This window comes from Leiobunum rupestre, chromosome 3 (genome assembly GCF_980474605.1).
Source record: "Leiobunum rupestre chromosome 3, qqLeiRupe1.1.hap1, whole genome shotgun sequence".
Taxonomy (NCBI): domain Eukaryota; kingdom Metazoa; phylum Arthropoda; class Arachnida; order Opiliones; family Sclerosomatidae; genus Leiobunum; species Leiobunum rupestre.
Window position 1 is genome coordinate 52,989,095 of NC_143386.1, and position 144,179 is coordinate 53,133,273.

Genomic DNA, 144,179 nt, shown 5'->3' on the forward strand with positions numbered 1-144,179 from the left:
AGACGCTGATTGCCGTGATTTATCTTAATGATTTCACTTAGGGCTTAAAGCCATTTTTAAGCGTTTTATATATTTAACATGCAAGTACGTGTTATATCTAATTGTAGAAGGCGATACATGTTAGCCCTAACTCTAGATGGCGATAATCGTGACTCGGCCTTAATGATTATAAGGGACCCCAAAAACAGTTTCGCGGGAGGACCCCGAACCCATCGCTACTATTTTTATAATATAATTTATCAAAAACCAATTTTATATTCTATAAATAAATGTGCTTGTGTATTTATCTTAAATTAATACTAAACACACTGGAACCGTATAGGAACCGGAACCGTTAAATTAAAATTTTAAGAACCGGAACCGTAGCCGGAACCGATAAAGCAAAAATTTAGGAACCGGAACCGGATCCGGAACCGAGATAGTCCAAAAAAGTGGAACCGTTGCATCCCTAATTTTTTATAACTTTGCAAATATATCTCATCTCCGAAGGCTGCAAGTAGCTCATTTAAATGGCGCCCGCTTTGTTGCAAAAAAAAATGGGGCTCAGCTACTGAGACCAGAGAACAACTAAAGTGGTTAACCCTACGTCAATTATACGAAAGAAATTTTATCATGTTTATGTACAGGATCTTCAACAACAAGTGTCCCGATTACCTATATGACTTTTTTAAAATCCAATCTAAGATCCACGCGTTTCAAACACGTGGCTCTCAAATAGATTTTCACGTTGATAATTTACGAACATCCCTCAGAGATGTAAGTACGAAGCACCGGGCGGTAACCGCATGGAATAATCTTAAACTAGACATTAAAATATTAAACTCGTACAAACGGTCCCGTGCTAAAGTGACTGAATTTATTTGTACAACAATTACTTAATTTTAAATTGCGTGCCTTTTTGGGTTGTGTGTTTTAATTTAATTTCGGACCTCTCTGTAAATCAGTTTTACTGAAAAGGTTATCCAATAAAAAAGCCTTTTATTATTATTATTATTATTTTTATTTGAATACTACATAAAATAATGAACTTTGTCCGTAATAAACAGTAATGTAAACATTGCTTTATAATCGAAGTTTAAAATCTTGTTTTTTTATCGCTGTGTTATAAGAAGTGATATTCAACGTTATTATTTGATTATTTCAAAGCTTAGAAATAAACAACATAAAATAGACCCCCTTGCTGTATTTTAGTATTTTACTTCTTTAATGATTGTTTTAAAACAGTAAGTCTTATATGCACTAATTATAATACAAGTTTTTACCTCTCCGAGGGGACAAAGTCCCCTAGGAGGGGTTATACAACGACCGTGTCTGTCTGTGGGTGGGTCTGTGGGTGGGTCTGTGGGAGGGTCTGTGGGTGTGTCTGTCTGTCAGGACTGCGAACGCGTTCGCATTTTCGGTGCAAAGTGTAATCACTGCGTACGCAGTTTCTCAAAGGGTTGGCAAAACCACCGTGTGACGGTGAGCGTTAACGGATGCGGTTTCGTTTGGATGGTGTTTTTTCGCTCACCGTCGTGACGGTTTGGTGTATTACGGTTTTTGTATTGTTTATGCGTAGGTTGTGAGTGTTGAATTTGTTGTGTTTGTGTTCTGATGGATGTGCATGTTGAGTCTGTTGTGTTTATATGGGCGTTTTCTCTCCAACTTCTTCTTAATGACTTTGGGACGGACCGAGTGCTGAGTGTAATGCTACCTCTCAACGTCCAATGGCAGGGTTTCCACCAGTTGTACACGGTATTCGTCTTAGTATCAATTTGCGATCGCATCGGGCGGGATTTGAACCCGAGACCTCCTGATTGACAGGCGGACGTTCTACCACAGAACCACCGACACTTGTTACGCCTTATTGAAAATTAGACCTTCAGCTTTATCGGAAGCGTATTTAATAGAGTACGAAATTTTGGTTTAATTGAAATAGAATTGAAATTGAAATTATTGCATCGAAGAAATTCTAATTTAGCGTTTCTCTATTGATTAAAAACAAATGCGCCACCCTGGTTTCGAACCCAGACCATTCGGCTTGGCAGTCGAGCGCTCTACCACAGAACCACCGATAGCTGCTTAGATTCACTGAAATTAAGACAGGCATCGTAAGCATAATAGGTAATAAAGTCTTTTTTTATTAATGAATTTATGAAGGCCTAATCTGGTATTTTTTAAAGGTTAAATCTTGTTTTAGCGCAGTCAGCCGAGATTAGAGGGTTAAAGGGTAGACCCTGTGGGTGGTCCACTTTCTTAACGACCTATATATAGTTCTGTTAATTCAAAGGAGATAATTTAACGTTAATTGCTTTAAAAGCTGGCGGTTAGTCAAGTGGCTCTCTGTGCTTTGTTGATGGTAAGGTTTTTGCTTCTTGTAAATACATTTGGTGTGGATATTTGGATATCTACGATTTCTAACGCAGTCAATGATTTCTTGGGTGTGCGAGTCATTATATGATATTGGAAATTGGACGGCATTGGTCTTTTTCATGTGGTATGCGTCACAACGTCAACAGGAAGTGAACGAGTCGTCCACTACCAGATATCTACGGTATCTTCATCAAGGGCGAGTGTTGAAATAAAATGAGCGTTAAAGATGCGGCAAGTATTTCGTAAGCGAGTAATTCCAAAAAGCCTCTGTAGATATTTCATTAAAATTTGCTTCGTATTATATTTAACTGATAAACTTGTTCTGTAAAAGGGTTTAATTCAATTGTGCATTGTTATAGTACGTCTAACTTACTGTTGTAACTACTTAACTTATGATATTCTGAATAAATTAAAATTGGTCGTTTCGTCTCAATTATTTTAATTATAATTAAAATTTTATACCGGGCGGGATAGAAATGGGTTAATATTTTTAACAAATAACTCTAAATTGCGGAGATATATCTTTAAGGGTTATCTCGAGAAATTAATACCACTAGGGACAATTCTTCCGAGGAGAGGTATATTTTGGCTTGCCAACTTGTTATTAATACTTTCAATTTTATATTAAAAATAAATGAAGTAACACGCAAGATTCAAGACTATGGTTTTCAGTGTTAATAGATCAAAATACTTTATATTGCAACGATCCTTCTACAGCGTACTTTGTTAAACATCAAAATTTACAAACATCCTTCAGTAACAATTTAGTTTTCTCTACATCTAAATCCTTTAAAGAGGAGAGCCCTCTAAAATAGCGTAGCACCAACTTTAGTTAAGTCCCTGTAACTTTTTCCTAATTCTCAACAAATACTAATAAAATAATTTTGACTAAAGCCAAACACTGAGAAAAAGGCACTACTTATTTATATAGTATTTAGAAAGATGACCGTTTCTGACCTCCGGCATTTCCCGCGCAGAACAAATTCTGTCCAATGTCCCTCCTCTGAACACCCAGCTCTCTTGAAGGGTGGCCCTCGGGACTTAATAAAGCTACAAGCCCGCATCCCAACATCTATGATTTCCTGACGGCAATTAAGGTAATTTGAAATAAATAAATATGGGGAAAAAATGGCAAACCCATATAATTTAATTCTGGGAACAGCAAGAAATTTTTTAAAACCAAGTCCTTATTCCCGATGGTCCTGGCGTAGACGACGACGGATATCCTATTTCAGCAGATGCTGCGTACCGGAGGTTCAACAAAAATATTGAAAGGCTCACAAAGTCTCTACAGGAGTGGACAAAAAAAACCTTTAAAATTTCTGGACGAGGTCAAACATAATTAAAGCTTTAGCATTGGACAATGAAACTGACACCGCAATTGGTGAAAAGTAATTTATGTAAATTTCCAATATTACAAATATAACTGCATCACGAAATTGTTTTATTTTAAACAAAATTTGGCTGGGTTTGGTGTTAATTCAGAGTTGGCTTTGATTCCGTTAAATTAGGTTACGTTAGGTTAGGTTAAATAGGTTAGGTGTCTGTTTTCACTGGAATTTAGGTTAGATTGAAGTTCTACAATTATTCATGTTAAGATAAAAAAAACGCACATTTGGGACTCAATTTTTTCCGGATTTGGTTAAATGTGATTCTTTCGAATTTGAATAAACCCAATGTATAACGTTGGGATAAATGACATTTCGGACATTTGACAAACGGATAGAAAGGTTAAATTGCCAACAAATTATACAAAATAATTTTCGGACACATGAAAACGTAATTCGGCCGTCTGAGCCATATTTTTACAGTTCGCACAAATGAGTATTCGTAAAAATGCACTTCGATTCGGACAAATGCTACCGAATCATTGTAATGTGCGCGATGTCAGGCTTAGTTAGATGTTCAGCTAGAATAATACATGTCTGAATAGTTTAAATGTTTTTTTTTTATTAATAAGCTAATATCAGAAGTAAATGAACCGTAGTTATCAGAATCCGAGGCAAACGTCTTTCAAAATTGACAGCTGGACATCTGCGAACAGATACCATTTTTAGGAGTCACTGGACATTGGATCGACGAAAATTTTCGAGTTAATAGGTTTATTATATTTTCCTGTTCCGGGAAAAACATTTGCGACGCATTTGTATAAACTGTACATAATTACGATTCAAGGGTTAGTAATCTCTCTCGAACCCTGAGTTTAGTCCAATATTCAATTAACCTTGAAAGCATAGATTTAAAAAAACAAATAATTACATATTTGAAGGTGCTTTCCATTACAATAGACAATTTATCAAATAATGACACATTCAGCGAAAAGCATGAAAAAATAAGTGGGGAATTATGAATTCGTATATATAGATCACAAACTCGAATTCGTTGTTTTTCCCACGTTTTTAAGAAATACTCATTATGAATAAAAGATTAATTTAAATAATATTTACGATTAAAATTAAATCAAAACACAGGCTAAATAACTTTATACAATTTCATCATCATACAAAAATTAGCTCCACCATTAACTTGATCATGTCGTTTTCAGATTAGATCTGTTATGACCAAAATATATTTCGGGTATAAGAGAACATCAACTGTCACAACTTAACGCATCCTTTGGTATCAATGATTTAAAAGTGGTGCTTAATGTAAATATTCGATAGAACTCAACATATGCTATGGTTTCAATGCAAATGTTTTGTAAAAACGTTATTTGATACTTTTTCGAATTAATTATTAGCATTAGCCATAAATATTGTTATTTTCCTTTAGTCTTTGCATTCAATTATGCAAAGTGACACAGATTTACGTAAGTTTGAATAAACAGAAGCCGAATGGGAAACATTCGATACTCGTAAAATTGAATGTAAATACAAACAAGTTGGCCAGCCAAAATATACCTCTCCTCGGAAGAATTGTCCCTAGTGATATTAATTTCTCGAGATAGCTCTTTAAGATATATATAAGCAAATAAAAGATATTTGTTAAAAATGTTATCCCAGTTCTATCCCGCCCGGTATAAAATTTTAATTATAATTAATATAATTGAGACGAAACGACCAATTTTAATTTATTCAGAATATCATAAGTTAGTTGTTACAACAGTGAGTTAGACGTACTATAACACTGCACAATTGAATTTAACCCTTTTTTACAGTACAAGTTTATAAAGTTGAATACATATATAATACGAAGCAAATTTTAATGAAAGAAATATCTACAGAGGGTATTATAACGACCGTTCGCTTTTTGGTTTATAATTTTAACGGAATAGGGCTAATTTTAATTCAACGATAGTTTATCGAAATTTTGTTAAAAGAATATTCCCTAAGGCCGCGCGATAAATTTGCGAGAATAACTTTCCGTCGCCGTTATATCGAAAATTTATTTGATTCGGGATTGCCAGAACTGTTATGTTGTGGGCAAGTGATTAGAAAATAAAATGGCAACCAGAATTATACAAAATTATAAATGTTTTTTTTTTTCAGAACAGTCTATGGAACGTTCTTGATTTAATTTTCATCAATAGCCCAACAATATATATCCCTTCTACGTAATTGTACAGAACTGGTACTTAAGTGTCTAAGACTAGATTTGTCTTAGTTCATCGTGATTGAAACATAAACCAAAACACACTTACACTTAAGTAAATATTATAAATTATACTGAGTAATTTTAACTAAATTCAAACTACCTAACTATAAACTCTGTCTTAATTAACAGCTGAGAGCTGTTCGCTACTAATTACATCCAATCTACTTAATTAGCCTCACAGGTTGAGTTGACAATTTCAAGAGTATAATTAGGTTATTTCAATTAAAAAAAATAACAATCAATTTTATCTTACAGCTGACTTGAGTTAGTTCACAAATACTTTAACACTTTCAGTCTTAAGCACGCACTGTTCATACACTTAAGTCCATTCACTCACGTTCCAAACGCGAAACACAATTTAACTCTTTTCTTGACCGAAGACCGAACATACTAATTAAAACCGCAAAGTTACCTAATAACTTTTCCCCGACACCAGTAGTAGTTCGTCTGACCGCCAAGAACTAAGAAAGACTAATCTTCCATATTGACGGCAACGGCTTTATATACGTTTATTTGATGTTTTTTAGTCCCGTGTAGTATTTGGTCTGACAGCCAAGAACTAAGAAAGACTAAATTGACGGCAACGGCCTTATATACCCTTATTTTGTGGTTTTTTTGACCCTTCGAGATTTGACTAAAGTTCGAAAAATTGAAGAGATTATATTTTTTACCCGGTTTGATTGATAGTTATCCACACGGTGTCGCTATATTATTACTTTTATATAGTTACCACGGGAGTTTTGAATAATTATCCTTTTTCTTAGCGTTATTAAAAGGTAAAAAACCCGCCTTATCATAATGGTTTCTTTACTTTTTACTCTCCTATAGGAAGTGAATGGCTCGGCGGTAAACTATCTGCATTGTTACGATGCGACCCGAGTTCAATTCAAATAAATTAAAATACTCAGATATTTAATTAAATATAATATTAATATAATTTATAAAAATTTAATTAAATATAATATTAATATAATTTATAAAAATTTAATTAAATATAAGATTAATACAATTTATAAAAATTTAATTAAATATAAGATTAATATAATTTATAAATATTTAATTAAATATAAGATTAATATAATTTATAAATATTTAATTAAATTTAAGATTAATATAATTTATAAATATTTAATTAAATATAAGATTAATTTAATTTATAAATATTTAATTAAATATAAGATTAATTTAATTTATAAATATTTAAAATTATGTAGAATAAATTATAGTACCTAACGTTATAACTTTGTAAAGGACATTCGCCAAAGCTGTTTTTTAAAAAAACACCGTCACTTAACAAGCGTTGGTGGCTGAGTGGTTAGAGTACATCTCTTGCACGAGGCAGATCCGGGTTCCATTCCCGGCCGGCGCCAAAAATTCGCAAATTGATACTAAGACGAATACCGTGTACAACTGGTGGAAACCATTCCATTGGACGTTGAGAGGTAGCATTACACTCAGCACTCGGTCCGTCCCAAAGTCATTGAGAAGAAGTTGGAGAGAAAACGCCCATATAAACACAACAGACTCAACATCCACAACCATCATAACACAAACTCAACCATTACAACCGTCATAACACAAACTCAACATCCACAACAGTCACAACACGAACACAACATTCACGACCCATAACATAACAATAACGAAATATCCGGTGAGCGTTGACGTAAACGACCAACCAAATCCAGCCGCAAATCAATCCGTTAACGCTCATTTAGGATTCATTTGCGGTTTGGTTTGGATGGTGTTTTTTCGCTCACCGTCGTAATGTTTATGCGTAGGTTGTGAGTGTTCAATTTGTTGTGTTTGTGTTCTGATGGTTGTGCATGTTGAGTCTGTTATGCGATCGCATCGGGCGGGATTTTAACCCGAGACCTCCTGCTTGACAGGCGGACGTTCTACCACAGAACCACCGACACTTGTTACGCCTTATTGAAAATGAGACCTTCAGCTTTATCGGAAGCGTATTTAATAGAGTACGAAATTTTGGTTTAATTGAAATAGAATTGAAATTGAAATTATTGCATCGAAGAAATTCTAATTTAGCGTTTCTCTATTGATTAAAAACAAATGCGCCACCCAGGTTTCGAACCCAGACCATTCGACTTGGCAGTCGAGCGCTCTACCACAGAACCACCGATAGCTGCTTAGGTTCACTGAAATTAAGACACGCATCGTAAGCATAATAGGTAATAAAGTCTTTTTTTATTAATGAATTTATGAAGGCCTAATCTGGTTTTTTTACGAATGAAATTTTAAAGGTTAAATCTTGTTTTAGCGCAGTCAGCCGAGATAAGAGGGTTAAAGGGTAGACCCTGTGGGTGGTCCACTTTGTTAGTTTTTTGTTATTTATTTACGGGTATTATTAACGACCTATATATAGTTTGCTTCTTGTAAATATATCTGGTGTGGATATTTGGATATCTACGATTTCTAACGCAGTCAATGATTTCCTGGGTGTGCGAGTCATTATATGATATTGGAAATTGGACGGCATTGGTCTTTTTCATGCGGTATGTGTCACAACGTCAACTGGAAGTCTACGAGTGTTGAAATAAAATGAGCGTTAAAGATGCGGCAAGTATTTCGTAAGCGAGAAAAATACAATTACCATCTGTAGATATTTCTTTCATTAAAATTTGCTTAGTATTATATTCAACTGATAAACATGTACTGTAAAAAGGGTTAAATTCAATTGTGCATTGTTTTAGTAAGTCTAACTCGCTGTTGTAACTACTTAATTTATAATATTCTGAATAAATTAACTCGATTGTTTCGTCTCAATTATTTAAATTAAAATTAAAATTTTATACCGGGCAGGGTTTCAACCGAGAATACGTTTTTCGTAAATAACTCTGAATTGCGAAGATATCTTTGGGGGTCGTGTCGAGAAATTAATACCACTAGGGACCATTCTTCCGAGGAGAGGTATATTTTGGCTTGCCAACTTGTTTCAAAGTACACCGAGATACAATATAACGCCGAGAAATCGAAAGTAAAACCAAAACGAAACGTAAGAGAAGTTAAGGCGAATCGGACGACTCAGACGACCTTGAAAGAGAAGCTAGTCGCGCTGCTCGCAGAACTCATTACGTCTATCTCTCTGAGACTCTCTCCCACCAGTGGCGGCGCTAGGGGGTAGGCCAGGTAGGCCACTGCCAACCTTAAAATTTCAAGGGCCCTCAAAATCACCCTATAAGGGGCCCCATATTGATCTAGAAAGGGTCTCAAAATTGGCCCAAGAGATAAAATTATTTATAAATAACAATGAAACAAATGTCGATAATGTATTTAGAAATTTTTGAGGAATCTCCTAGTAAATAAAACCAGTTCTGTTATATTTGGACTCGTTTTACTGTTGTTGGGACTTTTTTTGTTCGACGTGTACATCACTACATTATTTTATTGAAGGATTTCGTTGAGAGAAGGGGGGTCCCAGGTCGGGGGCCCATTTATTTGGTTTGCCTACCCTCGCGAAAATTCCTGGCGCAGTCACTGTCTCCCACCCCCTCTTTCTTCCTCTAACTCTCGTTGTACAACACCAGAAGGGCCGAAACATTTCACACTACCTACGCAGTACGCCAGGGGCGTAGGAACGTTCTAGACGTTGGAGGGGGCAAAGTGTAACCAATCTGGAGAATGGTTTTGAATTTTTAATGGAGTTTAGCTTCACCGAATGCATTTGTACATTTTTCTACTATATACATTGGCGGGAAAAGACTGAAATTTAAACACAGTTGAGGTTCTATAAGCTTTCTATGCTTCTAAAATGATAATTTGAGCCTTGTGAAGATTGCAACTGACCAAAAGGTTGGAGGGGGCAAAAACATTAGTTGCCCCTCCCAGTAAAATTCTAGGGAGGGGCATTGCCCCCCTTGCCCCCCCACTGGTTCCTACGCCCCTGCAGTACGCAGTCGCGGGTAAGGGTCGAGTCTGGTCGGGTCGGGCCGGGCCTTTTTTAAAAGCCCGGCCCTTTTGAAAATTGGCCCGGCACGACCCGGTCCATTTAATTTTAAAATATAAAAAACCCGGCCCGACCCGGACCCGATTGAAAATTAACCCGACCCGGCCCGACCCGAAATTTTCAAAAATTAAATTTGCCCGACCCGACCCGACCCGTAAAAATTTAAATTTATTGCTGCCCGACCCGGCCCGAAGCGGGCTCGGGCCGGGTCGGGCATAAAAAGCCCGACTCAATCGGGGGCCCGACTCGTCTCTACAATGAAGGGAAGTCCTCTCCCCCTCCTTGAAAAACCTCAATGATTATTAGGGGCCCCGAAAACAGTTTCGCGGGAGGGCCCCGAACCCTTAGCTACGCCACTGAAAAAAGCTATTATTTTTAAAATAATTTACCAGAAACAAATTTTATATTCTAAATAAATAAATGTGGTGGATTTTATTTCTCTAAATTGCATTTGAATTGCTTATGTATTGAACTTTATTTAATTAATAATAAACACACTGGAACCGTAAAAGAACCGTTTAGGAACCGGAACCGATCGGTTCTAAATTTTGATAACCGGAACCGAAACCGGAACCGATAAAGTAAAAATTGAAGAACCGTAACCGTAACCGGAACCGATAAAGCGAAAATTTAAGAACCGGAACCGGACCCGGAACCGAGATAGTCCAAAAAAGTGGAACAGTTGCATCCCTAGAAAATTATGTCTCTCTTAAAATTTATAAATCTTTAATAATAACAAATCTTTATTAAGAGTATATCTATAGCAAATTCACGAGTTTATAACCGTTCTTAGGTAGTATTTTCTGTAAATCTAATTAGTTGTAAGAGTAAGAATCTTTAAACTAATATAATTGAAGATAAAAGATGCTTAGGTACATCTTTGGAACTAAATAGGTAAAAGATAGATGGTCTTCAGCCTGCATTCAAGGAGGATGATTTCTATTCAGGTTTGTACCTTTATTATGGAAAATTTTAAGTCAGATAAAATAACAAACCGGCCCTTACTAAATATACAATATTATTCTAGGTTTAAAAAGACGAAAGCTTAAAACTTGTTGAAACCTAAAATTATAATTTATTGCGCTTATAATATATTTTAACTTAATATTATTTAATAAAAATGTTAAAGTAATATATTTACCCTGAATTTACAGTGAATCTTCTTTTCACTTTTGTTTTATTTATTTATTTACATGTGTTTCAAGTATTAAACAATAATACTATGTTGCTGGCAGCATCTAGAGGATGTTCTTGGTTTCTGTTTAACTCTTTTATAATTTAAAAACACCGTTAAAAATTAGAATCATTAAAAATATTATACTATTAGTTAAATATTAATCTACATTCGGTTTAATTCAATGTTTTTTAAAATTTATTTAAAAATAGTTGTTTTTTGTGGATTTTTCCTATCTGACTAACGTTAAATTTTGGTCGTAGCGAAACCCTGGTGGGAAAATATATACACGGTAAATTCAGGTGATTGACGGGGCCGCTAAAGCGCTGTACGCGTGATCGAAGTTGGCCGTGGCTGGGCAAACCAAAATAAACGTGTTTGATCCTGAAAAGCGAAATTCGCGCTCTTTATCAAGAAAGCCTAGCAGACTGCAGCTACTGTAATTCATCTAAGATTCCAAGCACTGTTTTTTAGCCTTTATAAAACTTGGAAAAGGATTTAAATGGAAATCACTTCTTCTTTAAAATCTACGAGATCGTCAATATCTCTTTTTAAGGTTAGTTATTTAAGACGCCTAATTTCATTTAAGCAAGATGGCGCCGCACCACATAGTCACAGAGATGTGACTGAATTCACATTCCACTTTGTCTAAGTTACGCTTCAAAAATGGGTTTTCTTAAACAAAGTTTGGTTCGAAGATATATTAAGTGTATAACCGTCCAAATTATATTAATAGTGTAAAATGCCATGCGCCTCATAAATTCTTAATAATTAAAACACCAAAGGATTGTGTGTGAAGCTCTCAGTAAGACCTTTGGTAATCAAATCTGTGCAACGATTTTACATACTTATTATGTTATTTAAAGTTTGAAATCTAAAAAGGGCTGCTCGTAAGACATATTTTGTAAAGATATATCTAGCCTTAACATTGGTAAAAAAAATTCAAACTCCAAATGTAATATGAACGTAGCTATTATCGAAACACAATTTTTAAACGCATATTTGCCGCTAAAACTAATTGTGCGAAATACTAAATAATGACAACATTTTACGCATATTATTTTAGGGTTAAATCGAGACACCCAGCTCAGTTTCTTCTAAGATTACACAAATATTTAAGTAAATTTACTTTACTAACAAATTCGTAAAAATTCCACCTTAAAATTATTTAGCTTTTTTAATTTAAATTTAATAATTATGTATTAAAGAAAAAATATAATCCTAAATTAAAGCTCCACCCTGGAGAGATCCTACTTAACAAAAGTGCATTACTATTTCCCAATGATTTTATAGAAAGTCAGACCCTGCAATGTGTTCCAAACTCTCCATCAAAATTACAGAAATCTAAAATAGTAAATTTAAAGACTTATAACCGAGTTAATCCCGATTAGGGTAAAAAATCAGTCATAATGTCTAACTGTATGCTTTCAAGCTAAACGGGTGTTGCGCAATTAGTTGGACTAACATCTGAAGATGCATTTCTTGCAAATGATAAACCAAGTCAAGAAATTATGTATTACTCTTCAAAACTCCAAGCCCAACATATATCCAAACTAATTAAATCATCCGCTGTGTCTGGACTCACAACATATGCCAGTCTGTATCCTCTCAAAGTTCATGGGTGTTGAAAAATTAGCTGCACCGACATCGGAAGATAACTTTAAATTTGACAATGACCATAATACCTATACCGTAAAAATTTGGTGGAAACCCTGCCATTTGCACGTTGGGACCTGTCTCGTAAACCTCAGCACTTGGCCCGTCTCAAAATTCAATGACCAGTAGAAGTTCGAGAGTAGATACCCAGTACATACAAAACACAAAGACACAATTTTTACACGAACATGCAATCACATGGCACAACACAATACACACGAAAAAAACGCTTCCTAAACCACTTTACCGCAAAACTATGTACACAAACTGCCAAAAGGAGGAGATACGGGGTTTTGGAATTAAAGGCGTTTTAGAAAAGGTTTTACGAAATCCCAAAAACTGCGATCACGGTGATTACACTTTTCCCAGACAGCCGGGCAGACATGGTGATTGTCCTAGGAACTAGTCCACTCGGACAGGTAAAAATGGTAGTTAATTAAATTTTGAACGTTTAACTTTCAATTAAGTTCATAAAAAAGTGACGGAGTAGAGGAATTTAAATCGAGATGTAAAAAAGTATGTAGATAAGCTACAATAAACTAAGGGACATTCCAAACGTCGGTCATTTTTTTCGACTTTGAACTTGCACAAACCGAATGGTAGTTTTTTTAGTATAAAATAACTTACTGCTTTGAAAAACCATTTTATTTGCGTCAAAATGATACCCGCTTTGACGAATTTCGCTAACTTTGAATACGCGCATGTGAATTGGATGTACGAATCGGCCCATGCTTATAGTTAAGTTGCGAGGTGGTTATACCAGGAGCAATTTCCCAACAGACGATTACCAGAAAAATGCACGTTCGAAGCCGTCGATAGACGTTTACGAGAGCTTGGTCATATTCAACCAGCAAGTAATCGTGAAAGGACTAGAATACGTCGAAGTTATTACTCTTTGTCTCTTAAATTAGTAATTTTTGATAATCGTTTCTTCTTCGCTTTTAAAATAGTATTTACTTCCATTAATTGATAAATAAAGAAAGATATAATAATTAAAAATACGATTATTTAGGTGCTTACCATTTTCGACAATGAAAGAAGTACCCAAAAAGTGGGACGGCAATTGGGAGTAAATGACGTCATAAAGTGGCAAATACTTCATGGTCCATCAGCAGAAGATCTAGTCTCTGAACGAAGCAGAATAACCTAGGCTAGATGAGTTTTGCCAGTGATTTGGGGACAGAATAATAATAATAATAAAATAATTCTAATGGCTGATGAAGCCAATTTTACTCGTGGCGGCACAATAACCATCAGTGTAGTAAAAAAAAACCCTCACGCGACAACTATTAGATCACACCAATATCAAATAAGCCTTAAGGTCTGGTAGAACATTAAGTTTAAATGGATATTGGTGTGTTCTAACAATTATCACGTGAGGTGTTTTTGACTACACTTATGATTATTGTGCAGATTGATAATGCCGTCATGAGAAAAATTGGCTTCATCAGCCGTTTGCATTATAGCCGGAAACTGTGGGTCTTCAGCGACACGTGTATCGAAGCCCAAGGTGGTCAATTTGAACCAATGTTTAAATTAATTTAAATTTGTGCGTGTTTCATGACCTTTGAAGAATAAAAAGATCCCAATCTAATCGGAAACTTTCATTTAAACAACGGTGATACTTTGGAACACCTTCGTTTTACGTAAAATGTAATTTACACACTTATTCTGCTTATTCTAAAATAATATCGCACTTTTTAGAAAAGTGATCGTTTTCATATATTTTTCAAAAATAAAACAATGCTCAATAAAAGGAAACAATTGGTTCCAAGGAATAATAAAAACTCTACATTGACCGTTTTCCGACGTTTTGGATGACGATATTTTAGAGCCAATTACTTGCAAGCAATTCACTTTGGGACTCAAGTGCATTAGACATTTTCGACTCAATTTTACACAAAGAATTTGTCACTTAATTTTTGACAATCGTATCAGTAACACCCTGTATACATTCATGGAGGGCGATGATAACGGAAAGCATACACGAGTTAAGTCATTCTCCCAATTCTCTCTTTTGGAACCAGAGTTTTGGCTTGTCGTTCTTTTTCTCTTCCAATCACCCAAAAATATAAGAAAAGCGTCTTCGTGTATAATTTAGTATATTTTAGTCCATGATCCGAAAACAAATATGATAGAACTACATGATTAGTAAACCGGTATTATATATGCCATCATATCTTGGACGCCATGAAGGCATTTATTTCCGAATTACTTAGCAAATAGTTAATTTTTTCTGACCGTTGGTAGTTTCACTACTAAGAAATTTGTTTACAAACTGGTACGCTACTGGATTTGCCCCACCTGCCGTTTTTACTCTCCTCCTTTATGCCGTTTTCCCTTGTCACTCCCAGGCCGTTTTTCCTTGCTCCTCTCTAGCGGTGTTTCCTTGCCGCTCTATGACGTTTATTTATGCCGCTCTTCGGCTGTTTTCCCTTGCCCCTCTCCAGCCGTTTTACCATGCTTCTCTTAGGCCATTTACCCTGGCCCCTCTCATGCCGTTTTCGCTCGCTAATCTCAAGATATTTTCCTTTGGCCCTCTCCTGCCGTTTTCTTTTGCACTTCTAAAGCCGATTTCCCTCTTGGCAGGAGTAAATTAGAGCATGATGCCCGCAAAGTCATTCTTCCCAAAGTAGAAATATATAAATTATTGATAAATAACAAAACTATTATTAATACGGCTATCTCAACCTTGGGAATAGCCCACTCTTATATTAGCACCTAGGGTGCCAGAAACCCATCTCCAGCTTATTCGTTGGCATCGTAAAGGCGTTTGGAATTTCTGGTTTGATTTTTTTAATTATTATGAAAACATGAGTAGACAGGAAAAGCATAACGTCTGAAATTCTGCACAAAAAGAAGACACCAATGTTCCTAATATTCAATAAATTTACGATCACTTTTCCAATGTTTCGTTTCCTTGAAAATTGTATAGGATCTTCTAACACGTTGTCTAGCCACTGATCGCTCAGGGTATTACGTGGCTCAGAAGCTTTGGTTCATTTCTGTCTGTTATGAAGATCCCTAATTAAAGCTTTATTTGTAACCAAATGCTTTCACATAACCAGTCGTTTTCTATCGGAAATTGTGGTTCTTATTTTTCATCTTACACTCGTGCTTTAAGAAAACGGTTATGGAGGTTACTCTTTTCATGTGCTTGAAATAGATAAGAACCAAGAATTGATTGCAGCTCCAGGATAAGAACCTGGCCCGCCCCTTAAAATCAATCAATTCCAGGCGGCGAATTATTGGCTCCCTAAATATTAGTCCTCTTGACGCGATTTATAAGAACGCCTCCTTTTCCATTTCCTCCCCCCTTTAGTTTATTCCCCTGGTTCATGATGATTTATATTTTTAAGTGTAAATATTTTATCAAACACAATAGAATAGTTTATAGAACTAGCTAATCTCGTATTTGTTAGAAGTCATTGTAGTATTTATTTATGTAATCAACATTGTTAAAAGTATATATCAGAAAAAGTTAATAGTTTGGTCATGTTATTAGAGAAATACAAATAATATTACTCAATGTTAGTGCAACGCTTTAATGTCAACAGATTCGCAGTTGTCCATGAACCGTGGCTTCTATCTCCGCATAATACCTTTATCCTTTTCAATCGTACGCGATTTATTTTTTATTTCCTGCATTAAGTTCTGTAATTTGATATTATCCTCCGTATCTTCCGTCGCTGTATAGAAGTAGATAAATGTTTGATAGGCCTTCAAAATGCGGAATCCATAGATTGTCACATTTATTTAAAAATGATTTGAACGAATTTTTGTGATGTTGAAAAACATGCCGAAATTATATGTCTTTAAACGTTACAGTTTTTTTTCAATCATTTTTCTATTAGGTTTAAATCATCGCTCAACAGCTAACGATCGTAAGTTGCATATTTAAAAAAAACTATTTAGCTGCTATGTATATATGTAAATGTGGAATTTATTTTCTTTATACGTTATTCAGTTGGTGTTTAAATTCTTTTCGAGCATGATTTTTATGAGGAAGTTTTTTTAATGGTCACTAACTTAAGTGTTTTACTAGGTACTTGGTACATGTTTACAGATAAAACAGAAATATCCTGTAACAATGAATTAAAATAGAAAACGTATTTGAAAATTGTAAACTTTCGTTTGTGTTAATAATAATAATAATCTAGGCTAATACCCAAGGCACCACCTTAGTCCTAAATCACCGGGTGACTTTTAAAACCTTTAATTCAGGGGGCTGGGTTACAATGCGTAGGAGGGTGGTAGTAAGCCCTTCAAGTAGAGGCTTGCACCGCCGCTAAACGCCGCCGCCGCCGATAATTTTGAACGCGCCGATCGCGCCGCCTCCGATTGTTCGAAAATCGGCGCACGCCTTCGCAGCCGATACAAAGAACACTTTTTTTTGGTACATTAAGCTTGGTTTTCATTTACGCGAAAATGACTACATTTGAACACGACGTCGAACGTCAAATTTTGGTTTTCGGATTTCGGTCGACGCAGAGTAATAGCATTTTCACTTAGCGTAAATAGATTCCAGCATTGCTCACTTGGCTATAGAGAGAATCACTAATATAACCAAGGCTTATCCACATTTTCATTATCTTTAAATTTAAATGTTGCTTGGTTTATCTATATGTTTTCTAAAATCGCATTATAATAATCAGGGGCGGACTGGGTCTTATATTTTTTGGTTGCTAGGAGACTAAGGGTCCCAGCTTTAACAACTATAACGCTACCATGTTTACGGAGGCCCACTTCATGAACGGTCCATGGGATTCACGCCATCGGGCAGGTTACCTCTATGGCCAATCCGAGACTGATAATAATTTTTTACTTTAAATTCAATAAATGAAGCATTTGATATACTGCATTTTAGACGTCCAATACGTTTATAAAATCACATCATTATGCCTTAAATTATATTTAAATGGAAAATAACATATCAAAATAGCAGTATGTTCACCGTGCGATGATAACCTTCGGCAGCAAAAATGATATTATTCGTAACTCAGATTTATTTTTGATTGGAAGGCTCAGAGCGTCAGTGGCGTAGCCAGAATTTCGTCAAAGGGGGTCCCAGAATGTTAATATTAAGAGGGGTGTCGAGAAGGGGGTGTCAATTAAGTATAGTCAAGGTAGGCCCAGGGGGTTGATATTGAACCCTCCTTGTCTATGCCACTGCAGAGCGTTATCGTGGAGCACGACCAAATAAATAAAAAGCCAATATCGAGCCTTCAACCGAATTTCGACCCGGCATAACTGCGAATAATTTTGGTTGTCGTTTGACGTCAGTCCAGTGGCCTACCTTGGAAGGACCATGGACTAAATAATGTACTTCACACATTAAAACAAACGTTTTACAAATTTAGCCAGTACCACGTGTTTTACAGCTGCTGAGCTACATTTGTATTTCCCCCCCCCTCACCCCTTTTCCTTCTTCCCCGGTTATTATTAGTTAGTTAGTTTCTGACTCCGCCGCCAGAGCGCACATTTAACAATCCTCCGAAGCAAATATTCGGGAACGAGGCGTCCCTGTGCGAAGTACATTAATTAGTCCATAGAAGGACTAGTACGAGTTGGTATTTGCCCTTGCCCTTCTGGTCGCGTGTTTTTTAAACTGTCGCTACAATAAATAGCTCTAAAATTTATACAAACGCCGGCGTAAGCCACCGCCGCTGGTATATTTTGGGTCAAACGCCGCCGCCGACCCATATCAGCCACGCGAGCCAATACTTTTTAAAATTATTCCCAGTTCCGCGTATTAATTTCAAACAACTAACACTATATTAGCATCACTTACATTATAACTGCAACACCCCAGAAATCATTATGATATTGGCTTTATAAAATCAAATCTATACATATACAGAATTATGTCAGTTCAGTTTTAAATAAATACAGTGTCCATTTTTATTCGAAAAAGTTATTTTTCTCAATAACCGTTGTAGTTAGAATTTTGAAAATTTTGTCTGAATTGTCAGTACCGGGTGCCATTGTTGTACATAATGTTTATCGATTTTAAAAAAATATTTTCAAATTTTGAACAAATAATTTTTGATGTATTGGAGCTCGTCAAATTTTGCCAATGAGAAAAATGTAGAGCGACGTCAAAAACATAAGAATAACGGGCTGTAGTTTACTTCTGCCCCAATACTAATTTTGGTTGACGTAGAACTGATGAAGACGAGGTTTTATTGTTTGATCTATACTAATATTCGTTAATATTATTGACTGTAGTTTATATCTGCCCCAATACTAGTTTTGGGTTACGTAGGGTACGCGACGATTGTATTAATAGTTGTAGACTAGAATATTGATGTTCATATTGAAAAGAGAGAAATGGCTTGTTTCAAGGCTTGTTAGGTTAAGTAAGGTTCGGTTAGGTTAGGGTTAGGTTAGGGTAGGGTTAGGTTAGGTTAGGTTTAGGTTAGGATAGCAATTTCTGGTTCTTTTGTAGCTGATTCGTAATTAATTACCTTGTTTTCCATTGAAACCAGCTATCTTTGGCCCTTTGTAGCTTCTCCGAATGCACATTCCCTGTTTTTCATTGAAATAAAAAATGACTGTTTCATTTGTAGTTATTCCGTATTTAATTACCCTGTTTTCTATTGAAACAAGCCATTTCTTGCTCTTTTGTAGCTGCTCCGTATTTAAATACCCTGTTTTCTATTGAAACAAGCCTTAGTTTAGTCTACAACTTTTAATACAATCGTCGCGTACTCTAAGTCAGCCAAAACTCGTATTGAGGCAGATGTAAACTACTTATGAATAACTAGAATCTAGAATCTTTTGGATGTAGTGGAAGTCGTAAGACCATACTATTTGTAGAATGACTAAATATTATTTTTATTTATTTAAATCAAAAGCCCAAAAACAATATCCTCGGAATTAGATACGTGATATCTTGAAGGTTCCCCGAGTATTTACTGATCGAAAATGTTCTATGGTAATTTAGCATTTAAATGAGAGTTAGAAATTTAGAATCTTGCATTAAATAAATAAAAATAATATTGTCTTACGATTTCCACTGCATCCAAAAGATTCTAGGTTTTGATTTTCCAATTATTTTGTTTACCCGTAAAGTTAATTTTCAAACGCGTGTAATTTCGTTAAATATGATTTTGTTTTCAACGACCAAAGGTAGTTCTTATGTTTTCGACGTCGCTCTACATTTTTCTCATTGGCAAAATTTGACAAGCTCCAACACATCGAAATTTATTTTTTCAAAATTTAAAAATATTTTTTTAAAATCGATAAACATTATGTACGACAATGGCACCCGGTACTGACAATTCACACACAAAAAATTCAAAATTCGAAGTACAACGGTTATTGAGAAAAATCACTTTTTCGAATAAAAATGGACAACCTGTATATTAAACCGATAAAGGACGATTTACCGAGATAAAATTGTAAAGGAATAACTATAAACTAATTCATAAAAATAGCAGTGTCTGCAAATGCTTGATAAAAGGCCAGATTTTTAGGATAACTTAATTCAAGACTATACATAGTCCGAGGAAAACCACTTTATGAGTCGCAACGTTAAGACCTCCGCTCAAAATAATACAGATGACTAAGAAACCTGAAATATTAGTGTTAGGGTTAAGATGAAATATAAGTGTTAGGGTTAACATGAAATATAAGTGTAATGGTAAACATGAAAAATAAGTGTAAGGGCAAACATGAAATATAAGTGTAATGGTAAACATGAAATATAAGTGTAAGGATAATCAGGAAAAGCAAAGTCTATTACGCAGTTTTCCTGGGTGACCATGAACAAAAGATAAGTTAATTTTTAAACATTAATTGAAAGGTTCCTTTCCTTAGGGTAAATATTATTCAGATAATTCACCCACAAAGTATAATATTTAACACCTATTCTTATAATCAAAGTATATCTGCTACCGCGATCTCCAACCCTTTTTATACGTAGCAAATATTTCTTTATCTTATATATAATTCTCAATGTTTGTGTATTTGTGTGTTTGTGGCTTCCGTGGACCGATCGACGACCGTCCTCTAAGTTTACTCCCCCCTCGCTCTTGGTCTCTCCCTCTCGCTTGAACGCGTTCCGGTTGTCCCCCTTCGTTTTCGCTCTCCCACAGCCACTAATTAGTCCCCCGGCCAACAATTATTTTTACCTTATTATTTTTCGGTATTCTTTCGCGTATTGAAAGTTAGCGAGTTTTGCTTTTCGCCCGTATTCTTTACCGTATTATTTATCGGTATACTTTCGAGTTTTGCTTTTCGCGAACCGTATTATTTTTCGGTTTTCTTTTGCGTATTGAAAGTTAGCGGGTTTTGCTGGGTTTTTAAATCTTAGTTAGTGAGTTTTGCTTTTTGCCCGTATACCTTACCGTATTATTTTAAGGTTTTCTTTCGCATATTTAAAGTTAGCGGGTTTTGCTGGGTTTTTAAATCTTAGTTAGCGAGTTTTGCTTTTTGCCCGTATACCTTACCGTATTATTTTAAGGTTTTCTTTCGCATATTTAAAGTTAGCGGGTTTTGCTGGGTTTTTAAATCTTAGTTAGCGAGTTTTGCTTTTTGCCCGTATACCTTACCGTATTATTTTAAGGTTTTCTTTCGCATATTTAAAGTTAGCGGGTTTTGCTGGGTTTTTAAATCTTAGTTAGCGAGTTTTGCTTTTTGCCCGTATACTTTACCGTATTATTTTAAGGTTTTCTTTCGCATATTTAAAGTTAGCGGGTTTTGCTGGGTTTTTAAATCTTAGTTAGCGAGTTTTGCTTTTTGCCCGTATACCTTACCGTATTATTTTAAGGTTTTCTTTCGCATATTTAAAGTTAGCGGGTTTTGCTGGGTTTTTAAATCTTAGTTAGCGAGTTTTGCTTTTTGCCCGTATGCCTTACCGTATTATTTTAAGGTTTTCTTTCGCGTATTGAAAGTTAGCGGGTTTTGCTGGGTTTTTAAATCTTAGTTAGCGAGTTTTGCTTTTCGCCCGTATTCTTTACCGTATTATTTTTCGGTTTTCTTTTGCGTATTGAAAGTTAGCGGGTTTTGCTGGGTTTTTAAATCTTAGTTAGTGAGTTTTGCTTTTTGCCCGTATACCTTACCGTATTATTTTAAGGTTTTCTTTCGCATATTTAAAGTTAGCGGGTTTTGCTGGGTTTTTAAATCTTAGTTAGCGAGTTTTGCTTTTTGCCGGTATACCTTACCGTATTATTTTAAGGTTTTCTTTCGCATATTTAAAGTTAGCGGGTTTTGCTGGGTTTTTAAATCTTAGTTAGCGAGTTTTGCTTTTTGCCCGTATACCTTACCGTATTATTTTAAGGTTTTCTTTCGCATATTTAAAGTTAGCGGGTTTTGCTGGGTTTTTAAATCTTAGTTAGCGAGTTTTGCTTTTTGCCCGTATACCTTACCGTATTATTTTAAGGTTTTCTTTCGCATATTTAAAGTTAGCGGGTTTTGCTGGGTTTTTAAATCTTAGTTAGCGAGTTTTGCTTTTTGCCCGTATACCTTACCGTATTATTTTAAGGTTTTCTTTCGCATATTTAAAGTTAGCGGGTTTTGCTGGGTTTTTAAATCTTAGTTAGCGAGTTTTGCTTTTTGCCCGTATACCTTACCGTATTATTTTAAGGTTTTCTTTCGCATATTTAAAGTTAGCGGGTTTTGCTGGGTTTTTAAATCTTAGTTAGCGAGTTTTGCTTTTTGCCCGTATACCTTACCGTATTATTTTAAGGTTTTCTTTCGCATATTTAAAGTTAGCGGGTTTTGCTGGGTTTTTAAATCTTAGTTAGCGAGTTTTGCTTTTTGCCCGTATACCTTACCGTATTATTTTAAGGTTTTCTTTCGCATATTTAAAGTTAGCGGGTTTTGCTGGGTTTTTAAATCTTATTTAGCGAGTTTTGCTTTTTGCCCGTATACCTTACCGTATTATTTTAAGGTTTTCTTTCGCGTATTGAAAGTTAGCGGGTTTTGCTGGGTTTTTAAATCTTAGTTAGCGAGTTTTGCTTTTCGCCCGTATTCTTTACCGTATTATTTTTCGGTTTTCTTTTGCGTATTGAAAGTTAGCGGGTTTTGCTGGGTTTTTAAATCTTAGTTAGCGAGTTTTGCTTTTTGCCCGTATACCTTACCGTATTATTTTAAGGTTTTCTTTCGCATATTTAAAGTTAGCGGGTTTTGCTGGGTTTTTAAATCTTAGTTAGCGAGTTTTGCTTTTTGCCCGTATACCTTACCGTATTATTTTAAGGTTTTCTTTCGCATATTTAAAGTTAGCGGGTTTTGCTGGGTTTTTAAATTTTAGTTAGCGAGTTTTGCTTTTTGCCCGTATACCTTACCGTATTATTTTAAGGTTTTCTTTCGCATATTTAAAGTTAGCGGGTTTTGCTGGGTTTTTAAATCTTAGTTAGCGAGTTTTGCTTTTTGCCCGTATACCTTACCGTATTATTTTAAGGTTTTCTTTCGCATATTTAAAGTTAGCGGGTTTTGCTGGGTTTTTAAATCTTAGTTAGCGAGTTTTGCTTTTTGCCCGTATACCTTACCGTATTATTTTAAGGTTTTCTTTCGCATATTTAAAGTTAGCGGGTTTTGCTGGGTTTTTAAATCTTAGTTAGCGAGTTTTGCTTTTTGCCCGTATACCTTACCGTATTATTTTAAGGTTTTCTTTCGCATATTTAAAGTTAGCGGGTTTTGCTGGGTTTTTAAATCTTAGTTAGCGAGTTTTGCTTTTTGCCCGTATACCTTACCGTATTATTTTAAGGTTTTCTTTCGCGTATTGAAAGTTAGCGGGTTTTGCTGGGTTTTTAAATCTTAGTTAGCGAGTTTTGCTTTTCGCCCGTATTCTTTACCGTATTATTTTTCGGTTTTCTTTTGCGTATTGAAAGTTAGCGGGTTTTGCTGGGTTTTTAAATGTTACTTAGCTCTTCAGTCGGCTAATTAAAGAACAAACTCAAAGTTAGCTCTCCCAAAAGTTATTAGGAAGAATCGTCAGAAGGAAATAAAAATACGAAGTTTTCTGAAGAAGGTTTCGTTATGGTGCCGTACTTTTATTACGTACAAATCAAAAAGACCCCGGGCGAAGCCGGGTATTAAAGCTAGTTATTAATAAGTTAAGAGGAAACACGGCTATGGACTGCTTTGCAAAGAGTGATACAAAACGCGAAAAAGCAGAATAATCCATAATGATAAAGGATAAAAAATCTAAACCCTAAATTTAAAAACTTATATATGGCTCGTATCTTCGAGCAAACAAAAAGACGCGAACACCGAACACATATATCTTATAGTGAAAACCTAAATAGATTTAACAGTTTCATTATATTTGTAAGTTTTTAAACTGTTTCAAAGTTGTTTAGGGTTTAGCTTTTTTTTCAGTATGAACTATTCTACTTCTTCGCGTTTTTAATCACTCGTTTAATAATTATTATCTGTTAGGCTAATACTCCAATTCAGCTTGCTACTTTAAATGCCCTTTTCCGATGATTATTTTTCGAAATCGTTTTCACAAAATGTCGTTAAATATTATTTTCCTGCTCCGTGCCACCGTTCAAGACAGTATTTCGACAAACGCCAAAGCCGATCCAAATCAGATCTCTTTCCCGGGTGATGGTTTATCCTTTGAACACGCTTACTCTTAAAACGCGGGTATTATCTAAGTAAGGGAAAATCGATTATGCGATTATGAGCTAAGGGAGCAAATAAAGCAAAATAAAACGTGTACCAGACCCCCCCCCCCTTTACATTCCTGGCCTAAGAACTAATGACTTCCTCACCCTCTTCACTCGAAAGAGGATAATGTTTCTCCAGAAACCTTAAAACAACCATGTTATACAGGAGAGCACTGGTGGGCTACGCAACACCCTGTAGGTGAATATTTTCTTCAGTAATTTCAAAATCTCACATAATGTTCTTATGATTTAGAATGCCAGATATTGGTACCTGAAAAAGGAAATGCTTTTCTACACGGAGGATTTATAGTAACCAACGAAGATGTTGAAGACAGTCCTTGGTTCGTGGATAATTTGGACTACATCAACTACGCTTGCTTCCAAGGATATAAACTTCATGGAGAAGAGAAATTAAGATGTGTAGATGGAAAATTCACAGCTGATGTACCAAAGTGCATGCGTAAGAAGAAAATTATAAATTATTGTGCGGTGTCTGTACGAAGATTTAAAACTTATTTATTTATGAGAAATTTGGATTTTGTTACCCGCCTGAGGTGTTAACAAAAGATTTGTAAGAAAGATTCCACAGCGTAGACCCAAAGGATTAAATAAGTTTGACCATTCAATCACCTGGAAACCGAATGACATTAATACATTCATTTTCGACTATTTAATTGTTTTCTCATATTTTATCAGTTTTTCGTTACCGGGATTTATTTTTTAGAAATTTCGTGCAATGAACCACCAGATATTGAAAACGCAATTTACGAAAAGGAAGAGCTCAATAAAACATATCATCCGGGATTGTTCCTTCATCCAATCTGCAAGAAAGGATATAGACTAAAATATGATTCCAAGAAAAAAATCATGTGCAAGAGAGTAGGGACGAGATTAGTCTGGACACGACCTCCAATTTGTGAAGGTAAGATTAAGTGTAATACACAGTATATTGAATTACACAAGCTTAAGATTAAATTAATTTAAATATTTAGTTATTATAATAATACTATTTTAAAAAGTATTTAAGTTCGTTCTCGTTTTTGGATTAACATATGTTATTTTGTATTTATTTTAAATCCAAATGAATTATTATATTTCATATAGTATATAATTCTTTCTAAATTTCCGAAATTTGTATTTATTTTTAATCCAAATGAATTATTATATTTCATATAGTATATAATTCTTTCTAAATTTCCGAAATTTGTATTTATTTTTAGTCCAAATGAATGATTATATTTCATATAGTATATAATTCTTTCTAAATTTGCGAAATTTGTATTTATTTTTAGTCCAAATGAATGATTATATTTCATATAGTATATAATTCTTTCTAAATTTCCGAAATTTGTATTTATTTTTAGTCCAAATGAATGATTATATTTCATATAGTATATAATTCTTTCTAAATTTCTGAAATTAATAAAGGGTAATAATAGAAAGGAACATGAAACACCTTGCGCGTGATAATTAAAAATAAAATAAATAAGAACAACGAAATTATTGCGCAAGTAAAACTTTTAATAATAAAAGGGTAATACAATTTAAATAATTGGGTCTATGATCCCCTTAAGTAGAGAAAAGGCCAGAATTAGCCCTTCTTTCATAAAGTTAATTTCAGCAAAACGGTTATGTGACTAACTAAAAAATGTTTTCTCTTCTTGGTAGTAAATCCTAATTGTGGAGATCCAGGCATTCCGCTGAACGGTTCGAGAATCCAGGACTCGTTTTACGCAGGAGGGAATGTTACTTTCTTTTGTGACCCAAAATTCAGGATGATTGGCATGGATCAAATAAAATGTCTTGAAAATGCTTCTTGGAGTTCGCCGAAACCCATTTGTGAAGGTCCGTACCTGGTTATAGCTTAAAGATTAAGTTTGGGTGCTTTAATATTCAAAAGAATGTTGTGGTGTGATTAAAATTCATATTCTTTCGGTGGTAAAATGTTACTTGATAATTTTTAATCTCGACTACCAAAATCTTTACCTTGGTTCAATGAAATTCTTAAGGGTGGTCGATAACCAGATTCGCCTTGCTAGAAAGAGAAGAAATTATCCGTTAGGCCAAATACGAGCCTTCCCCGCCGACATCAACTTTCATGGAGATTTGTCCCATTTACAAGGACCATTTAAAGACTTGCCTACACATCCCGGTTTTAATAGCTTTTATCGAATCGCTTAATGGGTTTTATAAAGTTCCTCGTGTAGGAAGAGCTCTCTTTGTTTAAAATGATTGTTGGCTTGTAAGTAGAACTTAAATTTGTTTCCTTTTCTCTCATTTTTACTAATTCACTTAAATGTGAAAAATGTAAATAGCTTTATAGTAAATAGTAATAATCGTCTAGGCTAAAAACCAAGGTACCACCTTAGATCCAAGTCATCTTGCGACTTATGATGCCTTAAACAGGTGGCCGGGTTACAACGCGTAAGAGGGTGGTGGCAAGCCGTTCATGACACGCGAGCCAACAGCTCCATAAACTTTATTTGCGAAAGGTGTCTCAGGTTTATTTGTAATATTTCGTTTTTACGCAGAGATCCCATACTGTGGAGATCCTGGGACGCCAGTGTCTGGAATTCGAGTCGGAGATTCGTTTTTCGATGGTGACGAAGTTTCTTTCGCTTGCGGCGTCGAAGGGGATGAGCTAATTGGGGAGAAAACCATCAAGTGCGGTCGCGACGGGCTCTGGAGCTCCCCCAGACCCAGATGCAAACGTAAGTTATCCTTCAAACTCGCGGCAGCTTGTTTGTCCTTGTTCTTCTAATCAATACACTTTTCGCGATACATTAAGGAAGAGCCTTTTTCAGAAAAATGCGTTTCATGTTTGTAGGTTCTTTTTGTTTTGATACAATAGTATGTTTACAATTAGTTTTTTGGGCATTTAGGCTATGAAAGGATAGTTTGGCTTCTTCGATACGAGTTTTCTTTTCGTAACTGGTCATGGTGAAGCACATATTTTTTCAATTCTGCTCCCTAGTTTATTAATTTTACACAAGATTTGTGCTAGCTATGTTGAAGCTAAAATACGGTGCTTTTTATTCCATTTTTTTTAAATGCTGCCTTCAGAAGTATATTCACCAAAGTGACCAAATAGATTTATTTGTCGAAGTTAATTTATTAGTTTTTCACCACTTTGTCCTTTGTTAATTTATTCGTGTTGTTTAATGTTCTGATTAATCTGAGGTTTAACCAAATAATTCTATAGTAAGTGGGCTAGCAGAAATGTGTGAAGAGTTTTTGGAGCATATACTTAAAGACCATTAATTTAAAGACAAGTTACATTTAGTAAACGTTAATACCTTATACGTTAGTTGGCTAGACCAAGAAAAATTAGCTTATTCGTAATTGGTTTGCATAAGCGCATATTCTAAACCATCATCTAGTGTCGGAAAAGAAAACCTTGTCTCTCCTTTCTCTTTTCTTACATCTTCAATACGACTAAATTAAAAAATTAAATGGTTTATTGAAACTTTGTCTATATAGATAGTAAAAATAAGAAGTTCAGGACTCACTAAACCCCAGTTAAGTTTTTTAATCACTGTGTGTGCCTTAAGGTCTACGAACGTCTTGGTTACTTTCCTGTTAAGTTTGACACCAAGGTTCTTGCTCTATAATTTGTCTCAAGCATAAATGATTATAACGTTTATGTGGTTACAGATAGAGAGGAAATTTCATATATTACTAGATGTCGTCTATTTTCGACGGTTTTTCTTGCTTAGATAATGTTTTTCCAGCGTGTCTTTCCAGTTCAATTGCTTATGAATTTTGCACCTGTTGCAATATTAGAATTGTAACGAAACATGAATGTTTTTATTGAAGCCCCATTATCGTGCTCTGATCCTCCTCAGTCGGAAAACGTTCTTTACACAAGCCCCAACAGGACCAGGGACTTTTACATTCCAGGAGATATCGCTGTCGTCAGTTGTCGAGCTGGTTTCGCACTTAAAGGTGATTACGACATATATCACTGTGCCGAGAAGAAGAATGAGCCTCAATACCCATTTTATGGGTTTGATTACGAAGAATATGAGAACGACCAAGTTCCGGAAAATGATGGTCCTTATTGGAAAGAACAATTTCTAGACTGTAAAGGTAAAAGTTAGAAATAATCATGTCGATTTAATAAAATAAAAGAAAATAAATAAAATGAAGCACATTTGAAAGAAACTTAAGATTTATGTCTTAATTGTAAAGGTACGGGGTGCGGTGACTCGGAATGGTACTGAATGTCGCCACGTCAAAATCTAAATAAATAATACCTCTTTTGCCAATAAAGGTCGTGAAACCGTGTTAAACGGCCCGGTTAGAGTGGTTAATTTTCAGTTGTTCCACAGGCACCCTGGTCGATAAGCTTTTGCTTAGCGGAATAACTCCATGTTTAATTGACACTGGCATTATTAAGATATTTACTGTCTTAGTGGAATCATAGAACGTAACATTATGAAAAATTTTATTTATAATTATAGAGGATGCATATCTTGAGACCATATTTAGCGTTGTTCCCTGGAATCCATAGCTCTACTTGGAATGCTTATCCTGCCGTATCGCGTATGGTAAGATCACTCTCACGTAGTTGTCGGTTAAGTTAACATAATGACGCCAAAAAAACCGTCAGCCACACCGAATTGAAAATCTGCCGCGATAAGCATTCCAAGTAGATGTATGGATTCGTGTTGCTCGAAGAGTAAATTCCTTCCTCCTAAAAAATCAAATAAAATTGTTTTCCTAAAATTTAGGTTTTCTGATGCCACCAAAGAGAACGCCGGTGGCGGTTCCTTGATAAAATCCGTGTGCGGCCAAATTTGCCATTTTCCCTAAGCAAAATAAATACATTATTTGTAACATCATTTAGTTAAATAATTTCAAATATTGCCCTTAATTAATTCGTTCTGTTGGAGTACGAAATAGAAACACCCTTTAGAGACAATCTTAAATTTAAGAACTAAACCTATGTAAAGAAAATATTTTGTAGAACTAATTTCTTTACTGCTTTACAACATCTTAGCAATAACCTGCTTCCCTCCTAAGACACCAAAGAAAGGCTTCATCCACCAATTTCTGAATCCCGTTGAGCCAATCGATCAAATCTTTCCGTATGATTTTACGGTAACCTACGGCTGTTTTGAAGGCTACCAAATTGTGGGACCACAATTTAGCACTTGTTTAGAATCCGGATGGACACCAAGCAACACCGCAGTCAGATGCAAAAGTAATTATTTTCTCTAATTATTATGCCAGGTGATTTGTTTCAAAACAATAATCGATAGATTTTTTTAATTTTTGTTGGTAATTAATGCTGATATTATTAGTAATCTTCTGAAACAAATTCACTTTTTGGTGCTAAATAAATTTCTTCAGTTAATCGTGGCAGGGCTACTTCAAGGTTAAACACGACTTTGAATAATTTTCAATTTTGGTCTAACCAAAATCAATTTTATTTTCTTAATAAGTATTTGCTTTTGTAATCTCTATTAATAAGCGGAATAAGCCAACGCAATTAATAGGCGAAACTATGAAGTAAACTTAGCCTTAACCAAGTTGTTAAAATGGGAAAACAAAATCACGTGACAACCATATCACAGCTAACTTCGATTCGTTAACTTGTGTTCACAGTTGACTCTTGATAACTAATTAACTTCCACCTTTCTAGTACAAGATGTTTTAAATAATGATAAAAACCAGATAGTTCAAACTAATCTGAATTAATCGTAAAATATGATAAAATTAGCGAATAAGTAGATTAGTCCATTATGAAAACGGATAATAAAGCTAACCCTAAGGAAATTTGAAGATATTTAAAAACTTACTGATAGCTCGTACCGATAGGTCTTCGAGCAAACAAAAAGACGCGAAACTCGGATCAAATAAACGAGTCCCAAATAGGACGAAACCGGTCTACCGTTAGAATTTCTGGCTATGTTAATTAATTTCATTTCATTTTTCACTCGAAGATCTATTTGGTCCGAGTTTCGCGTCTTTTTGTTTGCTCGAAGACCTATCGGTACGAGCTATCAGTAAGTTTTTATATTTCTTTAAATTTGTTAAAGGTTTAGCTTTATTATCCCTTTTCATAATGGACTAATCTACTTATTCGTTAATTTTATCATCCTTTACAATGCAGTCCATAGGTGGTTCCTTTTAACTTAACATTGAATTAATCGTAAACCAACCAATATAAAGTAATCAGGTGTCAGATTCCTCACAGTTATTGATTAACTACACCATCCGATTCATTTCCTTCCGAAATTTTAATTTCATTTTATTTTGAATCTTTCCCACAAGATTATATATCTACTTAACTTATAAATAAGGTGAATGAATCAATTCAGAACGGTAACTTGAGATAATGAATTAGATACCATTCGAAATCAGATTACTGGTTGTGGGGATAAATTAAAGATTCACATGATCTGACTTACTGATAATCTTCAGATATTTTAAAATAATGACCGGAATAACGTGAAAGATTGGCCCTTTGAAACATTATGTTTTGGCTTATGGTGAAAAACATACGTTTGAACAGTTCTTCTTTGACGAATAACGTCTTGAAATTTACTTTTATAAGAGTGGTATATGCTATTTCCTCGTTGAAAAGTGCAGCTTAGTAAGATCGAAGGACAATATTGAATAAATTAACTGCAGCGTTTTGTTGCGCCTCGTTCAGAGAACTTTATCAAATTGTCACTCAGAAGTGGTCAATGAGGTTGGCTTAAGTCGGATGGGGAAAAAAAACCTTCTGATAATTGATGTATGTGTTATTATTTGTGGATTTATCAAACCAAGAGTATAAATCCCTTCGAATGATTTTATTTTCTAAATGAGAGATCATTGTTTTACCTACTAATGAAAAATTATATTTAAGCTGATGGAGGAAAAATCAATTTCTTATGAAAATGCTCTATCGTATAAAAACAAATATGGGAAAAATGCCGTTATGTATTATATATTATTTGAATTTCGTGCGGGTTTCTCTAGTCCAAACTGACTTGTGAATACGGTAGCTTTCCACGGTAATTATGTACTCAAATGTTGATTTTAAAGAAGAATTTAAATTTCATTTAATTGTCAATTTGCTAAGTCGTGTATATATATTTCTTTGATAATTTTAAATTTTTATGGAATCAAAGATATTATTAAGTTTTCTACATAATGCTCATTGAGAAAACTGATTTAGTACCTAGTGGTAGAATTATAATGGGAATTTACAATTAAAAGACATTTTCACAAGTGACGTGAAAAGTCAGCGCGGGAAGCTACAATGTGGTACTGATGTTAGAAATGTCATTGTTATTTCAGAGATTGTGTGTCCGGTTGTAAATAATATTGAGAATGGTAATTACCATTACATTACTGGATCAGGACGAAATATCGGAGACATTTTGGAATTTGGATGCCGGTCTGGTTACAATTTAACAGGGTCGAAAACAAGAGAGTGCTTAAACAATGGACAGTGGTCAGGAGAATTACCTAAATGTGTTGGTAAGTTATCACAAATAAGTACTTGAATAGTTTTCAGAGGTCACATTCAAAGCGGGTAGTTACAATGTAACATATTAGTTGAAAAAGGTAATTTTTTATTTTAAACACACTCACAACTCTTTTTTGATTTTCATATTTACTCATTAGTTGTTAAAATTGTACACTTTTAAATTTAAAACTAGAATTAACTCCTTACGAAATTTACTTCATCCAAAGTTCAAATTGGGATCTAGTTTAATCAATTTCTGTTTTAGTAGAATAGTTAAATTTCAACCCTTGTATTTTAAATATATATTGTTTAATTTTCGATCAAAGTCTTATATCAGATTTAATTTTGAAAATTAAATTAATCCATCATTTTTCACCAACCCTATTTGACGTTTTTAAGCCAAGATTTGGTTAAGAAAGTGAAATAGAAAATGCAAACAGTGATACTAAATTGATGGGTAAACAAATCCTAAACGTTTAGTCTTCACAAAACATTTTAAACATTACGTCCAGCACATGCAACTTTCACTTTTTTTTGTCAAAAATTTCTGATAATGGCAATTTTATCCACCTGGGTTCAAATAGAAGTAAAATCTCTTAACAGTTCAATTTTTACCTTTATTTCTATTCGTATCTTAATTTACGGAATACGTATTTTAGGCCACACCTTTTGTCCCGACCCTGGAACACCATTACGGGGATTCAAATACGGAAACAATTACAGCAAAGGAGCGGTGGTAGAATTCGTATGTGACAGCGAGTACACTTTGGTCGGTTCTGAGACGAGAATATGCCTCGAAAATGGCACTTGGAGTGGAAATGAAGTTTTCTGCAAAAGTATGTTTCATTCACGTAACAAACATTTCGAACGAATTATAGAGTTTTAGAAGAATTTATAATAGAGGGTTCCCCAAAGAACTTTCACCCTTGTTAGTCTAAAATGTTTCTTTTTTACTATAAATTTAAGAAGAAATAGCAGGTTATTTCGTTATTAAGTTACGTTGAGTAAATTTCCCTAAAAAGGTAAAATGCCATTTTAAAAGCGTAAGCCAAGTGAATTTTCTTGCTTGGGAACAAATTTAGTCAGTGTTTTCAATGCTACCCCGAATTTGGTTTAGGACAATACGGTAATTTTTCAATTTATGCTAAAACAAAATTATTTCTTATTGCTTATTAATCATTATTTAGCATGATGCACATTTTTTCTGCTTAACGTATATGATTTTGAAAAAGCTGGGGCAAAAACTCAATTTATAATAATTTATACTATAATTTGTTATAACAAACAAATTACCGTGAAAGTCAATATATATATTGATATGAAAACAGATGTATATAGATGTAAATAGATTATAGATGTATATAAATGTATATATATATATATATATATATATATCTCTCTCTCTTTATACATAATATAATACAAAACAAGGCAGTAAATATTACTAATGATATTGTATTTAAATTTACTATTTTCTATTCTTGTAATTTGTGTTATACGGTTCAATTTTATGTCCCAGAAATGCCTTACTGATTAACTTTACAGAAAAACAGAAACTTTTTATATATTCACTACTGAAATCTGTTATACAGTGTTTTTCGATAAAATTTCTAAGTGCTGTACAGTTACATTCTAATGTAACATGTACAGAGATTGGTACACTTAACAAATAATTAACGAAACGAAAATATTTCCCAAAGTTCCTTGAAAGTTTTTTATCAGTAATATATTTATGATGGATACCTAATTTACAATCCTTATTGCGCATGAGAAACGCTCTGCGGGAATAAAAAATAATTTGTAAAATAAAATTTCATTTTACTATCTATTATGCATTATAATTGTGGTGTATTTTGAAGAACTTTTATCAATTTGTCTAGAACAAATATATAACTATGTTGCCAGTGTGCGGTCCATTGCAATTGATAACGAAATGATTGCATGGCGTTTCGATATTCAACAGACATATTTTATGCTCTGGCATTCGTCGAAATCCAACGTTTGGATAATTATACAAAAGTCTTAATTTCAACCGGAGATTCAAACAGTAACTGGTACTGTATAGGAACTTTGGCTATCCTTGGAAACTGAAGGTATCAATAGAACTAAAATTGATAAGTTTGACTTTGGGACATTTATCAGAACATCGCATTTCAACTGATTCCCGAGCATAAAAGTTGTTCGATGAATATGGGAACTCTTTGCAATAATGTTAAATTGCAATGGTCCCCTCACATATAGAGCAAAAGAGTTTTCGGCAGTTTTCTAATAAAGCCGAAGTTCATTAGCCGTACTGTTGAGCCCCTGAAGGTTGGAACCGATGTATTGAGGGAATATGTGGCTGCAATTTTGTCTTTAGTGTCATGACAACACAAATAAAATCAGAAAAATTACAGGCTTTACTGTGAATACACAAAATAAAAGTACAAAGTAATTCACTAAATTACAGAATTCTTAGACCATGAAAAACTGTAAACTGTACATTGACTGGAATCACTGGAACACACAATAAATTTAAAAGAACGTAAATGAAATTGCAGAATATGATATACCGGTTCATTTTACAGTATTACCTGTAAATCGTTTCAGCCATCATGTGCTGTCAGAAAATTTCTATAATTTCACCTCTGAGTGAAAACAGTTAAATGTCCAGATGCCTCTTTTAAAATTACTGTATTTGAATGCAGGATGAAACTGTAAATCTTATATTTATTTCAGTAAAAATCCATATTACAAACAAGGATGACAAATGTAGAATTTACAGAAATGGGTCAGGAGTACCGACAGACAGAATTTCTGTAAAATATGTAGAGGTTCTCTGGCATCAGGTGTTGCATGAAAATATCTTAAATTTGTACAGATAATTTACTCTTAGTGTATATTAAAACAAGCACCCACATATCTGAATGTTTTTCCAGAGTATACAGATTTTGACAGACCTCTGGAAATGCAATTCCGGCTTCTGACGCATTTAGACTCCACTGTTCTTCTCAGGGATTCGATGAGCGCTGATAAATATGATTCAACACCGACGGGACGTAAGTTATTCCTTAAACATATAATCTGACTTGTTTTTATGAAAACTGTAACAGTGTTAGTTCATTAGAAAGCAAAAAGGTGGTGGTTCTTTGCTATACCTGGCAGCTTTAAGAGGCATATTTATACAAACGTTTATTAAACGGTGTTTCAAATAATATAAATATCGTCAAAATTTGGTTATGATTATAATAATAATAACGTTAATTTTATAATGCAAGACGGTTTATTAGCTTTTTAAAGCAATTTATCAACGAGATTTTGCTTAGTAAGAGCGTATATAATAATGTTTTGATTTTCTTCAAGACGAAATTGCTTATAAATATTTCGTAAATTGAATCCAATGCCTTGTTGATTAAGGTTTTTCAATTGTCTCTGATAAAATATGAATATCTTACTGCGCACAAATCTTTAAACTACTTTTAAATGAAACTTGATCAAAGACTTTTGGTGATGATCAGAGACTTTCAAGTTGACAGATTTAGTAAAGAAGAAACCGTAAAAGAACTCAAATTAATCTATCAGTAAAAAAACGGCTCCTTAATAATCCAAAAGCTATGTTGGGAGCCAAACAACTTAAATTGCCATATAGACTCATAGTGTTTTTTTGGATAGTTCCCAATGCTATCTCGAGTTGAATGGCCCTATACAAAACACAGAGTGTAAATTCACGGTGTCATTAATTATTATCAGTTTGGCTAATTCCCAAGGCATCACCTTACGCCGAGGTCATTAAGGGAGTTGTAATGCCTTTAAACCGGTGGTCCAGTTACAATGCGAAGGAGTATGGTGGAAAGCCCTTCATGCCACGCAGCCAACAGCTCCCTACACTCAATTAAACTGTTAACCTCTACTTGTTTTTATGGGAACTGAAATCTGAAGAACTTGGGGAAAAACAATTTTATTGAGTAGGAAGAAAATTTGCAAACTCAACAAAGAAGGAGTGGTTCCGAGAATCCACCCAGTACAACAAGCTGAAATCAAACCCGGGTACTCTTTCTGCGATGCGAAAGTGCTAACCACCCCACCACAACGCCACCCCATTCCCCTAACCAATCCGCAACCCCACTATCCTAACTTATTCGACATTCCACTCCCCTAACCCCTCCACTCTATTAACCACTCGCCACCCCACTCCCCTACCCCCCCACACCACTCCCCTGACTTATATTAACAAATATTATTATTATTGTTAATAACACCAGATAAAGCCCGTATATTACACACATGTATTTACAAATTAATATTTTCTCAGTTTAAGGTAACAGTTTGAATGATCAAAATTAAAAAGATGTTTTAAAAGATATCATTTCATTCATCAACTGAAAAATTTACAAATTAATTTGAAAAAAGTGACAAAAATATCCCCAATTATCGAAAATGTTTTAATTCTAAACAATATCATAGCCTTTTCAGGTTTATTCTCATCCGCGCTTCTACATCAAAACAATCATTTTTCCTATATATTTTTTATATTTTATAACAGTTGCCAAACAAATCAAGTCATAAATTTAATTAATAAATTAATTTTTATAAATACCAAACCGGTATATTTATATATTTTGAAAATTTCGATATTTAGAAAGACAGTTACCACCAGCGAAGAAGCAACGAAGCTACGGGCGAAAACTCGACACCAGCTACAGCAAAGGCAATTTGGTGCTCTATTTCATCTTCGATTCTTCCACGAGTGTCGGGCAAGAAATTTTCAATTTAAGCGTGGATTTCGTGAAAACTTTGGTGAAAAGGGTAAACCCTTATTTTTCTTTAAAATAAAAGTATTTAATTTTCGTGAGCTTTAAAAATGTTTTTCACATTAGCTATTAACTCATAAATACAAAAGCAGCTGATATTTACATTAAATTATTTTTAAATAGCAAAAGTTTATGATTGCGTTACGCGTAATTAAATTAGTTCATATCTTCTGTGTGTAATGTTCTTTCTGAGAGCGATTTTTAGAAAGACAACATATTTTGAAGGGCTCATGGTTTTAATGGACGCGTTCGAGAATCCGTAGCTAGCCGCAGAACCGGCCTGTGATCATTGGTTTTTAAATTGTGATTTTTGTTTCGCTAGAGGTGCTTTTTTTCGTTTTTTTTTCTATTTTATATAACTTAACATAATTTTTTACTTAATTGATTATTTCAACTAATTGTCACCCTATTTCTGTTTCGTCAGATAAAAGTGAGCGCCGACGGAGTACGAGTTGGTGCGGCCACTTTCTCTAAAACATTTCACGACGAACAGGGCTTTGTGCCGATGGACTATACCACCACAGCTGATGTCCTAAAAGCCCTCGAACGTCTAAAATCTAACATGTTTAAAGGTAAGATTTTAAATAAAGAGTTAAGGACATTGGTTTACAATTTTTTAGAAAAAGGAAATGCATGGTATTAATCTATTCAAATCAAATTTCAAAATATTGTTTGGTACTATTCATTGTAATTTTTGTTTTTTAAATGTTCCAGGTGGCGGAACTAATATTTATGGAGCGCTGCAAAACTTTGATTTAGCTATATACCCTTTTATAAAACAAACATTGCAGGAGCCAAAGACTCATTTATTCCTTATCACTGACGGTACGTGTCTAAAGCATTAAATATTTTAACGACCACTGGCGCAGCTATGTTTAAATAAACATAATTTGATAAATTGATATAGGGCTGCAGTCCCATGTGTGAAACTAATTAAAAGACGTTGTTTTATTTACACATGTATAAAAACTTTCATTTAAAAGCCGAGGCTTAGAAAATTAATCCTCCTAGTTTCGACCGGCTTTGCCAGATCATCATCAGGGAAGTTTTTATACATGTGTAAATATAACAACGTCTTCAAATTGTTTTAATAATTTAATAAAGTTTAATTAAGTAGTTAAATCTTTGCGAAAACTAGCTTTGTCTATGACACCCATGTTGAGGGGGAAATTTCTGGAATCTCATATCAATTTCATAAAAATGATATAAAGATTTATCAAACATTCTAAGGCTAAGGCCTTTAACACTTGAAAAGCATTCACAAAAATCCAAAATAATTTGATTATTATTTGTGATTTTATTAAAAAGCTTTAAATAAATTTGATCGAAATTTGTGGTTGATATCCCATTGCTTAAAAAACACTACGATATACTTTCAAAACCAGTTTAAAGCTCAGAATAAAATTGTTACGGGATCGTTTGTTCAAAAGAAGCAGTCGAAAAATAATTGATAATTAAAAAGTATCAATTTCTAATTAGTATTAGGTTCTTTCTGAGAGCTTTGCAATTTTAAAAGGCCACAAAATTTTTTAGAATACAGGATGTTTCAAAAGGTTATTCAAAACTTTTAAGGAGTTGTAGGGGGTGAGTTGAGAAGTGTGTCTGGTTTTTTTCTCATTTTCCTACGATAAGGTAAAAGAGCGCCAGAGAGCTTCAAAGTTTGGCCTACTAGTCCCTGGAAGTAGGCTACAACAAGCAACTAACCAAGCTGCAATGAAATGCGAACAATAAGGTTCTTGTGGTAGGTAAAGAAGGACTTTGTAAACAAATCGAGGTAACCAGCGTAAAAAAGTTAACTTGTGTTTTTCCTTGTTGCAGCCTACTTATAGGGGCTAGTAGGCCACACTTTGAAGCTTTCTGGCGACCTTTTAACTAATCGTAGGAAAATGAAAAAAAAAACAGGCATACTTTTCAAATCACCCCCTACAACGCCTTAAAATATTTGCATAAAAATTTGAAACACCCAGTATGTCTTTTATCACACCTCAGTCGGAATAGAAGTGTTTCAAATATTAAGACAAGAGACCATACATACACCCTAAAGACCATAGGTATTAGCCTAGCTAATTATTATTTATATTATTATTTTTCTTTTTAAAAGGGCTACAATCTCCATTGCTCCTTCATTAGTGGTTTGTCTTGTATGTCTCTACAATAATTATTATAACTCATTAAAATTCATAATTTATAATTTTATTAAATTCTATATCAAAACGCTTAATAGCATTTTAATATATGTTCCATCTCCAGAACTAGACACGAGATTTTAACTTATTTATCAAACTAAATTTCGGCTGAAATCGAGTTTAGGAAAATGTAGTAATTTTAAAAAATAAATTTGTAATATTCATCGAAACAACAATGGTAAAAATAACATTCCAAATATCTCCAAAATGAACGACAGCTTTTATATCCTGTTTTTACCAATCAAATTGACAGGAACTCGCCGTTAAAATGTGTTACTATAGGTATTGTGAAATGTAAATAGTTAAACTAGTAGTACCACGAATATTAATTTAACGTTTTATATGACTATTATGTTAATCAATTACATAAAAATTTAGGAAACTTTAACGTAGGCGGTGATCCTAGAGGCCTGGTAAAAATAATGAAGGAAAGAGGAATAGAGTTTTCATGTGTCGGAGTGAGTGGGAGCAAGGAGACGAAATTAGACATCATCAATGATATAGCATCCAAACGCACAAACGTCTACATTATGAAAGACTATGGTGACATAAAATGGCTTGTCGACAAAGTGCTGACCGAAAAAGTTGGTAAGTTCAATGATTAAAGTCACTAGGGGTAAAAGTTATTTACCATTTAAAGTGTATTTAATTTTTCCAAATTAATTTACTCAACACCAGAATGTAGTATCGTTAATTTATGAACTATTAACTTTTTTGGCTAAGTTATCAGTTAACGGCTACTTTTGACAACAGGGTAGATAAACTGTGTTCAAATACATTTTCATTAACCATGCATTAATGTTAATAATTTGAACTTTATCCTTGAAGATTAAATAAAAATGATAAATTGTTTTTTTCATAATAATTTAATATTTTATGCTAAGCAAAATGTTATCAGATATAAACTACCACTTAACTTTTAAAGTAAAAAACCAACCAAGTATTTTTACAATCGTTAAAATGCAGAGATGTATAAGTAAGCAAATAATTTGTTATCGGTTTTTTTTAGTTGGTTTGTAATATACAAATTTAGACTTTAAGAAATTGTTTTTTTACAACGTTAATGGTTTGTACATCGAATAATTACAAAAAATTTAAACTAATGAACGTTAACCGACTTTATCGATTCCATAAGTCAGTTATTAGAGATTGGTCAATTGTTCCGCTACGCGCTAGCGTTAACATTTCTTGATCTAAAAACTAATATCATGGCAGAACGTCCAGGTCCAGGACGAGTTAACAGAAAAATCCGTAGTTTTGTGTGGGGCATTTTAAAATTGAAGAAAGAATGGCTATTTGCAATTATTGTGAATTCCATTATTTAATTAAATAATTGAAGCAAAGATATAAGACCGATATTCCATATACACTTTTTCTTCAAATTCGTTGTCACGGCGAGCCTATCTTTCTACTATCGGCCCTTTACCGCCTCAAAACTCGAGGTCTGACGAGGCAAAGGGGAACCCCATTCAAATTCCCGGGGCCCATGCGGCCTGAGGGGCACGGATTTGTATATTTTCCCAAGTTTTACCTCTCTTATATACAGGGTGTTACGGATAAGAGTACCGAAACTTTCTATATGCATTCTATGGGTCTCTATGAGTAAAAATGTCCAATAAACAGGGGTCCTAAAGTGCTTCGTTTCAGAGATATGGGCTCCCAAAAAAACTACCCTAAAACCGGACACAGCCTTAAATCTGGCAATCAATATTCTTCTTTGAACGAAATTGTTTTATTAAACTATCAATTGTTTTTTATCCGTGAGGCGAGAAACTTAAATAACAAGTGGCAAATGTTCATTAATGCCCTTTTAGAAGTAAAATGAGTTTGAAGACAAATAGAAGCCATTTTAATTTATTTATACGATTTTAATTATTAAATATAAAGATACAAATTTCTTGTATTTCTTTTATTCGATCTGACACCAGTCTATTGGGAATCTACTGCTGGTTGAATCTTTGAGCTTCTAACCCATTTTTCTTGAGCCCGTCCGTGCAATAATCGTTCCTGGACCAATGTGCCATATTAGCTATAATATTAGACAATTTTAAAACCATTCCTTTAGAATTTTTATGACATTTGTATCTTTAGATTAAATAATTAAAATAGTATCAATAATTTAAAATGGCTTGTATTTGTCTTCAAACTCATTTTACTTCTCAAAGGACATTAATGAACTTTTGCCACTTGTTATTGAAGTTTCTCGTCTCACGGATAAAAAACAATTGATAATTTAATGAAAACAATTTGGTTCAAGGAAGAATATTATTTGCCAGATTAAAGGCTGTGTCCGGTTTTTTGGGGTAGTTTTTTGGGAGCCCATATCTCTGAAACGAAGCACTTTAGGACCCCTGTTTATTGGACATCTTTTACTCATAGAGACCCATAGAATGCATATAGAAAGTTTCGGTACTCTTATCCGTAACACCCTGTATTGAAGGTGATTTGGGTTTTAATTGGTGTTCATATTAAATAAACTTAAAGCCTGAAAGTGTTAATTATTTGAAAATCGTTTAGACTCAACCGTTTTCGGAAGTGATACACAAAAACCAGTAATATACAGGGTGTTAACTCAAAAACGATACAGATCCAATTACTTAAAATATGTTTTAGTTCAGAATTTGAAATTTTCAGGTTACGTAGAGCATGCAGGGGGACAAATGTCAATGAAAATTTCAATGACCTTAAACCAGGTTTCCAAGGTCATTCAAAATGTATCTCGAGAACCCTTAGGATTAGAAGAATGGTTCCATTAATAAATGTGTTCTACGTCTTATTTTAAGTCTAAAAAGCTTTGATCCGATCTGATTTGACCAATGAGAAGCCTTGGGTACAGATTCGGTGTTGTAACTCAGGTTACAGACATTTAAGGAGGTAAGGGTGGAGACCATTGGGTCCCACTGCTTGATTGAAGTTGAGGGCTCGAAGCTACCTAAAACATCCTGAGTTTTACAGCTGAAACCAGTAAGGCTGTTTCTGCCAGCAAAGATTAACGAAGGGGGATAAGCAGATTGGGTGCAATGCAATGAGACGGCACTGAAATGAGCATTGAGGGCATCAGCCATTTGGTCGGGATCAGATGAGACACTGCCATTGGGAAGTTTCATTTCCTTGATAGTAAATTTGGTCCTACGGAGACTGTTAGTGTGGCTAAAGAATACTTTAGGGCTGGACGCTATTTGGTTTGGGAGGTGGTGCTCCAATTTTCGTTTGCGTTTTCTAGAGGCGTTGATGCGGCGTTATGGGCCTGCTTATACTTTTCGTGCGCATCTTCGACTTGGGCGGATGGCCTTCGTGAAGCTCCGTCACGCTGAGGTCTTAAACTGTCGGTATTTGGTAAATCGGACGTCGAGGTGAGAATGGCGAGAGACTCGATGCCGTCGAATGGGAATGAAGTGATCGATGCCAAAGTGCAGAACGCCAGTGAAAGCGGCCCATCAGGATTCTACTGAGATCCAGTTCATCAGCCCAAATTATGCACGAAAGGTAACAAGTAAAGCTGTCGTAATCGCTCTTAAAAAAGTCTCGACAGAGACGGGTGGGGTGTGAAGAGGAAGGGCATGCCATGCGGAATGTTATAACATTGTGATCGCTTTTACCGAGAGGCGTATGCTGGCCATGTGGGCATCAGCGGTGAAGACCAAATCAAGGACGCTATGGCTTTGGAAGACACGACCAACCCTAGTGAAGTCGTGTACTGATTGCACAAGGTGGTGGTTAAGGACAGCGTCCAGGAAGTTCCGGGTGGGTTCATCTGCAGAAGGGAGCAGGAGATCAGATGCCCAAGATATATTCCGGCAATTAAAATCACCCAGGAGGACGGATTCAAGGTTCTAGGAGGCGCAGTGGCCAACAATTGAGGCAATAACTGTAAGAATGGCGCTATGGTTGTTGTAAGAGGGAGAGTGATATATAACGCGAAAAGCGCATTCAGAGCGGGGAAGGCACAACGCACAGTAAGGACATCGAGGCCAGTGAGATAACGTCAACAGGTTGCGCGGTGATTGTGGAGGATAGGAAGAGGACTACGCCACCGCTCCTCGCTGTACTATGATGATTACGACGGAAAATGTTAAAATGAGGAATGTTTATTTCACTGTCTAGGACCTTGGGTTTGAGTCCAGTTTCCGTAATAGCCACAATGCTAGAGTTAGTAGTGGCTATAATGAGAGCCATTTCGAAGCGTTTGTAGAGGGTGAGCGTGTCGGCGGTGGTGAGTAGAACGGTTAGATCATCCATATTGGGTATAGAGATTGTAATCGGTTGGGAGGTGAAGTGATTAGGGAAGGCGCCAAGTCGGGTGGGTCAAAAGGCTTAGTCAGAGGGTCAAGTGAGCGATAAGCGGGAGGAACGTTGCGGTGGGCGATACTTGTGGAGGTCGCAGTATTTACAATATTTACAGCAGTTGACGGAGAGGCTAGAATTGAGAGATAACAAATAGGTAGTCGTGGAACGAAAACTGGAGAATACGAGTTTAAAGTCATGGCTGGCGGTGACGGTAAAGTTGGCGCAGGGATATTTGAAAAAGTTAACGAAAAAGAAGTCTTCGACGAAGAAAACTTTATATTCCCTTTAAGACGATAAAACTGTATTTAGCGAGGCCGTCTTTTTCGGATATATACCGATTTGTAGCAATTATAGGTCGTATTTCATTTTTTTGGGAACTATTTTTGAACACGGGCCGTTTTTAAGAAGGGACAATAACATATTTATTGAACAATTACAGCCTTGGACCCTACCTTGAAGATTGACTTTCTACAAAATAATTATGATAAAACTACTGTCAAATCTTTCAAGGCAATGATTTTGAACGTGTTGAATACATGCTATGAAGGAAGGTCCAATCAAGCTTCGACCGCTCAAGCTTCAACCGCTCAAGCTTCGACCGCTCAAGCTTCGACCGCTCAAGCTTCGACCGCTCAAGCTTCGACCGCTCAAGCTTCGACCGCTCAAGCTTCGACCGCTCAAGCTTCGACCGCTCAAGCTTCGACCGCTCAAGCTTCGACCGCTCAAGCTTCGACCGCTCAAGCTTCGACCTCTAAAAATTCCAATGCCCAGCCTTTAGTCGTTGACGACAGTCACGACACTGAGGGAATATATGCCTTTTACCCTAAGCGGCGGGCTCGGATAGTCCGTGGATCGAAGATTTTGAAATATTTAAAAGATGACCTACAACCGCCCAACACTAACGTACTCTTACAATGGTGGTAGGTTAGTATAAAAATGACAAACAAAATCTAATCTGTATTGAGCAAGACATCGAAAACTAAGTAACATGCCAACGGCGGACAAATATAATAAAAAATTACTTCGTTGCTTGCGCCATTGTGGGTGGAAATGTTTTATATATATCTGAAATAGCATGGGTGACGTCGGGTCACGTCACACTCCTATCTCCCTATAGTCCTATACCTCCCCCTCTGAATCAGGGGCGTAGGAACGTTCTAGAAGTTGGAGGGGGCAAAGATAAACGAAAAGGGGTCTGGATAATGGTTTTTAATTTTTAATGGAGTGTAGCTTCTCCGAATGCATGTGTACTTGTTACTACTATGTAAATTGGCGGGAAAAGACTGAAATTTAAACACAGTTGAGGTTCTATAAACTGTATATGCTTTTAAAATGATAATTTGAGCCTTTTGAAGATTTCAACTGACCAAAGGTTGGAGGGGGCAATAACATTAGTTGCCCCTCCCAGCAAAATTCTAGGGAGGGGCATTGCCCCCCCCCCTGCCCCCCCTGGTTCCTACGCCCCTGCTCTGAATAATGGGATAAATTGGTGGCGATTTTCCGTCGAAGCCGTGCGATTTTCCGTTTCTTAGTTTCCTAGTGTCTTAACTTCCTAAGATTAGATAATGGTATCCAATTCCAAACAAGCGATGTTACATTGTATAATTGAAATCTTGACTATGGGAAAATGAAAAGAGTTATCCTTCAGTTGCCAAAATGGCTCGAGATTACCTCGCTATACCTGCGACATCGGTTCCATCAGAAAAATTTAATTACACCAACCAGAGAAAACCTACATGCAGAAACAATCTCGGCTATGATGACGCTTAATATATTAAAAACGAAAATAAAATTGAATTGAAATTATTTATTATCGTGCGACCTAAATATTAAATACCGTTCTATCGGTTAACGGTTCACGTTTAGTTATAAAATAACAATTTTGTGCAAATTATACGACGGTCTATTCTTATCAAACCGTTAACCGATCGCCTATTTCTTACAATTAATCAAAAACTCATTTAACAACAACAACATAATATTTTTTAACGGCAGGGTAAAATAATTGTACCAATATTGAAAAACAAATCGATAAGAAATGTTTTGTTATAAATGCTTAAGTAAATTCCTTGTTAACAAACGTAAACGTACTAACACATATTGATTAAGTTAGAAAAATCGGCGCGGTACCATTTATAATTGTTTTTTTTAAATATATTTCAAAGAATAATCTCCAAAACGTTATCTTTTCTATATCAAAAGAAAAAATAACCGAAGAAAATTAACTATTTTTTTTAAGGCTAATCATAGTTAACCGGTCATTTTTACGTTAATTTTAACGGGTTGCCGAACCCTAAAAGTCACATACTTTTTAGTGTTTAAGAACTTAAACGCTATTTGCCTCTTTTAATGGTTAAAAATTAACTCATTTCGTTAAGTCCATTAGTTTGATGTATATCATTCAAACTGAAATTTCACAAAATCGATTGTTCATACGATATTTGTTCAGCTAATCTTTTTCTAGGAAATTACTTGTCTTTTAATTTTGTAACAGATTCATAACCCTTAAGTCAACACCAATTCAGATAAACGTGAAAAGTTTCGTTAGGCTCCACCATTAAATAGTTTACAAGTAAGATAAAATTCAATAAACCTGTACGATAAAAGTTCGCCTAGTTACAATTTATCCCATGTAAATCCTAAAGTGACTGAAGAAACTTCAAAATATTACATTTCGAAAAAACGACGGTACTCAAACAAAGCTACGTGTGCGTTTGGTAGGGACATACGTGCTTTAAATCGCTTTCAGTGCCGGTATCAGGGTTCTGAGCAGCTCTGACGACGGGAAGGGTCAAAAATTAAAACGCAATATTAACAAACATGTAATTAACAATGCAAATTAACCATATGTACGAAGTAGATTCTACTCTTGTCCAATTCGCGCACAAAAGCAAATTTAAGTAATTTTGTTTAAGAACTAATAGAACGTGCTATCGTAACTAAACCTAAAATTGTATTTCAGACTACTCAAGATGTGGCTTAGCCGTTAAAACTGAAGTAGTACGAAATGCATCAAAAGACCTCGGAAGAATATACGGAGGGAAAGTAACCGAAACCTATTGGCCATGGATGGCTATGTTACGAGGGCCATCAGTCAAGTCACCGTTCATAAATGGAGTTAGTTTATAAGAATAATAACTAGGTTACCTTTTCGTGGACAAAAGTTTGTATTTTAAAATGCAAAAAAACCCTTTCCTTTATTTAAGTTTTGCGGTGGTTCCTTGATTGACCGAAAATGGGTTCTCACTGCGGCTCATTGCATGTATTACGATAATGGGACAAAGCGGGGAGATAAGGATATTGAAGTCAGACTGGGTGAGTACTATTTTTTTATTTCACGGCAGGGTATCTAGTGCCGTTTCTATAGTTTACTCCGGGATTCCTTGTTTCTCTGGATATTAGGAATTGGAAAACAGTTTTCAATTACTAGCATTTTAAGTTACACTTTGAAAACTAATACTTAACTTTTTATTTCCACATCGAAATGTATTTCGAGTGGAGCTAAATATTTTTGGACCAATTTTTGATTGATCAACTACCGGTGAGGTGATTTAGAAATACAATACTTTGATCCATCGGGTATGAAAGTCTGTTTCGATCTCTTTACCCGTTGAAGTCATCGGAGCACCAGAAATTTGAGCATTAGATATCTATGAAGCCTTTAGGGCGATAAGTATAGCTGATAAATAGGAAATGAGAATTTGAAGTTGGTCTAAGGGCCCAGATAGTTGGTCATTAAATATAGTTCTATGTCGATGTGGAACTAATAATAATGCTTAGCCAACTTGTGGTAATATTTATACTTGTTCCATTTACAATTTAACCATACAAAAAATAAAGATTTGCTAACTTAGGCCCAAGGCAGCCAGTCAATCAGCTATGGTAATAGCGAAGTCACCAGCTTAGCCACAAATCAGCCAGTCATTATTTTGTACCATCTTCAGAAAAATATTTAACTTAAAAGATTTACACATCCTATGGCCCAGATTAACACGTGTTCGTTGAGATGATTACGTTTAAGCTAATTGGTGACATTTTCACCGAATATATTTAGCAGGGTGCTATCAAAATATTTCCGGTTAAGCCAGATTCTAAAACAATATTTTAAAACATTAATGAGCCAGACCATTTACTTTATTCGTTTTATTTAAAAACATTCTTATGAGTTTTGATATTGTGGGCTTTCAAAATATCTGTAAATTTGTTAAAAAAAAATAAAATAAGCTGTTCTCGTAAAATAATCTACCCCATAATGGGATACATTTGCAAATGAATTGAGTGTATTATTATAATAATAATAATAATAATAATAATCAGCTAGGCTAATACCCAAGGCACCACCTTAGGCCTAAGTCATGATGCGACTTTTGAACTATCTCGAGTAAATTGCTTTAAGAAAGTGTTCATATTTCAGGTTACACTAAGAACAATAATCACGAATATACTCAGTCTATTTCATCGTACAAAATCTTTACCCCGAAGTCGGACTTCGATTTCAATACCTTTGATTCCGACGTGGCGCTCATTCAACTGGAACAACCAGCAGATTATGAGAAACGCATCAGACCAGTGTGTCTTAGTCCAGCTGATACAGGTCAGACAACCAACCAATATATTTAATATATATATTAATATATAAAAACTCGTTCTCAGATATACCGAAGGATTCTGCGCTTTACGCGGAGAAAAGTGCGGGGTGGGCAATTGGCTTCGGTAAGTTCCAGGACGAAGATGTTGAGAAAAATGAAATATTCCGAGATTTGCGAGAAGTGGCGTTGGACGTAGTACCCGAAAAGAAATGCGCGAGTGGGTTAGAGGAGAGCCCTTTCACATTAACCCATAATATGTTTTGTGCCGGAGGAACGAAAGGTTGGTAAAACGCATTTCTATAAAGTCTGAGCTCCTAGTTTTAATTTAGACCCCCGTGCTGGGACATTTTATAAATAATCGTAACTTTCTTAGGATCGTTATCAAGAACGAGTATTTACGATAAAGTAAATTTATGCGTCCTCGTAAATCACGAGTCTATTACATTGGTATTTGTTTTTGTTTAAGCGAAACCAAACTGTTAGTCAATAGAAATACACGGGTTTTGAAGCAATGATTATCAGCTTTTTAGTTTTAACTTCCATTTTGTCAGTAGAGAGTGATAGCTGTTTTTCAAGTTAAACATTTAATTTCACTTTGAAGTTTTTTCGGGCAAAAATATGGGAAAAATAAAACCAGGAGAAAAGAGGCAACAAAATTTTAGTGCCAGGTAACTACAAGCCCTTATCAATGGTTTGGTAAATATAGAAATGGGCATGGTCATAACCTATAAAAGTAGAGAAGATGTAGAGAAAGCCTGGGGTGAAATTGCGCAAGAGGTTGCCCGTGTGTGTAAGCGCGTTATTTGGGAAACAGCTAAAAATAAGAGCAAAGTGGGCGGACTTCAAAAGCACCGCGAACAATTTTACTATTTGTTTGCCTATTTAGGTTTCCTACCAATAGGTTTTTCTATAATTTTTAAACTTATCCCACTTGTTTAACAGGAGTGCTGCAATGTCAGTGAAACGTCACTTCTAAGTCATACTTTCCTATAATAAAGATCTATTTCCGGTCTATTCTTTTAGTATTTTGTGATTGTAAGGCAGTACAGGGCGTAGGAACGTTCTAGACGTTAGAGGCGGCAAAGAGAAACGAAAAGGGGTCTGGAGAAAGGTTTTTAATTTTTAATGGAGCGTAGCTTCTCCGAATGCATGTGTACTTTTTACTACTATGTAAATTGGCGGAAAAGGACTGATATTTAAACACAGTTCAGGTTCATTATGCTTTATAAGATTTTAAAATGAGAGTTTGAGCCTTTTGAAGACTTCGACTCACCAAAAAGTTGGAGGGCCCAATAACATAACGGATTTTCCTCCGAGTTCTTCGGTTTCCCCTTTTCATAAGAACTTGTAGAGGATAACGGTATAGTTAGTGTAGGGAGCTGTTGGCTCGAGTGACATGAAGGGCTTGTTACTACCCTCCTACGCATTGTAACCCGGCACTGCTGATTAAGGCCAGAGAGTGTAAAGATTATGAGAGGCGTCTCTTCCTATTCCCGTAACGTTAAAATTTCGTACAAGATTTTGAGAGCACGCGCCCATAGGAGAGGTTACGATACTATCCGACACACGATGTCGCTACTGGAAAATTTTTAAATTTTGTAAACATCCGGAAAGTATTTTTCATCAGTCATGGCTGTTAAACATAGTTGAATTATGCTAATTTAAAATTAATAAAATTCAATTCCATGAAAAATAAAGAAACGTAAGTACAAGAAAGCGGACTATTTATAATATTTTGATACTAAAAGAATTAATTTGTTTGATTAACCAAGGAAATTCATTGTAAATTTTATGAAATTGCCGAGGCTTAACGAGAACAGAGCGGTATAAGTTAAAAAATACGAGGAAACATTGAAGTTGGTAAAATGTGATTAATATTGTATTTTTAACAGTTTCCTAACTTATCTTTTCTGGGTTTTCATGTATTCATGGTTGAGATCTTGTTTTTTAAGGGAACTATGTATGCAGAATTCTATGAAAAAAGATATCATGTTTTGGTAAGAAGTTGCACATGGAGAATCTTCATTAGCTTTAAAATATTTCTTGTCAATTCTTTGAATGATGAATCTCTCCAAACGTCCTTTAATATTTGTCATGTGCGATAAAAGCTTAAAACTGGTGTCAAATACTTCATTTGTCTCCGTTACAAATTTGAAGAAACTATCAGTTGGTACGATGAGGCTGCTGAACAGCTGATAGAAGAATTCTTTGCTGGTTTGAAAGCTTAAAAGTAAAAGAGCAGATTTGTTGGGTCAACAATTGGATTGTATTTTTTCAGTTGACTTATGCAAGAAGAGCATTGAAGGTTTGAGTAGCAGCAGTGAATTAGATATTCTGAAATGTAACTAAGAACATTTTGTTTTAGCAGGTTTGGACTTTCAATAGATTTACAAAATTCTAAGACTTCATCGGAACATTGCCCCTGGCTTTGCGAGACTACAAGATTTTCAAAATTGGAGAAATCTTCATCCGGTCCTGGAGCTGCGGTTTTAAAAGTGTCAATGTTTAAAATGAACTCATCCAAATCATCAATGCAATTAGAATCCGGTGGTTTCAAGAGATTATTACAGAGGCAGCCCTGTATGCAGCTCGAAATTGTTGTCTATTGGGATGATCACGGTTGCCTCCTTTCTGTCTTATAGATCCAAGAAAATTATCTACAAAATCTTGGCTAATCCTGTCCGTTAATAAAAACCAAAATTATCATTTAGATCTTCCCAGAGGAGTAGCAAGGCTTGAATTGAAATTACCATTTTCTGAAATTTCCAATGGTGTAGAGTCATTAAGACTGAAAATTGTTGGCACAGCGGATGGTGTGAGCCTATTTTTAGTTCTAATATTCATGAAACTGGCATCAATGAAATGATTCGCGCAAATTCTATGGTTAACGTGTAAATATTCCGTAGTTTTATTTGTAAGTCCATCATTATTTACAATTTTCAGCCACAAAATAGAACTAAAATTTATATTAAGTTAATATGCCAATAAGCCTATCTAATGAAAATGCGAATTTACCAGGCTTTTTCCTTTGGAAACTTAAAAAAAGATAAACAAGGATTTCTTGTTTTCGATATTTTACAATTTAAAACAAAAGAATATACCCCAGACCTACTAAATTATTTAAAAACCTTGTAAAACTAGCATTAAAAATCTGGAAAGTTTTAGCGTCTCTTTTAAACCTAACATCGAAACGCACGCGCTGTGAGAACGGCGCCACTGGTGGCGCCATCGCTCTTACGGTAGTAGTGGACATTTTTGGGAAAAAAAAAGTTAGTACGCTTTTTTGAAAGAGAGACGCCTCTCATAATCTTTACACTCTCTGTTAAGGCATTGAAAGTCCCTCGATGATTTGGGCCTAGGATGGTGACTTGGGTATTGGCCTAGCTGATTATTATTAAAAAAAATATTTTTATAATTATCTATTAACGATTTCACCACAACTTCTGAAATGGACAACAAAGTAAGTAGCTAATTATCTATCTAATAAAACATTAAAGTAGTTTTTAATAAGTTCATTTCTGTTAACATTAGTGTGAAGAAGAAATGTGTTAAAAAGTTTGCGTTACCTATTAGAAATTGTACTAAGCAGTTAAAGATTCTAAATCCAAACACCATAGGAATGCCAAAGCCAAAAAGCGCTTAACATTATAGGGTGCTTAAGGCCAGTAAGGTATCGGAACTGTTATTGAGTACAGCCTGTACAGGCTCCACTCCTTGTCCTCCAGATCAATCAAGCTCAAGCAATACCAGTTTATTAATCCAGAAAAGTTGTTAACGCTACATTCCAAACACAATGTAGATATTAAATAAAGTATGCAAACGGGGTTGATGTAAGCGTTTCTGTGCATCTGGAGGAGCATGTAAACATGTGCATGAAGGAGCTGTGTTGTGGTTTATTTTGAACTGCAAATTGGATTAAACATTTTTTCCGAAAACAAAGCATGCCTTAAAAGACCCGAATCTAGAGTGCACCTGGAGTGCACCTGCTGCACAAAGGAGTCTCTTTAAGAAGACATTAATTAGTTTGAGTTTATAAGGCATACTCCTTTAAAATATAGATACGAGCGTATAAGACCAGAAAGGCTACAAGCAGTTGGAAAGAATAAAAAAGAACTTTAAGAAGATGAACGTGAAATCTCTCTCTGCATTGAAAGTTTGGTAACGTAAAGATTTTAATCGCAAAAATACGGTCGTTTTTGGCTCGCATTCAAGAAAAAAATACTTCCTATCCTGCTGATGCGCTTGTGCATCATACTCAACAGGTAACTAGAACATTAACAGTTCCTACAGAGCCACAAATTCCTATATTGAAAGGCTTACAAGAAATACCAGATAATGAGTATGTTATTGCGCTCATTTCACGTACTTTAGCGTAAACACCCTTGATAGCCTAAAACTACCGCTTGAAAATGCAATAACATTGAAAATTGAGACCCGGCAGCCGTCTAACTCTAAACTGTGGAAATCTGAGAGCCAGGAAAGAATATCCCCATCTAACTTTGTAAATGAAGCGTTATTGAAAGCAATATTTAGCAGCGCTGATCTGTCCAGAAATAAGTATTTTCGAGCCGGGTTGAGAAATGAAACTGCAAATATGAGATACGAAGAAATCTACCAAAACTTAACTACTTATTCCGAAGGTTTCTACGTCAATCTGTCAATTCCGATGTTTGAAGCTTCTCCAAACCGTTTAGTCTTTGAAGAAGGAGAGGGCCACAGACTTGTGGAAATGTAGACATAAGTGAAAACCAGGAGCTTGGCTTAGGCATTGACAAAGCTATTAATAATAAGAAAGTGCTAATTTCTTTTAAAAAATTAAAATGGAAAGGTGGTGCTATTAAAACCAAAGTTGTGCGATTCACTCTGAAGCCACATTGAGAAAGACGGTATTTCGATACTACTTTTTTTTACGAAATATGGTTTCTTAACTTCTTTACGTTGCTCCGGAATATCGTACCTTAAAACGTTAAAAAGTAATAGCTAAAACTGACATTTTTAAAGACGTACATGATTTTAAAAACCAAATTTTAAAATGATAATGGTGGTATGAAATTTGTAAAAATGATAGTTAAAAAGTTATAATAATCTTGTTTTTTTTAATGATTTACCTGTTTTGTTTTATACAAAAGTTCCTGATTTTAAACTTAAAATTTTTAAACAAATTTTGTGGTATGAAAATTGTAAAATTCATAGCAAAAAATTTATAATCTTGGATTTCTTTTTAATTTACGTGAAGAAAAAATGAATTTTTTGAAATAAATGCTTTTTTTGATAATAAATTTTAAAAATAGCTTAAAGGTTACCCTTCTAATTTCTTTATTGGTGCATGTGGGATTGTTTAAATTAATTTTTTTATTTTCATTGGAAATCTTAATCAACGTTACTATTGGAAACAACAGTATCAGGTTTTCCCTTATTGACATAAAGTAGAGGCTCAATACAAAAATTTACAAGGTACACACAAATTTCCCACACTTTAGTAAGTTGGTTATGCTTTGCATTAGGGTAAATGGAAGATAACAGGTGGTATTATTTGACTATTCGATTGACTCTTTCGACATAAATCCGTACGCTGGCTATTTCTCTAGTAGCCATCTCTTCTTTGTAAGAAAGCTGTATTTTGATATTCAAAAAGGTACCATGTTCAGTATAACTTATTTTTATCTTTCAATAGCTCTTCAATGACGAAGCTCCTATCACTCATTAAGCGTTCTCCCCTCTCACGTAAATTTAACAAACCACTTCGTTTAGTTAGTTCTCTGGCAGACATGCGTCCAGGTACTAAATCAGACACCCAACTAATAAACACCTATTAGTCCTTTGTCAGTATTATGCGTCTTGTAGAAGACCACGAGTCGCTCTGTGTTTGAAAATCATTTGGCTTTTCAAAAAATAATTCAGATGCTCCACAATGAGACGAGTCTTCAGATACTCTCAGGCATAAATTCGTCTATTTAAGTACGAGAAGCCATATCTGTATTCTTGACAGTCTATAGTTCAAGAAATTGTACCACGTAATGCATATATTAGAGACAGTTGATATCTACACATGGACACGATAGGATACATATTCTTCAATGAGCCCTACTTTAAGGAGACCCAATACCATAAATAAATGATCTCTAAAGGGTTAAATCATAGGACAGCTAATATTGTCCGTTTCAGATCGGTTTGATTAACTTTTACACCCTGCAGCCCCTGTGTAAAGTTAGACCTGTTTAAAATCTGGTTCAATGAATTCGAACAAATCATTAAAGCTTTCCAGATTTGGACAACCTGTGTAAAATTGCAGCATTGAAGGAGAACGTTAAGTTTTTTGCAAAGATAATCTCTGGGTAGCTTTTTCCAGGTTGCAAGATTGGTTTCGACGTATTAGGTATTTTACTTATATTTAATTATTTGAATTTTTTGTTCAAATTCGTCAACCACCTTGTGTTGTGCTTTTAAGATTTTCATTTTCGGCAATTAAAGACTGATTCAGAGCCTAAACTTTTTCATGGTGCTCTAATGTATTGCGTAGTCTGAATACTTCATCTTGTTGCAGCTTCATGATTTCAGTTAAAGAAGCATTACCTTACCTTAGGCCGTAGTTATGACTGTAGATATATACATTGTAAATTTTTAAAAGGCAATTTCAGCTTAAAATTAGTCAACCTACCATTTCGTTTGTTATCATTAAGGTACTTCGACATGATTTTCTGTTCTGCTTATTTCGACTTCATGTGAAACGTCGGCCACACAATGATAACTGAAATTAATCCCAAAGTACTTTGGCACTTTATCACTATACTCTTTGTGGTTGCTTCTGTGTGGTGTTTCTGTCCTAAAGCCTTCCGAGACACAGGCTTACATTTCATTTCTCAGAAATCTTAATTTCATATGAATTTAAGATGGTCGCCTCAATCCATTTCTTACGCAGTTGCTCATTACTTGGGAATGTATTATAGGATACATCGGGGCTCCTAATGGCTGAGCTTGAACAGCCTGGGACACAACAGCCTACCATTATTATAAAAAAGATTCAAATTATTCTTCAAAACTGTACAGATTGGATTAAGGAAACACCCGTGCTCTATTAGGGTTCGCGATTAACGTTTACCACAGGCATTGGTTTTTTGACGACAAGAAACAACGGTCTCTGCGCATGCTCAAATACCAACTAATCCGTTGCTCACTCCCAGGATAGAGTCCAGTTTTAAAGGAACAGTGACGGTTTTGTAAATTCCAAGCCCATTTATTTATTAATTTTAATTTGAGCATTAAAAGTGAGGGTAGGAATCTGTTAGCTCGAGTGGCATAAACAATTTACTACCACCATTCTAAGCAATTTAACCGGGTCACCTGAAATAAAGCCATTAAAATCTCTATATCCCTTGGACCTAAGGTGATGCCTTATTATTGATATTTACATATATTTATAACTTCTAGGAGTTGATACTTGCAAAGGAGACAGCGGTGGACCTTTCATGAAACATCAATACCACGAAGATGGAAGTAGCTATTGGACCCAGACTGGCATCGTCAGTTTTAGCACTTCCCTAAACTGTGGCTTAGATGGAGTCTATGGATATTACACGAAAGTATCCGCTGTGGTAAACTGGATCAACAATATAATTAGAACACACTAAATAAAAACAGATACTTATATAGGTTAGTTTATTTGCTATACCAGATCGATATTTTGATTACATAATTGATTATATAAGTAATATTTTATCCATTTGTAAAATGTTCAAGTATTTAGAGACAATAAAATTTCAAGTAATAAAGTTACGTTATAAACGATGATGGAAATAGTAATAGCTGTTCTCGCGCTCAGGGCTGGAAAACTCAAAGCTTTAAACGAATTTTTAGAGGTAACGGGCTATAGCAAAAGCTTCCTTCTGAACAGGGATGGGTGAGCACATTTTAGGCTGGTTTTCCCATTTTGAACGAAATTAATCGTTAAAATATATATTAAAAAAAGCGCCAAACGGTAATAAGAGGAATAAGAATATATCTGCTCAATTATGAGCGAAAAGTGAGGGGCGAAAATTGTGCCGATCAAAAAGAGAGAAAAGACAGCAGAAACGTTTTCGCCGTTCAATAAAATTTCGCGAGTAGGAGCGGATATCACAAGAATGTTCTCGTTAACAGAAGTACCCATCAGTGTTTCTGAAGGACTTTGCACGAATCATAACATTATAAGGCTTTGGAGAAAAACTAGGCTGACGTTATGTCAATGCTTCTGGTTAACGATGGTCATAGTTTTAATATTCAAAACGTTTTATATTTCTGTAGTAATTTTTCTTTAAGTTCTTATTATTTGTACTAAACTCATAATAATATTACCACTAGAAAATAAAGAAAATACAGGGGTCTAAATCATGGCCACCAGAAGGGACCCATCGTAAAAAATGGGTATGACATAAGTAAGTCTGTCTCATTTTAGGTTCTACCTTTTCCTAGTTAATTAATTTTTTTAATTTAGTTCTTTAATTTAAAATAAAATTTTAGAATTAAACTATATAATAAATTTTTTTTAATCAGAAAAGAATTTAAATCTTTGGTTAATGTTTTTTGTTCTGTCTGAAAACATATGTCGCGGAATCTGTTAAGAGATAATTTGAATTAACAATTTATATTCTTTCAATTGATTATTATGCAGTTTTCTGAATTTTGGAGTGGGGAACATTTTTTTCCTACATCTACAATAAAGTTAGTTAGTCAAGTCAATAGTTCACGAGAAGCTTCACAATTTCAAAAACGAGAACTGAATTATGCCATCAACCATCGATCCAGTATTTAACATCTTTATTATTATTTCATTAATGGTTTTCCAACCTCGATGAAGGCAGCCTGCTGGATGTACACGGGGTTTCGTTAGACTGCTCGAAAGCGCTTGATTTAATTCGTCACACGCTGCTGATTATAAAACTTGAAGTCGGTGATGATATTTGGCGAAGACGATTATTTTTATTAAGCAGCCTATATTTTATTATGAAATGAAATGAAATTTTTTTTTTTATTGTGTACTAAAACAGTACAATTTATATCATCAAGTGAATACACGAACCTCTTACACTTATAACCAGATCACCTTGTATAATGACCTTAGAAGATATTAGGCCTAACTTAAGTGTATTAGTCTAACCAGGAAACTATATAGGTATACACTTTGAATGTCTAAGGAAGATTGTTACGGCCGTGATGAAGCTCGTAGAAATGGGCGGGTCTTAAAGCGGCAAAACTCACGAGAAAACTCTCGCGCCTCGCTACCATAATTCGACGAAAACTCGTCATTAAGCCTAGTCATAGTTATTTTAACATTATAATTCCTTCTAAATATTACCTACGATAACAAATTGAGGTTTTTAAATACATTGTTTCATAAGCCTTTTTTGCTCGGGAAGATCTCATATTTGTTACCATGACGACGCATTCTTTTCGCGACAAACCTCGAGCCAATGAATTTGAAATATGGTGTTACGTCTTACACTTAAAGTAGTTAAGCCCCGCCTTTTTCTCGACGCGCATTCATATCACCGTCCTAATGGAACCTTAGACATTCCAAGTGTATACCTCTATAGTTTCCTGGTCTAACTGCCTTTTATAATAATATTTATATAGTTTGTGGGCAAGATACTATTTATTAACAAGTCTTTTCGGATTACAAAGAGCCACCTTGGATGAATAGTTGTGTTACCTGGATAAACCACTTCGACATTTTTCTAACCACAAATGCCATTTACGACCCCCACATCGCATAGCGGGAATTTCTTGAAACTCCCGTAATAAACCGGAAACCTCGTGCTTTTAATTCCAGGCCTAGAAATGCGTTTTGATACAAGCGTGATTTGTAACTTCGATATCTGATTGGTTTCTCTTACATAGAGGTAATTGATCTTATAATATTCAATTATTAAATTAAATTAATCAAGTAAACTATAATAAACTATAGTAATCAGCTAGGTTAATACACATGGCATCATATCATCCAGCGGCTTTTTAAGGCTATTAAATTAGGGGACAGAGTTACAATGCGTAGGAGGGTGGTGGCAAGCCTTTCATGCCACGCGAGTAAGTAGAAGGGAAGTAAGGTCGACACTCCGAATCGCAAAGATCTACTGTCTTTCTTGGGCCTATGTTCATATTACCGACGATTCGTCAAGGGTTTTTCGAAAATAGCTCGGCCGTTAACCGAATTGACAAGTCCGCAGGCCACTTATCAATGGGGACCCACACAAGCCAAGGCTTTCACCTCGCTGAAATCGCTCCTAACCCGACCACCAATACTTCGCCATTTCGATCCTCAGCTGCCCACAGAAATTCACCCCGACGCTTCTAACAAGGGCATCGGAGCAGTCTTGTCGCAGAGAAGAGATGGCGTCGAACAAGTTATAGCGTACGCCAGCCGCTCTTTGTCGAAACCCGAAATTAACTATAGTACCACCGAGAAAGAGTGTTTAGCAATAGTCTGGGCATTAAAACAATTCCGCCCCTACATCTATTGTCGTCATGTCCTCGTTATTACCGATCATCACGCTCTCTGTTGGCTACAAACGCTCAAAGATCCGCATGGCCGTTTAGCTCGATGGTCCCTCCAAGTGCAAGATCATGACACGGAGATTATTCACAGAAGCGGCAGAAAGCATTCAAACGCCGACTGCCTTAGCCGCCTTATTCCCGATGCTTACAGCGACAGCGTTACTGACGCTGGTCCGATTAACGCTCTGGTCGACCTCCCCGATGTGGCAACCTTGCAGAAAGCCGATCCGGCATACGGTCCCATCGTCACTTATTTGGACAACCCGACTCTACCAGCCACGATAACGACCCAACGCCGAGCTTCGAAGTATCTCATGACCGACGGTATTCTCTATCGCAAAGCCCAAAAACGACCCCTACTCGCCATTCCTATCTCCGACTATATTTGTGTATAAGAATTGTATTTTACCGTATTTAAAATATAGGTAAGTTGTTTTTATCGTATTTTTATATCTATATTTACATATTGAAATTGTTACGCATACGTGGTTCCCATTTAATATTGGAATATTTATAGTAATAAAAGGTAACTATTGTAGAAATTAAAAGATATTTTAATTAAAAAATTTCTTAATTTCTTTATTGTCTAAAAATATTTACAATATTTACAAATTTGTATATTGTTTAACTTCTTTCATTTTTAAAAATGTAATTGCTTGACTTAAATAAAGCGTGAAAATTATTAGTTTCAAAATGATATTTACAAATCTTATCCACACAAATTTCATTTTATTTTAATTTTTGTGTTTTTATAGTATCTTTCTGACTATATTTGTGTATAGGAATTGTATTTTACCGTATTTAAAATATAGTCAAGTTGTTTTTATCTTATTTTATATCTATATTTACATATTGGAATTGTTACAAAAGGTTCTTTTAAACGTAACTTAGTACATTAATTAAGTATTTTTAAATATCTGAATATTGGAATCGTATTTTGTTGCATTAAAAGTAGAGTTTAGATGTTTTGTAGTATTTTCTTTGTATTTGCATATCTGAAAAATATTATAGTATCTTTTCGACTATATTTGTGTACAAGAATTGTATTTTACCGTATTTAAAATATACGTAAATTGTTTTTATCGTATTTTTATACCTATATTTACTTATTGAAATTGTTACAAATGGTTCTTTTAAACGTAACTTTTTACAATAATTAAGTATTTTTAATTTACCGTATTTAAAATATAGGTAAATTGTTTTTATCGTATTTTTATACCTACATTTACACATTGGAATTGTTACAAAATGTTCTTTTAAACGTAACTTAGTATATTAATTAAGTATTTTTTAAATATTTGAATATCGGAATTGTATATTGCTGCATTAGAGTTTATATGTTTTTGTAGTATTTTTCTATGTATTGGCATATCTGAAATATATTTAATCCGGTTTAAAGTAGAGTTAAGATGTTTAAATAGTATCTATCTACCTATATTTGCGTATCGGAGAGTATTTTAACTTATTGAACGCCAAGTTAATGTGTTTTTATAGTATTTTTCCACCTATATTTTCGTATTGAAATATATTTTAATTTATTGAACGTCAAATACATATATACTTGGATATCGGAATGTAATTTAACGTATTCGTATACCCATTTGAAATGAGCTGGTCGAGAGCTTTTTCATTTTCAATAACCCCTCACACGTCTTGTAACCAAAAATGGACCGAAAGTACCCTAAGAGCGACCAAAGTCACCATTGCCGGCCCTTTGTACCCTATTTCGAACCATAAGTACCCTAAACTGGACCTATTAGCTTTATTATGATGTTAAACTCTCATAGAGATTCACCTAAAAGAAAAAAAACTTGCGGTCCAATTTTGGGTACATGAAGTATTTCGGAGAGGGAACCCTCACTACCGCGATAGGCGTGAATACGTGTATGTTGATTTATCCGGTTTTAAAACACTTGAGATCAATCCATGATGTTTTCATTTAAATTAACCGCGCCTTCCATTCTACGTTATTTTAAAAACAACTTCGAATATTCCATGACGTCACTTTTTTAAATACTCAAATCCATGTTTTCATTTAAATTAACCGCGCCCCGGGTAATCCGCGCACGGGCGCGTTTCATTTAAATTCAAATTAACCGCGCCCCGGGTAATCCGCGCACGCGCGCTATCTCCCACTCAGGTTATCACTGTTTACATCATTTCAATTTATTCCGTACGATAAAACGTTCGAGTGTCACTCGAGATAAGCTGAGATAAATAAACGAGTTGGCCTGAACAAAATTTGTTGCTATACGAAAAAACAAATCGTCGCGAGAAATATCATAAATACATTGACTTTTCAACTATTTTACCCCCATTTCACCCCTAAAATACCTAAACCCGTCTTCGAACCCGAACCCGAACCTGGGTTCAGAGTGTCGATCTTACTTTCCTTCTACTCGAGTATATTGACTTGTACTGATAATGTGGGAAGATCGAAGTCGTTAAGCCTAACCACCGATATTTTCAAAAACCTGATTGCAAGATCAGAACCCGTAACAAACGGAAACGGATTTCAAACGACTTCCGTCGCAAACACATCGTAACGTTATCCTTCTTCCCCCTCGCAAATGCGCATCGTTTACTGTAGAATGATATATCCAAGTAACACTTTTATTAATCTAAGGAGCCGCCGTCAGCCACGTAACGACTAGTGAAAAAATGATCTTAAACTACTGCAATTTTGTCTGCTAACCAGATATTAAATCACTAAACGTCGGCTTTTCATACTAAAATATAGTAAATTAGTTGTATGCTGCCCGAATCTATGTTATTTGAAAAGGCTAATACATCATTGGTAATTTAAAAATATGTTTATTTAATTTGTAAATCGCAAACGGACTATATTTTATATCTTTTATGGCTCGTGATCAAGTATGCCAATGCCGAACGTTATTTAATAGCATATCATCCTGATTCTTGAAAAATATCTTCATTGCGGAACTTCGAAGCGTCTCGCAACTTAAGATAAATGAAATATGATACGGCATCCTCTACCGAATTTCCTTCCAGTCGAACTTTACCATACTCCCGAACCTTAAACGGAAGGACACACTGCGTAACTTCGCACAAAACGAGTAGAAATTTCCCCATTATTATTAAAAAGCGCATTCGAAATGAATTGCGAATAAAAATAGTGCTTAATTCTTAAGACCTCACCGGAGTACAATATCGTACTCTACATCTGCGAAAAAGGTATGGTGAAAAGTTATGTATTTTAGAACTTTTTTAAAACCCGTTAAACGCAGTAGATAGCTTTATAGATTTTTAATAAAACAAGACTCTTTGTTATGTGCGATAATCAGACCTAAAATCAGTTGCAACATGAATAAGGTAATTCTTAGGGTACTGGTTGGCCTTAACAATCTGATAAAGGAAATTTGAGCCAGATTAGCGATACGAATACTTATAACGTAAAAACATTAGCAACCTAAGCATTAAGTAGGTCAAAAATATATATTTGAAATTAAAGGGCCATGGACAGTTGAGAACACACAATCCCCCGATGAATAAAATACGTCTTGCATTTCAATTTGAGATCATTTTTGATTATCTTCTACATTAATTTAATTGGCATCCTTTAATAACGTAAAAGTATTTAGGGCGAAAATGACCGCTGTCTTAAGCACCCTCTCCTTAAACCTAATTAATTTGGGCATTAATCTTTTACAACCGAAGAGTTACTTCACCACAAAGAAAAATTAATTACAATGGTTTCTCAATCATCCTATCCATTAGAAATACCATTTCATCACCCTGTACATTAACTTCATAAGCACACTGTTACAACAAAAAGGTAAATTTATACTAAAAGCAGAGCTTTATTAATAACTTAATGGATTAAGAACATTCTTAATCAACCTGGCATTTATCGTGTGAAAAATCAAAGCCTCGAAAGTAAATAAATAAATAAATTTACTCAATAAACTATTCCATTAAAGTAGCACCTTTTTAACACCCCAATAACACGGTTCCAAACTTTTACGCCCTATTGAAAAATACTTCAAATTAAGGATTGAGAACTCTTTCTACTTATTGATGTATCATTCACCCTTCTAGCGCTATCAGTTGGAGGGTGAAGTGCAATACAGATAAATAATTAAAACTGGCATTGCCAAACTTCTACGCCCTTGATCACAAAAATAAAAATAGGATATCGAGCCCATGTATTTCCCTATCAATTAATGCACCATTCTTACCCTATCGAAAGGAGTGTAATGAACATCGATACGAAATCAAAATCCCATGGCCCAGAAATGAAAATGGGTACTATTCACATGTTTGGCCTCTATCGAAAAATTTAAAAGGATAGTAAAGGCAAGGGCATTTCATTTCAATTGATGTATCATTTACCGTTCTAGCGCTCTAGGTTGTGTAGTTTAGTAGAGTACCGCCAAATCTCAATTATGGGTTATTCCGAGTTTCGCCACATCCGTCACCAAAATCATAATTGGGCTATCAGTGCCGGACTTAGAGATCCTGGGCCCATAGGCCGATAAGGAGTCTGGGCCCCATTTTCACGCGCTGCATTAACTATTATTTATCCCTGGAACTAGGCTGTGCCTGAATTTCCGTTTATTCCCATTCGACCGAAAGAATTTTTAAATGTAGCCCAATTGGCGGGGTGATTTGGTATTTTATTTATAAGGTATGTACTATCGAAGATCCATGTTTAGGTTAGGTTAGGTTAGGTTAGAGTTGGTTAAGTTTACTATTTCAGTTTTGTTTCAGTTACTTTTCTTGACTAGGTGAAGATAAAAATATAATTCATGCTCATTCCATTTTATTTTCAAATAAATGCATAGTACAAAGATATTAAAATGGCATAGCTAAATTCCTTTATTAGCTATCCGCTCCATTGCAAACGACTTCAGTAACTAAATTGAAAACATAGCAAAAGCCAATTTATATAGCAGCGTTCTATCGAATGGGACACATAAAAGCGTTCGGTCAAATGGGACACATAAAAACCGCACGTTTCGGCGGAATTCGGTCGAATGGGACACCTCAAAAACCGCTTTCGGTCGAATGGGATTTCGGTCGAATGGGACTAAAGCTGAATTTCCTCGATTCAGCGTAGAAGTCTGAGCCGAGCTCTACGGTTATATTACTAAATAAAAGCTCTTAACAATCGTGCTCCTCTCTTTCCTCTCTTTTTTGAGCGCTGAAATGGGACCTAATCTCATTTTCGTGTCGCGCTCTTTAAAAAAACATTTAACTACTCAATTTCGCTCATACTAACAAAAGCGCTCACAGTGAGAGGAGCAATGCCCATCACTGCTCTTATATGATATAGTCAGTGCGGTCGTTCCATGTGATATCTAACGACATTCAACTTTCTATTCTTTAGATCCTAAAAATGGACTACTCTAACTTGTTAATCGGTTTCGCAATTTTCGGAACATTCTGCCAAAGTTCAGCTCAGGCTCGTAAGATCTATTTATATTTTTTTGAGAAATTTCAGACATATAAGTAGTTTATTGAAATTGTTGATCTTGAACAGCGAAAGGAACCACACAATGTCCAAAACCGATAATCCCGAATGGAAATTATTTGATTGAAGGAACCTTTGCAATCATTATTTGCAACGAAGGCTATGAAATCACAGGACCACAGAGGGTCATGTGTTTTAGAAGACAATGGACGCCAAATTTAAATAACGTGAAATGTGAACGTAAGTGTATTAACTGAACTTGTTGCTAAAATTTAAGAGACGTAGGTGTACTATCTTAACGTAATGCTTAGTTTCTATGAAATCTGAAATACCACCCTGTTTCATCTACTTTTGGATAACTTACATGCAGTAGCGGCGCCAGGATTTTTGGTGAGGTAGGACAACCCTTTGGAGGCCCCACAAAATTATGGAGCCCCCCCCCCACCACAATTTTTTCAAATCCGTCGACGTGGATTATATAATTTTTTTTTAAGCCAGAGGTGCAATTCTTGGGTAAAATGGGTACGCGACGAAAAAATTAGAACTAATAACACTTAACAAATGAGTGGTTATTTACTTATTTCTACGACTGAATTAAAGTCTATCAATTTACATTCATTAAGAACCATTTATTTGTAAAGATTAAATTAAAGATACAATTTGGATATAGTATCGCTCGCCAAAAATTTAAACTTAAAAATAAATTACTGTCTAAGAAAAGTTACTCGTACCTTTAAAAGCAATAAAAACAGCAGTGTCGTTAAGCGAATCACTCGCATTGAATATTGAACAATTAATAAATAAATATATTATTTCGCCAACAAATTACAGAATTTTCTGATATCAAATCATTTGGAGGCCCATATATTCAATTTTGGAGGCCCCCTAAAACGGTTTTGGAGGCCCCTACCAAAATTTCAATTAGGCCCAGGCATACCCCGGCCTGTTGCTGGTGCCGCTACTGCTTACATGCAAATATTTTTTTCATTAAAGATAAAACTTTGTAACTAAGTATTGAACAAAACTATTCTCAAGGCTGGTTTTTAACTAGGGCTTAAACACCACGACGGCGAGCGTTAACGCAAAGATCTCGTATTAGGCTTTTTTGGTTCATAGCTCATCGTCGTGGCGTTTTTGTCTTAGTGAAAAACAACCTTTATTGTCAATGACAAATATTTACAGTAGTGGGATTTTTTTTTAAAGTTGACATTACGATCACCGTTTCCGGTTCACAAATTTAACCATGTAGCCATTGCTCTGGTTGAAAAGATTTATCATTTTAATGTAATAACGTAGTACCATAAGTAAAATAAGAACAAAACGTATGACACCTCATAATGTTTTAATACTAATTATCTGACCAACCTTATTTGAACAATCTCGCCACGCTAGGATTTTCCTCGCAACCAAACTGAGTAGTCCTTTTGCATATTTAAACACTTGAGTACTCTTAGCTGAGCTTAACCGTGATTGCGCAGTAAATCATTAAATCAGTTCGGTGATAAGTTATTATACATATGCTACTACAAGAATGAAGTCCGCTTAAGCGGGCACTCATAAAGTTTGGAATATACAGCTTTGAATGGCGCCTCTATCGTCTAAAATAAACCCTTAAGTAAATAAGAGGGTGGCGAAAGAAAAGTAAGTCAGACTTCGGAATGCCCCCGACCACTTTTGTTTCCGTCCAATTGGTTTGTGGCTTAATTTTAAAGTATTTTATTTTTTAAATGCTAGCAGCGTAATATTATCGCTAAATTGTTTATTTTTAAATTATATTTTATTTCAAAGTTCCTTTAATGGCACGCATTTTCCTGAGCATATTTAGTTTCGCCATTGCGTGAAAAGTAACGCTTTACTAAACTTGGATGTTTGAATTACATTTTTGGCTTCACAGCAATTCCGACAGATCTCGCTCCCAACGCTACAATTTTCAGAACGGTGCGACTCTCCGTAGGTTCGCTTAAAGGACGAGAACAGAGATTCCATTATCTCGTGCGCGAATTTAGACCCCCGCAAAATTGAGTGACACCGTCGACAGCTTGACCGACGGCTATACCTGTTTTTGAATAGAATATATACAATGAGCATCAAAAACAAAGTGGTAAGCTACAATACATGGATCTGTCCAGGCGGTCACTCAAGCTGTCAGAGCTGTCACTGAAGTTTTCAGAGATGTCAATCAGTTGTCACTCCTCAAAAATTAAGTACAGGATAGGAGGGGTGGAAATTCGCTCTGGTCTCGGTCTTTAAACAGAGGCAGACTAACGATGTTCTATTGAGGTGGGCATGATAACCACATGCCCCCAATTTTCACTAATTTGAACCGAAAAGGAGTGGGTCGGGTGAGCTCGTGGTTACGGAACTTTTAGTAGTTCAATGTAGAAGGGGATGCTGGCTAAACATTACCAGATTCCAAATTTGTATTGCTTGTTATTTCGCCGCTGGATTCCAATCGACCGTTTCAGTGAAGCGACCAGACCCTTAAGTGGAATCTGGTCTCTGGCGAAACTTCGGTCGAATCCCGATAGCTTAATTAGCTCCTTGTTATTATATTTTGACATTCGTTTTATAGCAGCGAAAGAATTGTTGAGTTGTCCCGTTCCACCGGACATTCCAAATGGGCAAGTTATCCCGGATAAGAAACAAGAGCCTTACGTTGTGGGTGATGAAGTTCGAATTATGTGCGACCGTGAACACAAACCTGTCCGAGGGAGCGCTTACCTTCGATGCGTAGAAGGGGCAGTCTGGAATGGTCAATTTCCCATTTGTGAAGGTAATCTTTTTAGTTTTTTGAAGTTTTGGTCCATGTTTGGCAACAAGCTAATACCCATGTTTTAAATTATTGGCCCTGAATGTTTTATTAACCGTGAGTAGTGTATCGGTTTTTTTCGAGCTGCCTAAATTGCTAAAAATAAAAATATAATGAAAGATAGCAATTGAGGTCAAACTAAACAATGCTAAGCTAATTATAGTGTATAATTATTGAACGCGAATGACATCTTGCTCTCGTAAATTATTTATTTAATTTTTTCGAGGTTCGAAACCAATGTTGTTGGGAAGCCGTATTTCCAATACTTTATTAATTATTCCCTTACCCCTTATTTTGATGCTTAAGTGAAAAGCGCAACTCTTTCCTTGAAAATGGATCTCTGAGTTAATTATCTCCCCATAATAATATTACATCATGCAGGTTCCTGAAGAAATTTCACTCTATTTTTTTATTTACTTCTAGCATCGGTCCAGAACACTTGCTTAAATCTACCGAATTTTCCAAATGGTGAATGGAAATACAAGGATTCAGAAGAGCGTCAAGCCTTTTTCGTATGCTCTAAAGGTTTCCAATTGTTTCAAGGAATTGATGGGAAAAAATGCGTCATAGGAAATAGAGGTGCAGAGTGGCTCGGAAATAATCCAAAATGCGATGGTAAGACCTTATTTTGTTTTGACAGTATCGGGTAGCAATTTTTTTTATTTCTTACTCTGTTTCGTTTTGTTCAAGAAATCCGTGACTTTGAACACGTTATTGGCGGTTCCACCTGTCCCCCGCCTCCTGCAATAGACAACGGAAAGGTATTACCGGATAAGGTGGGACAGGACTACTATCCCGGGGAAGAAGTGAACGTGGTTTGTGATCCAACGTACGCTGTGGCTGGAGAAACAGCCACGATTCGATGTCTAGACGATGGCGATTGGGACGAAGCATTCCCTCAATGCGAAGGTAACTTCAATTTCTACTCGCATTTAAAGCGGCATACAATTTTTTGATCTATGCTTGTTCTAAATTCATTTAATTAATACGGAAACTATTTAATTTCGAAAGCTAATGGAAAATGAATAACTTGAAAGCCAGAATGGAAGTATGTGAACTATAGATGCGTATTTAGTTTATTTTCCCCAAAGTAAAGTAATGTTCAATTGAATAGAGCTAATGGACTAAATATCTAGTTTCATTCACACGAAGCTATGGGTGGAACCTCTAATTCAAATTTTGCTTGGATGATTTTAGTGCCTGATCAATTGATTTCTGTTTTAAGTAAAAAGGCAGCCAAATAATCTATGAATTATAACGATAATTAATAAAACAATTGTTGCTTTATTCAAAACAAAAATTTATTTTTTCCTTGATAGTTAAATTTGACTTCTAGTGTTTACAAATAGAATTGAGTATATTTCAAATTATATTTACCTTAGCCTTTGATAACAACAATCTGTTTAATTAAAGCTTTTTTTTAAAGATATTTTATAATTGTTAATTGTATAATTCTGTTTCGTTTAGTGGTTACTTGTGAAGTTCCAGAGGAACCTGATGATGGGAATATTGTGGAACTAAAAGAAAATCCAAACCGCGTTTTCAAATTCTCGGATGTAATAACGTATAGTTGCCATCAAGGATATCACCTGAGAGGGGAACAAAAACGAATGTGTTTAGACGCGGGATGGAGCCATCAAGATCCGACTTGCATTGGTATATACACTTTTTTATACCTAAATTTCGAGCTAAATGTGTTACACAGGTTATTTTCGAACAAACTTAACGTAATTTGTTAAAAGTTAAGTGGAACTATAAAAATAATCAGCTAGGCTAATAGCGAAGTCAGCTAGCGACTTTTAATGTCATAAATAAGGTGGCCGGGTTAAAATGCCCAGCTAAACATTGATTTTATTTAGAAACCCAGTGCGGACAGATACCGGATTTGAAATACAGTCGTCCTAAAGTATTTCAACCTGGCAAGAAATGGTTTCCTGGAGAGCAAATGGACCTCGAATGCCTTTTCGGTTTTCGTCCAGTTAAAACAGGAAGACGACTTAGTTTGTACTGCGACGAAACTGGACGGTGGGATTCGAAAGAGGCGTTTTGTGAAGGTAGGTTGTGGCCCAGTGTCTCAGTTAAAATTTTCCCAATAGTGTATAGTTAATTAACTCGGAGTTAAATTAAAAGGAATAAAGTCATTAATACTGAGATATGCCGATCTAGAAAACGTGATTGGTCTGCTAGAAACGACCCATTTGTGTTGGATAATAAGATATCACTTCAATCATATGCTTTTTAAACATAAATTTCCAATTTAGTCCGGGCTGAACTTTGGCAGGCACCTCCAATTAGTCATAATATATAAAATTTCAAAAATCCCCATCATTTGGTTGTGAGCAAATTTTTTTGACAAGAAATAGGCGCACAACAATGGGTTTCCGGTAATATCTCCGCTTTTATTGTATTTTAAATAATCGAAAATAAATAATCAGATAAGCTAATAAAAAAGGCACCACCTCAGGCCCAAGTCATTTAACGACTGTTGCTTGTTAAATCAGGTTGCTGGGTTACAATGTGTAGGAGGGTTGTGGCAAGCCCTTCATGCAACGCAAGCCAACAGCTTTCTATACACACTATTACTGTTAATTAACAAGAGACAGGACTAGGGGTCATTCCATGTGAAATTGAGAGGTTGGGAGGCACTACCTCACCGATTTTTACATGAATTTTTTGGGTGAATATAGGCTTGAAATAATTACAATTCCCAAAATTTAAGGCCTCTAGCTGTAAAAATTGGCGTTTTATGATTTATTGAAATTTACACACAATTAAGGCTTCGCGGCCCCAAAAAGTCAAATATTTGACCATAACTCGCAGTGAAATAATTCAATACTAATAAAAATTAGTCACTTTATCACAAATTCGACAAGAAATCTGAATCTGGCGATGAAATTTAAATCGGATTATTATTGTAGGAGATATTAAGGTATTAGGGGGGTTCATTTTACCCCCAAAAATCGTAAATGACGTCCCCTTCAACAATGAGAAACTTTTATTTTAAGTATAACACTTAGTTGATTTTATTTTGAAAAAAAATTTAATTTGTAATGTTGCATATAGAGGTCGATTTTTCAATACAGTGCAATTTAAATGTTTTGTATTTATCATGAATTAATTTATATATGTATCTATTATTTATTTCAATTATAATTGAACATTAAAAACCATTCAGTGTATCTTAATTTGGCATCGAAATTGGTTTTCGATCATTATTGCAGAAGACATTAACTAGGGGGATTTATTTGACCCCAAAACGGAAATGACGTCAACTTCGATTTTTTTAATTTTCGGATATGTTATTTCTCCTGACCCAAGTAACTTAGATTTAAAATATCAACAATGAGAAACTTTTATTTTAAGTATAACACTTAATTCATTTTATTTTGAAAAATATATTTTTAATTTGTAATGTTGCATATAGAGGTCGCTTTTTCATTAAAGTGCAATTTAAATGCTTTGTATTTATCATAAATTAATTTGTATGTCAATCTCTTATTTATTTCAAATATAATTGTACCATTAAAAACCATTCAGTGTATCTTAATTTGGCCCCGAAATTCGTTTTAGATCATTACTGTAGAAGCAGGGTTGGAAAAATCCTTGTTTTTTTTAAAAAGAACAAAAACAATGTTTTTTATTGTTTTAAACAAGATTCATTGTTTTTAAATGTTTTTAAATCAAACAATAAAAAACTATGTTTAAAACACGTTTTAAACTATTCATTATACTTATGAATCAGATTCACGAGTAAACTCATTTAAAGAAATATTACGTATCATTAAACGTATTATCATAAGTGGCATAATTACCCTAAATGTGTCAATAAGATGAATTTTTCAATGATACCTTGTTTAACGAAAATGACGTAAATGACGTAATTTTTTCCAGTGACGAAATTTACGTCATGTGTTTGCGAAGCGGCGTCTGCGGCGCGAGGATTAAAATACCATATAGGGTACTTGAACGGAATTCGCGAGTCCTACGTTTCTTTGGTCTGTTTAGAACAAGCTCTAATTGAAGATTTTCTGTGGGAAAAGCTCCTATTGGCACACTTAGGGTAATTATGCCACTTATCGTATTATAAATAAACTCACAGGGCGAAGAACCAAAGAGTACACGCTTATTTAAACGAGCCAAGAATTTCGCTAAGCGTTGTTGACCAACCATTGACGGCTTTAGGGTTTTCGATGCCCCATGCAAATACTATCTAACCTGAAGTAGGGTTTTTAATATAGCTATCATCCTGGAATTTTCGGTCGCATAGTACTAAGAAAAGGGAAAATAGCTAGTTATCCACACATTGTTTTTAGTTTTCGTTTATTGAAATGTGCAAGTCTGCAGTCATAAATCATCACAAATAAACAATGTTTTAAAAAATAAGAACTTAGATACCTCTATAATCTTAAAACTTCCATCACATTATAAAATTTCAAAAAAAATCGACCGAAATCCATTAATTTTTATATAGGAGTGCCGCCTAGTCGGTTTTAACCCGATCTGTACAGACCAGCCGTGTTTCTTGTACCGGCACAGCCCGACTAAACAGCAACCCTACCTTTATCTCGTGCATAGTTAGGGTTCCAAATAGATGTATATTGGAAGCTATATACATTCTATTTAAACAAAAGTACAAAATTCAATGCGTTCGTAGGAAATTTATGAAACCGTATCGAGCCCTTTCAGTCGCTCTTTTCAGAGAATCTTAAAATCCAACTACCAGTTATCAATACAATTTACCTTTCTAAGAGCCTCGGAATTGTTTTTTCTACCTTTTCCCTCATATTGAATAACCATAATCTTACAAAAAAAACAATGAAAATTTACATTATAAAAAACATGTTTAAAGCAGATAGTTTAAAACGTTTAAAACAAATTGGTGTTTGTTTAAAATATTTGTTTTAAACACTTGTTTTAAACATTTTGTTTAAAACTTGCCAACACTGTGTAGAAGACATTAGGGGGTTCCCTAGACCCCCAAAAATGAGAATGACGTCACCTTCGATTATTTCAAAATTTTAATATGTTAGTATCTTGGCCCAAGTTGATTATATATAAAATAACAACAATGGGATCAGCACATATCATCATTCCTGGGCGATTTGTGTGAATGCGCAAATCAGTGAGGGTGCAGAACATTAATGAGAGCTTAGTCCTGATCTTCTCTAAGATCAAGAAGAACGCCAAAGTATAATTTTGCCCCATATTCGCAAGCCACGTATAGGGACTTGGCAGTGCTACGTCACAGTTTTTATCGTGGGGAGAAAAATATGACCACAATGGCGGCCATGGCCAAAGCTAAAGAGTGCCAAGTCGCTATTTCCAGGTTTGAGACTTTAAAAATGAAGTTTCTCTGTTACCAAACAGAAACCATAAAATAATCGTTATCTCCGGAAAGTCTAGAAATCGATATACGATTTAAATCCTTTACACTGAGAGAAATGTAGAATTTACAGAAATATATTACAGCACCCGTTCGATATTTTTTTAATACAGTACTGTACTGTTTAAATTACTATATTCAAGAAATATTTATAGTATAAATTACAGGATGTTTTTAGGTATTTAAAATACAGGGGCGTCATGTAGTATTTATCGTTGAATTGTAATATATACATACATTTTCAGTACATATTACTATTTGTTTATAGTAAAAATTAGAGGTTTGTTTCAGATATTTGTAATAAAGGGCAACCATGTAGTTTCTATGGTAGAAATGTTATATATGTACATATTTGTTCAATACATATTACTATGTATTTACAGTAAAAAATGAAGACGTTTTAAGGTATTTAAAATATAGGTAGTTCCTGTAGTTATTGTGGTCGAAGTTGAATTGCTACCAAACAGTAATAATCCATAAAAATGCATTATTTGTTGTAAATCAACTAATATGAAGAAAATATTTTTAGTGACCTCTCGTAAAAGCACTAATGTGGTCATATTTTTAATTACCCATCAAATGAAAACCAATTAATGTTTATACATTTAAATGCAAGTTCATCGCGTTAGTGTTTGTGGTTTGAACTAAGTTTAATACGTGTCTGGATTCTGAGCCAATGAGATGCATTGCTATGTTGTGCACGTGTTTATGTCTCTTGCTTTGGGATCTAGTTCTACTGGAGCTTATTGGTATATATTTAGCAAATTTGTTGCATATTTTTTTTTACAATTAAAGTACCTTATTGGTTAAAAATTAATTACGGAAATGTTTAGTGTACATAAACATTTTTAAAAAAAGGGTAGTAAGAACAAATCAAATATATAATTTTTTCCTGGCTATATTCACGCAGTTTTTAAATGTAAATTCCGTAAAATTTACAGGCGTGTTAGAAATTTTCATTATTATTTCAGTTGTATACAATACAATGATGCTGGTTGAAAATTTTACTATGAGCTATTTGTATAAATTACAGGAATCTCAAGTAAAAGATATTTACGAAACTTTCTGTAAAAAATACAGAACATTCCTGGCTACTGTGCGTCCAGGGGTTCCATGTAATTTCTACGCAATATATTTATCTCAGTGTAGTACAAAGGAGTGGTAACTCGTTGTGCCTTGGACTGTTCTAGCTCCTTTCAACCGTTCTTCGAGAAGTTGAGCATAGCCAAAATTTATCTTCACTTCATCTAGTGAAACCAAATGAACTAATCATACTCTTAAATTATGCTCAATGGAGTTTAATGGTGAAATTGCAATTTAAATAAAAAAATTTAAATCCAAAAACCAAAATTAAAATTTTTCATAGTATAAATCGTTTCTCATTGTTGATATTTTAAATATAAGCTACTTTGGCCAAAATAACTAACATATTAAAAAATCGAAATAATCGAAGGTGACGTAATTCCCGTTTTTGCGGGGTCTAGAGGGCCCCAATACAAATTTCAGAGCAAAATTAAGATACAGTGAATGGTTTTTAATGTTTAAATTATAATTGAAATAAATAAGAGATTCAAATTAATTTATGATAAATACAAAACATTTAAATTGCACTGTATTGAAATATCGACCTCTATATGCAACATTACAAATTAAAAATATTTTTTTCAAAATAAAATGAACTAAGTGTTATACTTAAAATAAAAGTTTCTCATTGTTTATATTTTAAATCTAAATTACTTGGGTCAGGAGAAGTAACATATCCGATAATTAAAAAAATCGAAGGTGACGTCATTAACGTTTTTGGGGTCAAATAAACCCCCCTAATGTCTTCTGCAATAATGATTGAAAACCAATTTCGGTGCCAAATTAAGATACACTGAATGGTTTTTAATGTTGAATTATAATTGAAATAAATAATAGATACATATATTAATTAATTCATGATAAATTCAAAACATTTCAATTGCACTGTATTGAAAAATCGACCTCTATATGCAACATTACAAATTAAAAAAAAATTCAAAATAAAATAAACTAAGTGTTATACTTAAAATAAAAGTTTATCATTGTTGATATTTTAAATATCAGTTAGTTAAGTCAGGAGAAATAACATATAAAAAATTTAAAAAAATCAAAGGTGACGTCATTTCCGATTTTTGTGGGTCAAATGAACCCCTCTAATACCTTAATATCTTCTACAATAATAATCCGATTTAAATTTCATTTTCAGATTTCTTGTCAAATTTGTGATAAAGTGACTTATTTTTATTAGTATTGGGTAATTTCACTGCGAGTTATGGTCAAATATTTGACTTTTTGGGGCCGCGAAGCTTTAATTGTGTGTAAATTTCAATAAATCATAAAACGCCTATTTTTACAGCTAGAGGCCTTAAATTTTGGGAATTATCATTATTTCAAGCCTACATTCACCCAGAAAATTCATGTAAAAATCACGCGTCTTTCCCTTCTCTAACTTTTACCCCAAAAAACCGTGGTATCTCCAGTCTTGAAGCCGTACCCGAGATGAAATATTTTAGTGAAGCCTTCTAGCGAGGATTGTGGGAACTACCGCTGAAGAAAAAACCAGTTCTGACTGGGTTGTAGAGCCGACTTAGCGTGAGCCCGCGAGAAGGGGTTTTTTCTCCCAGAGGGCGCAATGTGGATAGTATAGTATCTCACGTGACGGCTGAGAAAAAAAGAAAACGCCAGAGAGAAAATTCGAGGGGTGGGTAGAAAGCGGGAATTATTGGGAAAAACGAGATTTGTGTTCACGACACCGCGGCAACCGCTTTCAACTCCTAGTCATGTCTCCTGCTGTTAACCTATTCTAGATTTTATGGAAAGGGGAAACCGAAGAATTAGGGGAAGAATTACTTACGGAAGTAGGGCCGGTTATTTCTACAAAACCGGGCTATGGAATATTTCGGTACAATTCATCGTTTTGGACGCAATCACAGTTTGATCGTCGTATCCAAAACGAATTTTGCGATTGGGCGTTTTCCTTGACGTAAATTTAACCCATTTTTGTGCGACTATTTCCCGCCATAAATAATTCTTGTAACAACCAAATGATGGGGACTTTTGACATTTTATATAATATGACTAAATGGAGGTGAGTGCAAAATTTTAACCCGGTAGCAATTGTTTTCGAAGTTTGGCCTATAGTTTTACTATAGTGAGTTGCAGGCTAAGAAAGACAAAATATATAGTACAATCGGCGCAAGGATGCCTCAGATCGTTTCCGGTCATTCCACCGCGCGAAATTTGAATTTGGCCATTTTACGGTCAAATTCGAATTTTGCTCTTTTTGTCGTCTTTTAGCGCCATCTAGAGACCGAAATTGGAATCTTTATTTTTTAATTTCATAATTGTGGTGGCGAGCAAATTTAAAAGATAAGGCATTCCTATCATTCTTAAATTTAAAATAGTATGTATAATTATTTAATTTTGTAAATTTATTTCTACGTCTTACCAGTTAAATCGGCAGTTTCTTTTAAAATAGTTACCACGCTTTCTTGGGGGTAACGTTGTCTTAATGAGCTATAGACGTTTAAAATTATATTTTTATCTTTACCTGTTAACAATAAACCTTTATCATGCTTTTTATAGAAACCTCTTGGGCTATTTAAAATATTTGGAGCTTCAATTATCGAACCTTCTTTAGCTGCATTCAGTAATGAAACTCATGACAACATGAAATTAAAAAATAGATTCCTATTTCGGTTCCTAGATGGCGCGAAAAAACGATGAAACTCACGAAATTTGAAATTGACCGTAAAGTGGTCAAATTTAAATTACGCGCGGTCGACTGGCCGGAAATGGTCTGAGGTATCCTTGCGTCGACTGTACTATATATTTTGTCTTTCTTAGCCTGCAACTGATTGTAGTCGCTTGACTAATAATCAAATGGTCGTTTATGTGATAATTTTGTATTACGATAATGTTTCGTGAATTACCCTAATAGTAATTGGTAAGCCGAATAAGGTGTGTGGCCGAAATTATGGATTGCGTTTGAATTATTAACGTCGCGAAGATCTGGGATAACGATGGTTTAACTTCGTCTAAATCGAATAACGATAAGATAACCTTACACTGGAATCCATACCTCTACATGGAATGCTTATCGTGGCAGATTTTCGTCTCGATGTGGCTGACAGTTTTTAGACGCCACTATGTTAACTTAACAAACAACAACGTGAGTGGGGAGCGCACGCAGAGGCATTTTTTTTATCTCGTAGTCGGGGCCAAAGCGGTCCGAGTGATTTTACCATACGCGATACGCCAGGATAAACATTCCAAGTAGAGGTATGGATTCCTGCCTAATACGACCAAAAATCTGATCAGTTTTAATACTAAATGTTTAACTGATGTCCGTAAACTGAAGTGTGAAAAGGTAATATTTTTAGAACATAAAAATCTGGTTATAGTGAAATTTAATTATACTTATTTTATATATTAGTGGTACTCGCGCGCCAAGGATTTCCTACCCCCGCCGTCTCGTTTCGGGGGAAACTTTAACAATGATGGCCCCTTCGACATAGTTATAAAAGCATGTTTTTTTAAATTTAATTTCAAATGATTGAACTTTTAATAATTTAGTGAAAAAATAAAGATAATTAGAGAAAAGGATCCATCATCAAATATTTCGAATCGAATTATTTGATCAATGACATTGGTTCCGTAAAACTTTAATAAGCTAGATAATATGTTGAGCTTTTCTGGAGAAAGTGTTATTTTTTATTCATGAGTCAATATCAAAACTTTCTTTGAACTGCAAAGGTAAGGTTGTCAAATCGAATTTACAAATCAAAACTAGTTCTGTTCAATAACCGAAACTTTGCGAGGCAACGTAACTTTGGAACTGGACCAAACAGTTGGTTCATTAGATGTTTTTAATCGTGCCACGCTTTATAGTAAATAGGTGTATTTACAATTATTTTGAGGAAATTAAAATCAACATTTCTAATGGTTTTTGGTAAACGAAAAATATCTTGAGCAAATTATTTAAAATTTATACTTAATATTTTGATAAATCATATAATTCAAATTTTTTTTTGTAAACTGACAGTACCCTCAATAAGTTTATTTTTTATTTTCCAGCAATTGTTTGTGAGCCACCGGAAGGAATTATAAATGGCGATGTTAGTTTTGATGCACCTGACAATATATTCCCTCATGGAATTCAAATCACATACAGTTGCAAAAATAAGATGGCTCTTGTCGGTAAAGCAACCATGAGCTGCACCGAAAAGGGATGGTCTCAAGATCTTCCCGTTTGCAAAGGTAAATAAAATGAAATAAGGCAACGGGTATACTTCTTTGTCGAAAGTGGAACAGCGGCCTTAAAAATGGCGAGCTATGTCGACTTTAGAAGGACGCGGAACTACTATTTAGTACTTTAAGTGGCGCAAACGTTCACCTTTTATAGTGAAGTATCGCAAGGTCTTAAACGGTAGACAAATTTGTTGTTAGCTAATAGAATTATAACTTTCCCTACTATGGTTGTATTCACGTTAAAACTAACACATTTTGAGTTTCCTCCATTTTGGGGAAAACTATGTAAATACATATTTAATTAATAAATAAATAAATTATATTTTCTACAATAGGCCCACTTTTTCCTCAGTTTCACTCGTTTATGAAGGAAATATAAAATAACTTATGAATTACATATATTTTATTTAAATATGACTAGAGCTCAATGCACACGTCAAAAATAGCACGAGTGTTCCTTTTGTTTGATAGATTGTCCGATTTCTTTAAAGTAAAAAGATAATGAAACTTAATCATATTTATTCATATAATTGGAGTATGTGAATATTTAGCAGACTACCTTTGGTTTAGTAGGTCATCTCTCAAACTCGAGATCAGAGGCTATCTAAATTAAATGTTTCCTGTCCATTAAAAACCATTAACCATCATATTGTACAGTAACATTAGGGACCCATGTTTAAAGTGACCACAGTAAGATGTTTTTAAGATTTTACTGTTTAAAATGCCATATCTAGGCCTTGATTCAAATTGGTCAAAAGCCTTCTTAAATATATATACATTATTGGGGAAAGCCGCCCATGTTTTTAAGCTCACTTCGCTTACTCGTATTAAAAGAATGTATTCTTTCATTAAGCTTTGAAGTAACACACAAATTGACTTACATAAACTAGCAAAGTATTACTTTCGCATAATGAAAATGTTCACACAAATTAGCTTAAGCCTTGTGTGGCTGTATGTTCAGCGTAATTTCATCGCAAAAAAAAGAATCGTGAAAATTTTATCTGCCGACGCCTACTTCACAGAAATTACATAATAAAAGCCACACAATATATCAAAAAGGTTAAGCAAGTTTAAAGTACAAATTATACCATCGCCAAATACGTCTTTTCCAGTTGATTTAAGTCGTTACGAATTAAATGTGTTTTCTTGGTCTTAAACATTTCTACTAACAAAACATAATACATTGCAATACAGCAATAGCAGATTATAATATTTGTATTTTTTATGATAAGAGTAAAACTCATTTGAATATATGCCCGTTCTATCTAAGGTTACAAATGGTATGATAATTCTAGGCGCCAAACTGGTAAAACAAATAATTCCGCTGAACCGTAAAATTTTTAGAATTTTCCACTGACATATTATTTTCCACTGGTCAATCGTCATTCGTTACTTTCGTCATGAATTATAATCTGTTGCACTAATGTTTATGCACATAAATACATTACCATTGAGTTTTAAAAAGCATAATTTTTTTATAGATTTGTCCTGTGAGGTACCTGAATTGGACATTGGCGTAACAATTGAAACTAATCCAGCTGGTTATGAAGAGAGCGCGTCTGTTCCTTTCGGTACCGAAATATTTTACCGGTGTCCTGGGGAAAATTACAATATAGTAGGAAGTACGTCACAAAGCTGCACAGAAGAAGGGTGGACTGGAAGAACTCCCTTTTGCAAATGTAAGTCTTGATTGGTAACTATGCCGGTTGATTGGATTTAAGTATTATTTCAACTAATATTTATTCAAACCGATAAATACCCGGATTGTAATGCGTTAAAAGGCTTTCCCTGAAAGTACCTCTAAAATGTTGCCTGCATTTTTTTTTAAATTCTACCATTAAAAATAACTTTTTATTCTTTTTGATCTACTTAACATTTTATTTATGATTTTTCCTATACAGGGTGTTTTAATTTGATCATATTATTCATTTTGCCTACAAATATAAAATTTCGAGGATGTACACTATCACTATCTGGGAAGGTCGTTGTTAACTTTAACTTGCAGCAAAATCGGGACATTTTTCACAATTTTGGAATTTTGTTTTACTGTCAAAGGATAAGTTATAGTGTATACTCGAAAAGCTTAAATGCAAATGCTTTGGTAGGAATAGGTCAATTGGTCACTGAGATATTAAGTCATGAAAAATAAAAAGTTGGTAGTAGGTGGCCTTAGCCTTATCACAATTAATTAAAAAATAAATCTTTCTAAATTGAAATGTTTGTATGATTGCTGAAAATGAACAGTTTTTAATCTAATTATATTATTGGAAACTAATTTTGAGATAAAAAGTAATTTCCGAAAGTGTTACAAAATTTACAGATGTACCAGTCTTATACTTAATGACGTTCAATAATTCCACCAACCGCTGCTACACATGTTCGGGTTCGATACAGCCTATTTTGAAATGAGCCACGAACCATAACTTAAGTTACGAGTCGAAACGCTGCAAAAATTATCAGGCGCAAGTCTTCTTCGCTAGTGACTGGCTTGTTTTAAGCTTCGTCCTTCAGGAATCCCCACAAGAAAAAGTCCGGCAGCGTCAAATCTGGGGACCTTGTAGGCCATCGCTCTGGGCCTTCCTTCCAATCCAACGCCCTAGGAACTCGGTGTTAAGGAATTGCACCACACATCTTGGATGGTAAATAGGCGCACCGTCATGTTGGAACCAAAGGTGTGGGACGTCGATCAAAGGTTCATGTTTCTACGCCTCTGCAACTTCATTCTGTTTGGGGCCAAGTTGTTCTCCCCATAATGCCCATTCGATAGAAAAAGAAGTTCAATAATGCGATCTCCTATTAGACCAGCCCAGACATTGAAGCAAAATTGAACCTGATTGTGGTGAGAAAATTCCCAGTGCGGATTCACATCGGTCCCCGTGCGGTTGTTCTGTCTGTTAAACGGGCCGTCTCTCGAGAATGAAAACTCATCGGAAACGAGGAGCAAACGGGAGAAATGGTCGTGGTTTTGAACCAGTTGCAAAATTTCAGTCCAAGTCGCCTATCACCATCGAGTAGAGCCTGTAGGAGCAGGGCTCGGTATGAATGGAAGTTATGGTGGCCAAGGACACTCCAAACATAATACGTTGACAGGTCCAAATCGAAGCATGCTATACTTTATCGAGGGTAGGTGACAAAGTAGGCGATGACTGTGTCTTCCATATTAATAATATGGTGTCCCCTTCTGCGGAATCTTGTATTCACGTAGCCATCATATTCAAAGTCACGAACAGCACAGATAAAAGTGTGGTGATCTGGTCGACTGTCAGGATAGAACATTTGAAATAACTGACTTTCTAGACGTGGGTTTTGATTACCATCACTGTAGCTTAACTCTACCATCTTGGATCGCTGCTAACGGCTATAACGAGGCATACTTAATTACTGAAGTACGTTGAGACAACGATTTTATTATCGTGACTCAGCACTTTAAATACTTAAAAGGAAACCAAAATTTAAATGGTGCAATTGCATACATTAGACATTTTTGTAAAATTCTTAAAACATCCTTTTTTTAATTTTGTGACACTTTCGGAAATTGTTTCTTCTTCCAAAATGAATTAACGATAAAAAATTAGTTTAAAAACTTTCATTTTTAGCATGTATACAAACAATTAAATTAAGGCGGGTTTCTTTTTAATTTAGTTGTGAAAAGCTACCTACTACCAACTTGTTACTTTTCATGACCTAATAGTTCAGTGACCAATTGACCAAACAAATTTCATTTCAGGTTTTCGAGTATATCTTGTTCATTGGCAGTTTTCATTTACCACCTAGCGTTAAAAATATAAAAATTTCTGAAAATATCACATTTTTCGGAAATAAAGTTTTTGAGCAAAATGCCCGGACCGATCAAATTAAAAAGACCTGTATATTACTTAATTAACTCAATTTAATCAACGCTTGCGTAATTTTTATAATTTTAAATATTAATATTTACATTTTGGATAGAGCGATATAATTTTGAAATTAACATTAAAATATATCATCTTTTTAAACAACGCGCATCACTATGGTATGGTAATTACCCGATAAACCCAGTTAAAAATGAAATGGCGCATTTTTGATTAAAGCGAAGTTAACACCTCAGTGTTATTTGAACTTTTTTGCAGTGGTTGGTTGCCCTTTACCGAAATTTCCGGAAAACGGTGCTCTCATCACCTCATGGCGAAACAGTCGATTTTACCAATTTGGCCACTCTGCTAGATTTTCTTGCAATTGGAGATACAAAATTGAGGAGAGAGCAAACTCGTACGATCCATCCACCGCCCTTTGCAAAGAAGACGGCTCTTGGACAGAAATCCCCAAGTGTATCGGTAGCGGATTTTTTCGTTGGGTCCCCTCAATGTTTCATAATAACGGTATTGAATTATCGTATTGACCTGTCCGTAAACGTAGTTGAAAAACAGCTGCTCGCACCTTTTGATTTTGTTTCTAATAAGAAACAAAATACTTAACACGTAGAAACTTAAAATTTATCAGTTACGTTAATAAACGCGACACCTCCTCAGGTCCAAGTCATTTAGCGACAGTTTACGCCATTAATTCAGGTGGCCGGGTTATACTTTAACAAAATTCAGAATCAAGAAGCTTAGACGCACTAGGCGCCTTTCCTATATGTAACACAAAGATGTCTAAATAAAAATGTAGTTTTCTGCGCGACCGTGAGATGGAGCTTATGGCGTTTGAGCCCCTCGTTGGGTCGACACTGAAGCCGTCTGGTTAAGGATTGCTTCTTTGTTGGCGGCTTTTTCGCTACGCCACCCGTTCCATTTAGAGTTTACTTTTCCGTGCTATAGTCGTCTCAATAAACGCCGCTGTCCTTTCGCTTCTCCCATGACGTAGTCACTGATCTGAAATATTTTCGGTCGGGCGGTAACTAACCAATTAAGCCAACTTCAATCCGACCTGTAAAATAGATTTTGCGTTTCACTTTCACCATGCTTTCACAAAAGGGACAAGCCTTTGCACACGTGTTCGTCCTGGTCGAAATAAATGATACATTTTATATGATGTAAAGGTAAAATCTTTTTTAAACTTTTATATAACTTTTACCGCCTAAAATATGGTCTTATTATCGGAACCGCCTCCAAACCAAGAGACAAGGACTAAATAAAACATAGCTTGCCAGTCTACGCTCTCAGTGCTATAACTCCTGCATTTATTGAGACGCCTATTCCGTTAAAAAACCAGTCTGTTTCGATTTTCAACTATCTACATTCCGTACTGTTTTTAGTGGTACTTGGTCCACTTATTTCAAAGTATTTTTCATGGAAAAACTCCTTAAGCCTTTTGACGGATAGGTCAATAATTTAAATAAGAACTTGAAAAATAAATACACTTTGGTTTTTCAAATACGCCCGAGGTTCAATAGTCACCTTCAACATAACTAGGCAGAAAACGTATTGAAGCACCTTGTGTGTTAGCTTTTTCTTCTCTGATGGTAGTCGAAAGATAATTCAGTATTTTTAATTGAATATTGCAGTTCAGTTTAATCGAGTCAGATAATCACCGAAACGGAAATAACTTTATACGTATTTAGTAGTTAAAGTTAAATGTAACTTATTTGGTAGATAAATCAGAGTTGTTCACTCACGACGTCAGTCTGAACATTCAACGTGATCTGTAATTAATTTGATTAAGTTTTAGGACGTTGTACACCATAGCTTCCTTTGAGTGCCTTAAAAAACTAATCAGGTTAGACGTCCCGTGGTATCAGTAGCAGTTGAAGGTTAAAGTCTTAGCTCTAGTAAACTCGTACTAAACATCCATTTTCTTGTTAACACTCGAAAGCCGTGTTTCTAGTAAATTGGTACATAATATCCGTGTGTCTAGTCCATATTTACTCGAAAGTCGTGTTTCTAATACTTTTACGCGAAAGCCGTGTTTCTAATACTTTTACACGAAAGCCGTGTTTCTAGTAAATTGGTACATAATATCCGTGTGTCTAGTCAATATTTACTCGAAAGTCGTGTTTCTAATACTTTTACACGAAAGCCGTGTTTCTAGTAAATTGGTACATAATATCCGTGTGTCTAGTCAATATTTACTCGAAAGTCGTGTTTCTAATACTTTTACACGAAAGCCGTGTTTCTAGTAAATTGGTACATAATATCCGTGTGTCTAGTCAATATTTACTCGAAAGTCGTGTTTCTAATACTTTTACGCGAAAGTCGTTTTTCTAATACTTTTACACGAAAGCTGTGTTTCTAGTAAACTTGCACTAAAAATTAATTAAACCTAAGAAAGCTAAACGGTCAGCATCCACACAGCTACAACGTTTTTACATCTTACGAAGTCCAGCGTGCAAAAAAAAATCATTTTTATTAAGGTATAAACAATTTGCGTTTTATCTCAAATCGTGAGTCATTCGTTACATCATATGACTAAGAAGGCCCCCCTTAGTTTGAAACGAATGGGATTTTAACGTTAGGCTAATGACTTACCAAAATGGTTAGATGTATCCAGCTGGTCGTGCAAAACTTAAACTCAATGCATACTACCGGATGGCAAGAGGACTAACTGGTAGATTTTTTTCCATGCGAATGTCTAGTGCTTAAAACCTATACGCCCAATTCAAACTAAGCGGGGCCTTGATATGCTTTTGTTTATTGTAAATGGGGTTCCTATGCTCTTTATAAGAATTTTAACCACATTCATAGGAAAATGATTTTTAAAGACGGCGAAGCTCAAGAAGTAATAAACCAATGTAAAAGTTTTACATTACTTATGAAACTGCACATAAATAGTAACACGTCGACTAGTAATCTCTGAATAACAAAAAAAAGCTCCTTCAATAAAATTTTTAAAAATATTTCGAAATATTATAAATGTCATGTTCACATTCAAGCCAAACATGTTATATTTCGAAGCAAAACTGAAGTCACACCATATATTAATTTATTTATATTGGCAATTAATATATTTTTTCAGAATTATATTGCACTCTTCCTCCGCTAGTCAGTAACGGAAAGTACATTAATCAGCGTCAAGATGGTGAAGATAAATATCCGGTCGATTTCATCATCACTTTGAAATGCAACGAAGGTTACAATACACCCGCGAATATTCCGGAAACGAGAAAGTGTACAGCGAACGGAAAGTGGACCTACCGGCAACAATTTTGTGAAAGTAAGTAGAGAAAACCTTCCAATCACTTGAAACCCCACAAAGTACAGATTTTTTCAAAGAAATTACTTTCGAAAACAAGTGGGTGAAAATTTTGTTTCGCCTTACTTGTGAAGACTTACAGACGGCGTAAAGACACGTAAGGGAAGTAACACTTCGGAAGATGATAAAACAAAATTTTCACCTAACGACTTTTTGAATAAACAATTTCGAAAATAATTCACAAATGAAAGTACTTTCAAAATAATTCTGGTAAAATATTATTATAAAGTGTTGACATTATACTAGATTGAAAGTAAGTAATAAAAATTTCGAAGACCTAATGATTATCATGGGCTATGCAATATTTTAATATTCAAGTTGTATATGTATATATTGTTAAATAAATTATCAGTTGCACGAATGCTTTGGATCAGTCTTTTTGTTTGAAATTGGTTTTAGTATGTAAGAGAAAACGAGAAGTATTAATTTCCACAATAGCATTAATAATTCATATACAAAGAAATAGAACCAATTGGCTTAGGTAATAATAATAATTTGATTTATTTTTCTTAGAGATTCGATGCTATAGACCACCGGATTTTCCTCACGCTGAAATGGAAACTGAAGTTTATACGCAACCAGCTTACAATACGAGATATTCGAACCAAAGACAATTAAAAGAGATGGAATTAGGCTTCAAAATACACTTTAAATGTCAAAATGGATACAACCTCATTATAGATGATAAGAACCTACCCGAAATAGAATGCTTATCGACGGGACAATGGTCGAAGCCGACTTTTACATGCGAAAGTATGTATATATATTTCTTATGATAAAAGCCATAATGATCGAATGCCATTTTATCGACAAGGATCCAAGTGATCGAACGCTAGTTGACCGCCACTTTTTCAGATTTTTTCCTGGTATTTTTATACTGCCTCATTAGAACTGCAAGCTAAAGAGTTTGCTTGAAAAAAATTTCAATTTATAGCCGAATTAACTGTACTTGTTGACTGTACTAATTACGATGTCAGTGGAATACGATGCCACCAGGTACGATTAATGGTGAAATTTTAGTTTACTAGTTATGCTCAAATAATAAGTTGTTCCTAGGTGTAAGGTTAGGTCAAGGTTAGGTTAGGTTTAGGTGTAGGTTCGGTGAGGTTAAGGTTATAATTAAGTTAGGTTTGGGTTAGAATTAGGTTAGGTTAAGTTTTGGTAAGCTTAGGTTAGGTTAGGTTAAGTTTTGGTAAGCTTAGGTTAGGTTTGGTTAAGTTTTGTTAGGTTAGGTTAGGTTAGGTTAGGTTTATGTAAGAAGTAGGTAAGGTTTGGGTTATAATTAGGTAAGGTTAAGGTTTGGTAAGCTTAGGCCAGGTTAGGGTAGGTAAGGTTTGATTAGACTGCGATTGGAATTAAGTTAGGTTTAGGTTGGGTTTAGGTTAGGTTAGGCTAGGTTAGTTTATTTTTAGGTTAGGTAACTTTAGGTTAGGTTAGTTTTAGGTTAGAATTAGATAAGGTTAAGGTAAGGTTAGCTCAGGTTAGGCGAGGTTAGGTTAGGTTTAGGTGAGGGTTAGGTTAGGTTAAGGTTAGGTTTAGGTGATAATTAGGTTAGGTTAGGTTTAGGTGAGGGTTAGGTTAGGTTAAGGTTAGGTTTAGGTGATAATTAGGTTAGGTTAGGTTTAGGTGATAATTAGGTTAGTCTCAGGTTAAGTTGGGTTAGCTCAGGCTAGCTTAGGTTAGGTAAGGCCAGGTTAGGTTAGATTTAGGTCAGGTAAGGTAAGGTTAGATTTAGGTCAGGTAAGGTTTTGTAATTTTAGATTATCTTAGGTTAAGGTTGGGTTAAGGTTAGGTTAGATTAGGTTAGGTTAGGTAAGGTCTGTTTAGATATAGATTAGGTTAGTTTAGGCTTAAATAGTTTTCTGTGACATTGCAGGTTGTAGATATGACTATGAATCTTAGCCGAAAGCCCGATAGAAGCTTTTAATCACCATGGTAAAGATACTTAATGCATAACAAATCATGCTATAGAACGATAAAGACTATAATTTTCAGACGGGTAGATAAAATTTCGACAACACCTGATAATTTAGTATTTCCCAAATTTTCAATATTTTTATTAATAAGAAACTAATTTCATACAAAAGATGTTTGAAAGTTTTAACGATAAAATCAACCAAAATCGCACAATTTCGCTGGAACCCGACAAACGGAAACACTTAACACAGAATATGTTTCGATCACTTGGTCTTTTCATCCAATTGTAAAACAGCAAAAAAGTTTCGATCAAATGGCGTTCATATATTTTTAAAGATAAAAATCATGTTAATATTATTTTCTAATTTTCGTGCCATGTTATGAAGTTGTGCGCCGCAATTTTATTTACGAGTGAAAGGCTAAATATTTTGTACTCTTGCTTATTAAGAAAAATGCATTTAACTTTGTAAACTCATTAACCATTTCATTTATTTTGTTGATATACAATTTTAATTTTTTACATAAAAATTCATGGTTATCATGTTATTAAAAGTTATTAAGACTTTTTCACAGAATTCGAGGAAAACTACTGTAATGTCTTCAAATGGGTTACCTTAGTGTAGCACACGACTCTCAATAAGGGGCTCCGGGCCTAATACAAGCTTTTCATAAATTAAATAAATATTTTAAAGGGTTTAAAGCTAGCGCTCTTGTATACCAAAAACTATGTGTAAGCCCATTTTAGTTTTTTTCAAAAACTAGATGGCGTATAAGTAGTCACTAGATTAATGTTATGAAGAGCTTATAATTTGCTCTGAGACCCAACCTGATTGACAATCGTCTACCACACTATCTTAATACATTTGAAGACATTTCAGCAGTTTTGCTCGAATTTTTGTGAAATAAGTTTAAATGAGTTTTAATAACATAATTTTCATGGGTAATTTATTTATTAAATTATAATTGTGTATACTTAGGAAATAGTAAATTACGAATAACTTAAAATTGTTTTCCAGAAGTTAACGAGATGGCGCAAGCCGCGCAACTTATTTCTGGTCTAGATTTAAGAATTGGCGGTAAATTCGTTTTTTTTTCGCGGTTTATTATACACTTTTGTTTGTAGATATATCGCAAGAACTTATTAACGTAAGTAAATTCTTAATAGTAATGATTGAAAAGAGGCGAGGAATTTCAAATTTAAACTATTTGTGGGCAAGTTTCAATAATTTGCGAGCCGCAGAGTCTCTTTCAGACTTTTGCAAAAGCATTGGTTCTATTTAATGTCTGTTGTGTTACATCTTACCTTGTTAGTCCTGTTCTTCTAATATACACGTGTTTTTACGACGAATCACTTGATGTAACCTCATTATTAAGTAGAATTTCATATTTTTTTTTGCAATTTCACACATTTTAAGGAATGAGATTTCACAAGGAGTTTGTATGAGTTTTTCCGGTACTCCTAGCCCCAGTTGATTTAAGAATAAATATCCTCAAAAATAAATTTCATTTCCAGATCTGTTTTGAAGAATTGTTCTGTAACCAAAGTTATCTTTCCTACGTCACTTCCTTCTTTGTATCTTTAATGATTGCAATCACGAAAATACACAAATGTTTAGCTGTGCAATGTATGTGGCTATATTGGCACGCTTATTTTCCTCTGGGATATTTAGATCAACAAATGCTATTTGATCTTGTGAAACATTTTTTTCCACCAATGTGGTAGAATGACTTTTATATCTTGGGAGTTAGTCGCAAAGAAAATCACAACTTCCAAATTGCCACTGCAGTTTGCTGAAGAAGGCACTTGGAAAAGGTTTGACACAATGACCTTTCTGAGGTGTAGACAGAATAGGTGAGGAGTTGAATTGTCCGAACCCCAACCCAGTCATCTTTTTATCCAAAAAGTGTTTTTTAAATATCTTGACTAAATCTTGAAGTAAGAACAAAGTTTAATCCTTCTTCATCTAAACGGCTTTCTGACAATTGTATCACAATTGACCGAGTAATTACGAACACTGATGCAAGCGATGAAGTTTGCCAATAAATACGTCGTGAAGAGTTCCTTTATGCATTGGCCCCTTTGTTAAAAAGTATGCAAATTGTTGCTTCCAGATGGACTAGATTTCTGAGATAAGGAAAAATATAGTATAGTTTGCCAATTATTTTTACGACTATTTCCTTAATCACCAAAAACCTCTATTACGTCATCAGCCTTCTTTAAAAAACATTTCGTCGAATGTTAGAATAGCAAAAATCTACTTTTCAGACATACATTTCGTTTTTTTTTGTCAAAATATTCCAAAATTCTTCCCAATCCCTGGTTTGCAAGGCCTATTTCTAAACCATGATTTTAAGGAAGCCTGGCTTGGTAAAAAGAAAATATTCTTTAAAAGATCGTAAGCTTTTTGTCCCATGGTAGTGTGGTGTACGACATGGCATTTTCTCCGTCGGTCCTTGGATTTTCTTGATGCAGCTCTTACTTGCATTTGAAAGAAATCTACCCCATATGTTTAAGAAGAATTTTCCGGATTTCAGAAATTAATTGGGTCTTGAAAATTTTGCGGCTTCATATTTTTTAACGAGCCTCCAATTTTGAGGGTACGTTATCTAAAGAAATAATTTTATTGTCATTTTCGTGGGGTCACAGTGTTGATGTCTGGTGGTATAGTTTAAGTTATTTGTTCTTAAAATGTGGCCTCATCTGACTAAATATTTGAGGAACTTATAGTTGGTATTGGTGACTCTTAATTGAGTTATTGTGATCTTGTTTGAGTTTTCTCACTCTGATACTGTGGTGTTATTTGAATCTTTTCCATTGACATATCTGATAGTTTTGAAAATGGTGTAGTTTGTGTACTTTCTTCAATATCGTGTAACCTTTTCCTGTTACTTGATAATCCTTCTTCCTTCGGGCTGTAATCTGTTGCTTTTAACACTGGTGTCAGACTAAAAACGGTATCTCGAACCAAAGAGACACTTTCAGTTTTATATTTACGTAACACATGCAGTCTATACAGGGTGTTACGGATAAGAGTACCGAAACTTTCTATATGTATTCTATGGGTCTCTATGAGTAAAAAATGTCTAATAAACATGGGTCCTAAAGTGCTTCGTTTCAGAGATATGGGCTCCATAAAACCACCCCAAAACCCGGACACAGCCTTAAATCTGGCAAACAATATTCTTTCTTGCGGCTTTTTCGCTACGCCACCCGTTCCATTTAGAGTTTACTTTTCCGTGCTATAGTCGTCTCAATAAACGCCGCTGTCCTTTCGCTTCTCCCATGACGTAGTCACTGATCTGAAATATTTTCGGTCGGGCGGTAACTAACCAATTAAGCCAACTTCATTCCGACCTGTAAAATAGATTTTGCGTTTCACTTTCACCATGCTTTCACAAAAGGGACAAGCCTTTGCACACGTGTTCGTCCTGGTCGAAATAAATGATACATTTTATATGATGTAAAGGTAAAATCTTTTTTAAACTTTTATATAACTTTTACCGCCTAAAATATGGTCTTATTATCGGAACCGCCTCCAAACCAAGAGACAAGGACTAAATAAAACATAGCTTGCCAGTCTACGCTCTCAGTGCTATAACTCCTGCATTTATTGAGACGCCTATTCCGTTAAAAAACCAGTCTGTTTCGATTTTCAACTATCTACATTCCGTACTGTTTTTAGTGGTACTTGGTCCACTTATTTCAAAGTATTTTTCATGGAAAAACTCCTTAAGCCTTTTGACGGATAGGTCAATAATTTAAATAAGAACTTGAAAAATAAATACACTTTGGTTTTTCAAATACGCCCGAGGTTCAATAGTCACCTTCAACATAACTAGGCAGAAAACGTATTGAAGCACCTTGTGTGTTAGCTTTTTCTTCTCTGATGGTAGTCGAAATATAATTCAGTATTTTTAATTGAATATTGCACAGCCTTAAATCTGGCAAACAATATTCTTTCTTGCACCAAATTGTTTTCATTAAACTATCAATTGTTTTTTATCCGTGAGGCGAGAAACTTTAATAAAAAGTGGGAAAAGTTCATTAATGTCCTTTTAGAAGAAAAATGAGTTTGAAGACAAAGCCATTTTAATTTAGTGATACGATTTTAATTATTAAATTTAAAGATAAAAATGTCATAAAAATTCTAAAGGAATGGTTTTAAAATTGTCTAATTCGTTCTGTAGCTATTATGGCACATTTTTCTAGGAACGCTTATTGCACGGACGGGCTCAAGAAAAATGGGCTAGAAGCTCAAAGATTCAACCAGCAGTAGATTCCTAAAAGACTGGTGTCAGATACACAAAGTTTAAACATTGTTTTTTTTTGTGATTGGCATGTAACCTGGAGAGAGATACAAATTATAATTCGACTGGTTTTACCAAATAGACACGAAACGAAGCACTTTAGAACCCATGTTTACTAGACATTTTTTACTCATAGAGACCCATAGAATAAATATAGAAAGTTTCGGTTCTCTTATTCGTAACACCCTGTATACAATCGGATGATAACCCGACAGTCGAGTGATCAACTGTCTGTTGCGAACCGGTATGTAGACACGTCATAGCTATTAGTAGAGGCGATTTGAGAAGCTGACTTTTTCATTATTTTTTTTAAATCATATCTTACCTTGCCTTAACCTTTGTTATCCTTATCTAACCCTAACCTAAAGATAAGAAAAACTACACTCACCTAATGACATTTCCTAAATCATTTTCGATTTGCAATTTTGCAAAGAAGTGACGTCCTACCCGAACTTTCGGGCTGGTATCTGCTTCTGTCTACATGACGGTTAGATTATACTCTCGTTAACTACAAAGACCAGAAAACCATTCTCTTCAGTTTTTTTATAGAACTGTATTAATATATAAAATGTACTTGTGACATTGCTGCCGTAGTATTGCCAATTTTTCGAGCTGTTGTTACTGAACCCGCCACTGACAACCGCTATCGCGAAAATAAAAAACTGGAGCTTTTCCGCAAGCTGACTGAGTTGGTGATTCAAAACCCACCTTACACCCCTCGAAGGCGGAGTCAGCACTCCATATTTCCTAAATGGTTTAACTTCGATTATGCTGAAGATTGAATTGCACAACATTAGGGGGCTTTACGGCTTCTGTAAAAAAACAGCGCGGGATGCATGCTCGGTTGCACGCGATAATTGGAAAGTGCAACCAAGAATTCTTCCGCATAAAAATGGTCCATTAATTTTACTTTTTCCCATTTCCAAAACGGCATTTGTAAATTTTAAACATATTATTCACGAATCAATTTAAAAAATTATTGTATTGAAATGTTTATTAAACGTTTAATTTTTTTTCAAAAATCACTATTTTAAAATAGGTATTTCCTGCGGCCCACTGCCACTAATAAAGAATGGTTACTTACGACTTGAAGAGTACAACCAAATCTTTTTGGTGGGTTCCAGAGCGATAGTATCATGTGACGAAAGGTTTGCCGCTACTAAAACTGAAATCTATTGTCGGCCAGACGGAAAATGGGACGTTGATGATACTCTTTGCCAAAGATTAAATGTGAGACCTGGCTACGGTAGGTGACACATGTTTTATATCTATATTTATATAAATAATGTTAACTATGTACCATTTCCTTTCTATCACGTGAGGTCACAAGTTTGATCTTTAATTTATTGTCAAAGTAATTGCAGTTATTCAAAGTTATTAATTTGAACTCCGAAAAATGATAATTCATATTGACCAAAGATGTCATTGAAACGTATTATCTGGTCTGAGCTGCGTTTGAATTGTAGAAAAGTAAAAATAAATCTTCTTTAAAGAAATTACTTCTACTATTTACTGAAAAATCAATTTGATTTAAATGCATAATCCGAAAAATAATCGAAATTATAAAACTTTTGTCATAATTTTATTAAATTTACATAAATTTCACAATTTTATTAAATTTACCCAATTTTTTACCATTTTATTAAATTTGCCCAATTTTTTTACCATTTTTTTAAAAATTTACCCAATTTTTCACAATTTTATTAAATTTAGAAACTTTTGATCATAATTATCCAATTTTGACCATAATTATCCAATTTTGACCATAATTATCCAATTTTGACCATAATTATCCAATTTTGTTCTTAATTTCCTTATTTTGTTCATAATTACCCAGTTTAGTTCATTTTTACAGATTTTGTTAAAAATACCCAAATTATATACCGTTTCTACTTCCAAATTTATCTCATTTAATAGCAGTTATTACACTCTACCTAACTTTCTTAATTTATTTAGAATTAAGTTACCAAAAAGGTTTTAGGTTGCGAAGCGAAAGCCACCATGAATTTTTAAAATATAGGGTTTCCGTATTTAATTGTCACAAATACATAGAAAAATAACCAGAAGGTGATAGATTAACATGAAGGGTTCCTACCGTGAATCCTCGTCTGGCGGCGTATGACCTCTTTAACGGTGTGAAAGAAATATTTTAATAGGTTTTCCGTGGATTAATATAACGCTAAGAAGAGACCCTTGCGCTACGGCGCAAAGCAGATTTTGCTGGGCAGCTTGACGCATCAAAGCCAATTCGACACTTTCACCGGAAGTTGCTAAGGCCCGCTCACCATGCACAAGCTCGAAGATTAGACACCATAAATAACACTTTAATTTTGGCATATTCAATATATAGAAGCAATATATCAAAAATACTTTCAGACATGAAAGCATCGATTCCGATGCTTTATTTGACACCTTACTGGTCTTATGGCAATTCTCAATTCTTGGAAAACGAGTTTAAAACGAATGAAGAAGCTAAGGAACTTTATGGGACTAACATTTGGGAACGGGCGTCTTATGACAAAGTTCCAAAAGAAAAGGTGGAGAGCGAGCGCTAAGCCTATCGAACCAAGGGCAAAGACTATGTGCACTAGTCTTTTAAACCAATTTGGGGATGACAGTTCCTGGGGGCACCTTCGCTGAAGAACAATTGTGAATATAACAATCGTCAGAGAAAACGGCCAGCATCCAACGAAACGAAAGGTATTTTTAAATAACCCAAAGTATAGGATCACGAGAAGGGTAATTATGGCTGAGAAAACTTAACGAAAAAGCAATATCTTCCAGGATTTATTATTTGGACATAACATATTGTGTAGGCGGTGCCACCACTTCCGTTCTTGCAATTAATCTCGACCTGTCTATTTTAAAATGATAAATAATGCATCAACTTCCAGCTTCACCACCCTCGGTGGCCTAATTTAACTTCCAATTTAATTAAAATGGTGACAATAAAATTGCTCATTTGCTAATTTTAGTGTTTTGGCTGATTTTTTAGACTTGAAATCGCTATGCACTTAATAAATTAAGTTCTATAAGGTTGATGATTGTATTTTTAGTTAGATTTCGACAATTCTGCAGTACTTTAATGTTGCATCAATAAGTTTTTATTGAAATATGATTTTTCACAATTCAGGTACGAGCTAGAAGCGACATTTGAATTCAGTACTTTTTGAAGATTAAGAAACATTCTCCATTTTGTTTCAAATAATTTATATCCAACCGTAAAATCATTGTCTGGAGATAGATAAGACACTTTAACATCACTTGAAAAGTGCTATCGTGACCTCATTCGCACTGTTATTATGTTGGGCACCAGGGCTGGATGAAGACCTTGTGGGGCCTTAGGCCCAAGCTAATTTTGGTGCCCCCTTTCATTGACAAATGGATGGAAAATACAATTTCAATGTAGACTTTGCGTATATTTTCGTGATTTAATCAATGATTGCTTTGCATGCTATCGGAAAATGTGGACGCATTTACTAAAATTAACCCGGAATATTTTTTTTCTGAAAGTAAATGATTGAATTTTTGTACTTATAATTTTTTCGAAAGCTCTTGGTGCCCCTTGTAGGCTTGGTGCCCTAGGCCCAGGCCTAGTCGGCCTATTGGTTATTGGCGGTCACTTACATTGTTAGGGAAAGTAAGGAAAATGATTCCTCAATTAATAGGGATAACAAGCCCTCGCTGACGTTTTATAAAGTTGGGTTCACGGGGGCCAATATATGGTGGGTATTTACCCGGTTGAATTTTATTTTAGGTATTCCCAACAGGTTGTGGGATTGTGGGTAACCAAATGTCCCTGATATAACGATAATTCCTGGCAATCTCGCTTATTGGTTCTTCAATATTTAAGAAAGATAGAGAGATAAATACTGGTATCTTCTTCAAAACTACAGTGGAGCCCTTGTTTATCTATTTAATTACTTCTGAAAAATCACATGAGCAAACCATAGAAACGTTTTGCGTTCGTTCTTGGTAATTATTAGATTCTATCAAGAGTTACTTAGGAAATTGATCATTTCAGGTTCTAATTGTGGTCCACCTCCCCGAATTCCAAATGGATTCCTTAGTACAAACCATTACTCGAATGCATATTCCCGAAATACTATGGCTCTTGTGTATTGCGATGAATATTCGACTCCACTTCAAAAGGAAGTATTCTGCTTAAATGACGGACAATGGGACGTTCCACCAAACCTCTGTCGAAAAACTTACAGTACGTAAACAATTAAAATTAATTTATATGAAGTCCATTTTATTTTAAATTAACAGCATATTAGCATGGTTCCAACGATTTTCATTTAAAATATCCTAAACATTTAGCGAATAACGAACTGGACCCTTAAAATGGCGATTTTGACCTTATTTTTATGTCAAAATTAATATTTTATAATAAAAGTTGCTTGTATAAACATTGTGATCTCCACCAAAAAGGAGAGTATTTGGATTTAAAACTTGGTCACCGACGATACAAATAAATCATAAAATAAAAGATAAAGCTACGTCTACATTTTTCCCCATACACGTTTTCGAGGGCGGACTTAACCTGTCTAAGGTTAAAAGCCTTTGAATTTAGGAATATTTGAAGTGGATGTGCAAGGATTGTTTAGGAAGGTAGTCCTATTAAATAAAAGTCTTTTAATATTATCTAATAATATTTTATATACATTACATCGAATATGTCTTCATGAAAACGAAAACTACCTTATACAATGAGTAAGAAACATGATTCATAATGCCGCTGATATTGGCACGGTAGAATAGAATGCTTGATCCAAGACTATTTAAATGGTCAATGTAAAAAACATTTTCTTCTTCAGAGTTCATATATATTTTCTATGTATAGACCATTTCAGCTTTTTTTGGAACCGCAATATTTTACCTGACAGACGAGAGATACTTTTTTTCAGACAGGCACACACTCCAGCATTTTTGAATCAATAATTAAACTAATCTAATATTAATTGTTGATCGTGTAAACAGACTTTTCGTAGTCTCGCATCCTTGTTGACTAACAATGCTAGCGGGCTTCGTAAAACTTCTGACACCTTAAAAATTGTCACCATTTTTAAAAATTCGTAACCTCTAAACATGATATCCCATTTTAACACCTTTCGGTCCCCTTCAGCGAATACAATTTATTATAAACTGACAGGGTTGACAAAATCCTTGTTTTTTTTCAAAAAGAACAAAAACAATGTTTTTTATTGTTTTAAACAAGATTCATTGTATTTAAATGTTTTTAAATCAAACAATAAAAAACACATAATAAACAATAAAAAACTATGTTTAAAACACGTTTTAAACTATTCATTATACTTATGAATCAGACTCACGAGTAAACTCATTTAAAGAAATATTACGTATCATTAAACGTATTATCATAAGTGGCATAATTACCCTAAGTGTGTCAATAAGATGAATTTTTCAATGATACCTTGTTTAACGAAAGTGACGTAAATGACGTCATTTTTTCCAGTGACGAAATTTACGTAATGTGCTTGCGAAGCGGCGTCTGCGGTGGGAGCATTAAAATACCATATAGGGTACTTGAATGGAATTCGCGAGTCCTACGTTTCTTTGGTCTATTTAGAACAAGCTCTAATTGAAGATTTTCTGTGGGAAAAGCTCCTATTGGCACACTTAGGGTAATTATTCCACTTATGGTATTATAAATAAACTCACAGGGCGAAGAACCAAAGAGTACACGCTTATTTAAACGAGCCAAGAATTTCGCTAAGTGTTGTTGACCAACCATTGACGGCTTTAGGGTTTTCGATGCCCCATGCAAATACTATCTAACCTGTAGTAGGGTTTTTAATATAGCTATCATCCTGGAATTTTCGGTCGCATAGTACTAAGAAAAGGGAAAATAGCTAGTTATCCACACATTGTTTTTAGTTTTCGTTTATTGAAATGTGCACGTCTGCAGTCATAAATCATCACAAAGAAACAATGTTATAAAAAATAAGAACTTGGATACCTCTATAATCTTAAAACGTCCATCACATCATAAAATTTCAAAAAAATCGACCGAAATCCATTAATTTTTATATAGGAGTGCCGCCTAGTCGGTTTTAACCCGATCTGTACAGACCGGCCGTGTTTCTTGCACCGGCACAGCTCGACTAAACAGCAACCCTACTTATATCTCGTGCATAGGTAGGGTCCCAAATAGATGTATATTGGCAGCTATATACATTCTATTTAAACAAAAGTACAAAATTCAATGCGTTCGTAGGAAATTTATGAAACCGTATCGAGCCCTTTCAGTCGCTCTTTTCAGAGAATCCTAAAATCCAACTACCAGTTATCAATACAATTTACCTTTCTTAGAGCCTTGGAATTGTTTTATCTACCTTTTCCCTCATATTGAATAACCAAAATCTTACAAAAAAAACAATGAAAATTTACATTATAAAAAACATCTTTAAAACAGATAGTTTAAAACATTTCAAACAAATTGGTGTTTGTTTAAAATATTTGTTTTAAACGTGTTTTAAACACTTGTTTTAAACATTTTGTTTAAAACTTGCCAACACTGTAAACTGAATGTTTATCTTTGGACTAGCCGGATCCGGGTGTGGCCCAGTTCCAGAAATCGAAAACGGATATTTGAACATTTATCCTAGTGACGTTCTCTACCCGAGTGGGGCCCAGGCGCAGATTGTTTGCAACGAAGGTTTCGCTCCCTCGGAACAGTTTGCCACTTGTGAAGGCACCTGGAATGTTCCGGAAAACGTTTGTCAAAAAAGAGGTTCGTTAAAAGAAACGGCAAAAATTAAAGTTAAATACTTTGTCCCTTAACAAGCTATTGTGATAAACCATTCTCAAAAATTAGCTTCAATGTGTAAACGAAAACTTATTTGCAAAGAAGTTAGGTAAGATCCGTTCTTTAAATTCGAAGTTTTTGTCGATTATCCTTACATTATTTTAAAAGTTTTAACAGTGTAGTGAACATAATCAAAACAATTATCGACTGACTTGTTCCTTAGTAGAAATAATGCACTAAGTGGTTTACGAAAATAAGCTACATAATAATAACGCGGATTCGAGCGTAATGTTTTAAAATATTTTCGAAAGATTTAAATATGGATATTTTGATCTGGTGATTTTATTTCATTTTATTTGCTGCCATTAGTTAGATAAGATTAGGATTCGTAATTCACCGAAGAATATATCTTTCAGAAGCCCAATGTGGAATAGTTCCGATAATTGCCAATGGAGTTCTAAATCCACCTGCTAGCATGACCTTTTTTCCCATTGGAACCTCGGCCCAAGTACTTTGTGACAAGGGATACTACTCGGAGTCCTACACCGCGACGTGCGAAGAAAATGGTGCCTGGAACCTGAAAGGTGTGGGATGTCATAATCGAGGTAAATTGGTTCATCTGCGTGTTAAAATAATACCCATCTGATTAATTTATTATTTTTGCGTATTGAGTTCAGATAAGTCGATATGATAATCGCGATATTAATTTGAGCAATCGGTGTCTCGGAATTTAGATTTTTGTTATCTCGATTATTTATTATTTTCATCGTTAAAATCAACATACATTTGCCTCAATTAGAAATTACTAATTATTAAATTTAATAGATATATCAATTTACAAAAAAATATTTTAGCGTTTAGAAATCGCACAAAATGAATTTGTTATTATATTCCTTTATTATTTCATTGATGTCTTAAAGGTTTTCTTCGAAGTTGATTATATTTAAAAAAAATCTTAAGAATCACAGTATATTTAGTCCGACAGTTAGAGTAGGGACCTGAAACGTAAAAGGCACCAACAATTTAATATGAAGCTCTGAATCTTAAAGAGCGATAACCACTGGAAAAACGTTTACTATGTTATTGAAAGGTGGTCAGCAAATTTAACCATCGACGATAAACTTGAAATGAAGTAGTTACTCTCTTCTCATTGAAGATAAACCTCCGCTTCTTCGGCAGTCTAAACCATACAAATCAAGATTATACTTTAATTATAAATTGATTTGTAATTCGAAATATTTGTTAAATTAGTGAAACACTGCGAGAGTCCACCGACGTCAGTGAATGTTGTTGTGTGGAATGAACCGAAGAATAGACAGTATTATCCTCACGGATACCAAATCAGTTACCGGTGCATTGATGAAAATTCTGTCATATCTGGTGATAGCATTAACAAGTGCACAGTTAATGGATGGCTTCATAAAATATCTCCTAACTGCACAGGCAAGTATTCCTATAGCAACAGAGGTGGTATATATTTCAATTTATAGCTTAAAGGCATGTTAGTTTGTGTATTCTGTGTGCTTGTGAAATATTTAAGTATTTCATTCCACGTTTCATTATTTCTATTTGAGGTTGAAGGGGTCTGGCAGTTTAGGATCATAGCTTTGGGGTCATTCCACGTGAAATCGTCAAGCGTTGTTGCTCAATAGTGACGGATTTCGCCCACATTTTTCCCCCTGGTTTATTTACCCTAAATATGAAGCTTCCTCGAGTTTGGCGGGCAAATTTCAAAAAATTGAAAAGTCATGATTTTTTGAAATTTCATGCATTTTGGCTAGAGTTTCGTTACTTAATAAACATTTTTTTCAATAACATGATTCGTAAAGCTCTTCAAAATATGAAAATTGGTACTCTTAGCTCAAATGACCCACAGATTCCGAATTTGGCTTCCAACCTACTCTATGGGCTCTGGGTTTTGATATAAGAGCAATTTGGTGGGGTAGCGCAAAACATCGTTTTTACAAAGGGGTCCATCTCAGAATTCAATAAAAATGTCTAATAAGCACCTCCTTGCGTATAGAAAGGTCCCTCATAAATTTGGTGTTGGCGACCAAATTATTTTTATCAAAACGAATTTTTTGAAATTGGCCATTTTTCGCGTTTTTCGCAAAACTGTGGTGTACGAGCTGGATAGAGGGTGGCACTTATCATTTATTTAACGAAATATGCCACATCGAAATTCAACGAAAATTTCAAATAAGCACCTTCTTACGTAAAGAAAAACCTGTCAAATTTGGTGTTGGCGACGAAATTATTTCTATAAAAAATTATTTTTTGAAATTCTCTATTTTTAGCATCTTTCGCAAAACTTCAGGCGGGGTGGCTCTTAATATTTAAAGATCCCCTCCAAAATTACCAGAAATTTCGACAACTTTTTATTTCTAGGTTTCAAAGAACTGAATTTTTAATTTTATATTATTTTTTATGAAATATTTTTGAGATGAAATATTTAAAATATTAAAAAAAATCAACAGATTATTTTAAATTAAAATAATTCTATGATTATCATTTATTTTCTTGAAAGTTTCAATATTGCCATAACATTTTTACTGAAATAGAAGTTTATTTAAATTTATTATCTGCGGATAAAAGTTAAATATAAAGTAGAATATTTGGCCTTACAAAGTAAGGGAAAACCGGGAATTATCAGGGAATTCGAATCGATTTTTTTTGTCAACCCTGTGTGAATAAATAATCAACCAACCTAATAAGATAGAATGTTTCAAATTCAATAATTCTTCTCGTACTTGACAATCATGGTTTGTACAAAATGGCGGCACCCATATTTCGGCAAGTAAAACAATTTAAAGCTTGGTAAAAGTGTACAGATTGTTATATTAAATGATTTTTAAGCTTTCCTTATAATTTACTGAAAAAGCATAATTTAAATTAAGTACTTAATAAGTAAAATTGTACCTTTCCCAATTTTCACGACAAAATCGCGGAAGCATAACGTTTCACAATATTACTCTGTTTAACTTTGTGAAATGTACAAATGAGGCATATTTTCTAAATGAAATAGTGTTAATGGTGGAAGTACAAAAATTAAATTGAATAATTTTACCAATATAGGTAGATGGGTCCTTTAATCGAAGATATATAATTCACTTATATTTTCCCCTCTAATGAAGGCAGCAGAAGAGTGAATAAAAAGTGCTCATCAAGTGAAATCTCATGTTATAAAATCTATATCGATATAAGCCTTTAAGCGAAATTAGCTCTTCACTAAAATTATAATTTTAATGTGAATTTCGACTTGATTGGAAATAAACGAAAACTCAACCTATTATGCAATAGCTATGAAAAACAGTTTGTTTATTATTTTTATTATTGACATACTTATTGTTCTGGTGTTATTTATGATAGCACCAATAGCCGAGGAATGCGAACCCCTGCCACCACTGCAAAATGGAATCCTCAGAATCTCGACTAGTGGGCCTGTACGTCCAATTGAATATGCCGTGAGGATAGAGTGCAACCCAGGCTATCGTGCTATAAAAGAACATTTTGCATGTGATCGAACAGGAAAATGGGATCTCCGAGAAATTAAATGTGAAAGAGACCGTAAGTATCCACCGTTTTGAAGCACTAGTGATAAAAAGTTTCTTTCTAGTAGATTGTATGAATTACACAGCCCTAAAATGTCCTACAAATTGCGTGTAGCAACTATTTTCAAAATAATACAAATATAATTTTTTAAAATGATATAATTTTTCTTATTATAATTATTTTATTATTAAACTGTTTATAATAAACAAAGATATGTTAATACTTTTTCCTACAAAATATTTGGCAACATATTCCTTGATCACCTTAGTTTGTCTCGATGAATATTTGTAGGAAGCAAATTAAAAGGGGTCCCCTTTGTTTAATTAGAATTAAGATATTAAAATCTTGAGTAGTATGGCAACTTATAGCTTACAGAAAATTTATAATAAAAGTATTATGATAAAATTTATTGATTTAGGAATGTTAAGAAATAAATTTATCGGACTGTGTGAAAATACGGTTTTAGTTTCATTGTAATATATTTGTAATGTCCATGACTTTTGAAAGGGTCGACGGATTGTACAGCTCCAGATGAAATGGAACATGGATTTATTGAGAAACTTAAAACGTCGAAACTTTCCACATACCCCATGGAGTACAAAGTAATTTATAGATGTCCTGGTGATTATACATTGGTTGGAGATGCTACGAGAGTGTGCACCGATGGTGGCTGGTCAGGAGACGTTCCAGTATGCAAAGGTGCGTAAATAAAACGTTATAAAATCAATTTAAAAGTTGTTAATCAATCGTCATTTACCGATATTTTTAACGACAACCATGTAAAATGTTTGTAAAACAATGTTATGAAAAAGTAAACGTATTCGCAGTCATAGTACCAACCGATCTCATAAGCCTTTTACTATCCTTAAGAAAATAACCCGTTTGAATTAAATTCTCTCGGAATCAAATTGGTTCACTGTTAAAAAAAAGATTTTATTTTAGACCTCTAAAGTGGTTACGACTTTATCCAATATTTAAGACCATTCAAAACGGTTAATGTAAGAACATGATTATTTTATTCATTTACCACAAGGACTGTTAAATGTTTAGTCTTAGGGATACTTCCTTTTCAATACCCAAAAGGTACAGTATTAAACATGAAAGAGTAAAATGGGCTTAAGATAAAATATTATACTTTTTTAGTGCGTAAATGGTTCAGAATAAATTAAAAGTCCAATTTTAGTCGTTTTATAAACTTTTATTTTGGACTCTGTATAAAATTGAATTGAACACATTGTAATTACGACAAATATTGATTTGTTTGATATAGATAAAGTTCCAGAATTTAATTTGACCTACCATTTTCGTAAAATGCCGTAAATCATAATCTGAAGAAACTGTTGTTGTATATAGCTTATTCTAAAAAAAAAATGCATTTTTCAGCTCTATTCTGCTCGGCTCCTAAAATGAAAGGAAGGGGGAATACCCTTAATCAACGTTTTCAGGTTGGAGAAATCTATGAAAGACGTTGTCCCCCGGGACAAACAGTTCTAAGCGGAATTCGGGAAATAGTATGCTTGGAAGGCGGAACTTGGAGCAACGAGCTTCCAGACTGCGAAGGTTAGTGGGCTTTTGACCACCCATATATTTTTTTAGAGAAACTTAAATATGAATATTAAAAAACGCTATTTCGTTAAATGTCACACCTTTGGTTTCATTCATTATTAATAATCATTTGTGAAAAAATAGTGGTACTCAACATATATATCTGCGGCAGAACAGGGATTTTTTCGGTATGGTCTAGTAAAACCAAATCGAAGTTCTGCAACTACTAAATGGGGTTATATTAAGATTTTAGAGGTAACGATTCTCTTAACGTAATTTTCGTGCAATACATTCTTGTATCACAGAATGATAGAATTGAAACATTATAATTTATTTTCATAAAATCAAAAATTATATTTACGTTTGACATAGTAAATCTTTTTTGTTTTTATAAAAAATAAATGTGCAAATTTAACCGTTGATTTAATTTTCATACTTAAAATCTATTCTACAATTAGCTTAACAAATTAATTTTTTTGTTTTTTAAGAATAACAACTGTCAAGTTCTTGATAGGAGGAATTGTAAGATGCATATACTACAGTTACTTAAAGCAGCGCGTATCGCCGACGGCTAACGTACATTGTAGAGGCTGATTTTCAGTAGGACAGAACCACGACGACGGCGTGGGCGGACGCAAAAATAATGTATTAAGCCTAACGGGGATTTTTTGCGTCGAAGCTAACCATCGTGGCGGTTTTGGCCTTATGAAAACCAGGTCTTAGTCTCCTGATTTTGCGGGAAACATATCACGAATAATTTCCTGCTAACAGAAAAAGACGATTGCGTTTTCCGGTTACAGTTAAAAAACGTAGTCACGAACGGTAATCGGCTTGAATAAATAAACAGATCGGTACTAACTCGTTTTAAAACAAACTTTTCAAAATTTAAAATACAGTTAAGATTTAAAAAAAAATAGTCAAATTATTCTGACACGGTTGATATTTAAAGGGCAAAGCAAGCTCTGTGGCAAAAAGAAAAGAAAAGCAACGTGCTTTTTAACCCCCTACACCCCCCCCCCTCGGTACTGGCGAGACCACGCAGAGTTTATCGTAAATTTGGCACTTTGCATACATATTCACACAAATAAATATACTTGCATCAAAACTACCCTTTTTGGATTCAGTCTACAGTTCACCAGTCTAATAAACTATATATGTAAATATCAAGAAATTATGATCAAAAAAGTTCAAACGTTTAGAATAGTCAAATTTATATTGCCTAATTTGCGTAAAATATTGTAGCAGTTGCTAATGCTTAATAAAAATGAATGTGCGAAATTCCAAAAATGAACTTAATTTATTTTTTCTTTCCAATAAAATTGACAGACTACAGCAAAATTCTATGTCCAATTGCACCGTTTTCTAACGAGAGGGGACTTTTCGCACCTTTTGACGAGACATTGATAAAACTAGTATGTCCAGACGGAGCCATTCCTCTAAACAGCAACGTTACAAGTAGTTCTTGCGATGATCGGTATGGGAAGTGGATCATACCGGTAGACATGGGATGTGTTCGTAAGTACACACTAGTTTGCTATAGATCATGTATATAGCGAAGCACACCTTATAATTTTATTATTTTAAAATTTTAGCTTTTAAAACTAACATAAGCTGCGGCCAACCAGATGACGTTGCAAATGGTGTAATTAACGGTTTGAAAGAGGAGTATAAAGAGGGAGATGAACTTAGTCTCTTATGTAATAAAGGATTCAACATAGCCGCAGGCGTAGACCACATTACTTGTTTGAAAAACGGATATTGGGACAAAAATTTTGGAGTCTGCTTCGGTTTGTAAATTTTTAAATTTTAAACATTTACAAAACACCTCTTATCAATTGACGAATCCATCAATGAATCCAGCCTTCATTCTGATTATACATTATAACTTTTTAACGTTAACGAATTTCTTAAAAATATTTACCAAGTCCAACCCTCCCTCGGATTTACCAAAGAATTGGTTCATCCTATGTGGCAGACATAGAATGGTGATGGATGATTGGACATCCCAGTCCTTTGACAAGAAGTGTAAAATAAAAGGGTGGAAAATCCAGATTAATTTATTTCGATGTACTGTGTTATGGAGTTATTAGAATATTAAACAATACAAAGTAAATATAGAAATTTTAGTTGCTAGTTATAAGATTGCTTATTATACAATATTCGAAAATTGCGGAATTGTTGGATATTGTTACAAACAGTATAAGTTAAACCTCTCAAATAATAATACTTTTTTTACGGTTCTGTTTTTATCTAAGCAAGGCAGAGAATGGATTTATTATGTTTTAAAAACTATTTTACGTTTCGGTTTATAGTTTTTCTTACTGGAGTAATGGTAATGGTTTTTTCTTATTTTGGTACGGTTCAAAATCTGGATTTCACATCAATAAAACGGCAATATTACTATTACACTTTTGTACATGCATACTCATTCATATTTTAAAACTATAAAATATATTTAAATAACACATTTCATGGTTACTTAATATTAACTTTCATTTCCTAACCCTGTTTTTATTAGTTTATTTTGCCCAGTGATATTAGTTTGACTATGGTTATTAAATTTTTTAAATTTCATTTCATATATAAACGTCTCTAAAACAACTAGCTGAAGCGCCCAAATATTGATCATGGTCAAAGTATTGCCTTCTAGATAGACTAGGTAATACCAAGAATGTATTTATTTATACTAAGGGAGAATGAATATGTCGAGACTATCGACGGAGACGCTAAGAGGGGGGAGGAGAGGAAAAAAGGAGGTGATCTTATTTTTTGCGGCCTCGCAGCAGCGATAATCGCGTCGAAAAACGTAATTTTTAAGAACCAATGAGATTGCAGTATGTTTTGATTTTATTAAAGCGGAGGAGCATACCGGGGGCCCCAACGGGTGGAATTGGAGAAACGCTAAAAATAATCTCGACATATTCATTCTCCCTGAGTATAAATAAATACATTCTTGGTAAAACTTACAACATTCTCTATTCTTAATATATTACATTTCAAAATTAGAAAATAACAAGCCTTTCTATAATAAAGGTGATTTAAGAAGCGCGTTTTAAAAAGAAAAAGTAGTGTATAAATATTTAAACTATTCAGACGTGTATTATTCTAGCGGAAAAGCCAACTAAGAACATTACAATACTTAACATTATCTAAGGAGAGCTGTCATTTTCATTTGCAGCGGCAACGTGCGAGCTTCCTTCGTTTATGAGAAACGGAGACCTGGAACCGAAACTAAAAGATGAATCTCAGCCATTCGGTCAAATTTTGAATGCCCGCTGTGACTATGGCTTCAAACTTACTGGAAGGAGTATTTTGCGCTGCACAGAAGACGGATGGGACCAAGTCGTTCCGTCTTGTAGAAGTACGTTAAAGTTTTCTTACCAGTTAAAAGGTCGACCCACAGCGGCTTCTGGAAACTATCATTAAAATGGCATTTTGCTAAACGCTTATATGTACCTATACCACCAACCGGTCATATAACTCAATTTAATCACCCTTTTTGTGTCTATTGTTAAACTCCCTCAACCTGATTATACAAAAATATTAAAACCTGGATTTATGGAACAAATATCGCTTTTTAAGTAAAAGTTGAAACAAGTTGACTTCGTTTGGCCTTCACAATCTATTGTAAAATGGCGAATAGGGTAACCGACCAACCGTAAATGCTTCCTTCAGCGATTCCCATTAAAAATAAGTAGCTTTGATATTTTAATGAAGCGCCTATTATGATAAAGAAAACTTGTTGCGGTTAACGGTAATACTGAGACTACCGAGGTGTAACACACCGATTTTGTTTAAACTCGGGTGTTTGGTAGACCTTCATGTAACTTGAAAAACCCCTAAGGGAAATGTATCCATAGGCAACCGTTTTGCCATGGCAACCAAAAATTATTTTGACAAAACAAAAAGGAAATTTTACCATTGAATATAACATGGGAATCTGACCAATTTTAAGGGAACCTTCTGTAAAATATTTCATTATTTGTTTATTTATAATTTCAATTTTTAGCATTTTCAAATTTTTAAAATTTTTCCAGGGGGTACCCCTAAAATCTATCAGATTCCCATGTTATTTTCCATAGGAAAAATTTCATTTTGTTTTGTCAAAAACATTTTTGCTTGCCATGGCAAAACGGTTGCCTATGGAGACATTTGCCTTTGGGATTTTTCAAGTTACATGAAGATCGACCAAACACCTGAGTTTAAACAAAATCGGTGTGTTACACCTCGGGTCGTCTCCTTTGTTAGTGTAGGGAGATGTTGGCTTGCGTGGCTAGAAGGGCTAGCTACCAACCTCCTACGCATCGTAACCCGGCCGTCTGAATTAATGGCTTTAAAAGTCGCTTAACTGATTATTATTATTAAAACCATTTTAGCCCTCTCTCAACGTGATAAAAAACTTTAATTTACGATTTAGTGAATTTTTGGAAAAACTGAATTTATCCTAGTGAATCGAATGACCCCGAAATGATTGGGTTTTTTTTTCTATTTTAAGAGCATTCACGTAGCTCATAAAGTAAGAGTATCAGCTTTGAAATAGCTTTTAGCTGCTAAGGTTTTAAAAAATTGGTGCCCACTTGAAAATTTTATCTATCGATCTGTTCGGAATTTTTCGTGTCTTTATAAGTCTTATCATTAATTTTTGCAATATGACCCGTAATTTCGTTTGTTGATTTTCATTGTATCAGAAATCATGTGTTCAAATCCGGGTACACCGGCGAACGGTTGGTATCACGGATCTTTCAACTTTCGTGAGCGGGTGACTTTCGGGTGCTTCAGCGGATACAAACTTTATGGATCCAAGGAAAGGATATGTATGGAGAACGGAAAGTGGAGTGGACAGTTGACAGTTTGCGACGCCCATAGTGAGAATTCTTTTTGATTAAAGTAAATGTGAAAAACATACTTTCAATGCTTTAGCAGGAAAAATATGATTTTCGTCTAATGAGGAAATTTGTTAAACTGCGACTAGGCTTCATTAAAAACACTAAATGAATTTCCTCCTTTTTTAAATTGAAGGGATAAATCCACAAATAGTTGTAAGGCATTTCTTTAAAGGGCTTCGATAATTTAAGCTATTCTCACGGTATTTTAGCTGTCAAGAAGAAAAACGGGGAAATAGAACAAATTTCGAGACTCTGCACCAGCAGTGGGAAACATCTTAGATAGACTGTTCTATGATAGTATCCCAGTTATCGGTGCTTTTAAAGTAGTTATGATACTGTATACCAATCATACATTATTAAAAAATGCAATAATTTTCATTATGCTGTAATAAGTAATACGCGCTTTTGAAATGGTTTTAGAATTAGTAAAGAATGCAATCCATTTCATTATTCTGTAATAAGTGAAAACATGTATTTGAAATTGTTTTAGAACTACTAAACAATTCAAATCAGCTCTGTAACGACGTACGACATAAAAAAATAAATTGACTCTCTTAAGATCTGACATTATGAGCGGGCTATTCGTATCCGTGTATTTATATTATTCAAACGTTTCATGGTTTCGCCACCGAAATATATGAAAACCAATCATTTTTTAAACCAATATTATCGAATGAATTATCATAAATATTGGTGTTTTTAATTGACCTTCCTTGTATTTTATAAGAAATAATCCTAATAAAATGTAAGTTGTGCACTTAGGACATATTTTCTTTCATTTTATTTTCAGAGCAGGATTGTCCTGACCCTGGGACTCCTGTTCACGGAGTGAAAACTGGATCCTCGTACAACGAAGGCAATGTGGTGACTTACTCTTGTGAAAGCGGTTACACACTTGTGGGCTCGAGAACCAGATCTTGCCATAATCGACAATGGACAGGTCAAGAACCACAATGCATAGGTAAATATTGCATTTTGAATATTGGATAAACCCCTAAGAAAACAGTCGCACTTCAATAAAATAAAATTTAAATTTCTAAATCTACAGAAAGTGCTAGAATGAAATACTAAAACTTACTTTAGCACATTTGCTTCTAGGTAGAAATGATTTCGACGACCCCAATGACGTTAGTCTAAACCTAAAAGCACTGGTTTCAAAACTAAAAGAAGTCAAAAATAAAAACCCAAGACCAGCGCCAGAAGATAATAAGCCGAACAGCGCCCTACGAGCGACGAATGGCACTAAAGCTTCACCCAAAGAGATTTTATTGATCGTTTGTTATTTGTTTGATTCCTCGTCTAGTATTGGCCAAGTGAATTTCCAGAAATCAGTAAACCTTGCCAAAGCTATTTCCCAAAGCGTAAGTACTACGTGAATAATAATTATGTGTATGTAGAGTTCGAACGGTTTGCGAACTTCGTGTAATTTAAATTTAAATTTTACTCAAAATGTTTCACGAGTTAAGTTTGCGTTTGCAGTGGTTATTTAACGTACATATAGCTCAAACAATCCTCGACAGTATATTTCTAAATAGTCAATATTAAAGCCCAGTTCACACTATACAATTAATTGGGCCACTTAAATGTATCGAATTAATTGTAAGCAAGAAAATTGTAAAGTGTGAACAGAAATATTGTAACAATGATTCCAACTATTTCTGTTCACACTATGTAATTTTCTTGATTACAATTAGTTGGATACATTTAAGTGGCCCAATTAGTTGTATAGTGTGAACTGGGCTTAACAGCTTCAAACTTAACAAATTGTATTTTTCAGTTTTTTACTTGAATTGCTTTGTTATATAAGCAATCTTTCGTAGTTTTATCCAATGAAATTTATTTTATATTGACATTTATAAAGCATATGAAATTATCATTCATGTTAAAGCGTCTCTTGCGAAAGGATTTTTTTATGTAGAATGCCGTGTATTTAATAACAACGTAGATTTCTCTCCTGCCATGACGTGTTAGACACAATTCTCCGGTATTATGAAAAATGGTTGTATTAAAGTAATATGATCACTTTATTTCTAGTAGTTTGAGTAAAGTCGATAATTCATCACAACATTTAAAAAAAAATTTACTGTAGGAGACTGATATTAAATGAACTAATTACGCGTGGAATATCTACTTAAATATTGCTCATTTATAAATAATTAAGTGTCGACATTTGAGCTGGTTTAAAGGAAGATGGTTCGAAAAATTATACTAATAGTTCTCTAAGGAATGAAATAAAAAAGTATTAAAAGTAAGCAAAATTGTTTCAGATTGGAAAATTGCCAAATGGTGGAAAAACCTGTGCTATAACATTTGATAAAGTGGCACATTTAAAAATTCCTCCGACGTCCTTCGACAGCGTTGACTCGGCATTAAACGCATTTGATTCTATTCCGTACGAAGGTAAAATATTTTTATTGCACATCAAACTGGTGTGATATGAAATAAAACATTGTGCACCGTTCCTAGCTGATGAAGCGAAGTACTTCAGTGGGAATGGTGGGTCGGGGCAAGAAACTGACATTTTGCCAAATCATCTACTAAAATGTCAAAACTGGTATATATTTTTAGTAAAAATATTCCTAAATAATAAATTCCTAATAAAAGGGATATATTTGTAATTCAAATCGATACCATTTGACTTCTCTGAAAATCAAAAGGCTCTACGTATTTCCCCCCACCAGGTGTCACCCCTAATATGTTTTTGGTCGCAGTATAGGGGTCATATATTTTATTTGTTTTTGGTCACTTAATACTTAACCTCTCCCCTTGGTTTCACCCCAAATTTTTCGGTGTCATAAATTTTATAAGCTGTGGTCTCTGGATGATTCACCCCTCTCTTACTAAATTATTTGTGGTTTCCTATTGTTATCCGTTTTCGAAAAATTTGTTCTGAAATATGCTTAGCTTGATCATTAACTAAATTGGAAAAAAAAACAATTTCCACAACATCATTGGCTCATCCAGAATATTATTTCAACAGACGTGATCATTAATGAAAATATTTTCAAATTTGTTAATTTGTTTTATAGTAGGAAGAGGAACTTCGCTGGAATCAGCTTTCGAGGTCCTGGGCGACAAAGTTTTTAACTCAACCGTAAGAGCAAATCCCGATAAACACATCCTATTTGCCACATTTCTGTTTACTGACGGGAAAGTGAAACAAAGCAGTCGACTCCGGAAACACGTGCGAAACTTGAGGAGTGAATATAATTTACTGGTTTACTCATTCGCTTTGACCGGATTCCCGAACAAGGATATTTTATTCGATATCACATCGTCGTATAAGAGCGGCAAGCGAACGTTCTTGTTAGACACTTACAGTACATTGGACCGAATTACGAAGGATTTGTTGGGAGACAACGAAATTGGTATAGTTGCGTTCTTTATTCTCCTCAACGGGATATTAAAATCATTGTTACCATTTTATTTAATTGAAAAAGATTATTCGGTTTGCGGAAAGGGCTTTGACCAATCATCAGTCATCGAGGATCTATCTCCTTCGAACGCAACGGATGTTGTGGACAGCGCTTCTTATCAGCTTTGGCCTTGGACAGTTCAAATATTCTACGTTAAAGACAAGAAAAGCGTCACAGCTAGAGTAAACTTAAGCTTGAATGATTAATTTTCTTGATAAAATTGTACAGCTCAGTATATTATTTAAGTTCGCGTGGAACAACCTTTTATCTCTAGTGACTTCAGTTTGGGAACGGGTTGAAAGAAGATTTGTGAGGTCGGGTTTCAACTCGCGGTCAACCCGACGAGAATGTTATGTTGTTGAATGCCTTTTGTTATTGGAATTCAAACGCAGTCATTACCTCTTGTTTTTGTCAACAATCTAGCAAAAAGGTTTTTTTATTTTTAACAAAAAAAGGTTTGTTTCAATTAATTTTAATTTCGATCTATGTTAATTGACCAATGCGATTACCATTACTTCTCCCATTTTTACATGGGCTGAGTAGTTTTCTCAAACTGCTGTATATGTTTGCCGGGTTTAGGGTCAGGTCAGCTTCAGGTCATATGAAAATCCCTTATCAAATTACTCTGAAAATGACATCAGTGACTAGTGATGTACCTATATGAATACAGCCGATAATATCGGCAGATATTAATAAAGTCCTCTATCATAACAGTAGTGTATATGATAAAGTCATTGTAAAAGACGGTTCATTAAAAGAAGTTTGCATATTCGGCTTCGATTAAGCCGATATAAGCCAATACCGATGTTAGAAAAAATAAGCCGATATGTCGGTTACCGATTTATCGATGCATCCATATTAGTGACATATGGGCCGCTAGGCTTCAGCTATATGGGTGAATCTGTTCAAGCATCTAACTTCGCCTCTTTCCTACCTTTAATTTTAAGAACTATAAAGTAGCCTTTATTACCGTTAATTTCAAGAAGTTGTTATTTACAGTGTTTGGGTTCTTTGATCAGTTACAATATGGTAATAACGTCCAGTCACTGTTTCAAAAAGAACATGGATCCTGGAAAAATTTTTACTAAGTCTGGTCAGTATTATTTTGGAATGGCAATTACTTTTATGCAGATAGATGTGATTATTATAAACTGACCGTTAAACTCACTATCCTCCTGTATTTCGTTTACCGAGTCAAAATATATCCGACAAAGCACAATTTAATTTTCCGTATGCGTTTGCTATTTCAAAGATTACTTCTTTAGTTCCCGGTTAAAATGATTGTAAAGAGTTAGCATTGCAAGGCAATTTGGTTACAGGTTAATTTAGTATCGAAAATATGATCTTTCCATTATTTTCCAACAGGTGTGGATAAATATCATGTCTCTTTCGCCGATCAGCTGATTGAAGTAGGATCCGTTGCAGCCGGTGAGATGATTTTTTTTAAAAACCATATTTCCAAAAATTATTTCAATTTATGCAATCACAAATATAAAACCTTAACTTTGTGTACACCTTTCTAGTGGTAACAAGCTCCTCCAAATGCGCTTTTTTTTAAACCACGATGGAAATTCTAATGTATTTATGTGCGCTTTACCATGGGCTCGAACAGAGATGGCGTAATTACCAAACGCATATCAATCAATGTTCTAAACGCTTAAACTAAGAACAAAACTAATAGTTTTGGATTAGCAAAACCTTGTTTATTACATTTTAAGTGATCTCTAGAATCGAAAAATTGATTAACACCGCCATAAACCTACAATCCATGGCGAAGAACTGAAATTATCTCTAGTCACAGTGTGGTCAACTCTTGTTGTTTTAAAAATTAACTCAAATCGATTATTATTGTATGTTTTCTCCGAATATGTTTACTTTCAAATTTAAGTGTGTGGCAAATCGATTTTCGCTTCCATAATGTTACCAAATTCTGGTCGTGTCTTATTGCCAATTAAATCAGTGTATGTACGTTAATGACCGAATGCGCGAATGTGTAAAATCCGATTGTGAAGAAGAATATTAATTGTTAATTAAATATTATTTTATTTTTTCAGCTTCGAAAGCGACCATTATTAAACTGAAGAAACCGGTTACCTTCTCTCAATACACTAGACCAGTTTGTCTTCCTGGAAATAGGATGGGTGAGTAAAAAACGAGGAGTGGGATTAGAGGTGGGAACACCAAATCGAAATTGTGGGTACTCGTCATGTCGCGATGTTTAATCTACATACGTTTTTCATAGTTAGATTTGAATTTCTGTGAGCATCTCTGAAGGGCCCAGAAATTCTAGTTAGTTAGTTTCATCTATACATATTTTCTATACAGGTGTCTGAAGGGGCTGAAAGAACATTTTTCTCAAAAACAATACTAGGTAATTTATCTTTTGACCGAGATGAGACAGTTGTACAGCATTCTGGAAAACATAAAAATAAAGTTGATTTAGTTGAAAATGACCGATTTTCCCAAAAGGTATGAGGTCACGAAAAAGAACAAGTTGGTTATAGGGAGCTGTAGAGTTTTCTGGCACTTCACTAAAACACATTTTAAGCATAACAAAGATGTGCCAAACGTCTATCTTTTTATTCAATAAAAAAATGATATTAAATACAAATACACCAACCAATTACAGGTTATGTTCAATTATTCTACTAGACATTCAACATAACACGTTTTTAGCCTTTTGTACGAAATTCGGACTTCCATTTCGTATTTAAAGCGATACTCAACTTGTGTAAAATCACGCCCATAAGTTACTGGCGTCTAATTAAGATGACTGATGTATTCTTCTCGCGCTCCAACTAACTCTGCCGTAAGACAATCAAACCCTTAATAAGCGCTTATTCCGAGAATAAGGAGTTATTTAGTAATCCCTATTCTAAAAGGACACAAAGTCGTAACACCGTTCCCGGGGCCCTTCGAGACCCATATATTGTTAATCCAAGAAAACATGGATATGAACGATGCTATCCTGCCACTTCTGATCGTGCGGAAACATGTTTTCCTAAAATCGGAGGCTTAATCGAAAGGGTCAATGTAACGTTTTTTTAGAGGGTTTAGTCACTCCGCGTGTTCGGTGTACAAGCCAGTACCTTTGACTTTACTAATAAGAGTAGGCGTTATCTTTAGAGTCTGTTCTTTAACAGTGTTGAGTACGCGTAATCAGTGTACAGGTCATCTGACTGTGGTTAGTTCCTCGGGTTTTTTGTACCTTTGGTACATTTGTTTTATGCTTAAAATGTGTATTATTAAAATGTTTCAAAATATTTTGACTGGTATGACCATAGATATAGGAAACGTATATAAAGGTCTAGATAAAATATTTCAAAGGGAGTTAATACGGAGGTGACAGCTAGCAGAAACGCGTAATTTCTGCAGGCTCTCCTTATAAGGCGCTATCTATCGGTAAGAAAGCTCGTGCTATGGTCGCGAGAGAAATTGTCTCCTGCTTAAAAATTACACTAAAAGTCAACAACAGATGGTGTCTAAAGACTACGGCATGCGGAAAGGTCAAGCGCTTAAAACTGAAATGCTAAGAGAGCTCGTGCTCTTGATCACGTGCCTTCCTCGGTGTCTGCTAGGTGTCAATTCCGTATTTTATGTTAGGCTTAGACGCCCCGAAAGTTATCTAGACCTTTATATACATTTCTTATACCTATGGGTATGAAGAATTTCTTTTTTTTCCTGACCTTATTTCTTTTTGATAAATCGGTCTTCATCGCCCGAAATGACTTTATTTGTATGTTTTAAGTACGCTCTAGCTGATTATCACTGGTCAAGGAATATTATTTTTCCTACTTCTTACCTCTACACTGAAAAATTAAAAACAATGACGCCTGAAATAAATTTATATCGAGTGTTGTTGAAGAGAATTCGTCGATTCTCTGAGACCTATACGCCTTGATTTCCAATAGGGAGGGGGATATTCCGCTTGGATTAAAAACAGCGGCTCAGCACTGGTGGCGGAGTGGTTAGCACTTTCGCCTCACAGTAAGAGGAGCCAGGTTCGATCCCTGCTTGTGGCACTGGGTGAAAACTCGGAACAACTCCTTCTGCGTTGAGTTTGCAGGTTCTCTCCCCACTGGTTTAAGGGGTTTTCCCCCGAGCTCTTCGGTTTCCCCTTCCATAAAAACTTGTTGAGGTTAACGGTAATAGTTAGTGTAGGGAGCTGTTGGCTCGATCGCGTGGCATGCAGGGCTTGCCACCACCCTCCTACGCATTGTAACCCGGCCACCTGAATTAATGGCTTCAAAAGTCGCTTGATGACTTAGGCCTAAGGTGGTGCCTTGGGTATTAGCCTAGATGATAATTATTATTATTATAAATTTATATCGAGTGTTGTTGAAGAGAATTCGTCGATTCTCTGGGACCTATACGCTTTGATTTCCAATAGGGGCGAAAAATCCCAATTGGTTTAATTACAATGGCTCAGCACTGGCATAGGTAGATAGAGAGAATGTATACAAATCAAATGACGCCTGAAATAAATTTATATCGAGTGTTGTTGAAGAGAAGTCGTCGATTCTCTGGGACCTATACGCCTTGATTTCCAATAGGGAGGGGGATATCCCACTTGGATTAAAAACCGCGGCTCAGCACTGGCATAGGTAGATAGAGACAACTGATACAAATCGAATGACGCCTGAAATAAATTTATATCGAGTGTTGTTGACGAAAAGTCGTCGATTCTCTGGGACCTATACGTCGTGATTTTCAATAGGGGGGAAATATCCCCTTTTGATTAAAAACAGTGGCTCAGCACTGACTTACGTAGATAGAGAGTACTAATACCAATAGAATGACGCCTGAATTAAATTTACATCGAGTGCCGTTCGTCGATTCCCGGGGACCTTTACGCCGTGATTTCTAATAAGGTAGGAAATATACCCCTTTGATGAAAACAGCGGCTCAGCACTAGAATAGATAGTTAGAGATAATTAATACCAATAGAATGACGCCTGAAATAAATTTATATCGAGTGCCGTTGAAGAGAATTTAGTCGATTCCCGAGGACCTATACGGAGCTATAGACTCTACGGACCTTTATCTTTTACCGTATTATTCTCTACCACCACCGCCGCATATATCAGAAGCGAAAATAACAGCCCCTTCCCTCTTTATAAGAGGAAGAAGCTTAAAATGGATCTCTACACAGTCAGTATGAAACTTTATAGAAAACTAACTTCTTTCTAATTGGATTTTTATCTTAATAAAATATTTAAATTTTCGGCAGACACTGTAGAATTTTGGTATTTAAGTCCTAATACAGCATTTATGATATTCAAATGCCGGAACAATTGTATTTCTGCGAACACCATCCCCTTACTCCGTCAAATGACTCGTCTGTTTCGACGAAACTATACATAGTTCTATAAACGTACACATCGGTTATCCGTTTTAAACTGGTACTATCTGATTTATGTGAGTGCTTATGTACCGAGCTAGAAATATAAGACGCACTTAGCTAGAAAAATAAGTATGTTCCTAAATAAAAGTGGTATGTACCATTGTACCTAGATTGAAAGAAGGCTGTGTCTTTCTCCGATAAATGTGTAGGTTAGACGCTATATCGGAAGCATAAACATCCATTTTCAATATAGGCTTATGTTAATTTTCATAGGTAGATGAAATTACCAATATATATCATTTATTTATGCCCGATATAATTGGAATTGTGATAAGTGTGATAAAAAGCTACAGAATTTCCATCTGCAAATATACGAGTCATGATTTAATATATTCAATTTATTATTTTAATTAATTGCGCTTAGATGAAATAGCAAACCAAAGTTCCAGTTCAGTTGGCTACACCAGTTCATGGTCGAAAAACATACAAGTTGGACGGTACGGAAATATCGCCAAAGTTCATTTGAAAATACCATCAATTAATGAATGCAAGGAAAGTGCCAGAGAGCTGGGTGCTCAGAGGAGGGACATTGGACAGAATTTGTTCTGCGCGGGAAATGCCGGAGGTCAGAGACGATCATCTTTTTTAATACTATTTACAAAAGAAGTGCCTTTAATCTCAGTGTTTGGCTTTAGTCAAAATTATTTTATCAGTATTTGTTGAGAATTAGGAAAAAGTTACAGGGACTTAACTTAAGTTGGTGCTACACTTTTAAGAGGGCTTTCATCTTAAAAGGATTAAGATGTAGAGATACTATTTTTGTTCAACAAACTAAATAATTTTTGTAAATTGTAATGGTTAACAAAACACGCTGTAGAAAGATTATCGCAAGATAACGTATTTTGATCTCTTAACACTAAAATCAGTTATCTCGAATCTTGCTCATATACTTCTCAGAATTTAGACGCCTTAAAATCCAAGGTAACGGCATCTAGATGTTGAATATGAAGATATTTTTTTCGTTGAGTGATCTAGGTTAAAATCCTGAATCACTTCTTGTAACATTTTTAAACGTGCGGTTTTATTTACAAAAATTTAATAGTTTTCTATATAAGATATTTTTTTAAAAGCGTTAGACGAATGTTTTTGATTGTGAAAATTTTAATTTATATTATTTTATCCTTTCCAGAGGTCCCATGAAATATGTTTGATAGCTCTACGAGTTCATTGGTCAGTTCCCGGCTAGGCTAATACCCTTGACACCACCATAGGCCCAAATACTTTTAATGCCATTATTCTAGCTAGCTGGGTTACAATTCGTAGAAGGTTGGTGGAAAGCCCTTCGCGCCACACGATTCAGTAGAGAAGTAAATATACCTATCTACCAAATCGTAGGTTTGCACTTAGGGGGATTGTTTATAAAGATGACAGCAAAACTTTAGTTTAGGAAAAAATATAAAATTATTTAAAGGAAAAGTCCAGGTTCGGTAAAAATTGGGTCTATTTGAAAGATCATGTTTAAATAAACTCAAAAATTTCAGTCGTAAAATTGTATCTTTTTTTAATGACGAGAAATTAATTTTTAAACGAGCGAAATTTACCCGCCAAGCGAGCTGCCATTTTCTTCCGTCTTCCCTCCGCATAACGCACGCGGAGCAAGCACGCGCAGGGAACAGAGCGCTGTTATAGCGCGAACAGCGCGTGATTAAAGTTCTTAAACGTCACCGCGAAACAACATGGCAGATCACTTGGCGGGTAAATTTCACTCGTTAAAAAATTAATATCTCGTCATTAAAAAAAGATACAATTTCACGACTGATATTTTGCAGTATATTGAAACATGATCTTTCAAATAGATCCAAGTTTTACCCAACCTAGACTTTTTCTTTAAATTGATATCTCTTTTTTAAAATGGGATTAATTGACTTAGAGGATATCTAGTATCCAAAATGGAAAAAAAAAGAACCCTTACATTCTGTCTTTCCGGGAAGGTCTTTTTAAAGACGTTGAGCGAAGGCCTCAAAACGATTAGGGGTAACTTGTGGAAATGTGGGTGTATCTTCGTGTGTACAGCCTGCATCTCCTTCAAGTGGTACATATACTGTTTCTTGTGCCGCCTTAACCCATAAGAAACGCCCATAAGAAAGGACACGCGTTCAACTTTCTACAAAGTAGCTTCAAAAAGCTCAACCAAAATTAATTTTAATATTTGTTTTTTTAGTTAAAATTTTGTTTTTGATGAATAGCTGCCCTTGAGGTTTGTGGACCAGATTTGGGAAGTCCTTTATTTCAATATCATTTTGATTCGACGAATCGGCCACAGTGGGTGCAAACTGGAATAGCAATGGCTTTCACAAGACAACTCAATGACGAGTCTACGGAGTGTTTCAACCCAAGCCCGTTCTACAACATATTTTTAAATCTGAAACCGCTCTCCAATTCAATACAAGAAATCATTAGAAACGCGTAAATTGAAATCTGAACTACCTCAACTTTGTTAGTGCCAGACGAAAATGAAAACCAATTATTGTATAACGCAATTGCTATTCAAAATGTAACCGATTGTGAAATGTTTAACTTTAAATAACGCGGTACTGTTATGACCTCTGAACTTAAAAACTGGATTTGCATCACGCATCGTTGGTATTAGGGAAATATTGTATTTCATAAATTTCTCCCTATCCGATATGATTCTGTTCATTTTCTTCTGTAAATGCCTAATTATAAAAATTAATTAAAATTGGGAAATAACGCTTGTAGTAGATATTAAATACGTTTGACTTGTTAATATTTAGTCATTATTATTGTTATATGAATGTGATTTTATATCGCTTTACTAATTTAGCAATTGATATAATGGACTGATTTTAATGTCATGATGGTGTTCAAATTATTAATTTAATTTTAATTTTTTAATTTCCACAAAGAGTATTCCGAACCAAAGACTACAACGTTGTCACTGAATTTTAGGAACACATTTTTAATCACTCCATACAACCAAAAGAAGAGATATGTAAATCAGCCACCCCTTTGACCTTATCCAGCCATTAGGTATTAACTAAGAATAATTTATCTTTACCACAAACCAAAATTCCACTACTAAGAAATATTTATTACCACGCTTTCTTAATCATAAATAGGAACAATATATAAATAAAGCCGTACATTAACTAAATAAATAAATCATCCAAAATCAGCGCTTTCTTAACAAACCTCTGTGTAAGAACAATATATCAATCAACTAACACTTATGAAATATCAATTATAACGGTTTCTCGAGTAATATATCTATTGATAACATAAAAAATAACACCTAACAGAAAAGTCAATTACCACACTTCTTTTCATAACCATGTACATTATAAATTCTGAGTAAAGCTCTATGGTTTCAGACAGACAGTAGAAGAAGTTCAAAACAAGAATACACCTTTTTAACCAACGCCAAAAAAGTTACAGGTAACGTGTTGGAGTGTAGACGTTAATTTGTGTCTACATCCTGCACCTCCTACGTATTCCCCATACATGTTTTCGGGCAGTTTTTCGGAGCTAACTTAGCTATATATAATATAAATATAGGATATCCGATTTTGCTCTAACATCGTATTAATTCTCAAAAACTATAAAAGGTAGAAATTGAAATTTTCAGTGTATACGTCTGACGTACGGAAATTCAAAAAATATTTTCATGTTTTTAAAAATTTAATTTTGCGCAGTAGGTGGTAGACGAAATCCTTGAATGCAAGTGTTGTATAAAAAATACTCAAAAACGAACAAATGAAGTTGGTTTGATCCAAAAAAGACCGAATTTCTAAAACGATATGGGATCTGGCCGACTACCGCCGGCTGTAACGTCAATATGACGGTCCGCCACTGCAAAAACCTCAAGCTGCTGTGGCTCATTTAAACGCTGAATATTTTAATCGATAGTTTGGAAGGATCGTTTCCGTTCGATGGCCACCAAGATCAAAAGATGTATCAGCACTCAACTTTTTCTTCTGGGGCCTTATCAAGGAAAACGGTTGGTGCCGAGTCGTTTAAAATAAATGGAGTTTAGGTCTCACAGGATTCTTCAGACGGAGTGCCTTGCCAAAACCAGGTCATGGCTAGCGCTCCTGATAATGCGTCTAGGGTTATAAACCAAGTAGACCAGGGCAGTATCTTCCATGTCCAAATTTTGATGACCTACTTGACATCTTCATGGTGGTTGAAATCGCGTACAGCTCAAAGAACGGGGAAATGACTTGGTGTTCTTTTCGGACAGTGAATACTTCATCACTGACTTACTCTTGTAGCGTTCCGATTCTCTTCGCCGTAAAACAATTGAACCATTAATGCACTCTGATCGCGAGAATAAAGAGGCCTCCTAATACGACTCCCGTATCTAGGGACAATGCTTTTACATTAGAAAGTTGTCGCTTTAAATTATAAATAATCTTTAAGTTTACCAAAATACGACAAACCATGCTAGAATGTAGTAGGTGTAAAACACAAAAGGTTTTTGGGTTTTGATTGAATAAAAGATCAATCTTTGGTTAATTTGTGTTAGCTTATGATGTGTTTTTAACAGCTAAAGCTGTTACCTCCGATGACCAACTTTTTTTTTCGTAACACTATATTTATGAATGATAGGTCTTTTTCAATTGGATTTACTTTATTGGTACGTTCCCAAGTATGACTTAAAACTTTATAATTAAACATTTATTGATATATATTTATTTTTGTAAAACATAAAATTATTTTCCGAATATTCTGAAAATTATACAAGAATGTTCCGTACGTCATACGCATACCCTGAAAATTTGAAAACTCTACCTTTTATAGCTTTTGTAAAAATTACGATGTCAGAGAAAAAACTTACATCTAGGATTCAATGGCTTTGCTCCTTTACGACAACCTACCGGCTTATGAATACGAAATTTGATAATGAGTTCTCGAGGGTATGGATAATAAATCGGAATCTTGCCCTGGATGTCAAAGTTCCCGTTAATACAGGGCAGCAATTGATGGTACATTCTACCGTCTATTCCTACGATTAAAAATGTACACTCTGTTTAAAAAGTCTTCGACAGGTGAAATTTTTGCCCTCTTTTTAATTCTGCTTGAAAACTATAATAGATAGATCGATGAAACCAATTGCAACTTTTATTTATTTTCCAATAGCTTTCGTTATTTATCGGTTTCGTCCACCTAAAATTAATAGTTTGGCGGGAACCGTCAAAACTCATTTTTTACAAATTTTCAAGTATTGGTTCTACGGCACTGACTCGCGCGTTTTTGAATTCACAATGGTCGGTTCATACGCAGAAAGTGCAACAATTATTCCTCTACAACCAACGGTTGAGACGTTATCGCGTTTACAAACTTTTGTCGAAACTAGGAAACACCTATAATGCATCAAGCGATTATTAATAACGCAACGACCGAATACAAAATTAAGATGAAGAAATTTAAGAATTTAAAAAGTTTGAATACGCTCAGAATGAACGCATTAAAAAACTAGACATTAGCTCACAGAGTAAATTACCAAAAGGGGAATAATTAACCAGAAGCACTAAAATACAGAATCAAACGTTTTTACACCAAATACCTATAATGAATTTTTGTGTACTATTTCCACATGGTACGTAGCCGTCGCGGCTGCCAGTGTTAGTGGCAAAACATAATAATACATCAATCGACATAAAATATCAAACCCTCACTGCCATTATTATTAATTTTGAATTCTGAGCTTCAGTAATAGATCATTTGCCAATTTTAGTGATCTTGGTTGGTTTTCAACTTTAAACCTACACATTTATTTTAAAGTAAGACCGACTAAATTCAAAATGATCTTTTTAGTTAGTATTGATAATTTCAGAAATATGTTTAGAAATTTTAATTTTAAGTGAGATTTCCGGCCAATTCGCTGTGCCCCTCAACCCGCGTACGCACTAAGTTTGTGAAATTTCAATTACGTATGATTTCAAGATTCAGAATTGTACTGCCATCTGTCTCCAAGTATTAACACTCAACGGGTCAACGGGTCACGGTGTGCAATAACCGATGGCTAAAGGTTAAATGTTATTTATTTTCCGTAGCAGCCGTAGTTTGGTTTTAAGATGGCGACCGGTGGAGAGGTCATCAATATATGACTTTTTATCAAGTTTTTAATAAAATTAATCAGCTAGGCCTTAGGCTTAAGTAATCAAGCGACTTTTAAAGTAATAAAATAGCATTTAATAATTGGATTTTCGTTATTAAAAGCTTGCCACATGTGAAGATGTTCAAAACCCATCATGTTTTCGTGAAACGAAATTTAAGCAGACGAATTTTCTATATAAGCAGACGACAAAGCGAGCAAAATTCGGGACGGGGTAAATCTTACCCCGAGAACAGGTGAATTAAACGTTTTAGGGTAAAAATCTTAGACTTTTTGTGCTCGGACAGGTGAAAAAAACACCTGAAACATACAAACACACCCACACATACACATATCATTCAACAACACGATACGAACCAACACAAGCAAACACACGACGAAATACACACCAATGGATATCGTTCGCAATGAAAAAACGCTTTCTTGTTTCCAAAACCACTTAATCGCATAACTATGTGCGCAAACCACATTACTATGTGCCCAGACACACAGATTATAATACCAATCTGAGGTAATTTTATTGCCCCTTCAACTTTTTGGTCAGTTGAAATCTTCAAAAGCTCAAATTCTCAATTTAAAAGCATATAAAGCTTATAGAAGCTCAACTGAGTCTTTTCCCGCCAATTTACATAAAGTCGAACAGTAACACATGTATTCGGGGAAGCTATACTCCTTTAAAAATTCAAAACCATTCTCATTTTATTATTGTGGATTTGTTTATCTTAAATTCATAAACGACTCTAAAGACTAAAATACACTTCGTATGATAACTGTTGTTACTGTTAATGCCTTAATGACATTCGCGACCGATTTCTCACTCTACATCGTGGGTTAAGCTCCTAGAACCCCGTTTCGTTTCTCTTTGCCCCCTCCAACTTCTAAAACGTTCCTACGGCCCTGAAATGAGGAGCGGAAGGGAAGGCAATGTCTCCCCAAAACTTGAAAGTACATCATTTCCCCCCTCCATCTTGAAACGATGAAACCGTTGGAATTTTCAAACAGAAAGTTTCATTTTTACCCTACTTTATTGAATAAACAAATAACGCGCTTACATGAGTTCCCTACGAGAGAATAGTAGCAATATTTTTTTAAATTATTTTACATTAAGTCATCTAGATCGTGATTCTGGTCGGAATTGGGAGTCTGAACTCCAGACTTCCAAGTTCTACCAGAACCTTTGTTTTTAATGCTCCAGACGGTGATAGCCGTGATTTATATAAATCGTTTATTTTAGGGCTTAAAGCCATTTGTTAGCGTTTTATATATTTAAAATGCAAGTACGTGTTAAATCTAATTGTAGAAGGCGATACATGTTAGCCCTAACTCTAGATGGCGATAATCGCGACTCGGCCTTAATGATTATAAGGGACCCCAAAAACCGTTTCGCGGGAGTACCCCGAACCCATAGCTACGTCACTGAGAAAGCTTCTAATTTTAAAATATAATTTATCAAAAACAAATTTTATATTATAAATAAATAAATGTGGTGGATTTTATTTCTCTTTAACTTCATTTGAATTGCTTGTGTATTTAACTTTAATTACTACTAAACACACGGAACCGTGTAGGAACCGTTTAGGAACCGGAACCGATCGGTTCTAAATTTTGAGAACCGGAACCGATAATTTAAAATTTTAAGAACCGTAACCGTAACCGGAACCGATAAAGCAACAATTTAGGATCCGGAACCGAGATAGTCCCAAAAAAAGGGAACCGTTGCATCCCTACAGCGCATATCTCAAAATATAAAACCAACGTAACCACATTAATGACAATGTATCACACATTTAAAGCCGATAAGAAAACACATATAATAAATTAAGAATTTACGAGTTAAGTAAGCAAACCACAAAAGCGCGTTGTATACCACTTGAAACACGGATTTTCGACTTTTCTCCGGTAACGCGTTTTGGATTTTGCCCCGCTAACGCGTTCAGACAGACACACAGATACACAGACAGACACGGTGATTGTAAAACCTCTCCTAGGGGACTATGTCCCCTCGGAGAGATAAAAATTCCATATTATATGTTCCATTTGACGTAGTTTTCTACTTACACGTGTCACCAAGATGGCGGTCAATCTTACCTTAATTGCGTCATTTGCAGCGAATTTTTCTCATACGTTAATGGTCCAATTGACATCCCAGAACACAAGTTGGGCGAGACCATAGCTAGTGGCTAGACTATATTAAAGAATTAAACAAAGGAGGGAGCATAATGTAAAGGTTATATGTGGTTGTCATCTTCAATGCAAAACTTTACTGATTCTAGTTGAGCAATTAAAAAACTGTCACTCTCCAATATATGTTAAAGGATGTTATGTGTAAAAATGAAAATGGAAATTTTTACCATTTTTACTGGTTATTATTATAAATATTTTCTTTCATTACCATGGCGAATACAAATATTGTAATTATTACTAAAAAGATCTGCTACTTCATGGTTTAAGCTGTTTTTATTTTTATTTTTTTTTCGGAAAATTTATAAATAACAACAGTTTAAACCATGAAGTAGCAGATCTTTTTATTGATAATTACAATATTTCCTTGTCATATTAAGTTATTTTTCATTAACTTTGACTTGGCACAATAACGTAATTTTTAGAAATTCGAAGGATAGCTATGCCACGTGAAAAAAGAACTACATATCATTAGATTTATTCGGCCTTGTAGTTTTCTAGTTATACGTGTTAAAAATATTTTTCTGAGATGGCGGTGAAATCTTACCATAATTGGGTCATTTACAGCGAAGTTTTCGCATACCTTAATGGTCCTTTGACATCTTAAAATACAATCAAGGGAACATGGAAGTATGAGCGGAACCATAGCTAGCGGTAGGACTATATTAAAAATATAAAAAAAAAACGTTGATTGTTTTACCTTCCAACGCTATATGTCATAGTTTATTTACACCTTTACGTAATCTGCTAAATATTCTTAGCGTTATTGCACTTCATTAATTTCATTATTTCTTCGTCTAATGTTAAGGCTGAAAGGTCGAGGAAATTGTTCTAAATCAATAACATACGCCAAGAAGTTAAGCTTTAAATATTCATTCTAATCCCTTGCGTGTTATTGCAAATTTCTTTACCTAGCGCGGTGAAATCGATAGACGCGGCTTATTTATATTTCAGACAAACTCGCGTTAAGAACGCAGCAGATGTAGCAATAGCGGTTTCATGGCTGGTGTTCAATTTGCATTTCTACTTCAAAAATGGAAATTAAATGAAATTTAAAAAAGTAAGTTAAAAAATAAATTATTATTTTTGTTATATTTAAACGTCTAAACGGGTTATTTTAATAAATGAAAAAAATAAGACTGAAGAACAAAAAGAGAGGTTAAGCCAATCTTCGAAAACGTGTAAGGATACTTTATTCCGTGCAATCTACACTTTTACCAGTTCCACGTACACGTTTTTGACGGGTGGCTTAACCGCTGAATTATCGATCAATTAAACGACTTATTTTGTTTTTATGAAAACTAACTTACTATTAAAAGAAAGTAAGTGGCGTTAGTGAATGCACAATGATTTACTCCCAACGTTGATAGCTTAATTTTTTAAAGTTAAATAAGAAACTAATATATTAATTATCTAGTACTTACTTTTCAAGCTACTGAATAAACAAAAACATGTAGAAATTAGTTGGCCTTACAAATAAAAATATTAGGCTGAAATATTATAGCAGATTGATAATCTTGTATTTAAAAAAGCATTTAGTTGGTAATTTAAATTAATTAAAACTTCTTTTGTTTAGGAAACGATAAATTGGTGTACCATAAAAATATTAAAGCTTTGCCTATAGTTGGCAAAGGAAAAAATACAATTTTTTAAACTAAACAAATGCCGTAAACGTTGTAACTAATTAAAACTTTCTAAATATTCTTAAAATTTCTATTAAATATGCTTAAAAAACTTTATAAATATTCTTAAAATTCTATGAAAATATTCTTAAAACTTTCTAAAATATTTATAAAAACCTTTTTAAAAATTCGTAAAATCATTTTTCTAATATCATTAAAATCTTTTATATATTCTTAAAAACCTTATTAAATATTCCAAAAACCTTTCTAAAAATTCTTTAAATCATTTTTAAATATTCTTAATACCTTTTTGAATATACTTAAATAAAATTTCTAGATATACTTAGAACCCTTTGTAAATATTCTTAAAACCATTTCAAATATGCTTCAAACTATTTTTAAATATTCCTAAAACCATTTTTAAATATTCCTAAAACCATTTTAAATATGCTTCAAACAATTTTTAAATATTCCTAAAACCATTTTAAATATGCTTCAAACTATTTTTAAACACCCTTAAAAACCTTATTAAACGTTCCTTAAAGCATTCTAAACATTGTTAAACCCTTTGCGAAATTTCTTTAATCCATTTTAATATTCCTAAAAACCCTATATTTTTCAGAGTATTTAGTTACGTTTTTAGAACCCTTTTCAAATATTTTAAAACCCTTTTTAAATATTCTTTAACCCTTTTTAAATATTCTTTAACCCTTTTTAAATATTCTTAAAACCCTTTAAGAAAATTCTTAAATCCATTTTATAAATTTCCTTAACACTCAAATGAAGCAACGATCAGACTTAACTTTACAGGCTTTGCATGAATTGTAATACATTGTTAATACAGCATTCTTAAATCTAAAGAAAAAAACGGTTATTTTTGGGAGTAAGCTTTTTCGAAAACGGCAATAGACGTTTCCATAAAACAATATCAAACTATAAAAATGTTTTTGTCGGCCTCATGAACCCAAGTTTCGTTTTGGTTTCTCACGCGCACTTTTCTCAGTGGTAGGGACAAGCAAGGGGGGCGCCATAATCGTAACTTGCCTCTAGCCGGCACTGTTGATTGTGATTAGAACGATTTTGATCTTGCTATAAAATGTATACTAACTCGAAACGGAGTTATATTCGTTAAAAGAGCAGTTTAAAAGCCATTTCCAACCAACTCTTTTTCCGTGAATGAAGCCTAATGATGATGTAAAGGTGTTTTGGTTAAACATTTTAACACGATGCAAAAATGCATTAGCCAATGCTCTAATTTAACAAGTTGGCAAGCCAAAATATACCTCTCCTCGGTAGAGTTTGCCCTTGGGACTATTAACTACTGGACACGGCACACAACGAATTACCGCCATATTCAGAACGTCCACCTAAACACGTAATGCCGATCCTATCCCAACCGGGAGAATATTTTTATTATAATTATTACAAATATTATTGCCTTCAACAAATTTAAATATCAGTAGATCAAAACACCAATTTTAAACCAAAAACGTAATTAAATTTACAAAGCAACAAAAAAGGGAAAGATAAAATACAAAATAAACAATTATAAGAACGCTCACGAAAGGTAAAATATCTACGTGCGAGAAACTATTTGAAAGACAAAAACCAACCCATTGTATTATAGTTCTTAAACAATCAAATATATACGAAAAACAAAGGCTTAAGTGTAAACAAAAACTATAAGTGAAAGCACTAATAAAAACTGCATAGGCTCACCACTACAACCCAACGGTAAAAATCAATGCCAATCAATCGTAGACATGAATTCTCCCTCACAATATCAACACTTTCAAACGAAATATAAAAAAATATATATAATAATAACCCAACCAAGCAAAATGTTAATTCAAATACTTAAGAATCAAGAAAGAGTCAATCCTAATACCCACAGTATGAATAATTGTAATAGCAGAAGTAAGAAAGAAACAAAATTATAAATATAACCTAATCAAACAACAAGGTAATTAAAATACTTACAATATTTTTTTAACTGAATAGTGAAGACTAAACGACAGCGCGTATCCTAATATAAATAAGACCAATGTAATCACATTAATAAAAATGTATCACACATTTGAAGCCGATAAGAAAACACTTAAATTAAATTGCGAAGTTACCAGTAAGGTTAGCAAATCGAAAAGGCATAAGAGCGCGTTGTATACAACATGAAATTGTTTTCATAAATGACCCATTACACTTGAAAAGTAAAGACTGATAGACCAAAAACTAACTATGTACCCTTACTACATGGACTAATGAACACAGGGACACCCCGTTCCCATGTTATTCATATAGGGAGCTCCGAAAGACCCTTGTTAAATGCTCTTCCTCTTTTTATCCCCCCCGACAGAATTTTACTCGGGTCAAAACGTCACAAAAAGGAAACGGCTACCGCCATCTAGTTTATAGATTTCAATATCATCTAAGAATTTTGAAAAAAATAGCAGACGGTTTTATTTCTGGTTTTACAACTGTCTTTTTTTGCCTCGACAATACGTTTTATGATAGTTTTTTAGCATTTGATTATATTTTTATTGGGAAAAATGAAAAACTCTGTATGTAAATCGTGTAAAAGTGGTTCAAGATACAGCATATGAGTGGAGTATGTTTAATAACATTCCCTAAACCCTAAATCATCATCATCTACAAAATAAAACCAATATTACAATAAAGAAATTCGGAAATTGATAGCGATAAAAAGGCTGTTTATTAAGCCTTGTCAAACACTAACCAGAAATAAAATTGACAAACAATTATTGTTGTCCCTTTTTTTAGGTGGATAAATGAACATCGTTTCATAAGTTAATGAAGAAAAATTCATTTTCTATTTAGTTCAAATTAAGAAGGGCAATTCAAGCTAATTTAAATCCGAAAAAACGAAACGGTACGCGCCACAACATGGTAGTCACATTGACTAGGTTTATGACTTGTTCACTCTCCCCCCCCCCCCCTTTTTTTCCTCCTTCCCGTTTGACCCTAGTTTTCCGTTAGTTCTTAACTATACCGCCAGAGCACACATTTAACAATCGCCCGAAGTAAATATTCGGGAACGAGGTGTCCTTGTGTTAGTTAGTCCATGCTTACTACCTCTTATCTATGCCGACCACGCTAAAACTAGAGTTGATATTTAATAATAATAATATTACTAATATATATGTAAGGCTTTATTAACTTTTAATATACTGTTCCGCTAAAGCTGAGTTTCTAATTTTTAGTGATGCATAACATGTATCGATGTTTCCGCTCATGTCTTCAAATTCCTCTTGATGCTACCGCATAAAGACCATAAGACGTATACCGTAAACATTTGGTGGAAACCTAGACTTTTACCGTAACCCTCAGCACTTGATCCGTCTTAAAAGTCAATTAGCAGTAGAAGTTGGAGAGAAGTTACCCAGTACATACAGAACAAAAACACACATATCATTCAACAACACAATGCGAACACACACGACACACGAGCAAACACACTACACAATAAACACGAATGGGTATCGTACGCTATGAAAAAAGCCCTTCCGTATTTACAAAACCACGTAACCACCTAACTATGTACGCAAACCACTAAAAAAGAAACGTGGTTTTGGAAATAAAGGCGTTGTATACAATGTTTAATAAAATCCCAAAAACTGCGAACGTGGTAATTTCACTTTGATTCGAAACTGCGAACGCGTTCGCAGCCTATAGTAGACAGACAGACAGACACGGTGAGTGTAATACCCCTCCGAGGTTATAGTCCCCTCGAAGAGTTAAAAAAACATTCAAGCAATAACAGGTCGTGACGTTTAGAATAAATTGAGATTAACTTTGATTTGCGCCTTTGTGCATTTTCTGTTATTTTACTTGTCAAACAAATAAATAGTTGTCGCTTGTTTTAATTGATTTTGCGTTAGCAGCCTCAGTATTTTTTATCTTATTTTCCAGATATATATGAAAACTAAAGGAAAATAGCTCGACAACGAAAACCTTTTAAGAATATTTTGAGTATAATATGCAGTTCAGCAAATAAATATAACTTAAGTGAACAAATGGAGGAAATGACTCACGCAGCATGTGTTAAGTTATGGCACGCCAAACCGGACAAAATTCGTTTCATTGGTTGCTACCGTACGTTTTTAGACTCTTCCGTACTTTTATTTTGGTTCTCCCCTACTTTTTTCGACTCTTCCGTATATTTTTTGGTTCTCCCGTACGGTTTTCGTCTCTTCCGTACTTTTTTTGGCTATCCCGTACGGTTTTCATCTCTTCCGTACTTAGAAAGCGTTTGCTATCCTACTTTGAAATCGGTTGTTACGGTACTATAAAATCATTTGTTACGTTACTTTCAAAATCGGTTGTTACGTTACTTTCAAAATCGGTTGTTACGGTACTTTAAAATCGGAGGTTACGGTACTTTAAAATCGGATGTTACGGTACTTTAAAATCGGATGTTACGGTACTTTAAAATCGGATGTTACGGTACTTTAATAAACGACTGTTACGGTACTATAAAATCGGTTGTTACGTTACTTTCAAAATGGGTTGTTACGGTACTTTAAAATCGAATGTTTCGGTACTTTAAAAAACGACTGTTACGGTACTTTGAAATTGGATATTACGGTACTTTCAAAATGGGTTGTTATGGTACTTTGATTTATTCGCAACCGAACGCATTTTCGAATTTTTAAACTAAAGTACCTGGAATGTGAACGCCTTAGGGGCTGTTCATAAATTACGTAATCCAGAAAAGGTACTTTTTCGAACCTCCCTCACCCTCTCCCTTGGTCAGTTTTGAGCCCCCTATACCACCTAACAAATACCCCCCCCCCTCCAATATAATAAAACCATTATCCTTCAAAGTATTGAATTTATTTCAAAATTAAGTGTATTCTTTGGCCTCTAGAAAGGCAGGCCCGGACTGGCCCGGGCGGCTAACCGGCGATCGCCGGTCCGATCGGGGCCACTCAAATTGGGGGCCAATGAGGTAAAATTTGGCAATAATGGCAAAATGTGACATTCAAACACCCCCCCCCCCATACCAGTGGCGTAATTAAGGACTCGCAGACCCCACGACGGCGGGGGGGTCCAAGGCATTTACACAAAATATGGGGCCCTTTCGTTTTAAGTATTGATTTTTTCACATAACTTGAAAAAATGTAGTAAATAAAAAGTGTTTTTTTTTATAGAGTCGGATTCACAAATGACTTGCAGGGAAACAAACATTTAAAGCATGCCATGTTGGCGCGGCTTTAAAGATATTGGGTAAATCCATGTCAAATCACCCGATGGCTCCTACGGCACCATTTTCGATTTCGTTTAAACTTTAACCACTTATATTATAGACCTTTTGAGCAGGAAAGCCAAATTTTTAGCTCTGAAATCGAAGTATTTTTGAAGATACGATTTTTTTAAATAACCTTGCAAGTAGTAGAGTGTTTTGACAAGTACAATTTTGTCATTTTTGAGCATTGATATCTAAAGATCGGTTATTATCACGTAGGTGTAATTTTTTATAACGATTTAACTAGTGGTAAACTAAGTAATCATTACGAGGTTCGAAAATAGGGTCGTTAATTTTATAAAAATCAGTGAATGTGTCATAAAAAATCGCTATACAGGTAAAGAGACCAACTTCGTCGGTCTTTAAGGCATCGAAATACATTTTTTTAAATTCATTAATCGACCTATATAGGATGAAATTAAGCCGGGGAATACAAAAAAGGAACCAGAAGTACTCGCGGAACTATACTTTTGGAGTTATAGGGGTTCAAATTTAACGTTTTTCTCAAAATCGGGAAATCATGGTAGTGAATAGTCGCGTTTTTGGCAATGTCGGATACTGAAACACAAAATAATGTTGATACCATCTGAAAGTACAGAATTCATTTTATAACATATGAAATTTTCATCTTGTGTTTCCAAGTCGTTCAAGGTCAAACGTTAAGGGCAAAACGAACCCGATTTTTAAAACTTAAAACTGAGCACTCCACGTCAAATCAACCAGGCCCATACCACTCAAGTCACCGAATTTGATTAAATTTTTTGGGCAGGTGTAGTTATGGGTAAAACTAACCCCTGTACAGCAAAAGTGCCGAAATAAGTTTATTTGGAAGTTATATGATAAAATAACTGTTTTGCGATTTTCCGAAAATCCGTTGCACCCAAAGAATTAATAGCTATAACTTCGGCAGTGCTGTAGCGAGGGTTTGTGGTGCCCTGGGAAAATCTCTAAAATGGCGCCCTTTTTGCTTTAAAAATACCTAAAATGTAACTTTGTTCCTTGATCAAAAGGTTGCCAATCAATTTCTGGCGCCCCTTAATGAGTGTCGCCCGGGATGGAATGCCCCCCCCCCCTTCCCTCCCCCGAACTTCGGTTCTTAAGGAGATAAAAACGTGATCAATGACTTATTTTAAAGTTTATGAATCCCTTTACACATTATATTATTTAATGTTATAATATATAATATTAATATAATTAAAATTTAAAACCTTGGAAAAAATTTCAATTTGATCTACAAAATAGCTATATCTAGACAAAAAAATATTTTTTGGCCTCTATCGACTTACTTCATCATAATACATTCTCTGTTAAATCATTTTCATGGAGGGAGTAACTTTTGACAAAGTTACAACCACATTACGGTACGCCGGAAGAGTACATTTTGGAGGTTTAAATGCCAATTTTACGAAACATTTCGTTATAACTCGTAAACGATTCATCCTAAGTATATGCGGCTAGTCCCATTCGATTCGGCACTAAACAATACGTTGACCCTGGCCAAAATCTTGATATAAACTTTCAATTGTTATTGAAATTTCCAAAAAAAAACACATTTTGGATGTACTTTGGTCCGCAACTATTAGTCCTATAGCGACCCGCGGTTAAAACAAACAACACTGAAACGATACCAAACTCGACCCAATTCCTAAATTTGTTTTTTTTTTATAAAAAAAAACAAGTAGTTCAGTGCAAATTCGTTATTAACTCGGAAACGGTTGGTAGCACTCGACTAAACTTGAAAACTACCATCCAGTACGACACCTAACACGGTCCAATTCGTTGGTCGCAAATTTTGGGGGAACTGCCCCACTTGCCACCTTTGTCCCCTCTCAAATTATGTTGTCTATACCGGACTTATCAGATCCTCAAATAGGCGCTTATAAATAAACCCCTCTCTGACTGTCTTGCCCCCCTGTTGAAAAATGCCGCCAGATCTATGAATAGAAAATTATCAGCTTTGGCAGTATGAAGGGAATCCATAGACCAGTTATATGTCCAGTCGCAGCAGCACAAACTCTATAATCAGCTTTAATGACCTGTTATTTAAAGGCAGGGCCGGATTAACCAATAGGCCGAATAGGCCTGGGCCTAGGGCACCAAGCCTACAAGGGGCACCAAGAGGGTTCGAAAAAAATAAAAGTACAAAACTTTAATCATTTGCTTTTCACAAAATATTTTCCGTAGTAATTTTAGTAAATTCGTCAACCCCTATGAACCAAAAACGTTTGATTGTCACATTCTCTGACGGACTGCCTGACGACATACTAAATCTGACAGCAAAATGAATTTTCCTTCTATTTCTCAATTATAAATTGAGGGGGGCACCAAAATTAACTTGGGCCTAGGGCCCCATAAAGTCTTAATCCGGCCCTGTTTAAAGGACTATTAGACACCAAAAATGGAATTTTTAGGCCATATTGCAAGTTGGTACCAATTTTGATGTTGAGCTACCCTCTTTTACCATTTATCATATGTAACATAATTACTCATAAGTGTGCCAAAAAGAACGTCTTCTCAATGAGACCTTGTTCACAGGATATGACGTAATTGACGTCACTTTCCAATCGATGACGGCTTTTTCGTCATCAAAACCAGGTCTGGCGGGAAGGGAAGGAAGTTAAACCGGTTTTGCGCGTAGCTCGTTCGTGATTTCTTTGGTGGCTGTGAACCAAGGTCTCACTGAAATTTTTATTACAGAGATGTTATATAGAGGCATACATCTGAGTAATTATGTTACATAGCCCGTACTAACCGTGCAGTAACATTTTGATAGTAATTCCAAAAGTAATAAAATAATAACATTTCAATTTTTATATCTCATGAAGTAAATAAAAATAAAACCCGAAGGAAAAATAAATTGAAGTATGGAAACTTCTAAAATCTAAAATTGCTTGGAGGGGGGGGGGTACGGTAATTTGGTTGTAGCTTCCTTAAACGTTAATTCCCCAAGGAAATGTTTCAACAGATAATGTATTTTGTCGAAATAAGTCGATAGAGGCCAAAAATTAATTTTCCTAAATTTAGCTATTTTGGGGATCCGCGAATAACTTACCTCCAAGTTTCAAATTCCCAAATTTTTAAACCTTTTATTTAAAAAAATTATAAAATGGTGTGTTAAGGATTTCATTACCTTTAAAATAAGTCATCGATCACATTTTTATCTCTCTTAGAACTGAAGTTATAGCTATTAATTCTTTGGGTGCAACGGATTTTCGGAAAATCGCAAAACAGTTATTTTATCATATAACTTCCAAATAAACTTATTTCGGCACTTTTGCTGTACAGGGGTTTGTTTTACCCATAACTACACCTGCCCAAAAAATTTAATCAAATTCGGTGACTTGAGTAGTAATGTTCCTGGTTGATTTGACTGAGTGCTCAGTTTTAAGTTTTAAAAATCGGGTTCGTTTCGCCCTTAACGTTTGACCTTGAACGACTTGGAAACACAAGATGAAAATTTCATATGTTATATAATGAATTCTGTACTTTCAGATGGTATCAAAATTATTTTGTGTTTCAGTATCCGACATCGCCAAAAACGCGACTATTCACTACCATGACTTCCCGATTTTGAGAAAAACGTCAGCAAGGCTAGGCTAATACCCAAGGCACCACCTTAGACCTAAGTCATCAAGCGACTTTTGAAGCTTTTAATTCAGGTGGCTGGGGTACAATGCGTAGGAGGGTGGTGGCAAGCCCTGCATGCCACACGATCGAACCAACAGCTCCCTACACTAACTATTACCGTTAACCTCAACAAGTTAAATTTGAACCCCTATAACTCCAAAAGTATAGTTCCGCGAGTAATTTTGGTTCCATTTTGTATTCCCCGGCTTAATTTCAGCCTATACAGGTCAATAAATGAATTTAAAAAAATGTATTTCGATGTCTTAAAGACCGACGAAGTTGGTCTGTTTACCTGTATAGCGATTTTTTATGGCACCTTCGCTGATTTTTATAAAATTAACGACCCTATTTTCGAACCTCGTAATGATAACTTAGTTATCTTTACCACCAGTTAAATCGTTATAAAAAATTACACTTACGTGATATTAACCGATCTTTAGATATCAATGCTCAAAAATGACAAAATTGTACTTGTCAAAACACTCTACTACTTGCAAGGTTATTTAAAAAAATCGTATCTTCAAAAATACTTCGATTTCAGAGCTAAAAATTTGGCTTTCCTGCTCAAAAGGTCTATAAAATAAGTGGTTAAAGTTTAAACGAAATCGAAACTGGTGCCGTGGGAACTTTTCTTGAAATCGGGTGATTTGACATGGATTTACACTATTCCTTTGTAGTAGATGTCGCCAATGTTAACTTTTTATGTTTAGAAATATTGTAGAATACTATATTAAGTCACAGATTCGTTAAATAAAAACTCTAGAGTTAAAATCTGAACAATCTCAACATTCAAACAAACAACCGAATATTATTTGCGCGATTTCTAGCTAATAAAAAAAATGTGTTTCTGACTGGTATCGCCTTCTAGTAACACTTGGCGTTTTTATTAAATCGGACAAATATGGCCGGTAGCCCTGTTAAAGAATCTTCTCCCACTTCAAATGCGTATCGGTCTAGTGCGAAGTCTATCGTCGTCTTAATATACAAATTTTGGATCAAATAGAAAATGCTACGGTCTACACCGTCTATATCACGAGTAGACATGTTTTGCATATTTTTTTAATTTTTAGGGTAATGCTGGGTTCTTGATGATAAAATGCGTTTTATCATTACAGAAAATGTGAAAAACAAAAGTTTTTAAGATTTACCATATTTTCAGCATGACAAAAATTGAAAGTGGGGACTTTCAGAATCTTGGCGCCCTAGGGCAGTGCCCTTTTGGGAAAGACGGCACTGAACTCTAACATATTCCCTCCGCCCATTTGCGGAATCTGAAAAAATACCACTGTGCACAGATAGGGGGAAAGAAGGGGTTGACAGCTACCGCAGCAGCAGTCAACGCGTCTGTTGAGATAAAACGCATTTTATCATCAAGAACCCAGCATTACCCTAAAAATTAAAAAAATATGCAAAACATGTCTACTCGTGATATAGACGGTGTAGACCGTAGCATTTTCTATTTGATCCAAAATTTGTATATTAAGACGACGATAGACTTCGCACTAGACCGATACGCATTTGAAGTGGGAGAAGATTCTTTAACAGGGCTACCGGCCACATTTGGCCGATTTAATAAAAACGCCAAGTGTTACTAGAAGGCGATACCAGTCAGAAACACATTTTTTTTTATTAGCTAGAAATCGCGCAAATAATATTCGGTTGTTTGTTTGAATGTTGAGATTGTTCAGATTTTAACTTTAGAGTTTTTATTTAACGAATCTGTGACTTAATATTGTGTTCTACAATATTTCTAAACATAAAAAGTTAACATTGGTGACATCTACTACAAAGGAATAGCTTTAAAGCCGAGCCAACATGGCATGCTTTAAATGTTTGGTTCCCTGCAAGTCATTTGTGAATCCGACTCTATAAAAAAACACTTTCAAGTTATGTGAAAATATTGGGGATATGTGCCAGATTTCTACATCATAACCAATAGTCAAAGCATAATCTTTTTAACTATTTAAAAATTTCAATAAATTAAAAAATCAATACTTAAAACGAAAGGGCCCCATATTTTGTGAAAATGCCTTGGACCCCCCCCCCCCCCCCGCGGTCGAGGGGTCTGCGAGTCCTTAATTACGCCACTGGTATGGGGGGAGGGGTTGTTTGAATGTCACTAAATGTGACGTGGGGGAGGGTTCATCGAAATGTTACATCACACATCATAATTTTACATAGGAATTTAAATTATCAATGAATTTAGCATACAGTCGCAATTTAGTACTTGTTTTATCATTTATAATAGTGTAATTACCTTTCTAGAGGCCAAAGAATACACTTAATTTTGAAATAAATTCAATACTTCGAAGGATAATGGTTTTATTATATTGGAGGGGGGGGTATTTGTTAGGTGGTATAGGGGCTCAAAACTGACCAAGGGAGAGGGTGAGGGAGGTTCGAAAAAGTACCTTTTCTGGGTTACGTCATTTATGAACAGCCCCTAAGCCACTGGTGCGTTCAATTGAACATAATCAAATATTTCCGACACGCCAATAGCCGAGGCGTTAACATTCCAGGTACTTTAGTTTAAAAAGTCGAAAATGCGTTCGGTTGCGAATAAATCAAAGTACCATAACAACCCATTTTGAAAGTACCGTAATATCCAATTTCAAAGCACCGTAACAGTCTTTTTTAAAGTACCGAAACATTCGATTTTAAAGTACCGTAACAACCCATTTTGAAAGTAACGTAACAACCGATTTTATAGTAACGTAACAGTCGTTTTTTAAAGTACCGTAACATCCGATTTTAAACTACCGTAACATCCGATTTTAAAGTACCGTATCATCCGATTTTAAACTACCGTAACATCCGATTTTAAATACCGTAACATCCGATTTTAAAGTACCGTAACATCCGATTTTAAAGTACCGTAACATCCGATTTTAAAGTACCGTAACATCCGATTTTAAACTACCGTAACATCCGATTTTAAAGTACCGTAACAGTCGTTTTTTAAAGTACCGTAACAGTCGTTTTTTAAAGTACCGTAACAACCGATTTTGAAAGTAACGTAACAACCGATTTTGAAAGTAACGTAACAAATGATTTTATAGTACCGTAACAACCGATTTCAAAGTAGGATAGCAAACGCTTTCTAAGTACGGAAGAGACGAAAACCGTACGGGATAACCAAAAAAAGTACGGAAGAGACGAAAACCGTACGGGAGAACCAAAAAATATACGGAAGAGTCGAAAAAAGTAGGGGAGAACCAAAATAAAAGTACGGAAGAGTCTAAAAACGTACGGCAGCGACCAATGAAACGAATTTTGTCCGGTTTGGCGTGCCATACTAAGTGCCACCCGCTCCACGCTTACCTGTAGCAGCGTTCTGGGTCTCGCTCTTTACTCGCCTGCGAGGGGTGGTGGGCAACGTTACCCATCTGCCCGGGCTCGGGACCAAGACTTCCTCCTATTCAAACTGCCGGGTGTTCCCCTCCGGCCTAGACTCCCCCCCGCACACTAGATTGTCTTTTGGGAAAACTGATGTGAACACCATCGCCTCGGAGCTAAGCGCGATGTGCCTCACTGCACTCCCCAAAGTGGTCGATAAGTGGGATGTTTTTAAGAACACGCTTGCTTCTGCGGTCTCTCGAAACACGCCATCACGGACAATCTCGTCTCGGCTGAATGTCCCGTGGTTGTCTCCGGCGCTCAAACGCTTAGTCCGCAAAACCCGACGTCGTTATGGGCGCAACAAGCTCTATATGACCCCAGCCAATGCCGCTGCTTTTGGAAGCCATCGTACCTCTGTCAAATTCGCGCTTCAGGCCCGTCGCACGCGGTATCTCGACGCTGCCGCCCTAAGCTCGACGGACAACAATCGTACCTTTTACATAGACATCAGCCGCAAAACCAAACACTCACAAGTTCCGGACCTCCGTACCCCTTCCGGAGGTTTCTCCTCCCCGTCTGACAAAGCCGAAATCCTGGTCACCGCCTTCAGCCGTGTCTACACGGAGCCAATACTGAGTGGCATACCTCTCCTCCCTTCAATCTGCCCGCCTATCGGCGACAATCTGATCTCCAGCCATGGTATTCTCAAACAGTTAAAGTGGGTTTATCCCAACAAAGCACCTAGACCAGACGAGGTTCACCCAGCCATTCTTAAGCGCTGTGCTTCTTCGTTGGCTGCCCCCGAAGCTGAGTTAATAACAGGCTCTACCTCCACGCCGGTGCTCCCTCAGGATTGGAAGCGTGCGAACGTGACTCCATTCCCCAAGGGTGGCCCAGCCGACGATCCAGAGAAATAAGGTCAAATCTCCCTTCTGGCCCATCTGCTCAAGGTCACTGAGCACGTTGTGGCCTCTTCGATAATCGCCCATCTGGATATTCACGATGCTCTCTCACCCACCCAGCATGGCTTCAGATGTGGTCATAGCACAGAAACCCAGCTCCTCAACTGCCTAGATGCTTGGTCCACTGGTCTTGAGGAGTTCCCTCAGGTGGATGTCATTTTCCTTGACTTCCGAAAGGCGTTTGACACGGTACCCAACCAGCTCCTCCTGACCCAACTCCGCTCCTACGGTGTTCATGGCCCCACGCTGCTCTGGCTTTCGGCTTGGATTACTTCGTCGCCATCTGCACGGCTGCTCTTTCCTCACGAAGGCCTCCGCTATCAAGACGCACGTGACTCCTATCCTGGACTTCTGCTCGTCGGTCTGGTCACCCAACACAGCGGCGTCAATCCACAAGCTTGAAATGGTTCAGTTGAAGGCTGTCCGCTTCGCCACGTCTATTGACTATTCGTGGGACGTCAGAATCACTAGGGTTCTTCAGAATGTCCAGTGGCCTTCCCTTCACACGCGTCGGTGTATAAAACGCCTTGTGACAGTCAACGCTATTGTACACAAAAGCCATGGCGAACTGTCCCCGCTCTCTCGCTCTATCACGGCGTGGGCTAGGCCCCCTCGTGGTGGTCAGTGTGGAACCGCATTCATCCTCCCCTTCATGAGGACTACGACCCGGCGTCACTCCTGGGTTCCCTCGTCGCTCAGGGAGTGTAACTCACTACCGGACTTTCTCAAGAGCATACCAGATCGAACTAAATTCACTCGTGAACTTAACAATTTTCTTGATCTTTGATCTCCTTGTATGTAACCCCTCGTGAAACTCTGTACTCAAGCCCTCTAACGTGATGGGCATTTCCTTTTGCTGGAAATAAAATACTTTAGAACTTGAGAACTACTGTACAGGCTCATTGAGGCGAAACATTCCGCGACTTCGGATTTCAAAATGATGGTACATTACGTGTATACCCGCGTACTCAAAATTAGTAAAATTCGCCATACTTATCTTAAATTTTGATAGAAAATAATGAATTGCGAACAAAGTGATTGATTTTGTTCTTTAAAAAGCAAACTACCTCTAATATTAAAAAAAAAACAAAGTCTAAAGGGCCTAATGCGTTCAGATGATTTAAAGTAAGATAACGCCTACGTTACTAGGGTTAGATCTCATGAAGTACAGCATAGGCTAAAATGTCCGGTGTTGTAGTATTTCTCTATATTTTTCCGCAACGGTTCGGGTGTTCAACAGTTTCCTCAAAATTTTTTAATTGCACAAGATGCTTATTTCCCAAATTTCTGACCATGAAGATTGAACTTGATACTTTGAAATAATGGAACTTGGTAACTTGCCATAAATAAAATCATTGTAGGATAAAGCACACTTCTGCTAGTTCAATAATGAATTTTTGGTATTTGCTAAGGTGCTTATTGCTTCGACCTTAAAAACCGAACTTCGCATTAATGGCAATTTCGTTGATTTTGGGCCCGGATTCTGTTTTGTAGATATATATATACATATATTTATTTATTTATTTATTTATTTATATAGAAGGTGTTACGGAAAAGCATATCAAAACTTAAGTGGCGTGTTCTTTGGGTCATATTGAGTCGAAAATATCTTTTGAACATTGGTCCCAAAATGCATTGCTTCCCAGAAATTGACCCGCAGAAAACGGCCTCCTAAACGTCGAAAAACGGAAAAATGTGCAGTTTCTATAATTCCTTGGATCCAATTGTTTCCTTTACTATGCATTGGTTTTTTATCGAAAAAATGCGAAAACGATCACTTGTATGAAAAGTGCGATAGTAAATTTGTATAAATAGGATAAGTGTGTAAATTACATTTAACGTAAAACCTAATTGGCTGGAGAAGAAATCCCGCCAACAAATATTTGCGGACTTACTGTGGTGCAATAGTAAGCGTCACCGGTAACTTTTCACCGCTCTTAACACTTAGGGTCAGAGGTCGACACTTTCGGAGAATTCCGATGGTGGACGACGCGAGCGAGGATGAGTCATCCGTTTCTTCCCCAGCAGCGATGGCCCAAAACAACGAGATAACTCTCTGAAGTAAAGGGAAAGGCTGTTAGGGACAAAGCCTACATTTGCGGATGCAAATGCGGGCTTTACATTGGTCAACGGGAAACATGTAGAGCGTCATTGAAAATATAAGAATATCGTTGGTTCGAAAAAATTAAACGAGTTTTTTACTGAAAAACACGACTTGAAAAAGTGACAGGTTGGTCTAGCTAAAAATTTATTCGCATAGTGTCATAAATTAAATTTATGTTTGTTGGAAAAAGTCGGATTATTATTTAAGTAAAAGGTTGGAATGAAACAATAATTAAAGGAGATATCGTTTTTCCAAATACGTACGATTAATAATTTCCCAAAAGAATCAGAAAAATTTCGTCTTGCCAAAAGTGATGATTCTGGTGATTGTAAGGCCCATCTCTCTAAAAAGAAGCTTCATCAGAGAATAAAACGTAGCGGATAAATTGAAGGTCGTTATCCACAGAATTCAGCAGCTAGTGGCAAAAGTCCAGCCGTCTTTGAGTGTCTCCATCTACTAAACCTTGGTGGAGCGTAGCTCTAAGAATGATACTTATGTGCACGTTATATTTTACATGTACGTGTTTAAGTACACCCCAAAACAGCACATGTAGCGGAACAACGTTTACGCGGGTACGCAACAAAGTACGCCCATACGGTGTTCTCCAATCCGTAATTACGCTGACCAAAACTTCGAAATCTAGGTTCTACATGACCATACTGCAGAAAGTCATTGAAACTCGCCTCACTGAAGATACGGACGTTCTTCTGTGCGGGTGACATTGTTGGAAAATCCCACTCACTCTTCTTAGATTTCAACCACCTTCGGCGTAGTAAATCGCAATTATTTCCGTTCGATCCACTCTAGAATATTAATGCAGTATTACCAGGATTAAATCTCACAATGATGTAAAAAACAGCATGCATTACATTTTAAACAAAATCAACGAGCGGTTTTCACTGACCTTTAGACATTATTTTCGTTTATTTAGCTATCAACGTCTCTATGTAGTTGGGTCATTCCACATCAAATCGACAACTCATGCAACCATAGGTCGGCCGATCCAAATGAAATTTTTACGAAATAAAATACGGACAAATTGATGGTCAAATACTAAGTTTTAGCGAAATATAATAAGCGGTTGCAAAACTAGAGGTATATGAACAGAAGTCACTTTTTCGAAGTGACGAAAAGCTAATTTTGGTACCCCCAAAGGAATCGTTGAATAAAATATATTATACGAATACGTTTTAAGCAAAATATTCGGTTTTAGTGTAATACATACTGCTAATTTCAAAAAACACCATAAAAAATGCTATCTTAAACCGTTTGTTTAATAATAATAGTTTTCTTAGAAATTTTCTAAAATGGGGGGTCACCTTCGATGGCGTATAAAGGCCCAAGTCCCACCTTCGATTTTCAAATACAAGCTATTGTTCCATAGCCCCTTACGTAAGCTTGAATTTGATATACTATACTCCTAGAGTATTTGGTTTTTAAGGTTTGAAAAAAACAATATACGAATTTTGTTTATTTTCGCAAATTTATCAATAAAATTGTAAACTATTTTTTTATTTTAGAGAGTACTAATACAAAAATTCTATAAAAATTATTTTTGAAAACGTAAATTAAAATCTGTTTGAACATTGTCCAAGCATATTTTAGACATTCTTAATTTGTAACGCGATTTGTGATAAACTTCTTTAAAAGGTGATGGAAGTATGACTAAAATATTCTCTAAAGGAACAAAGCAAATGCCATCTTTCAAAGGCCATGAAACTATACATTGATTTTTATCGCATTTCATAAACCGAAGTAAAAAGTCATTATCTTCCTTAATTGCCTCTAAAACTAATGCGGCATACCACTCGTTATCATAAACGGCTGCGACATAATCGCCCACTGTCACTTGGTCAAACCTTATTGACCCTTTCGTCTCTTCCGATACAGAAACATTTACTTTTGTATAAAAATTGTCGACAGATAATCGAAACATTTTTAGCTCCCAGGCCGATATCGGAATAAACTTGTGATGGCTTCGAGTTCCAATAACCGTACAAGCTTTTGAGAGCCTATCTTGCAGTGATTCTTTATGTCCTTGAATTATCTCCTTCGATACGTAAAAAAACTTAATCCCGAATATATTTTCATCAGCCCAACGGTAAAAATCATTTGGTGTCAAAATTTGCTTATTTTCAGCATTTTGCAGAGATGCACTTCTGACCAAGCGTTTGACCGTAGCTCCTACTCCGTCACATGGGCTCTTTCCATGAGATGTTGCGAAAAAGTTCCATTCTGCCATCAATCCAAAGTCTTCGCTATGAAAACATAAATTAAGAAAGTTTTTTCAATTTTTATATTGCGAGGCCGCCCCGTCGGTGAAGTAGTGGATGTGACGAACTTGTGGAATCACGGTCTTTACGTACGAAATTACAGTTTTTAAGAAACAGTGAACAGTTGACGCTCCGTGATCCATTTCGTCACTAACGATACAACAGCTGAGCGAACTGAGCGAACCTTCTTTTTTGAAGTAAAGAACAAACGGGTGGAGGGTACATTGAGTATTCTCCCAATGAAATCCTTGTACCACGTCGTGTACAAGGAATGAATAGTTTTCGGCAAAATCAAGCAACATTATTGCCTCATTTTCTCCAAGTGACTCTTTTAACTCTCTCAGATATGCAGCTTGCGCTTTTGCCAAAAAATGATGTTGTCCATTACATTTGTTAAATTAATAACAAAATTGGAAACGGTTTCGCGAATATCTATAAGCTTAGTTTTCCCTTCTTTGTGAAATTGTGAACCCATTGCTTGTACACTACGATGTCATCCTGGTCCATTTCTTTTTCTTCAAACTTCAAATTGAGATAATTTGTAAAACTGGCTTCCGAAGGACATAGGTCGCATCTGTGGAGCATACACCACGACTGTCTGTCGAGCATACAATACTCAACTTGATAATTTTATAATCCAGTTTTACTGGCAAGGCTAGT

At 35.0% G+C, this 144,179-nt stretch overlaps 2 protein-coding genes across 4 annotated transcripts; both read left to right on the forward strand.

Moving 5' to 3' along the window:
* The first annotated feature begins 16,534 nt into the window (after positions 1-16,534).
* Positions 16,535-55,918, forward strand: LOC149952581 (complement C2-like). The gene is made up of 19 exons (XM_090168631.1): positions 16,535-16,624; positions 24,612-24,818; positions 25,083-25,280; positions 26,027-26,203; positions 26,890-27,069; positions 28,175-28,447; positions 29,361-29,564; positions 31,652-31,834; positions 32,483-32,659; positions 34,742-34,861; positions 36,442-36,608; positions 37,038-37,185; positions 37,328-37,438; positions 39,178-39,387; positions 46,049-46,203; positions 46,293-46,401; positions 47,501-47,680; positions 47,740-47,955; positions 55,104-55,918. Exons 1-19 carry the CDS (start codon positions 16,537-16,539, stop codon positions 55,301-55,303), a joined length of 3,303 nt encoding a protein of 1,100 aa, XP_090024757.1. The 5' UTR covers positions 16,535-16,536; the 3' UTR covers positions 55,304-55,918.
* A 5,357-nt stretch (positions 55,919-61,275) lies between these two features.
* LOC149952582 (sushi, von Willebrand factor type A, EGF and pentraxin domain-containing protein 1-like) lies at positions 61,276-118,800 on the forward strand. 3 transcript variants are annotated; one of them, XM_090168632.1, is made up of 35 exons: positions 61,276-61,397; positions 63,553-63,631; positions 63,706-63,876; positions 66,209-66,409; positions 66,869-67,060; positions 67,136-67,354; positions 67,913-68,101; positions 68,305-68,499; positions 76,929-77,111; positions 78,584-78,781; positions 81,212-81,460; positions 84,033-84,230; positions 84,783-85,022; positions 91,534-91,740; positions 94,519-94,710; positions 97,066-97,251; positions 97,683-97,871; positions 98,518-98,709; positions 100,636-100,833; positions 101,326-101,517; positions 102,202-102,378; positions 103,690-103,878; positions 103,956-104,150; positions 105,542-105,724; positions 107,052-107,228; positions 108,040-108,210; positions 108,348-108,610; positions 109,517-109,649; positions 110,279-110,617; positions 110,690-110,847; positions 111,665-111,758; positions 112,031-112,093; positions 112,720-112,806; positions 116,434-116,634; positions 118,256-118,800. In XM_090168632.1, exons 2-35 carry the CDS (start codon positions 63,562-63,564, stop codon positions 118,477-118,479), a joined length of 6,315 nt encoding a protein of 2,104 aa, XP_090024758.1. In that variant the 5' UTR covers positions 61,276-61,397; positions 63,553-63,561; the 3' UTR covers positions 118,480-118,800. The 3 variants fall into 3 exon arrangements, with proteins under 3 accessions (XP_090024758.1, XP_090024761.1, XP_090024759.1); XM_090168635.1 differs by having other exon boundaries at positions 81,212-81,415; XM_090168633.1 differs by having other exon boundaries at positions 66,212-66,409.
* Positions 118,801-144,179: the final 25,379 nt, after the last annotated feature.

What these genes read in the sequence shown, in the direction of transcription:
- LOC149952581 (XM_090168631.1), top strand. Translation starts at nt 16,537, where the DNA reads ATGCCGAAATTATATGTCTTTAAACGTTACAGTTTTTTTTCAATCATT. An exon ending in ACAATTTCTAGACTGTAAAG is followed by an intron (nt 28,448 to 29,360) that starts GTAAAAGTTAGA and finishes ACAACATCTTAG; the next exon opens with CAATAACCTGCTTCCCTCCT. An exon ending in AAAATCTAACATGTTTAAAG is followed by an intron (nt 37,186 to 37,327) that starts GTAAGATTTTAA and finishes TAAATGTTCCAG; the next exon opens with GTGGCGGAACTAATATTTAT.
- LOC149952582 (XM_090168632.1), top strand. Translation starts at nt 63,562, where the DNA reads ATGGACTACTCTAACTTGTTAATCGGTTTCGCAATTTTCGGAACATTC. An exon ending in TCAATTTCCCATTTGTGAAG is followed by an intron (nt 66,410 to 66,868) that starts GTAATCTTTTTA and finishes ATTTACTTCTAG; the next exon opens with CATCGGTCCAGAACACTTGC. An exon ending in AGACGTTCCAGTATGCAAAG is followed by an intron (nt 101,518 to 102,201) that starts GTGCGTAAATAA and finishes TGCATTTTTCAG; the next exon opens with CTCTATTCTGCTCGGCTCCT.